Source organism: Mytilus galloprovincialis, chromosome 10 (genome assembly GCF_965363235.1).
Source record: "Mytilus galloprovincialis chromosome 10, xbMytGall1.hap1.1, whole genome shotgun sequence".
NCBI classification, from domain to species: domain Eukaryota; kingdom Metazoa; phylum Mollusca; class Bivalvia; order Mytilida; family Mytilidae; genus Mytilus; species Mytilus galloprovincialis.
In genome coordinates, this window is record NC_134847.1 from 9544546 (window position 1) to 9688724 (window position 144179).

The 144179-nt window shown below is 31.6% G+C and overlaps 3 protein-coding genes across 4 annotated transcripts in view; 2 read left to right on the plus strand and 1 right to left on the minus strand.

Annotated features, from left to right (window-relative positions):
- Nucleotides 1-2559: 2559 nt before the first annotated feature.
- LOC143048863 (proto-oncogene tyrosine-protein kinase ROS-like) lies at nucleotides 2560-87054 on the plus strand. The gene is made up of 17 exons (XM_076222732.1): nucleotides 2560-2842; nucleotides 10299-10355; nucleotides 18339-18404; nucleotides 23559-23597; nucleotides 36259-36319; nucleotides 42762-42982; nucleotides 47477-47558; nucleotides 52739-53035; nucleotides 66858-66983; nucleotides 72601-72639; nucleotides 82087-82265; nucleotides 82606-82700; nucleotides 83333-83751; nucleotides 84316-84408; nucleotides 85353-85562; nucleotides 86155-86289; nucleotides 86825-87054. Exons 1-17 carry the CDS (start codon nucleotides 2717-2719, stop codon nucleotides 87052-87054), a joined length of 2475 nt encoding a protein of 824 aa, XP_076078847.1. The 5' UTR covers nucleotides 2560-2716.
- A 5750-nt stretch (nucleotides 87055-92804) lies between these two features.
- LOC143049784 (proto-oncogene tyrosine-protein kinase ROS-like) lies at nucleotides 92805-119900 on the plus strand. Of its 2 annotated transcripts, XM_076223517.1 has the most exons (28): nucleotides 92805-92857; nucleotides 93365-93708; nucleotides 94015-94172; nucleotides 95257-95438; nucleotides 95824-95953; nucleotides 96372-96619; nucleotides 97023-97086; nucleotides 97750-97952; nucleotides 98350-98540; nucleotides 99183-99475; nucleotides 99821-99988; nucleotides 101796-101998; nucleotides 103676-103817; nucleotides 104413-104654; nucleotides 105072-105248; nucleotides 105836-106034; nucleotides 106469-106592; nucleotides 107426-107595; nucleotides 108598-108696; nucleotides 109239-109371; nucleotides 109682-109844; nucleotides 110510-110704; nucleotides 111074-111171; nucleotides 111745-111942; nucleotides 112341-112475; nucleotides 113090-113238; nucleotides 115114-115217; nucleotides 116901-119900. In XM_076223517.1, the coding sequence occupies exons 2-28, from the start codon at nucleotides 93428-93430 to the stop codon at nucleotides 118569-118571; spliced, it is 6120 nt and encodes a 2039-aa protein (XP_076079632.1). In that variant the 5' UTR covers nucleotides 92805-92857; nucleotides 93365-93427; the 3' UTR covers nucleotides 118572-119900. The 2 variants fall into 2 exon arrangements, with proteins under 2 accessions (XP_076079632.1, XP_076079631.1); XM_076223516.1 differs by lacking the exons at nucleotides 92805-92857; nucleotides 93365-93708; nucleotides 94015-94172; nucleotides 95257-95438; nucleotides 95824-95953 and adding an exon at nucleotides 95967-96068.
- Nucleotides 119901-124376: 4476 nt separating this feature from the next.
- The window catches only part of LOC143049789 (protein GDAP2 homolog), a 20270-nt gene continuing 467 nt past the window's right edge, over nucleotides 124377-144179 (minus strand). Inside the window, exons 1-12 of the mRNA XM_076223524.1 lie at nucleotides 144144-144179; nucleotides 142453-142595; nucleotides 141471-141624; nucleotides 139432-139520; nucleotides 136426-136502; nucleotides 135665-135827; nucleotides 134532-134715; nucleotides 132581-132734; nucleotides 131133-131272; nucleotides 129623-129677; nucleotides 128515-128658; nucleotides 124377-127462 (exon numbers count right to left, since the gene is read on the minus strand). The exon at nucleotides 144144-144179 is cut by the window's right edge and continues 467 nt beyond it. Coding sequence (XP_076079639.1) covers nucleotides 127406-127462; nucleotides 128515-128658; nucleotides 129623-129677; nucleotides 131133-131272; nucleotides 132581-132734; nucleotides 134532-134715; nucleotides 135665-135827; nucleotides 136426-136502; nucleotides 139432-139520; nucleotides 141471-141624; nucleotides 142453-142595; nucleotides 144144-144179 — 1396 coding nt within the window. The 3' untranslated portion in view covers nucleotides 124377-127405. The remainder of the gene's footprint in view (nucleotides 127463-128514; nucleotides 128659-129622; nucleotides 129678-131132; nucleotides 131273-132580; nucleotides 132735-134531; nucleotides 134716-135664; nucleotides 135828-136425; nucleotides 136503-139431; nucleotides 139521-141470; nucleotides 141625-142452; nucleotides 142596-144143) is intronic.

The following is a 144179-nucleotide window of genomic DNA, read 5'->3' on the forward strand; positions in this document are numbered from 1 at the left end:
CAATCTACTTTCTGTTTTAAAGACCTTACGGGGTCCTCTGGTCTTGTCTGATTAACAACCACTTTTCGAATTTAAAGTCTGAAAGCACCACGATTTAATTTCTGTTCTGAATACGATAGAATATAATATAAAAATTGATTCTGATTCTGAATAAAATGAATCATACGAACATCAGCTCGGGTGTTTTCCCCCGAATATAAATACGTATACAAGACAAATAAAACAAGCATTCTAATGAGTATTACATATCAAAACATTAAAGTCTCTACCGGATAAAAAAATATTTTACTGGAACAAAATTAAAACTTGATCTGTAACTTGTCATGATAAAACCTTATTTAACTATCAAGTCAGTATCTTCCAGCATGACAAAAAAAAGTGCGAAAAACTGATTATTTTCGTGAATTTTGAGAGTCCAAGGACCAGAACTCTGCACAAAATCATCAGACCTGAATAAATTTCGAACTCTATATGTAAACTTGTCTTGATAAAACAATACACCAAATATCAAATGAATTTCTTCAAGAACGAAGAAAAAAAGGTTGGAAAACTGATTTGTCGGACTGACGGACGGACGGTCAGAAAGACGGACGGACGGAGTGCAAACCTTCAGTCCCCCGTTATACTTCGTCGGTTGGGGACTAACAGAACAATGCGTATATAAACATACAATAAAATAACGCCAAGCAACAATCATCATTTCAGATTTCTAGCAATTATATATATAAAAAAAATAATAATAAAATAAAATTGAGAATGGAAGACAAGTGGGGAATGTGTCAATGAGACAAAAACAACCTGACCATAGAACAGACAACAGCAGAAGGTCCCCAATAGGTCTTCAATGCAGCGAGAAATTCCCACACCCGGAGGCGTCCTTCAGCTGTGTCATTGCTTTATGGATTTGAAAGATATGCTATCATCTTTCCAGCTTGTTTGAATACAATATGAACATTTAGAGTGTAAAGTTGAAAAAAATATTGTATACATAGTGATTGAAAATAATCATAGTTGAACCATACATAGTAGCATTCAATTTTTTTCTTTCAAATATCGTAACAGTTGTTTCCAACAGAAGAGATAAACACAGAAATGTTGAAAATGACAGATTATGACCTCGATCAGAATTTTTCAAGATATTTGAAATAATTCAGTATAGATAGCATACGTTCAAATGCTCAAAATGACAGAAAATTACCAACGTCTAGCGATTTCATTATTATCCGATGCGATTATCTCCCTTATGTTACTTGATAGACAGCTTGTCACAAACATCATTTGCTAAGACCGTTGACCGTAGATGGCACATTCCCCGTGGGTATCGACTATTGTCTAACATTAATCTTCAAAGACAAATTAAACGTTAAACAATTTTCTTCATTGTCAGCTTTATCTAGTTCCTTGCTCTGCCTGAATTGAGGACATAAACTCGTCATAGATATCACGAAATGCACTGACCACAAAATCCATCTTGAATAAGTAAACTCGCAAATTAGTTGAATTGCAATCTTTCCTTCATGGAAAACAAAATGAGATTAAATGGGAATTAATATGAATATAACATCTTAATGAGTTTTAATTTCAAGATCCCCCCTTTTTAACCAACCGATAAAAAGAGTTAGTTTACGATTTAACCTATAAGAATCAGATTGAAGAATTCTGATCGAAAAATTGGATGGTCTAGCTTGAAAAGGCGCAAAGGGCGTACAACCATCACAAAAAAATATTAAAAAGTCACTAAGACTGAGGGCAGGGAGTCCTTGATATAATTTGAATCTCTTATATATTTATATATATATTGATTTAAAGAAAGACGAGTATTATAGTTCAAAGTGTCTGCATTGTTTATTATAATTTTTTTTTATATATGTAGACTGTATATTATGTATAATATTTTAAGCCATTGGCCCATATGGGCGTACAGTGCTTTTCAATAAAGTTTATTAAAAATGTGTATGTTTCTGACGGTTTTACGATGTTTTGTAGCATAAATCGTTTAAATAATTCTAAAACGTTTTCTGGAATTACTACCCCCTTATCAAAATCCTGATTCAATTATGCGAGCAATACATGTACATGTTCTCATGAAGGACATCGAGAAGGTAAAAAATAAAATTCAGAATTCTTGAGGAACTTTTTTCATCATTAATTTTTCCACACCCAAAAAATTCCAAACACCCACCAACTTTAGTCGACTAACAATGTGATCCAATGTTACGAGATTTGTCATTTCTCATATTGCTGTAAATCCATTATTTTAAATTGAATGATTGTCACCCTTTTAAACTTTAGCTTATTTACCAATTTGTCGTCATTTGTCGCCTATTATAAACCATGGCAAATAGTCGATCTATTTACTCATCAAATTACAATTATTGTAGTCTTTTAAATTATTTTATTGGAATATAGAGGATTATATTGCTTCGGTTGTTAAAAAATCATATAATTTTATAAATTTATTTCGTAACAACAACGTATATAAGTCATAAAAACAATAAAACAACAAACAGATTGTTTATTCAATTAAATAATCCGTTTTGTAATTTCATTGGTCGAAACACCACTGAGAAAACAAGAATTATTATTTTCAAAATCAATGTGGGAATATTTGTACGCTAATCATGTGACCGTGGGAGAAAATCTTTTACGTGCATAGTGAAACCGAATCTTTCAGCAGTCGCTAAGTTTATCAGTAACACAGGATTACCATGGCGGTATGACTAAACACACTAAGTTAATGGGATATAAATGTTTTCAAATTTTAATTCTGATTTGGATTTTTGTGTATATTTGTGATGGAGATATAATAATTTCACGATGCCATGAAGAGTGTGAAAGACAGGTGAGAGAAAGAAAAGGTTTTTGTCTACACTCCCCCTCTTTTTTCTAATTTTCTTTGAAATTTTCTCACGTCTTTCTGTGTCACGCGCTATCAAATAACAGATTGTTGCATCGTCTGGTTTTTCCCGCTGAATTTCTTTCTTTAACAAAAGCCACATAGCCGATTTGATAAATCTAGAGAAATTGTTTATCATTAATTTGAAGCTTAATGCAAATATTTTTCTATCTTTGATCGTTGATTAAGTTACATATAAATCATTGTCTACGAACTTAATTTACAAATGACATTTTCACTACAACTGCAGTGTATTTAATTTCTTTGTAGGCATCGTCTTAAAAGTTACGAAATTTTACGTGGGAATTAAGAAGAAATGACATTCTGCGCTATTAAATATTATCAAATTGCATCAAATTTCTTCACTTTGTGAGAGCTTTTATCAATGAGATAATGAACAAAAAATGAATAAATAATTTGATCCTCAAACACGAAAATTTAAAACGTGTATATAGAATTTAAAACTATATTTCATGTTTATGGTCAACTAGGTATGAATGGAGAAAGCGAGACACTGGGTGCTCATTTCCCAAATCCCACTTTTTAAGAATTTCCTATATCCCACTTTTGTTACCTTCTTTTTTTCAGTTCCCAATTTTTTAGTCCTAAATCCCACTTTTTGACACCATGATTCCCACATCCACAAAGAGTCTCATCCTCCTCGGCGAAGGGGGTGGGAGTTGAAATCAACAAGGCTTGATCCAGACACCCAGTGTCCAACCATAATTTCTGATAAATTTTCATGACTTTTTTTTATTGAACTTTTACTTAAAAACAAACTTATTTTGGTTGAGAATATACTAGTTATTTCAAACATACTGTAATACTTGAACTGGGGTAATACTATATTTATATATTATATCGAAGACCACTATAGTATTTGGTATCGCCTGAACAGCACACTACCAATAACTAGGATAGGCCATAAAATGTGGGAGCACGTCTGGAAACCTAAAACAAACGTATTTTCCATGGCCTGTTTTTAGATTTTTTTTAGATATAGAAAAACAAAAAACAAACTATTTGGGTAACTGATGCTCAATTTCTACATTCCAGCTAAGAAAGCGTGCATAATCCATATTGATTTTTAAAATTTTTCAAATTGCATACTATTGTGTTAGTATTTGAATAAAATATTTAAAACATGGTGGGAAATTAGTCAGATTTTGTCTAAAATAAATAAAGGCGTAGAATACGTGTCATCACGGTCATACACGGGTCATTTGGGTCATTTGATGGTGCAGTTTCTTTTTCAAATATATGAAATTGAAAACTGAGTCCTGTTTTCGTTTTTTAACTTTTAAATAAAATATGCATAACTTTCCTAAGTATCTTTACTGGCATGTTCCATGTTTATTTCTCACGTTTATTATTATCGTTTTCACACTTGTAACAATTTGGGGTGTATTTTTAATAAAACAGTATTTCTTTCCATTTAAATTGTTTTACGTTGTCATTTCGGGAATTTTATAGCTGACTTTATGCAGTGTATGTGTTTTACTCATTGTTGAAGGCCGTACAAAGACCTATAGTTGTAAACTTCTATGTCATTAGGTCTAGGCAATCATATCACATCTTCTTACGTTTACTTGCATAGCTGCTAGCGATTCAGCTGATATCCAGTCCACAAAACACACAGCAGTTATTACTTAAGCAATAATTTCTTCATCAATAATTACTTTAGCAATGATTACTTGAGCAATGACTACTTTAGCAATGCTTACATGAGCAATGATTACTTGAGCAATGACTACTTTAGCAATACTTACATGAGCAATGATTACTTGAGCAATGACTACTTTAGCAATGATTACTTTAGCAATGATTTACTTCACCAATATTAACGTTAGAAATGAATACTTTGTCAATGGATACTTTAGCAATGATTATTGTAGCCATGTTACAATAAAAAAACAAAGTCGAGACAGCAAATCTGCAAAACCGTGAAACTGAAAACACATCGGTCAACCTCGGGTGCATGATTGACTCCGCATTTTTTCCATTTATCCCTCGGCTAAACTAAGATAGGGTACGGAATCAGCCGAGTTATGACGAAAGATCTGTACTCCTACATGATCATTATTGTTCTGGACAAGGAGCCTACCAATTGTCAATATAAAAAAGAAGATTAGGTATGATTGCCAATGGGACAACTATCCACAAGAGACCAAATGGCACAGAAAGTTCTGAATCGTCCTGATTATGAGTGTATAAACTCTGAACTTTTCAATTTTGAATAAAAAAAAATGAATTTTATAATCAAGAGATTCTCTGTTATAAAAAATCTACAGTAATGATTACTTTAGACACGTAAGAATGCATGTGCTTCTATAGTCCAAAAAATCTACGGCAATAATTACTTCAGACTGTTTGAATGAAAGAACTTATTATGTCCGTAAAAATGAAAATGCTGTTAGAAAAATCTGCACCACTGAGTACTCACTTGTTAGTGATGGAACTTTCTGTTCAAAAAATCTACAGCAATAATTACTTAAGACATGTTAGAATGAACGAACTATCTAGCAAAAACTCTATATAAATGTTAGTATGTAGAATCACAGATGTCTGCTTCTTTAACTTCTAAATTTCTAGAAACTTCACCCTCTTCCCTTTCACACACACATGAATACGGTCGACGACTTGAGAAGCACATTTCAATTTCAATTTAAAATAATACATTTGTACGTAGATATCTGAAAATATCCCATTTCCTGTTGACCCGACAATTAAGTAAACATTAGAATAATTTAACGTCAATGCAAGAAGTGTTTAATTTAGAAAATCTTCGTAATCTGGTAATTTGAACAACGTTTATATACCTGCATGTGCAGGAAAGGATATGCAACAAATGTGCAGCTAACATTAATTCGTCTGCATTGATACTACCAGCATGGGAATGAACTGACACTTTTTGAAACACGGTCACATATACATTTTAAAATTCCAATATCACGCAAAAATAGATATATATATATATATATATATAATTTGATATTTTATGCAATAATTATTATCAAATTTACACAAGTTGTATTGCTTTAATGCGCGGAGGTGGTCACTGGATATATATTTCCATTACTAGTAATGTGCAACTACATGTAATAAGTTTTATCCAGAATTATACCATGAAAATGTACTTTATGTGCTGTATTGACAAATTTTACCATTCTTTTTGGTCTAAAGTTCACGATAAATAGAAAACACTTGAACGCCAAGAAAATCTGTACACAGCAATAATGATCAGCAATGACCATGATGACAGATCTACAAGTAGGTCAGCATAGCCGGACTAGACAGCAAAAATACAATTAGTACGACAAGATTAAAAAATAGTCAAAGTGGTGGAACTTGTCAGTCCAAAACTTCCAAGAACTTTTGAATCTTTCGGACGATGTTTTACTTTTTGTATGTTTGGCAAACAATAGACTGAGATTGCAATAATTGTTTACAGAAATAAAATAAAATAAAAGTAATACAATATCTGCCAAAAAGGTATTTGACAGATGGATTAGATTCTCGCCCTCAATGTTTAAGAGTAAACATTTATAAAAAGTTAAGGTGAGCGAAACAGGCTCTTAAGAGCCTTGAGTCTTATATAGATTCTTTGACATTCTTTTAGTGATAGAATTTTCCTTTATAGTCTTTCTGTATATGATTGCCAAGAATGTTACTGTTTGTCAAACAGTTGCTATGCACTAATGCGAAGTAGTATTTATAGTTTTAGTACATATATCGTTCTTAGAAGGGGAAATATATTTTTCGTTGTTTGATTGGACAGAAATAACATATTATTCATACTTTTAAAGGGGTTAGGATAGAATATTTCGATACATATTTTAAAGTCTTGTGTTGGTGAATATATGTGAAGTGCTACAGCTTCCAGTTTGTTAAACCGTTCACTTCCAATGTTCTTGTCCTTGTGGGTGGCCCACTGGTTGTTACAGAGTTGGGTTTGAGCTACATATTTACTTGTATTGTTCAATCGGCGAATGTTTAAGCACGAACCGCAGCTACAATAAGTGTGTACATCAAAAAGTGACAGAGGTTCGGACGACAAGATTTTAACTCGAATTTGTAAAAGATCAATTTCTAGTGTTTATTCCACTCCCCGCGCTGAAAATGTTAACTTTTATTCACGTATATGTTTTCTGCACTTTGATCCGACGTCCCCGGGCAGTGGCGGATCCAGAAATTTCCATTAGGGGTACCACTGACTGCTTCAGCGATTACCTATATAATCCACCCATATTTTCTACAAAAGGAGGGAGCATGTGGACCAAGGAAATAGTCGCCAAGTTATCGTCCTTTGGTTTTACGAATATAGTCCCTAGTGTTAACAGTGTATAACATGCAATTTTTTTAATTTGAATTTATTGCCTAAAAGAAATGCACTACGAAATAACTGTGTTATCGGGCCATTTCCGATCATGTCATAGTAAACAAACCATCATGTCTAGACTATAGTCTAACTTCGGACTGAGGCTGCTTTTTTTGGTTTTTATTGCAGGATACAATTTTCCTAAAGATTGAAGTACTTGTTTTTCTTTTATTTCAATTTAAAAATGTAATGATGAATCCCAGAAAAGTGTTTAAGTTTTTAAATTATGATGTGGTTGATAAGTCACAATTTAGTGTCTGCAGAGCGGACAACAGAGACGTATCGTTTCGGATGCTCATTAAACGTTTCACTCCCCGCCACCGGTTGGCCCTAATACATCTGTTAAAAAAATGAGGCATTCTTTTTTTGCGTGTTGAGATGTGACTTTGATGTTTTGATTACTTCTGTGATGTCATGCAAGAAAAGATTTGTTCCAAGTCGGAAATAGAGTTGTATCATTTTTTGAAAGAAAGCAACAAAACAAGTATATAAATCGATATTTTCTGAACCGTTTCGATTATTTTTACTTTGATCATCAACAGATCAAATTAAACATGCACGTTTTTGTTTGTATATCTTCATTTTATAAATATTTAGCATTATGTAATTTTTAATATTTCTATCACCTGTTTAAATGCATTGACACATTAGTTTAACATTATACACCATGCCTAAAAATCCCATTGATATTCATTTATTTTGACCAGCATAGTAATGTATCATTGTACAAAACTTGCAAGTTTTCACTAATTTCTAAGTAAAATATAGTGGAAATAATGAAATGAGGAATGTGCTTTAAAAGCCATTATGCAAAAGAGTTGAAATCCAATAATAAAAAAAACCCGAAAAGACAATGACATCCAGAGACCACATTTTAATATACAACATGCAAAGCTTATTTATAAGTCTGAGTCTTAACTTAGATAGAAATGATCAAAGATCTACTATAAAAATCTATTAAATAAATTTCTTATTCTAAAAAGGGGGGGAGGGGTCAAATCATATGTCCCCATCGAATGCATTGATCTGCCACTGTTGATTGTACTTAGTTAAGAAGCTCATGGTTCAGGTTAGATTCTTATTGTTTGGCAGGGCATAATTTGTATTTAATAAGCAAACCATCCTCAACATATCCACCCTTAAATTGCATGTTGTTCATTGTGTTTCCCCTACTTTACGTCTATGCTCCGAGATATTCCAGGAAATGATAGCTATTAACCAGTTGAGATAGTAGTTAGTTGCAAATTGCATTTTCTGGTTTTACAAATACACTTAATGCTTAAAATTGTAGAATTTAATTACCTATTTTAATTGTACACTGGCACGTTTTAATAATAGTTATATAACTTATAATGATCTGCAGAATGGGACCTTTATTGGGAAGTATTTATTGCTGTACTTTTCAAATTTTTGCCCATTTTATTATTCTCTTTTCTTTTTATTTGAGCACCTTGTTATTATATACTATTCCATGTATTCTCTGCTCTTTATTTTAAGACCCTTTTCCCTTATTTTAATCCAGCTATATTCAAGTTTTTGGTCCATTTTTCTGTTTTCTTTATTTTGTCTTCCCATTATTCTCTTTTCTGTTACCCCTCCAGTTCCTTTAGAAATTGCATAATATTTTTATTGGTATTGTCACAAAAGTTCATACATGCTTTAAGATGACAATCATTTTATTTTTATGATGCATTACTTCCTTGAAACACATGCAAGACATTTTTTTATCCTAATGGTAATTTTATGATGTTTTTTTTTTTTTTTAAATGACTACATTGTGTAAAATGGTCCGTGTAAAACAGGAAGTAATTCAGTCATGCAGCAATGGTTTGTGAACAAAATATAAGGGGGAGTAACTCAGTAATTTGTTGAGACAGTACACAGTGCATCTCCCATTAACATAAGTATGAAGGAGTAAGAGCACAAAGTGTCAGCTCAGTATCAGATCCAGCCATTTAAAACAATTTTTTTTTTTTTTTTTGGGGGGGGGGTCCAAACCCAGGATAAAGAGGGCGGAGGGGGTACAACCATATGTCCCTATTCAAATGCATTAATGGTTAAAAAAAAAAGGGTGGTTCCAACCCACGGAACCCTTACTCTAGATCCTCCACTGCAGCTTGAGAGTCAAAATAATGTGCCTGGGTGTCTATCTTTGGGCTGTTTACAATTCAAGCTCAGTGTGTCCATTTAGAACAAAACAGAGTTCATATTCATAGTGCATTAGCGTCCTTAGCACAGGTGAAGACACTCGTTTGGCATTGAATCAAACAAAAAAACACAATCGATTATCATAAGGAATCAGATATATGTATAATTGTATTGTGATTTATTAGATTTTGCTGGAATATATAAATTATAGAAAAGTTTCTAATCCAACAAAAACAACAGAAAAGAAAGAATAAAAATAGTTATTTGAACTCACCCTTATTAAAATTGTATAACTACATTGTAACATGCGATTGTCCTTAAAATATGCTTAAAAAAGATATTACAAAATAAAAAAAATACTAAACTTTGACCTAATATGCCTGTATAGTACTTCATTTTCAAATTGTCAAATTCAATTATGGATTAAATAAATCAATATTTTTTTTTTTAGCATCCTATAGTTTCTAAATATAGATTATAAGTTGATTTTCCCGTTTGAATGGTTTTACACTAGTAATTTTTGTGGCCCTTTATAGGTTGCTGTTCAGTGTGATTCAAGGCTCCAAGCTGAAGGTTGTACATTGACCTATTATGGTCTACTTTTATAAATTGTTGCTTGGATGTAGAGCTGTCTCATTGGCACACATTCCACATCTTCCTATATCTAGTTGGATGATTAATGTTAATATTGTCCAGTGGCAAATATTTCTCACATGTTCAGGATGATCAGAGACAATAAAAAGATTTGTACATTGTAAGATTAGGGAAAGTAGATTCTGGAAAATTGGATATTGTAAAGGCCTTAAAAGGGCATATTGAAATTTAGTCTTAAATAAGTGAGAAAAAATAATTACTGACTATATTTATATTTTTCAGGTGAGAGGTGTGAAAGGGGAGGATCTGTTTTGTAATAAAGATTGTAAACTTTATCAGGTAAGTTTTACTGATTACATACACCTATAAGGCCAAACAAAAAAATATGTGTGATTACTGTCACATGCTGAAAAAAACAGGGTAGGTAGGTGGGTGGGGATTTTTTTACATTGAGTCTGTGGGAGCAACATTGTGACTTCAACAGTGGCTGTAATTAAACAAAAATGGCCAAAACATTTTAGGGTAGGGGATAAAAATTAGGGTTGGTAGGGGTACAGTAAACACACATACTGTTTTTTTGGCCTTACATACACCTATAAGGGTGATAGTCTAATTGGGTGTACCTTCCAAGATATTAGGGTTCTTGCAAAATTTAGCCTTTTGTTATGGTAAAGCATGACATGCAGGGTTTCAAATTACTGAAAAAAAAAGAAAATTTATAAGCTTTAATGGGGTAAAAACAAATACAATTGTATAATGCCCTCATGGGCGTATCTAATAAATTCAACAGATTAAACGTGTAAACTGTATACTATCTAGGCTGTCTGTGTCAGAATAGGATACTCTTTTAATATAAAGCTTGGTAAAAAAAGAGGGACGAAAGATACCAAAGGGACAGTCAAACTCATAAACTTATCTAAAAGAGACTAAGATTTGTCTCTGTAAAGAATTTTAACAAAATAAAGAAACAGCATTACAAATTGATGAACTTTTAATTCAAGACTCACATTTTTGGACAAGCAAATTTCATTGCATCAATAAAAAAGGTCCTAGAACTTTTGGTGTACAAATGTCTGCATACTTTACTGAAAAAGCCTTTTATGTCAATATTAATGGGCCATTTATAACATACAACAAATGGGAAAATACAATATATTATCAAGGACTTCTTGCCAGCTTTCATATTGACTTGCCTAATTTGTCAGCATTCTTTAATGGTAAAACACTAAAGATCAAGTTGTATGTAAACAAATAAATGTTGAGAAGTGGATATAAGAATAAAATACAAAAACAAAAGATCTAATCTAAAGTCCTTCTACCGAGGTTGAAAAGTAATTACTTTTCAGAACTAAAAGTTCCATTATTTGGGACTGATATATATGACATATACTATTTATATCAACAGTTGTAAAAAGTCTGGGATTCTTGAGTAAACAAATTGCAACGTCCTGTATCTATCCTCTCTCTATTTTATTTGGCGGAAATAACTTCTTAAGTCATTTTCCCATTTTAGCAGAAATGTAGACAGGCATCCTGAGATTTCTGTACTTATTATGTACGAATGGAAAGATTTACAGATGATTTCGTAATAGCAGAAATTGATACCATAGAAAACAGTATTAACTGATGCAAAATCATATTTCCTTCTTCCTAAAAAAACATCTACATTATCATCATCTTGAACACAAATCATTGATAGATTATGACAGATTATTTAAATTATTCAATTAAACAAATGACTTTTTAGAGTTGTTTTTTAGCTTCGATATAAATTGCGATGGAATGTAATCGAATCGAAAAAGAACTACGTAATCGGATGTAAATGTGGATGTTTATACATTATACAATTGAGTTTTAATTTGAAGCTCGTTGATTTTGACATTTCCCAGGGAGGCATTTTGGTTCTGAATGATTTGAAAACTTCTCTACTTCATTGAGTTTATAGCAAACCTTGAAACGATAATTTAATTGAAAGTCAGATATTTGAAGTAACATTTGATTAGACAAGATAATTGTTACGGAATGATGAATGTTGATGTTGATTTTGGGATCATATTATTTTAAATTCTGACAGTTTTAACTGCTTTTTTCTTTCAAGATGTAAATTTTGAAAATTGTAAGATTTAACAATAAAAATTTCTGCTGTGATAATCTTAGTATACTACTCAAGATTTACTCCAGAGTTTTAGATTTACTCTAGAGTTTTAGATTTACTCCAGAGTTTTAGATTTACTCTAGAGTTTTAGATTTACTCCAGAGTTTTAGATTTATTCCAGATTTTTAGATTTACTCTAGAGTTTTAGATTTACTCCAGAGTTATAGATTTACTTCAGAGTTTTAGATTTACTCTAGAGTTTTAGATTTACTCCAGAGTTTTAGATTTACTCAGAGATTTAGATGAACAATTTTGATTTCAACAATGAACTTTGATAAGGTTATACCAAAAAAATTGTAATGAGGGTTTTCCTCCTTTACAAAGTAGGGCAGGTAGTGGCAAGTCAGCATGGTTTTTTTTTTAATTTGAATAAACAAGTTATTTTGAAATGAGTGATTTTAGAGATTTAATGTAGATAAGATTTATCTTTTTTTTTTTAATACCAAAAATGCCAAAACATATATAAGGGTAGGCATTTAGGCAAGAACTTTTTATTATTACACTAATTTTGGCCTTGAACTTGGGATAGAACAATATGTTGTATGATTGCCAATTAGACAAATACCAAACATACATGTAGGTCTCTGTATGATTTTTAACAGTGAGCAAGAGGGCCGGAGCAAGACTCTTACTTTATACTCTTTATTGTACTTTAAATTCAAATTAATTGAAATTTTATTGTTTATGGTTTTGTTGGAGGAAAAATGTCAAAAATGTCAAAAATGATAAATAAAATAAATTGGTTATTTATGGGGATAATGCATTTTAGAAATAGTGCATGTTTCAACTGTTTACAAATAGAATTATGAATGGAATAATCTTTATCATGTTTATTTAAGTGATCAAATAATGTTCTTTGAATATCAATTAAATGATATTAACCACCAGAGTAAATGTAATAAATATACCTATAGATATTAAAGTACATGATTTATTTGGAACATATTTACTTGACTAGTAAATTAAATTAGATGAGACATTTTTTTATATGAAGGCCACCAATGGGTCTTCAGTCTTTTGAAAGATTCAGTTTATGGTTACATTCTCCCCTATCCAAAATCTCATATTTTCCAGTGGCATTTCAGATTCCTCCTTTTCATCCTAATGTAGAAAACACCTACCGGTATTTTCCATCAAGTATGAATTTCATGAAATATTTGCCACTGGCCAAAAAAAACAGACAACTGTCACTAAAATCAATCAGACTTTAAGGTGCCTTGGATCTTTTTTCAGGTTTAAAGGGTTTGGATTTCATCTTTGAAATTACAGAATTTTGACAAAGACAGAATTCTTGACAAAAAAATTCTGTGATTAAAAAAGAATTAAATTTTTAAATGCGGAAATGTATGTCAGGTGTTCATAAATAAGAAAAAAGAAGAATAAAAAATAAGAGTTTGAGGTTACTAAGAATCATGAGAATACCAGATAGTTTAGTTTCTTGTTTTGTTAATCAGCTGTACACACAAACACATGTTGAGTACTTTATAAGTACAAAGTCCTCATCTGGTACTGCTGAGAAGACAACAAAAATAAACAGATTTTAATTATTTTTACAAATACAAAATATGTTAATTATTCAGAAAGCAACTTGTTGATATTATTACAACTGACCAACCAGAAACACAAATATATCACTTGACTGAGAATTAAGAGAAGAATTTGATTGATAAGGTCAGAATATGATTGATAAAGTCAGAGGCTGAGTTATAAGGTCAAAGGTAATGGACAGTTAACACAGTAGGTAAATAAATACTTGACCAAACTGAGACATCACTTTGTGTGGCAGGAGTCTTTTATCTTGATTAAAGAACAAGATGTGTTGTTGACATTTAGTAGATTGATTGATGCTTAATGTACAGTGGCAAATATTTCATACATGATCTTTAGCAAAATTTTTAAATATGATAACAAACCAAATTTGTTATTTTGTTTTGTAAAAATAAATTTTTGGATATATATGAAAGTTAGATTCAAAAACAATTCTGTCTAAATTTCAAAAAAAAAAAGGCAAAAAATATTTTCACATAATATTAATTGAAATAAAGATTTGTTAGTACTACATTTATTATTTATCAATATTACCAAGTCACCTGTTTTCATGAAAATTCATGGTTATTTTATAAACCCTCTCTTACATGTGGGGCTATAATGTTTTCACCTAGTCTGTCCATCTGTTAGTCTGTACCTTCATCAAACAACTGTTTCCTATACTTTTTCTCTGGTATTACTAAATAGATGACCTTCATGTTAAGTCAACAGTGATAACTTGTAAGGTACAGGGACATTTGTGATCTGTCAGACTCCTACTGTCAGTTTTCTGATACTTGCGAATTTTCAATATGTTGAATAATATCTATAAAAAAAATTAAGACTTTCATCAGAAACTAGTACTTCTCAACAGTATAACTTCAATATTTAGTCGGCATGAGCTTATCTGACATGAGTTGTAATGTTTCAGCACTATTTTAAACTGTCAGACATTTTTTTTCTGTTTTGTGATAATTTGAATATAAATAGGGATGACAAAGAACACATTATTGTTAGGGAAAAAGCAAAAACAGCAATTGTTTCCAAAACAAATGTTAAAAATTCAAACAACACAGATCTTACTAAATAACACTACCATTAGATATTGATGGGTAAAGTTACACTTCAAAACCAGTTTGTTTGACCTTGCCACATGCTAATTTGACCTTTAAAACGCAGTTCCTTGAGAAATAGCAGGATTATTTGATTGATAATGGTCATTGAGATGATGGATGTCAAAACAGCAGGTACCTACATATGACACAAATATTTTATACTTTGTATGAGTGTCAGTTTGGTGGTTGGGGGGGGGAGGGGGGGGCTTCAGGGTCCATAGGCAGATCCAGGGGGAATCATTGAAGCATGACTGGAGCGGGCCCCCCCCTTAGGTCAGTCAGCGGGCCCCCCTTAGGGAAAGTTCTGGATCCGCCACTGGGGTCTTCATTACTGCATTTATATTCGTCTTTTATGGCTATACAAGTATAATTTTGTAACCAATATTCTTTATATTTTCACACCCAATTATTCTCTATTCTTTATATTTTAACACTTTATTATTCTCTTTTCTGTGAATAGAAACTAGAACAATTGTACATGATTTTTTTTTTATTAAGAACCATATCTATACAAATAAGACAATCCTGTAATATTACTGTAATTTCCATGTAAAATAGATAATAATTTTAGATTCCATGATAGATTTTATAGATCTATTAAAAAGCATCAGCAACAGTAATGAGATCAGAATCATGATATATTGATAACCATTTCATAAATAAATTTAAATTTCTGTCATTTTCTGGGTTTTTTTCCTAAATTTCTGATGAATTATAAATTTTAAATATAATTTGCAAACAGTACACTAACGCATCAATATATTATGTTTCAGATATATAAAAAACCCCAAACTTTTTTTGTTTATTAGTTTTTATTATACATAATAAAAAAGATATTAGAATCTAATGACCAGGTATATATAAATATATATATATTAAGAACATTTTCTGATCAGTTCATCTTTCTGTCATAATCTATTGAAGATATTGACAGAAATTAACGATGATATCTTGTGTAGATTCCTGAAGACTTAGAATAGGTTCTCTGATGTTTGACATTTTGTCAGATGGTGCTTAAGAACTGGTATTGATCCTAAGCCAAGTACATTTATACTATGTTTTCTGACTTAAGGTCAAGCATTAGATTTAGGTCTAAAAATTAGGTGGAATTGAATAAGAATTTGAAGGTCATTGAACTTAACCTTCTAAATAAACTTATGAATAATTCAGTGACTTTATTTGCAAGCTATGCAAAATTTCCTGAAGCTCGTTCTGTTAATTTTGTTACTAACCTTTTAAAACTTGGACAAACGTGTTGATATCTACCAACTTTGTGCTTGAATTGATGTAAAGCATGGTTTTATGCCCAAAGATATACACAGGGGCAGATGCAGGAATTTTCGAAAGGGGGGGGGGGGGTGCTAACCCAGGGCAAAGGGGGGGTGCAGGGGGGGTGCAAAACATATGTCCCGATACAAATGCATTGATCGGCAAAAATAAAGGGGGGGTGCGCACCCCCATAACCCCCCCTCTGGATCCGCCACTGATACAAATCAAGTCTTTGAAGTAATATTAAAATTCCACCTACTTTGTAGATGTAAAGTGTAACCCTGACAGCCTAAGACAGAGAACTTGACTTGAATCAATACTAAGATCTCAAGCACCATTGGACAAAATGTCAAACATCTTAGAACAGGTTTAAGTCTTCAGGAATCTACACAAGTTATCATCATGTCTTGTCAATTTTATTTAAAATAGTTGATAGTGACCATTTTCTTGCCACTCACGCTACTCCTAAATCTTAAGTATGTGTGGGGGTAATTTTGATACATGATAAAGGTATCCTCTCAAAATATTAATTCTGGGCAAAAATAATTCTTCAGCAATGTTTGAATTAACAAATATTTTTTTCTTAAAACATCCTAGTCCTAACTTTTCACTCATGGGTGCTTCATTGGCTAAGTGGTGTAAGAAGTGCACCAGGACTCACTATAGCCTGTCAATGTAGACTGGCTTATGGTTACTGCATTGATTCCAATCCGTGATTGTCAGTTTTCCTATTAAAGTGGTACCTAACACTAAAGGGAGATAACTGTAAAATCAGCTAAACGTTTTAATTACGTTGTGTTGTTAAGGGAATATTAAGCTTCTCAATGATCAAAATAAGTGTTTGCCAAACTGCCATATAACCAGTGTAATTTTTCTGATAAAACGGTTGGTTCAATTTTTTTGAAATTTTTATATTTTTGTAAAAGGGTCCAAGTAAATACTTTGTCAAAATTTTAAGAAAATTAAATCAGCCAAATTTAATTTTAGTTAAAGTGTTGGGTACCACCTTAAAGGTCAGTGGCTCTCTTCAGGTAATCCAACTTCTCCCATGAAATAAAAAAAAATCTGGATGCCATGATAAAGCAAAGAGTGCTGAAACAAAACAATCAATTAGGCCAAATAAAATAGTATGTGTGGTTCCAGTTACATCTGACAAAAAGTTAGGGTAGGTAGGTAGGGATTTTTTTTTATTTTATGTTTTATTATTTTATGTTTTTTTTACATTGAGTCTATGGGAGCATCATTCTGACTTTAACAGTGCTTAATGAAAAATGACGATAAAATCTTTAGGGTAGGCTAATTTCAAGACAAAAAAGTAGGGGAGGTAGGGTCACTGGAACCACACATATATTTTTATGTGGCCTTAACATTTTACCAACATACAGAATTATTGGTATCTATCACTATATAGATATGTACAATCAACTCTTCTATAACCCTTTCAGTTTCTGTAAATAATGCTGATGCTAACGAGTGCCTAAGATCTATTTACAGAAACAAAGAGACAAGTATTACCAGATTAACAAACATATCCCAGATCTTATCTGTTGTTTTCAACATCAAAGACATAAAAACGCTGTAAGAAAGATTGTGTAATTGTTTATATTGGTGCTTTGATGTATTTATGATATTTACTAACTGTAATCAAACTGAACTGAGATGACTTTAAACATGTTTGTTTATTAGTGATTATTGATTAATCTTGTCACTTTCATTGAATTGATTACTTTGATTACTAGATTTACATGTGATTATACAGATGCAACAATACCTTTAATCATTGATTAAGTAAGGGATGAATTTGTACAACAAATATATTCTTAGAGGATAACTGAGATCTTGGCAACCTTGATCTTATGTACAGTGAAACATTGATTTCAATAAGCATGAATGAAATAGAAATTAAGTCAAACCTTCTATAAAGGTCACTTCTATATAGGTCACCCTCTGATTATCCCTCTGTAATAATACCTTTGCATATTGAACCTCAATTCAAAGGTCACCTCCCTAATATAGGGTCAGTTTTTTTTCTGGTACCAAGAGTAACCTTTATATACAGTTTTGACTGTTGGTTTGTGAGAAACAAAATTAGATAAACATTAACAGAACAGTTACACCTTATAATCAAGGTAATCTTTGTTGTTGAGTTCGGATAATAATTCTTTATGCTTTTGGTTGTCTTTTTAAAGTGATATATTTTCCATATGTCAAGTGTAGTTTTATAGTTCCTAATTGTATATTTTCCTTTTCTTACAGTGTAACTCAGGATGTGATAGTTATACAACTGCTGTAAATTCCAGCTGTCAGGCAGTTTGTAGAAAGGTAGGAGCTGATATGAATGTAAATTAAAAGAACATAAAATAAAGAATGAAAAGTACAAAATATTCTGTTGCCAATTAATTCATTTCATAATTAGAAGTTGGTAATAGTCTTTTAATTAACAACCACTTCAAAGTCATTTTTGTACTTTTATGTATGTGTTAATATATTTTAAAGAATGCAAGAAAGAACTTGAAAAAGATCCATCTAAGTGAAAAGTGACATACAAAATGCATCTTTTTGAAAAAATTATGCATTTTAAAAGAGAAAAAACAATGTTAAATATTTTTTGTAAAGCAGTAAACAATATTTTAGTGTTAGAGCACTTTGATTTTGAGAAAGAATATTAAATTTGAAAAAAGATGAGCATGTTATTTTGTATGGCTAATGGTAAAATAAGTATTCAAACACACCTTTAATTTTGTTTCATGCTTTGATTCCAAATGTGCAATGAATTACTGAATGTTACAATCTAAACATGAGCTACATTATATGATATGAACATGTTAAAAGTATTGTTCATTTGCCTCATAAAGAAGATATATATAATGGTAATAATACTAATGTTTATGGGGGTAGTATGCACTTTTTCAGAAGGACTAATGAGTGGTTTATTCTTTGCACTCCCTTTCTATCTCACATTTTTCAATGTTCTAGTTTGACAAGTCCTTTTTCGTATTTTTATCTTCCTTTCCCTCTTTTCTGTCTTGAGCCTGATTTTTAAATTACAATTCCATATTTTTATTTCAATGTTCTCTGTGGAGCATTTTTTTTTTCTTTTTATATACAAAATGTACTTATCTATGTTGAGGGATGAATACAATCAGGAATTACAATATAATTAACAAGTCTTAATTGGGACCATCTCATCTTCAACATTTTAAATGGATTGCCTCATTTTTAAAACTATAGTTCCTTTTAATCATTTTTTAACTTTTCCCTACTGAGCAATTTTGAATTATTTACATTTTGTGATCATAAGATCAATCCATATTTTGTACTAAAGGAATTTTATAGGCTTCTATGATTGATTGCTTCTTTCATTTCCTTTTTCTTCAGATATTCAGAAATGCATTAATAGCCATATTCATGATTGATAAAACCACAAATTACTGTTGAACTAATGCACCTAGGTCCCTCGTTGTCCTTTTTATATATGATTGTCTCAATTTTAAATTAAAAATCTATATATTTTTTACTTTTAGTAGACAACATAGTGTATCCTCTAATCTGCCTAAAATAACATTTTTGATTGATGTTTTTTTCATTAAATTCTTCTTCAGATGTGCAAATCTGCATTTACGAAACTATATTATTAAAACCACAAATATCAGTTGAATGTAATGAACTTATGTCCCTTGGTCATGTTGGTGTCCTTTTCAAATGATGGTCTCCTCTTTAATTACAAATCTGTATATGTTTAAATTTTTGTATAACAAAGTTATCCCCTAATCTGTCCTAAAAAAAAATTAAAGTTGCTTGTTTTTTATTCCCCACTTACGATAGTAGAGGGGCATTATGTTTTCTGGTCTGTGGCTCCGTTCATTGTCCGTTCGTTCGTCCGTCCGTTCGTTCGTCCGCAGGTTAAAGTTTTTGGTCAAGGTAGTTTTTGATGAAGCTGAAGTCCAATTAACTTGAAACTTAGTACACTTGTTGCTTATGATATGATTTTTCTAATTTTAAAGCCAAATTAGACTTTTGACCCCAATTTGACGGTCAATTAACTGAACATAGAAAATGAAAGTGGGAGTTTCAGGTTAAAGTTTTTGGTCAAGGTAGTTTTTGATGAAGCTGAAGTCCAAACAACTTGACACTTAGTACACTTGATGCTTATGATATGACCATTTTAATTTTAAAGCCAAATTAGACTTTTGACCCAATTTCACCGTTCATGGAACATGGAAAATTATAGTGCCAGTGGGGCATCCGTGTACTTTGGACACATTCTTGATTTAATGTAATTTCCATCAGTCGTATATAATATATATGTATATTTTTATATGTTAAGGGATTAATAAAACCAATGATTAAAATTAAACTAATCTACTAAGGGACAGTGGTGTCAAGGTTATTTACAAAGGTCTGCTCTATTTGTTTCATTGTATTATAACTTTTTTTTATAGATTTCCCCAGACAATGGTATTTTATATTTTGAAATTCTTTTATCAAATGACAAAAAAAAATACCTTTAAATAGTGGCTATTACTTTCACGTCATTTGGTCCCTGGTGGAGAGTTGTCTCATTGGCAATCATACCACATCTTCATATTTTCATAGTAAAAATGTAAATTATTAATCATGAAAATTTGGTTTATTTCAGCTATTAAGCAGAAATTGTCTTCTAATGGAGATGTATTTATGAAGTTTGAAGAGTTTAATACAATTTATACATTTAGAAAATTTTAGTTTTTGAACAATTTGTTGAAACATGATTCATTATAAATATTGTTAATTACAACTTCATTTTCAGTTTGACATTATTGAACTCCTTGTCGAATTAAATCTCTAACGAGAGGAATTAATTCTTAGGTTTGGTTTTAAATTGGTTATCATTACAGATAATGGAAAATTATATAATCACTTCGGAGGAAGATAAATACTGCTGACATTGCTATTTTTCTTTATTTTTCAATTAAAAGCTGGTTTTATTGGTTAATGTATTACCAATATTTGTAGCTTCATAAAGGGTTGAGGCCCCTGCCACCCCTAATTCATCTGCAGCAAGTTTATAAAAAAAAAGAAGATGTGGTATGATTGCCTTTGTCAGAGGCAACTATTCATCAGAATCTGATGGTGTGGATGTTATAAAAAAGAAGATGTGGTATGATTGCCAATGAGACAACTATCCACAAAAGACCAAAATGACACAGACATTAACAACTATAGGTCACCTTACGGCCTTCAACAATGAGCAAATCCCATACAGCATAGTCAGCTATAAAAGGCCCTGATAAGACAATGTAAAACAATTCAAACGAGAAAACTAACGGCCTTATGTATGTAAAAAATTAAGCAAATGAGCGATACAGCCTTCATCTGAATGAGCAAAATCCTAAACTACAATTAGTTACAAGTCAATTTACTGACAGCAACCAACTACACCATTCAATTGCAGGGGACTTTGCTCATTGTTGAAGGCAATACAGTTGTTAACATCTGTGTTATTTGGTCTCTTGTGGAGATTTGTATCATTCCCAATCAAACCACATCTTCTTTGTTATATTTTGACTTGGGACTGGCACATAAGGAATGATGGATATTTGTTTGTGCTAATGCAGAGTAATTAAGGATCATAAAGGGTCACTATAAATGGCCCTATAATTCTGTGAAATTTAAAAAGGTAATAATAGTAAACGTTGTCACTCATACCACATCTTCTATGTCTATCTGTTGAAAAATGTGTTAAAGAGGGAGTAAAGATACCAGAGGGACAGTCAAACTCATAAATCTAAAATAAACTGACAAGGCATGGCTAAAAATGAAAAAGACAAACAGACAAACAATAGCACACATGACACAACATAGAAAACTAAAGAATAAGCAACACGAACCCCACCAAAAACTAGGGGTAATCTCAGGTGTTCTGGAAGGGTAAGCAGATCGTACTCCACACCCGTCTGTCGGATGTTGCTCATGATATAACACAATTATCAGACAAATTCTGATACATTTAAAAAAAAAAAATGATTCCAGAATTGTTCAATCCACAGAAAATGTTCCATTTATGACATTTCATTGTTTTTATGCCCCATTTATGGGCATTATGTTTTCTGGTCTGTGCGTCCGTTCGTCCGTTCGTTCGTCCGTTCGTCCGTTCGTCCGTCTGTCCCGCTTCAGGTTAAAGTTTTTGGTCGAGGTAGTTTTTGATGAAGTTGAAGTCCAATCAACTTGAAACTTAGTACACATGTTCCTTATGATATGATCTTTCTAATTTTAAAGCCAAATTAAAGTTTTGACCCCAATTTCACGGTCCACTGAACATAGAAAATGAAAGTGCATGTTTCAGGTTAAAGTTTTTCAGGTTAAAGTTTTTGGTCAAGGTAGTTTTTGATGAAGTTGAAGTCCAATCAACTTGAAACTTAGTACACATGTTCCTTATGATATGATCTTTCTAATTTTTAAGCCAAATTAAAGTTTTGACCCCAATTTCACAGTCCACTGAACATAGAAAATGAAAGTGCATGTTTCAGGTTAAAGTTTTTCAGGTTAAAGTTTTTGGTCAAGGTAGTTTTTGATGAAGTTGAAGTCCAATCAACTTGAAACTTAGTACACATGTTCCTTATGATATGATCTTTCTAATTTTAAAGCCAAATTAAACTTTTGACCCCAATTTCACGGTCCACTGAACATAGAAAATGAAAGTGCATGTTTCAGGTTAAAGTTTTTCAGGTTAAAGTTTTTGGTCAAGGTAGTTTTTGATGAAGTTGAAGTCCAATCAACTTGAAACTTAGTACACATGTTTCTTATGATATGATCTTTCTAATTTTAAAGCCAAATTAAACTTTTGACCCCAGTTTCACGGTCCACTGAACATAGAAAATGAAAGTGCATGTTTCAGGTTAAAGTTTTTGGTCAAGGTAGTTTTTGATGAAGTTGAAGTCCAATCAACTTGAAACTTAGTACACATGTTCCCTATGATATTATCTTTCTAATTTTAATGCCTAATTATATTTTTTATCCAATTTCATGGTCCATTGAACATGGAAAATGATAGTGTGAGTGGGGCATCCGTGTACTTTGGACACATTCTTGTTATGATGTAATTTGGTACTGGGTAAGTCGAGGTGGATTTGTGGCAGCAGTTGTCATGGTATTGCAGTTCTTCTTAATAAGGCAAAAAGTTACAGCATTATTTCATATCTAAAAAAATATAGATCTCTGCTTATAACATTCTGTTCTACTTTCTTTTTTAAAGACTTTTTTGGATCCTCTGGTTTTGTTGTATTGAAACACACCTTCAAAATTTGGAGGCAGAAATTTCATTGGCCAACGTTAAAATCGCCATAACAGAAAAAAAAATGAGTGTTGTCAAATCCTTTTAAGCTAAAGGGATACTTAGGATCTGTATTGAAGCAGATTGCATTATTTTTTTAGGTCCAAATCCCAATTTTTTACACAAATACCTGAATATTGATGAAGTATATTTTAAATTAACAGGATGGGACCAGTTCTGCTAGAAGTTTACAACAGACAGAGGTAAGAAAATTATTTAAAAAGTGGGAGGAGTTAAATAATCTAAAACTGGTTAAACCAATCATATGTCTGGAATCTTGTCTGTGGCTGTCTTTTGTTATAGTTTAAGCTTTTTGACCTTTATGGACTGATTGTGATTGACATCTTGTTGGCATGTACTAATTGTGCATGTACATGTCCAACTAGGATCTACATCTTTCCAAAGCACATGATCCCACTCCCTAGTGGAGCACCACTTTAGCTCAGGCAATAGAGCGGTTGTTTACTATGCCAGTGGTCCAGGATCCTAGCTGGTACAGTAGTTGATTTTTAAAGGCATATCAAGCTCTTTGGTAACGCTCAGTGAAATACTTTATGCAATAATGATCATAAGTATTTCACCAATCACCAAACAGATGGCAGAAATAATTATTTAGCCGACTTTAGACCAAAACAGGTTCAATTAATAGACATTAATGAATTTGAAAAATATTGCACCTCAGAATTTCATTTTAAAATATTTTAATTATTAATAAGAATTTTTTCAATCTGTTTGGCTCTAAATATTTCTTTTTTATGTTCCCATCTCTGCACATTTTTTTTTGCCAAAAAACTAATTAATGAATAAGAAATATTAAAAAATGTTCCTTAGACCTAAACCCTGCCTTAAATTTGAATATATCTATTTTTTCAAAAATTGTCTCCCTTTTATACTCTAGCCCCGGTCTTTAAATGAAGTACAGAATTTGTACTGATATTTGTTGGTAATTACTCTAATGTAAATGAGAATTAAATAGATGATGCTAGTTTGTTATCATAAACGAGGAAACATTTATCTTTATTTCTAATAGACAGTTCTTTAGGTAATGTTTTTAAGCAACACTTAGGTGTTGGAAATAAGTTTCAAAAATAACAAGATCAACAAATGGAATAAAGCTTCTTTGAGACTATGAATATGGAAAAAAGCAGTTTGAGAATTAAAATTAAAATTTGTTTAATATCAAATTTATATTCATTGTCACTGTGTCTATGTTCTATGAAAAGGGGGTAATTTATTTTGTACATTTGTATTGTCAATGAAGGGAAAAATATTTTTAATGAAGCTTCAATTGAGGGATCAAAACGATTTCAAAGATGCATGTTTAAAATGACTTAGTCTGCCCTCCCAGAAAAAAAAAATACATAAGTTCATTATTATTATCATTAGAAGTAAAAACATCAGCTGATAATGCAATCATTAGCCATTCATTTTTCAAGTAAAACAGATCGAGTCATTAATAAATAAATATTAAAATTTGCAGCTTTGGACAGTGGCCAGTACCTAACACTTTAACACCATTGTCAACTTATAATATTAAGTTATATGACCTTTTGATGTCTGATTGGTAATTACAGAAAATTAGTTGGTCAATTGAACATAATTTAGGTTGACCTGTAGCTCTAAAGCCATAGTTATTGTTCAGTAATGGACATAGATAATTAGAACAGCTGTTATTTGTATATATATTGTTGATCATTAAAAGATTTCATGTCATTAAATTCTTGTCTAACGAGAGGTGAACAATATAAGAAATTTTGTCAGAGTTACAGTGTAATAACAGAAGCTGTACATGTACCAATTTTACTGTATTTTTAAGTGATACTTACAGTCTCTCATAAATCTTTTTAAGATTGGTACATGCATTGCAAATGTTTTAATGTTTTAAATCTATGTATGTGAATCTCATTTTATGTTTGTATGTGGTGAGACTATAATGAAATATTGAATCTTGAATCTTGAATCTACTTGAGACCAAGATACATGTACTTGAAATCCCAATCCTAATACAAATGCTAAAAAGACATAATTTTCATAAGCTTGGTAAGAATCTTCACTCCACCCTTAAAAAATACTTAGTTTGATGTTGTCTACATGTAACTGTGCCTTATACGGTAGGGTAGGTAGGAAGGGATTTTAAATGGCCAACAATATACTGGTTATATATGTTTTAGAAACGATAACAAGAACAAGCAGGAGCAGAACAAATCTTTGAAGGCTGTACAGTGACCTATAGTTGTTAATGTCGTGTGTCATTTTGGTCTGTTGTGGACAGCTGTCTCATTGGCAATCATACCATATCTTCTTTTTTATATTTAAAAATAACAATTTGAGACTATTTGTGACAAGAAATATTTTCAGTTATATAGGCAAAACCAAACAATTCAAATTCTGTTTTTATGTTCAATGTAATTTTTGACCTCAGAAACCTATATATATATACATATATAGAAAAAAAGATTTAAGTGATAATGTCTTATTTAAAGCACTTAATTTTAGGACAGGTTTTGTGTGTTTTTTCTTCAAATGAAACAGAAGATTTAATGTAACTTCATTGAGTGTTGAAATAACACTGTAAAACCATCGAAGATAGGATAATCCAATCAGAAGATAGTCATCTACACATTGACTCTGCCAAAGAAACAATTTGTGATTAAATTTTCCAGTGTTTATGAAGTTCCTACTAGTCTCTTGACAATTTGTGGGTTCTGTTTAATTTTATTGTTTTTGTAATTTATTCCATTCAGTAATTGTTACAATGTAAGTGTGAAAGATTTTAATGACATTAAAGCACTGAAAATCTTGAAGCACAGGGAAAATAAGTGTTATGGAAGTAAAGATGTTTAGATTTAATTCATTTCTGAGTTTATTGTTTCCTTTATAACTGTTAGGGAGCTACCATTTGATTTTTATGGGGGGGCTAGGATGAAAAATGTTGTCCTGCATTTTTTTTTAGCTGTAATCTCTGTCCTGCCTTTTTTTAAAAGTTTTATCCTGACTTTTTTTACCTAAATTGTCGTCCTGACTTTTTTTTTTGCAAATGTCTCATCCTGCCTTTTTTTTTTACTCAAAACTCCTGTCCTGCCTATTTTTTTTTCAAATTTCATCCTAGCCCCATAAAAATCAAATGGTAGCTCCCTTACACATGGTCATATGAGAAAGACTTTTACAAATTTTAAGCACAGTGAACAAAAGTCATGCAAGCTAAGATCTTATTAGTTTTCGTAATGTCAGACTCCAATTATTGTGTCTGTCTGTAGGAGTAAAATGGCTGAAATAGGAAACAACACAATTATATTGACCATTTCTATGGAATCCTTTTACCAATATTTTCTAACCTTTAATACTCTGGATTCACTATTTTTTGTGATAAACTGATTTTTGTGGATTTGATGGGTTAAACTCAAATTTATAAAAGTGTTATAAATAAATAAATTACAGAATTGCAGAACTTGCACTAAAAATCACAAATTATACAATTTTTCCTTAACCAACAAAATTTGTACCCATCAATAATAAGTTTTATAATCAAATATGAAAAATGAAAATATTGTGTTAAATTCCTGAGGGCCACAGACAACATTGTAAAACCACATGCTCCGCAGGGCACAGCTTTATACGACCGCAGAGGTTGAAACCCTGAACAGTTGGGGCAAGTATGGACACAACATTTAAGATTGACACAGATCTGAATTTGGATTGTGATTAAATAGTTTACACAACATAGGTTTCTGACACAGAATGAATGTGGTCTTAGAACTTAATTAAACTTAAAAACTTAAAATTTTTAAATTGGACATTTACCTATTATGGCCCAATATCAAAAATCTAAATACATGGTTAGATTCAGCATATCATAGAACCCAAAGAATTCAATTTTTGATGAAATCAAATAATGTTAAAATTTTAGACCCTTAAGACCTCAGTGTGGACCAATTTGATAACCGGGCCCAAATATTAAAATCTAAATACATGGTTAGATTCAGCATATTAAAGAACCCCATATATTCAATTTTTGTTGAAATCAAAGTTTAATTTTTGACCCTTTGGACCTTAACCCTTTTCTCCATTGAAATTTTTGTTTTGCATGCTTCATTCGCATAGGATTTTTCAACAAAATATTGAAAATATGCTTTGAAGTATTAATTCATTTCGAAAAACAAATATTCCATCAAATAAATTTTAGTCGGATATTCTTATGAATATTCTTTTCATTTTCGATACAAATTTTATTAAGTCTGATGCAGACACTTTGTAGTCAAAGCGTTTCAACTGAGGTACTACACAGGCGTCAAATTGGAAGATTTCTTGCTATTGCACAATACTGTGCAGTTGAAGATTTCTTGCTATTGCGCAATACAGTGCAATCAAAAATTTCTTGCTATTGCACTATACTGTGCAATTGAAGATTTCTTGCTATTGCTGAATACTGTGCAATTGAAAATTTCTTACTCAATGCACAATACTTAATATAATAATTTTGGACCCCAATTTGGACCAACTTGAAAACTGGGCCCATAATCAAAAATCTAAGTACATGTTTAGATTCAGTATATCAAAGAAGCCCAAGAATTCAATTTTTGTTAAAATCAAACTTAGTTTAATTTTGGACCCTTTAGACTTTAATGTAGACCAATTTGAAAACGGGACCAAAAATTAAGAATCTACATACACAGTTAGAATTGGCATATCAAAGAACCCCAATTATTAAATTTTTGATGAAATCAAACAAAGTTAAGATTCAGCAGATCAAAGAACCCCAAGAATTCAATTTTGGTTAAAATCAAGCTAACTTTAATTTTGGACCCTTTGGATCTATTGTAGACAAATTTGAAAACAGGACCAAAAATTAAGAATCTGAATACACAGTTAGATTTGGCATATCATAGAACCCCAATAAGTCATTTTTTGATGAAATCAAACAAAGTTTAATTTTGACCCTTTTGGCCCCTAATTCGTTGGGACCAAAACTCCCGAAATCAATCCAAACCTTCCTTTTGTGGTCATAAACCTTGTGTTAAAATTTCATAGATTTCTATTAACCTATACTAAAGTTATTGTGCAAAAACCAAGAAAAATGCTTAATTGGGACCTGTTTTAGGCCCCTAATTCCTAAACTGTTGGGACTTAAACTCGCAGAATCAATCCCAACCTTCTTTATGTGGTCATAGACCTTATGTTAAAATTTCATAGATTTCTGTTTACTTATACTAAAATTATTGAGCGAAAACCAAGAAAAATGCTTATTTGGGCCCTTTTTGGCCCCTAATTCCTAAACTGTTGGAACAAAAACACCCAAAATCAATTCCAACCTTCCTTTTATGGTCATAAACCTTGTGTTTAAATTTCATAGATTTCTATTTACTTTTACTAAAGTTAGTGTGCGAAAACCAAATGTCTTCGGACGACGGCGCCTGACGATGAGGATGACTACGCCAACGTGATACCAATATGACCAAAAAAAATTTCAATTTTTGCAGTCGTATAAAAATGCAGTATTTCATATAAACTCACTTTGTGATGAAAATAATTGTCTAGGATCAGAGATATTATCTGTGTTCTTATCTTATCTAAATTAACCTATCACTTTTACAAATCATCTTATATCTCTTAAATAACAATAATGGATTTACAAGCAGTATGAAAAGCTTCACAGACATTTAAAAGTTTATTTCTCAGAAACCTCAGCTGCAGCATATACTAACTTTTATCTTTGGCAACCTTCATGTTCTAAGAAACATTTTAGAATTTCATACTTTTCTTTGTAAATAAGACTGCATGTTGATATGACATCTGCATCAAACAAAAAATCCAAAACACTGATGTTCCCATAATGCAACATTACATATCCATGGCTTGTCAGACCCATCTTCTTAAAAAATAGAGATTTTTGTTGAGTTCAGTGGTGGATCCAGAAACTTTCTAGTGGGGGCCCTGACTGACTACACAAGAGGGGGCCTGCTTCAGTCATGCTTCAGTGATTCCCAGTATATAATCAATTAAATTTTCCTTGGGCCACCTGAAAACCCTCTAAATCCGCCTCTGGAGTTACATACATGTAAATTCCAATGAAATGGAAATATAGAATGTTAAGTTAGATTGAACTAAATTAGACTGCATCTAAAAATCCTATTGAGTTCTTTGTCACATAACTCTTAAGCACTAAAATAAAAGTCGTTCAGTTGCAAAACAAATCATTTACTAATTAAATCAATCTGCAACATTTTAGGCAGAAATAACAAAATAAAAGTAGTAAAAGAAAATATCCTTTTTCGACAGACTATTTAATTTTGTTAATGGTTATTACATGTACAAAGATCATTCTGTTTAAAATCAAGTTATACTCTTCCCCTGAGGCAAAACATTTGTCCTCCTATTATAACTTCCCTGATTATGAAGCTGTTTCCCCAGTATTTGTTTTGCTCATTATTAAGCTTTTAGCTGGAATTACATAATCGGTGCATGTTTCAGAAATTACATCTGTATTGGAACATAAAGTTTATTTTGTATATTGATAAGTGCCCAGAGAGATTTGATGTTTGTTTCTCCCAATTTTAGCCATTTTATAGATGATTAATGACAAGTTAAGATGTAAAAATGTAAATCTTAAGTGCTCCATGTTTGTTTTAGTTGATTGATTTGATTGCTCAGAGATTACATTTCTGGTAATGTTTTTGATTACTGTCAATAATCACTGGAATTTATTGGTCTAATTTTTGTATTCCTGATCTGTGTGCAATAATTAGATACATTTAATGTACACCAAGTTTGAATATACCATTTAAATTGGTTAAGTATCTTGATCTGTGTGAAAATAAGAATTAAGATACACCAAGTTTTAAAATTACATTTAAGAGGTTAAACATCCTGATCCTCGTGGAAACAGTATTAGATACATGTGCTCTTCACCAAATTAAAATATACCATTTGAAGTTGGTTGAGCAGCCTAATTTGTGTGAAAACAATTATTAGATACCTTTGCTGTACACCAAGTTTGTAAAAAAAAAAACCATATGAAGTTGGTTAGGTATCTTGATCCATGTGGAAACAGTATTAGATACATGTGCTCTACACCAAGTTTGAATATATCATTTGGTGTTGGTTAAGTAACCCTGGTCTGTGTGGAAACAAGTATTAGATACATGTGCTCTACACCAAGTTTGAATATATCATTTGGTGTTGGTTAAATAACCCTGGTCTGTGTGGAAACAAGTATTAGATACATGTGCTCTACACCAAGTTTGAATATATCATTTGGTGTTGGTTAAATAACCCTGGTCTGTGTGGAAACAAGTAATAGATAAATGTGCTCTACACCAAGTTTGAATATATATCATTTGGTGTTCACGGTTGAATACCCTGATCTGTGTGAAAATAAGAATTAAATACACCAAGTTTGAAAATAACATTTGAAGTTGGTTAGGTATTCTGATCTGTGTTGATTAGTATATTTAGCTACATTTGATGTACACAACTTTAGACTATATACCATTTGAAGTTGGTTACATACCCTTGTGTATGTGGAAACAAGTATTAGATACATGCACATTTTGAAAATTTCATAGAAATTAAACAGGATTTTCTCTCAATATCGCAAAAATTAAAAAAACGCATTTTAGTCTAAAATAACAAAATTGCTAGAATAAATGCACGCAGTAATTTCTGAATTTACAGTATCAGTTCAGGGAGTGAGAACCAATAATCTTAAAAATATTTACAAAAAAGTTTCAGTTTTACAGCTTTAGATGTGATGTGATGGGTATAAATTAATCTTTGAAAGTGTTTATTTTGGTCATGGAATTGACAGAATTATATTGCCCCTGTGTAACTAAACATTTATTGTAGGAGTATGAATTTGACTTTAGACTCATGTCACAAAATCATGAAATCGTGAATTGGTAATTTTTTTAAATCCCTTAGAATTATAATATATGTTATGTTAAATGTTCTCCAGGGACCTTAAGTATTTGGTAAATAAAAAACCTTCTATTCTATATACTATATATATTTATTAATACTGAATCCTTAAAAGATTAACTATACATATAAAAATACAATTAAATAAATTTCATTCCCTGAGTGAAAATTTTCTTTTTTCTGCAGTGTGAAATAAATCTGGTAAAACATATATATTAACATCACTGCAAAGAATTATTCTTTGAAATCAGAGTGTCACCTTATAAAGCCTTTGGAACTGATATATGTTTGTTTTTGTATAAGCTTTTAATCTAAGATTGTCCTATGACATAATCTCTCAACTCCTTAGGACTAATTTTCTAATTTATAGCATATATATCTTTTTGTTTTTTGTTAAAAAAAATGTTTGTCATGAGATTTTTCTACATTTTCTCAAACTTGAGTTATGACTATGTTGGTACATTGCCGTGTTATGTCATCAAGTCTTACTTTCATCACAAATCTGTTTTTAGTCCTGTTAATCCTTCTTTATGTATTGTGTAGGAGCTTTGGAAATTAAAGCATTAGTCTTTACATGAAAACATTGTCACTTTTTCACTGAACAGCCTTAAACAAAAGTACCATCCTTTTTGTTTATCTAGCTGTCTTTATGTATTGTGTAGGAGCTCTGGAAATGGAAGCATAAGTCTTAACAAGTAAATATTATCATAATTACGCTGAACAGCCAAAAAAATGCACCATCCTTTTGTTAATCCTTCTTTATGTATTCTGTAGTGACAGCTCTGGAAATGAAATAATTACAAGTAAACATTGTCATTGTTCACAACACTGAGTTACAAGTGCTTCATTTTTGGTTCTCAGTATTTTTGACTTACTTTTATTTAGTGCTGCCATATGTGGCTGACATGACCTTAGAAATTAAAGATGATTGTTGATTATGTTCATTTATTAAAAAGGTATCTGATGTCTGCGACTGCAAATGAACATTTTCCTGGTTTTTGTCGAGCCTGCAACTTTTGTTGCAGAAAGCTCGACATAGGGATAGTGATCCGGCGGCTATGGCGGCTATGGCGGCGGTGTTAGCTAACTTCTTAAAAGCTTTATATTTTAGAAGGTGGAAGACCTGGATGCTTCATACTTTGTATATAGATGCCTCATGTTACGAAGTTTCCGTCAGTCACATGTCCAATGTCCTTGACCTCATTTTCATGGTTCAGTGACCACTTGAAAAAAAAGTTCAGATTTTTTGTAATGTTGAATTCTCTCTTATTATAAGTAATAGGATAACTATATTTGATATGTGCGTACCTTGAAAGGTCCTCATGTCTGTCAGACAGTTTTCACTTGACCTCGACCTCATTTCATGGATCAGTGAACAAGGTTAAGTTTTGGTGGTCAAGTCCATATCTCAGATACTACAAGCAATAGGGTTAGTATATTCGGTGTATGGAAGGACTGTAAGGTGTACATCTCCAACTGGCAGGTGTCATCTGACCTTGACCTCATTTTCATGGTTCAGTGGTTATAGTTAAATTTTTGTGTTTTGGTCTGTTTTTCTCATACTATATGCAATAGGTCTACTATATTTGTTGTATGGAATGATTGTAAGGTGTACCTATCTAGCGGGCAGATGTCATGTGACCTTGACCTCATTTTCATGGTTCAGTGGTCAAAGTTAAGTTTTTATACGACCGCAAAATTTGAAAAATTTTTCGTCGTATATTGCTATCACGTTGGCGTCGTCGTCTGCGTCGTCGTCGTCGTCGTCGTCGTCCGAATACTTTTAGTTTTCGCACTGTAACTTTAGTAAAAGTGAATGGAAATCCATGAAATTTTAACACAAGGTTTATGACCACAAAAGGAAGGTTGGTATTGATTTTGGGAGTTTTGGTCCCAACATTTTAGGAATTAGGGGCCAAAAAGGGCCCAAATAAGCATTTTCTTGGTTTTCGCACTATAACTTTAGTTTAAGTTAATAGAAATCTATGAAATTTTGACACAAGGTTTATGACCACAAAAGAACGGTTGGGATTGATTTTGGGAGTTTTGGTTTCAACAGTTTAGGAATTAGGGGCCAAAAAAGGGCCCAAATAAGCATTATTCTTGGTTTTCGCACAATAACTTTAGTTTAAGTAAATAGAAATCAATGAAATTTAAACACAATGTTTATGACTACAAAAGGAAGGTTGGTATTGATTTTGGGAGTTTAGGTCCCAACAGTTTAGGAATTAGGGGCCAAAAAGGGACCCAAATAAGCATTTTTCTTGGTTTTCGCACCATAACGTTAGTATAAGTAAATAGAAATCTATGAAATTTAAACACAAGGTTTATGACCATAAAAGGAAGGTTGGTATTGATTTTGGGAGTTTTGGTCCCAACATAATAAGGGGCCCAAAGGGTCCAAAATTAAACTTTGTTTGATTTCATCAAAATTGAATAATTGGGGTTCTTTGATATGCCGAATCTAACTGTCATGACTGTGTATGTAGATTCTTAACTTTTGGTCCCATTTCAAATTGGTCTACATTAAGGTCCAAAGGGTCCAAAATTAAACTTAGTTTGATTTTGACAAAAAATGAATCAGTTAGGTTCTTTGATATGCTGTATCTAAAAATGTACTTAGATTCTTGATTATTGGCCCAGTTTTCAAGTTGGTCCAAATCGGGGTCCAAAATTAAACTTTGTTTGATTTCATCAAAAATTGAATAAATGGGGTTCTTTGATATACCAAATCTAACTGTGTATGTAGATTCTTCATTTTTGGTCCTGTTTTCAAATTGGTCTACACTAAAGTCCAAAGGGTCCAAAATTAAACTTAGTCTGATTTTAACAAAAATTGAAATCTTGGGGTTCTTTGATATGCTGAATCCAAAAATGTACTTAGATTTTTTATTATGGGCCCAGTTTTCAAGTTGGTCCAAATCAGGATCTAAAATTATTATATTAAGTATTGTGCAATAGCAAGTCTTTTCAATTGCACAGTATTGCGCAATGGCAAGAAATATCTAATTGCATAATATTGTGAAATAGCAAATTTTTTTTTAATTAGAGTTATCTTTCTTTGTCCAGAATAGTAAGCAAGAAATATCTAATTGCAAAATATTGTGCAATAGCAAGATTTTTTTTTAATTGGAGTTATCTTTCTTTGTCCAGAATCAACTTAAATCTTTGTTATATACAATATACAATGTATATTCACTTTTTACTACCAACTGATAAATTAAAATAATCTTTACCATTCAGTGATAACAAGCAGTTTTTTTTACATCTTAATATTTTATGATGTATTTAAATGAGTAGTTATTGTTGCAAACTCCATTAGAAATTTTAATTGAGATTAGTTTTGGAATAAGGGAAAAGGGGATGTGATTAAAAAAATTGGGTTCAATTTTTCTCATTTGAAATCTCATAAATAAAAAAGAAAATTTCTTCAAACATTTTTTTGAGAGGATTAATATTCAACAGCATAGTGAATTGCTCTAAGAGAAAACAAAAATTTTAAGTTCATTAGAACACATTCATTCTGTGTCAGAAACCTATGCTGTGTCAACTATTTAATCACAATCCAAATTTAAAGCTGAATCCAGCTTGAATGTTGTGTCCATACTTGCCCCAACCGTTCAGGGTTCAACCTCTGCGGTCGTATAAAGCTACGCCCTGCGGAGCATCTGGTTGAGTTTTGGTCTTTTTATCTAAAACTATATGCCATAGGTCATCTATATTTGGTGTATGGAAATATTTTATGATCTTTATGTCAGTCGCGCAGGTTTTATTTGACTGTGACCTCATTTTCACGGTTCATTGCACAGTGTTAAGTTTTTGTGTTTTGGTCTATTTTTCTTAAACTATAAGTAATAGGTCAACTATATATGTTGTATAGAAGCATTGTTAGCTGTACATGTCTGCCTGGCATGGTTCATCTGACCTTGACCTCATTTTCAAGGTTTATTGGTCTTTGTTTAGTTATCTTGGTTAATGTTAAGTTTATGTGACAGTTGTATTAAAGCTTAGCTTTATACTTAGGACTATCAACATAATATCAATGATTAGTATAGAAGGCGAGACATTTCAGCGTGTGCACTCTTGTTAATGATTAAAAGATTTAACAAAAGACCCTCCAAACATCAACATTATATATCGTAAATTTCAATCGTTTGAAATGTTATTACTAAATCCATTTGATGACAGTTTTCCTTTCTAAATAATTGTTGGAAGCAAGAATTAAGGCATATATGTCATGCTTTTGTAAGGCATTAAAAGATGTGTAATTTCATAATCATGATAAAATAGTTGTAACAAATTCAGATTTATTTCAAACTGGATTTTTGGTCACATTTATTTCAAGGTAACAGGTGAAGTAAAAGGAGACATTACTTGACATGTTTCAGTTTCAACACATGAGAAATTGAGTAAAATAGCTCTTAAGGAAATTATAATTTAATGGCCAGTTGTTAGAAATTTAGTTGAGGAATAAGACCACTAGTTTATTCCCAGCAACAAAAAGGCTATCTATGTTTAACTTCAAGTTCAAATAAAGTGATTGTAGTCAATTCATGTCAAAACTATGCCATTCTGCTGTAAAATTCAACATATCTTAAATGACATATTAGAGCACAGTGGGTCCTGGAAGTTTATAGCAATACAAACACTAGTTCTTCTGATTTGAGCAACAGGTAAAATTTACAGCTTTGCGCAGGAACTGCTTTGTTTCAAACATGTTTTTTTTTCCTGTATGTTTTTCGTGGCTTGACCTGAGTTACTGGATCTCACTCAGCCATTATATGAGTAAGGTCAATGTTTAACTGAAGTACTACCTCATTGGTTTGGAAACCAGGATTAATTAGGACCAAAGAACTTTTTTGCTCTTTATTTGTTCGGGTTGCTGTCTCTTTGACACAATTTACCAATTTCCATTTTCAAGTAAACATAATTTATATTTTTATTTTTCAGAGACAATATTGTACTCAGGGATGTAGTTTTGCCTTAAATGTGTTTACAGATGGTATAAAAGGTAAGGTTTTATTTATATGTCTTAAATCCGATGTCTCGTGTAAAGAGAGTGCCACACTCTATGCACGTTAAGAACCCTTGCAACAACTCTTTGAGGGCCTGTAGGTGGCCTGTTGCAAGGCAAAATTTCTGTCCCTATCCAATATACCCTCATTTTCCAGTGGCAGTTCAAATTTTCCCCACCATCATCGCAAATGGCCTCTATTATGACAAGACCTACCTATTGTATTTATTGTAAAGTTGTTCTTGTCCTGAATATGCATGAAATATTTGCCACTGGACGTTAAGCAACCAACAATCAATCAATTTATATGTCTTCATGTAAAGCAGGTTTTATTTTTAAACTGTATTCAAAGATATAATGTGTTCACAGTCAGCAGTATTCTTAGACAACAACCCGTGTTGTCAAGACATGATGAAAGAATTGGGAACTCTAAATAAAGCTTTGTTTCATTGAATAATTCTATGAACAATCCTACAAAAAAAATCAAAAAATCCCAGGATTTGAAATATTGAAAAATATTCAACTGAACGTGATTGAAAAACACTGATAGTTTACTCATGCACTACAAGAATTTTAAGAAATAATTTGTTATTGATAGCTCGAGTCACTTGTTGGATATTTTTCCATATTTGAATTTACTGATTAGTTATTCCATAATTAGTAAAGATAGTTTTCTTATTCTAATTCAGTAGATTATTTAATCACTATTTGAAATATTTTTAAGGTGAACGACCTTTGAATTGAATATTATGCTTAATTTGAATTTTGTATTACACTGATCAAAATAAATATTTAACAAATTTTAAGTACCAAAACTTCTACCATTTACTATTTTATTTATTTTCCTTATAACATTTTTCCTCAATTATTGATCAAAGATCAAATATAACTGTGTCAATGTTCCAATCCTAATATTCCTGATTTTGACGTTTGTCTCATATCCCGCTGTTGTGTTGAGCCGTGAAATGAAACAAAACCACAAAAACAGTCATTAACATATTTATTTCACAAGAAAAAACATACTGTATTTCTTTGTCATAGTTAAATCTGATGGTAAAATATATTTATTCTGACAAAAATGTCAAAGACTTAATTGCTGGGAAGAATATTTTCTTTTATTGCACTGAATGTAATTCAGGTTGCACTTTAACATTAAAACAGTCATTCAATACATGTATATCGGAACCGGCATACTTAAAAAATCCGCATTTTACAATAATAACTACAGATGCACAAATTAAACGCACAGTAGAGTAAGACACAAAAAAAAAAAAAAAAAAAAAAAAAAAAAAAAAAAGATCTCAAAAGAGAATTGTTAGCTCTTCTTACTAAATGTATTCTTTTTGAAACTGCATTGTTAATATACTGATTAAAGAAGCTTAACTTTTGTTAAAAATAGATATCATTTTGATATAGAGAATTAACTGAAACTAATTCATTGAGTACCATGAAACAATGAGTTTCATTATTAAGACATAAAGAAAAAAATGAAATTTTATTGCTATATGATACTTTCTTTTCCCATTTTATACAAAATTCATCCATTCTTGATTTTGGTATGTAATAGGGTAACTGGAACCACACATATATTTATATTTGGCCAAATAGGAAAAAAATAATTCTATATAACTATAAATAAATATAGAAAACATAAATTGAAACAACTGCTGTCATGGGTATAGTTTAATTGTTTTCTCAGTAATGAATTGAACAATATAAACATATATAACATAAAAGAAATAGAGCATTGCCGCGACACGACAAATGACTGAAAAAAAAAAAGTTTATTTTTTTTACGCCAAATGTGATGCTATCCAAAATTTCTGGGGAGAACACTGTTCATTCATATAGTTTTCAAGATGTCATGATCAGATAGTATTTATCTATTATTTATAAGATTAATTCAATAAGATATTGTTCTTTTCTTGATTTCTTATTTTTCCTGTTAGTATATCACTTTTTGTTTGTTTAACACCTCAGCCAGATAACTGAATTACAATATTGCAGTAAAATATTTTTAAATTCTTGTAAAATTAAATATTTTGAAAATAAGAACATCATTTTTTCCCCATGCACTCCATATAAAAAATTAAGATTAATTATGATTTTCAAATAATAGTATCACAGAAAATCAAAAAACAAATGTATGTTTATTTTTCACATTTTTTTGAAAAAGTGCTTGTGTTCATTAAGAAAATTTGTTATTTTAAAATTCAGCTGCAAGTATTATTCAGTGAGAAATAGGCAGACATTGCCATTAGAGAGATTATAGTTCATTATTAGTTCATTATGGCTTTTCACATTAAAGAATGCCTCTGGCTGGTTCTTGGTTTAAACTTGAAAACATTACATTGTAAACAAATAAAACACTGCTTTCGGCACAGTAAGGTTACTGTATCTTTTAAAGGTGATCTTCAGTAGTGTAAATGTTTTGAACTGATTTGACTATATTGAACCTAAAAATTAACAATGATTAAAGATTGATATAACATGAAAAGGATAACACATTGGTCTGAGATTGTCTAAATAAGATTTTGTGCTCATTTTGATAATAATGATAGCCCTTTTATTATTTATTACCCCCTCGCATTGTGTTGTTCTAGCCCTCCATGTTGCTTCTTTTTAACTTTTTCCTCTATCAATATCAGTTCATATTTCCCAACTGTTTGTTCCTCTCTATTCATACCATGTCCAATGTCTGATCTTCTCTTTTCTTCCCCTCTCTCTATCAATATGATCAGTTCCAGTTTCCCATCCTAGCTTTTCTCTCTTTCTATCAATATTAGTTCTATTTCCAATCCTAGCTTTTCTCTCACTCTATCAATACCAGTTCCAATTTCCAATCCCCTCTTTTCTCTCTCTATCAATATCAGTTTTGATTTCCAATCCTTAAGATACAGAGATATATTATGACATTGTTTTAATGGCGATAACAAATTGTCTTTTAACACAATTATTGATCAGTCTATTCCCTTTCTTAATTCACCATATAAACTGATAAGGATATCTTGATTCATAGAGATTAAGTTAAATGGAGTGTATACTGTTTCCTTTGAATCTTACCGATCGCTAAAGATGCATCGGATCCAAAGCTGTCACGTTTAATTCTATTTTTCCCCTCAAGATGAGTACACTTTCCGTTAATGGTAATATGCTCGGCTACATATTCTTTATTGTCATTATTTTAAGAAATTGCAAAGCACATTAAGATTGTTCTCCTGTAGAATATTATAGTTAGATCTCCTTTGTCAATATATTGTTTGATATGTCTTTTTTAGGAAAGACTTTCAAAGATTTTAGTCTACTTTTGTCAATATTATCTTTAGATGAACTTTATATGCAGTTTGTTGCTCCATTTATTAAAAGTCCTTATTACAGCTGAGGGTGGACCTGAGTTAACCATCACTTGACTGTATAGTTCACAACTATCTGTTGTATAGATATGAACCATATAGGCAATGTAATAAACTGTATAGCAACTAACTGTACAGTAATAAGCAGTTTAGAAATTTACTGTATAGTTACATTAATTGTATAGTAATTCTCTGTACATAACTGTTTCATTTTAATTGTCTGGTACTGTTGCTTTTTAAATTTTTGAATGCCATCAATTCTTGAAGATATTATTGTAATATTATATAAAAACAATCCTATTTCATAGATTTTAGGCTTGTTTTCCAAATCTGTAATCTGAATAATTTCCCTCTGAAGAAAGTTTAAGGAGAGATTTGAATATAATTAACCTAATATACATTTCTTAAAATACAGGAAGAGGGACTACCCTTTACTCCACAGTGCTCTTTATAAATCTTCCATAGCCATGATGGAAAGAAAGTCGGTCAGAAATATGTGTATTGTGCATGTATACATGCTTGTCTTACTCTTACAATGGAAAGCATTTTGATTTTTACGATAATGTTTTACGATTAATGCCATTGGTATCCATTAAGGTTTTCCTATAATACTAATAATTGTCAGTTGTTGAACTATAAAACAGGAACTATTTTATATATTAAATTGTCTAACAGATTCGTGTTTGTAGTTTTGGTAAATTAGATTTTTCAGTTCATTTGATGTAGACTAATTTTCAAATTGAGATAAATAGTTTGAAAATTGATGTGTGAAAAAATAATGATATTAAACTTCATGGTTTATGTTAAAACATCAATATCCATGTATACTGGGGATTTTGGCTTATGGGGAAAATGTTGAAAACATAATCATTTATTAATATTGAAAGTTAAAGTTGAAATAGTCCTGCACAATTAGTTTATTATTAAATGTAATACACCTTATTGCTAATCCCGGCTGACCCGGCCGCTTGAACTTTTGATGCATACAACAATCACTTTTCCATTGTGGCGTCAGATATTTTGTATTGTGACGTCAAAATTTTACGGGAACCTGTGTGATATCCAGTAATGGCGGACAAATAGCGATATGGTGTATTATAAATTGATGAGTCTCTGGATCCCCCCAACAATCAAACCTGCCCACCATAAGATATGCAAGAGAAGAGTGGTGAAAGTGGTTTTAAAACTGAATTTAAGCAATTCAAGTTTTTGTGGTTTCAAAGAATGTGGCAAGTTTAAAAAGCTTATAATTATGAATACTAATGATATATGATTAAAATGAGATGTTGCAGGGACGGATCCAGCCATTTATATATGCCTCCCGTATCAGCTAAGTTATAGGCAAATCTGCAGTCAGTCCATAAGTATAACCCAATGTTACAAATATGTGATATAATGATTTATTTGAAAACAATTTTTTTAATACAAAATTGAGAATTAAAATAGGGAATGTGTCAAAGAGACATTTACAACCCGACCAAAGAGCATAGAACGGCCCAATGCCACCAATGGGTCTTCAACACAGCGAGAAATTATCCCCCTAAACAAAAATGTGTACTTGTTCATGGAAAATGGAAGTCACACTGCTTAGACATATAAATGAACTAAAATTACAAAAAAAACCCCAAAAAAACAAGATTATATAGAAAAATGTTCTGAAGTTAAGCAGTGCGTAACAAAATCAGTTGATTTACCAATTAAAATTGTCCATAAAATGGGTTTGGGTAGGGATAACCTTTTAGGGTAGAAAGAGTGGCAGAAAACACAACATCTCATGTGTCGTCTTCCAGTTTGTTACCAGTAGATATATAAATAACTTCTAACAGAAAAATAAGTATATATATCAAGTCTTGACATTATCCTTGTCTGTAGTTTTATTGCTGCAAAACTGCTGCATTTTTCATGTTAAGCAGTAAAGCTTAATAATATAATAAATATATATTAATAGTATATATATTAATAATATAAATAGAAAATCCTTCAGAGATGTCTGTAATTGGAAGCCAAATGTCAACATCATTAAGATATTTTTCACTTAATTTTCAACTATGTCCAGTCAAGTTCAATTCTGAGTTAATGATCAGTTATTTGTTTAAAAATTTAAGATGAAGGTCATCAGGACACGTATGAAGTAAAATGACAAAAATACCGAACTGTGATGAATTCAAAACTGTTAGTCCCTTATCCAATGGTAAAATCAAAAGCTCAAACATATGAAACTAAAAATGGACAAAACTGTCATATTCCTGACTTGTTACAAATGTTTTCTATAAACATAGAAAATGGTTGATTAAACCTGTTTTATAGCTAGCTAAACCTGACTCACTTGTATGACAGTATCATAATATTCCACTATATTGTGACAACAATGTGTGAAAAAAACAAAAAGATGTAGACTAAGGTAAAAATGTCAAAAATTGAGGTAAAACATTCAACATTGTTGATAGAAGCTTTATTTATTCAAGCTACTAAGTACTGGATTTGATGGTCAATACTCTTACATGGCACCTAAAATTTGTTCAATGTCAGAAGAATTTTATAATTTAAAAATAACTGTTAATTTAGAAGATTTATACTATGTTATTGATACAAAATTCCTGAAAACTGAGCGTCTTAGCTCACTTATTTATTTACTCAATTATGCATTTGAAAATGTATGGCACAGTATGTTTAAACCAATAACAGAGTGGGAGAAGTTACCAAAGGGCCCAAGACGAACAGACATAACCATCGAAAATAGGGAAAAATGGCCAAAAGACAAACAAGAATATACATAAGAAAACATATCAAAAGGCTGAGTAACATATATCCCACTTAAAACCATGTAATCTCAGGTTCTCAGTAAGGGCCCTTGACAATTTTGTCTGAAACGATTCCAAATATCAAAAAAAGATGATAAGAGTTTGGAATTTTCACTGAAATGCTGATTAAGATTTAGGAGTACTCACTGATGAGAGCAAAATATGCCTACTTCTTAAAATGACTGATTTGTATTTTGTAAAAAAATAAACCTAGTATGCTCCTCAAAATTCTTCTTTGTATTTCATATCTTTTAATTACATTATGTATTCTCTTCATATTTTCAGAATATTTAGGAGATCTTCCAGCTCCAGAACTAAAGCATGGTTCCAAAGGTTACTCATTCCTTACTCTACATTGGAGTGGACCAATCAACAACAATGTTACATATTACATTCAGAGTCGTGTATTAGACACCAATGGTGATTGGTCAATTTATGGTGGCTCTTTAGAACATCCAAATGGAGATCTAAAAATTACTGATTTACAGCCATTTATGAATTATACGGTAAGAATGAGTTGAAACTATATATTCCTTCTGGTTAATTGATTTTGAAAAATAGGACAAATGTTGTTGACTCATTTGTAATTGTGGACACCAATTTTGTTACCCAAGGATAATAATGAATCCACAGTATGCTAGAAAGGCAGGGCTTTTAGTGTGTTAGGGGGGATAGCCAAAAATAATGCAAAGTTATTTAGGACTGTCAAGTTCACAGTTTTGGAATCTTTTGGAGTTTTATCTTGGAAATATTGTCTGTTTCTTGATAAGTCCCAGCAGAATCATAATGAGACAGTATATAACAAAAATGTATAAAAAGTATTACATAATGTTTATTAAGGTGGTATGGGTGTCTTCCTCCATCTTGGATTGTAAAAAACAGTGAACCAAAGGTCCAGATTTTCTATCAAGTTAGCAAAACTTGATGCAGGAATGCAGATATTTAATATGAATTTTAATTTAAAAGAACCAATTTATAAGAATATAACTTATAAATATTAATATTTTTGCAAATGTTGATTATTTTTGTTTGTTTTTTATTTTTTTCTTAATTGCCATTTTAAGGGGAGGTAACTCTAAAATAGTGCGTTTTCTGAAGGATTCTACATGGAATTTTCCTATTTTGTATTTTAGCCGGAAAAACTCACGGTGACCCTATCTTTTCTTTTGAAATTCTCAAAGCATTGTTTGAAAGCTATCTTTTCTTTAAGTATTTAACAATTCTATCATTTTGTTTAGTTTCTAACCACAAAATGGTGTTTTTTCCTGTATAATCCTTACAAAATGTGTCATTTTGTCGCGTCCTGTAGCTTGAGAAAATGCGCGGTGACCTACTATTTTTATTATATATTTCAACATATATCAATAGATACTACGTTTTGGCAAAGTATGAACAAATTCTATCATTTTTATTTTAGACTCCCATACCACCTTAATATGTAATATTAATGGATTAAATCCACTTAGGCGACTTTGTAACATTGATTTACAATCTAGACAGTGTTCCTTGTTGATCCTAATTTATATCAAATTCACTTCACTTTCTTATAATATGATAAACAATAACAGTCTTGCAAATTTGGACATAATGAGCTTTTATAGTCCTAAGAAACCAATATTAACCTCTGTCTGTGACCTCAGTCGATATTAATTCCTTAAATCTATTGGAGCTTAAATCCCAATGGCAAAAGACAATAATTGGCCTTTAAAGAATCTCAAAAGGTGATGGATAAAACCCTAAAAGAAAGCAACAGTACACTATTGGATAACAGTTGTGACAAGTTTACTCTTAATTCATTAAATTCTATTGGTGATTTGCTCAGTTATTTAAGAATTGAATATGCTTCTTTTTGTAACTTTATTGGGTTGTAAAAGTGTTGACCAAAGTACATTTTGTATGAAGCACTTCATTCTTAAAATGAGTCAGGGTCAAAGCTTTTACAACCCTATGAAGTTACAAAAAGAAGCATTCAGTAATCAGAATAACATATTATAATGAAACATACATCTAATTAATGTTATTATTACTTAAGAAATCTGCACAAATTATGTGATAATGAAATAGCAAGTCACTATTCTAGAACTTATTTGACTTATTTCCAACAAACTAATTTAGGAGAAAATGTCATGTAAAAATGGCTGTTTTAAAATACTAATCCTTTCAGTTTAAGGTTATCGTCTTCAATGTAACCCTAGAGTAGTAATATAAAATCTTGATTATTCAGACTTTTACATTTCTACAAATTTATCGTTTAATACTCCTACTGCTTGGTTGAATTCTTGGAAATCGTAGAAATTATTACCAAATGTCATAATTTAAGTACAATCTGATAACAGCCTATGTTATGATACCTAACAAGGCCAATAAAGGACCATTATTAAGGAGAAAGTTGACAGTGTATAGAGATAAGTTGTCAGTTTAAAGAGGTTAATTAGGTTCTGATGTCAATTATTCTGTCAGAAATGACAGAAGCTTAATTGAATGTCCTTTATCAATAGAATAAATAACTAAAAAAATCTTTGATTATTTCATCTTTTTAAAGGTATTACCAAATTTTCTGATTTTAATGTTTTAAGTGCTGCTTTTTTTATTCTCATTACACTTGAAATTCATATATTGAATTTATTTCACGTTTTAGTGAATATTTGTGTTTGCAAAATTCAATGCACCCAAACTTGAAAAGCACTGAAATTGAAAACAATCAATTTTTTTTCTTCAGTTGGATATTGGGTAGAAAACTGTGAAATAAAAAGATGTGTTATGCTTGCCAATGAGACACCTCTCCACTAGAGACCAAAAGATGTAGAAGTCATTCACTCTATGTCACAGTACGGCCTTCAACTATGAGCAAAACCTCTATGGCATAGTTAGCTATAAAAGGCCTAGTCAAGACAAATGTAAAACAATTCAAATGTGGGAACTAACATCATGTTTCTGGGGGTTGGAACCCCCCTTTTTTTTGGCTGATCTTTTGAAGAATGAGATTATCCCAGATGAGCTTAAAATTTCTTCTTAGAAATTTGTTGGCGTTTTTATCCCTTTTGGGATGCAGAGATGCGTGTCTGACTTTTATTTTTGTGATATTTGGAAATAATTGTGCACAGAAAAAAGCAAATCCCAAAACAGATTATAGTAGGACTTGCAAGGTCAATTTTTTTTTAAAGAAAAATAATGAGAGAAAAATCCCTAAAGGGGCAATGAAACCATTTGAAAGTGAAAACTATGGCTTAAAAGAAAACATAATTAAACTATATTTCTTTGTTCTTTGAAAGTACCTTTTAAGAACAAATAAAGAATTAAATGATTATTGTATGTTTTTGTCCAGTGGCAAACATTTCATGCATGATCAGAACGATATATAAAGAGGAAAATAATAAAATACTAGGTAAGAAATCGCCAAAGTGTGAATTGATAATTGAACTGTTTGTAAGGCTGTAATTATGGTTTAAACAGTATAAGTACAAATGTAGATAAGACACAGGTAGGCAGCTGCAGAAACAACAACATTTTCTTGTCTGTATTTATCTGAAAAAATCTACAATCAGTTCTCGTTAGTTGAACAGGTCTGATCATTTTTTTTTTTCATTTTTTTTTTATAATTTTGAAGCAGTTTGATATTCTGATTTTAAGATAAATGGCATGATTTTTGATTTCAGCAGTAACAAAAACTAGTAGATTCTTTTTTACACAGAATTATAAAACAATTAGACAGTTTGCACTGTTACTTAATCATCAGTGATTACCGACTGGAAAAACCTGTGGACTGTCTGTACCTCTCGTGGAATTTATTTTTTGCCCTCAAAACGTGCTACACTTACATTTTTGTGCCATGTTGATGCCTCTAAACATTTTATATTTTATGAATGAACTTTAAATTTACAGCATGGGTTATATCATAGAACAGGATATTATATAACACAAACTTAATTATATAATTAGGAGATTTCTTTGTTTGTCGAAATTTAATCCTGTGCTGTTGTTGATAAAAGTTGATAAAAGCACAGGAGAGGGGCAATCAGTCAACACTATTCCCTTGGCAGGGTGATAAATGTTATCTGTAACTGTTTAATAGACAGATTGTGTTTTTTTACAACAAAAAAGAGGCTCAAAGTTGTTTTAAAAAACTTTAAATTGTTCAGTCAAATATTTAAATGACAAAATTGTATTATAACTGTTGTTGATTTGAGGCTTGACATTTATATATATATGACTGGCTCTTACATAGTCAAATTAGGCCTGGGTTTTTTTTTTGGAGGGGAGGGGTTTGAGATTGAAAGTCACCTTGCAACTTGGTGTCTCATTTAAAAGAACCTGTGCTTTTTATCACAGGTTTATTATAAGAAATAGACCTGTCAAATTAGCTTAAAATAAATCTGGTATTTTAAGACAATGTTTAAAGGTGACCTTGCCACCTAAGTGGGATCTTTCTGGGTTCCCATAATACACCATTTAAAGCTGCGTTTAACAATAGATGGATGGATGGACAATGGAATGATCAAATACCATACTGTGCATTGTTAATTACCAAGAATGCTTGGTTTTTATTACCACTTAGGGTATGGATGATTACAACAAATAAACACTTTTGTTTAATGAATAACAAACCCAACAAATTAGAAACAAAAGGAACATCATCTTTTTATGCCTCACCTACGATAGGGCATTATGTTTTCTGGTCTGTGCGTCCGTTCGTCTGTCTGTCCATCCGTCCATCTGTCCGTCCATCTGTTCGTTCGTCTGTTCGTTCGTCCGTCTGTCCCGCTTCAGGTTAAAGTTTTTGGTCAAGGTAGTTTTTGATAAAGTAGAAGTCCAATCAACTTGAAACTTAGTATACATGTTCCCTTTGATAAGATCATTCTAATTTTAATGCCAAATTAGAGAATTTATTCCAATTTCACGGTCCACTAAACATAGAAAATGATAGTGCGAGTGGGGCATCCGTGTACTGTGGACACATTCTTGTTGTTTATATTTTAAAGATTTGTTTTTTATATTTTCAGTTCCGTATTTCATTGGTCATTACCACAACAGAAGTATTGTACACCAAAGAATCAGAAATAATAACAACTTTACCACATGGAGGTAAGTGCTTAGTGATTGGTCAATCAGAGGGAGTAAGTAACTACTATATACTGTATACAAAATCCATGAGATTGTATCTCGAGAGTGTTTATTATAATCCATTGTACTGCAACAGAAGAACTGCAAACAAAATTTTCTGAAATCGCAACAATACATTATCACATTAATTTTGTTGGGGAGGTTTTTCTTGGAGGGGCTGTTAGGGAATTAAGTTTCAATAGCAGGGCTGTATGAAAAAAAATCTGAAACCATTTAAAACACTTAAAATATTCACATTCACAATGAAGTCTCAGGCTTTCAATGAATTGTTAAGTTGATACAATAAGATATTTGTATTTCTTTATGTAGCATCTTTTTTATGCTCACTTTATCTGACAATCTACTGGAGTGATATGATTTTATCTTATTTAAAAAAAATGAGAATATATGACATATACGTCAATGATGTTGCTTTAAGGAAGGTAGGGATGAATAGATTGTCCAGTGGCGGATCCGGGGGTTGGAACCTCCCCTTTTTTTGGCCGATCAATGCATTTGAATGAGAGCATATAGTTGGAAGCCCCCTTTACTCTGGGTTGGGAACCCCCCTTTTTAAAATGGCTGGATCCGCCACTGTTGTCAAGGGTCTTCCAAATTTTCTGGTGTTGCCCTTGAATGACATTTTAACACTGATACTCCCTCTTGTTAAAAAACTGTAAAAAATCTATAAAGAATAGTCACCATTGTATGTTTATCTAATTATTTATGATATAAACTCTAATATTGCACTTTTACAATTTTGATCATTGAATAAAGACAAATAAATCATGAAATATAGAAAACATAAATCCACTAGTGAATATGTATGTAAATATTGTGATAATGCTTAACAACTTTTAATCATTTTTTGTCACCAACTATCCCCTAATATTTAAATCGGTAGAATTATGCGACCATCTTCTTTACCCTTGAGAATGGTCTATAGTGCTATGAGACTTAAATTTGTACTATCTTAATAATTTTTCTTTCGGTTATTCACTTGGAAATCATTAATATTTGTCCAGGACATAATTTTATCAAAATACTATAGTATGTCTTAGGACCAGATATTTGTGTTAGTAGAGTAGCGTGTCAAAAACCTAAAGATAAGTCAGGATATCCAAGATTGTAGGAGAGGTCTTTGATCTCTGACTTAATTCTCATTTTTCTTGGCTCACACCAAACTGCAAGCTATAAAGGGCCCCAAAACTTATTAGTGTAAAACCATTCAAACGGGAAAACCAACGGTCTAATCAATATAAAAAACTACAACTACTGAACATCAGATTCCTGACTTAGGACAGGTGTAAATAATTTCACCGGATTTTAATGTTTTAATGGTACCAAATCTTCACCCTTATCTGAAACAATAGTGTAACATCACAACATAGAAAGAAAGTTTGAATATCCCTTTAATATCTTTTCCATCTTGTCCTTGATGATTGCTTGTTTGTTTGTTTTTTATTATTTATTTATCATGTATGCTTACACATTTTTTGGCTACTGGATCCCAATTATTGTCACATTGAGCAATCATGTCTGTTTGAGTTGCTCACACTTATTGTTGGCAATATGAGCAAACTTAAGTCAACTGTCATACAAATTGGAGAATTAGATATCTGTAAACCAAGCAACCCCCCTTTTCTTCCTCAAATACATGACAGTTGTTTTCAATCATTCCATTGGTTGACAAAACATAGTCAAGCGTTTGTTTTTTTGCAGTTTTTACAGACTTCCTGGTTTGAATAAACCTTGAAGTTGTTTTTTTTTTATATACAGTTTTTCACTTTGCCAGAAAAAGAAACATGAATTGTAAGAAGAATAAATGATGATAGTTGAATACAATAAGAAGAAAAACCACTTGATATAAATAAACTAGATAACTTCCTTTAAAAAACAAATTAATAAGTACACAAGCCTTGGTATAATTGTCCTCCAATAAGGAAGATGATTGTACTGAAAACAAACTGTGACTCTTTTTAAAAAAATTTTGAAGAATTTTTAAGTTAGTGAGGATACTTTTTATTTTTGTTCTTTCATTAAGGTGGTACCCAACACTTTCACTAAAATTAATTTGGCTCGTTTAATTTTCATAAAATTTGGACAATGTATTTACTTTGACCCTCTAAAAAAATATATAAAAATTTCAAAAATTTTGAACCAACCGTTTTGTCAGAAAAATTACACTGGTTATATAGCAGTTTGACAAAGACCAATTTTGATCATTGAGAAGCTTAACATTTCCTTAACAACACAACGTAATTAAAACGTTTAGCTGACTTCAAAGAGTTATCTCCCTGTAGTGTTAGGTACCACCTTAAGTTTGTCTGTCGTGTCTGAAAAAATATGTAGGTGAACAGAACTTTTAAAACTTAAATAAATTTTATCAATTTCGGCGTTTTTTTTTTGTGGCAGCCCTTTTATTTTATATTAGCAAAGCTTCACTGAGAAAGATGATTAAGACATAGTTTTGTCACTGATAAGGTCATATATTTATTTAAGCCTTATATTTGCTTTAGTGCAATAAGATATATTACTGCACCAACTTTTGGTAACATCCTGTATGAAGGCTAGGTTTGAGTCTTATATTTGCACTAGTGCAATATGCTATATTATTGCATAGCAATATAATATTTCCCACAGAAAGTAACCAAAAGTAAGCCTGCGATAAATTCTGCTATTACACTAGTGCAATAAATCATCAAAATGTATAATGACGTCATCAACGACAAAATCTTAGTTTAAACCAATTTTTACTTTCAAATATTATATTGCTATACAATAAAAGGGTTATTGCATGAATATTGTCCCTCGTAGAACATATATTGCACTCGCAAGCTCGTGCAATATAGAATTCTACTCAGGACAATATTCCCCAATATTCATGCAATAACCCTATATTATTGAATGATATGAGCAAATCAGCCCTACTAAGGATAAATCAGCATCTGCAATACCCATTGAGTCTTGGGTCCAATACACCTTACCTCCAATCTATAACAGAGCCAATGCAGAAACAGCCAGTTAACAACACCGTATTATTGCACCATTTTATTATTGCACCATTTTTTTGTTACATCCTGTACAGAATAAGTTGTTTGTTATTCAATAAAAGTCTGACATGAAGAGTTTCTATCTTTAATAGCACTTGAATTTGCTTGAATCAATTTCATTAGATAGATGCCATGTTTGACGTGATATTTGGTACCATGTTAATACAGCTTTGAATTAATTTGCATTTTGAAGACGAATTTTAATTGACGACGGAGGATATTCATGTCTGTGCTAGCGCCATTAATATCACTAAGAGGCTATGTATGACACTTAAGGATTGGCAGACAATGTTGATAGAAGAAATCAGCTCACGTTAAAATCTTAATTATTATGTAATTTTCAATTAATAAGATTATGTAGTACCAGTAATAAAATATCACTTGCATGTTGATTCTCAGATTATAATTAAAAACAAATATTGCGTGTAGGGGGATATTTGCTCCAATTTCATAGCATATTACATTTATAAGTCTTATATCGTGCAGACTTTTGAGAATATGGTTGAATTCAGACGTCATTACATTTTTTGAATTTTCTTCAATATGGTTTGACTTTTAATATATTTTTTTTTTAGTTATTTTAACATGTTTCAAAATAGTCTGACATTCAAACAGAGAAAACTAGCATAGTCTATGTAAAAAATTTAACATGCTCAGTAAAGTATTTAAGTAATATGCCAAACAGGTGCTCATCAGATTGCATATAAAATTATATCTAAGCATTTGTTTGGAAAACTCAATTATTTTAATTTGTATTCCTGCACTAAACAAGCATTTAAGCATCAAATAGATATAAGAAGATATAGTATGAGTGCCAATGAGACAACTCTCCATCCAAGTCACAATTTATAAAATTAAACCATTATAGGTCAAGATACAATTTGATTATTTCCTGTCTATCTGAGTCTATTCTACAATGAGTTCAGCACTTCCTAGAAATGTTGATTTAAGTAGAAATCAAATAAATTGTTAACAACCTCAAGCCTTAGTAGTGCTTCCTTTGATTTACTGAATTTTAAACATTTTCAGTTTTCATCAAATTTTTTCAAGATATGTTTTCTGATCTGTGTGTCCGTCCGTTCGTTCTTCCATCTGTATGTTTGTCCGTCCGTCCGTCCATCCGTCTGTCCGTCCGTCCGTCAGTTCGTTCATCCCGCTTCAGGTTGAAGTTTTGGGTCAAGGTAGTTTTTGATTGATTTGAAGTCCAATAAACAACACATGTTCTCTTTGATATGATCTTTCTAATTTTAATTTTATTTTTAGAGTTTATACCCAAATTTCAAGGTCCACTGAACATAGAAAATGATAGTGCGAGTGGGGCATCCACACATTCTTGTTTATATAAGTTTAGAGAGCTTTGTGAATACATGTTTTTGTAATTTTATTTTTAATTACTTGTCAAGTGTAAAAATAACCCACAAATTGTAATCTTTATTTGTTTGAATTCTGCATGTTTTATCTAGACAGTTTCATTTTGTATTTTGGTGACTGTAAAAATTTAGGAATGACCTTTATCCTGAAGCTTTTAAGTTCAAATACCCTCTTTTAGCAATCTGATGTGTCTTTAATTTTCCTAAAATTTTCCCATAATTCACCACATCAAATGTTTATTGCAAGTTGTGTCAATTTAAATACAAAAATGTTACCATTATAATGGTCTTCTTGCTTGTTTACTTACTTGCTTAAACATGTTGCCCCTTGGTGGAAGATAGGCCACTAATGATATTTATCCACCTTGTACTGTGTTTTCAGTGGCGGATCCAGCCATTTTAAAAAGGGGGGGTTCCCAACCCAGAGTAAAGGGGAGGTTCCAACTGTATGCTCCCATTCAAATGCATTGATCGGCCAAAAAAACAGGGGGGTTCCAACCCCTGGCCCCCCCCCCTGGATCTGCCACTGGTTTTGCTTTCCTCTCCAGATCATGTCTTATATAGATATAGGAAGATATGGTGTGAGTGCCAATGTGACAACTCTCCATCCAAATAGCAATTTAAATAAAAGTAAACCATTATAGGTCAATGTAAGGCCTTCAACATGGATACCTTGTTGGTATATATTAAAGATATTTATAGCGTGATGATGATTCTCTTTTCTCGTCTTTTATTTCAGCTCCATCTGCTCCAATAATCACAGAAATTTCTGCACCAACATGTTCTGTGATATCGTTGTCATGGAAACCACCAGTGTACACCAATGGGCATCTACTAAGTTACCGATTATACCTGAAACCTATCAACAACAAAGATGTCTATGACACGAGTGTGGAAGTTCCTCCCGATGTCACATCCTGGACCTTCCGTCAGTTAAAATCATCTCAGGAATATATTGTTGCCATGACTGCAAGAAATCAAGATGGTGAAGGACATACAGACAGAGCCAATATGACAACACCAAGTTCAGGCAACTGTAAGTAGTTTGTGATTGGATACTATCTGTAGTCATGGTAACTTCAATTTGAGAGTTGAAAATTATTTTTGTTACTGAAATTTTAGAAATTGTATGTTTTTTTCGGTGTTTCAGTTTGTTGATTTGAAAATTACAAAGCATTGCATGCCCAAATGACAAATGAATCATCTGTATTTGTTTTTAAAGCAACAAATTTGAATGGTTCATTGGTCATTTTACTATGTGACCTCAAGATTGGTTTCCTTTAAAAAGATCTTGATAAATTGATTATGTTGATTCTTGTTACATTAAAACATCAAAATGGAGGATTTTTTTTTTTTTTTTTTTTTACAATATTTGAAAAAGCTGTTATAAATAGAATGAAGCAAATGGAATACATGTATTTGATTTGAAACAGAAGAAATTGCTTCTTTGTAAAATCAATTGAATTTACAATTTACAATGGTTAACTTACTTTCTTTAAACTTTTACAGTTACAGAGTTTAAAATAAAATTGCTAGTTGCTAAAATAAAAGCAGCTGAATCAATGTTACGCATCTTTACAGTTCCACTTGAGTGATTTTAATATTCACAACACCATTTTTTGCCAGAGAGCAATATTCAGCTTAATTTTGGCATTGATCTTCTGCAAGAAAATTGGTTAAGAGCGAAATAAATGCTAGTGTACTCATTATTCTCCTTTGTGTCAATATTTAGCACTATGTAAAAAGAATTCTTGTGTTTTTTTGATGACGTACAGCATGCACAAATCTTAGAATACCAAAGAGTACAACAGCTAGTACATACTAATATTAGTATAGAACATACTACCTACGTATGTACTCTATAACACTTAGTGACAGTAATTGTCTTAGATAATGCTCGTTTACCAATATCTAGGGTTGTTAAGCAATTCTATTAACAATCTCAAGTAATTTGGGGCAGGTGTTACCTGTGAAATAGGTGAAAGACTACATCAGTAGATAAAATGTTTACTATAGTTTTTTGTATGCATTTTGTTTGTTTTAGATTTTGATAAAGACCAAGAAAACGCAAAAACTGCATATGGTATATATTTTTTACCCATTGTACCATAAGAATTTTCATCTTGACTTATTTATTTATTTCTTGGTACAGTGTAACCTGTGTTATCCAACAAGCTTGGGGACCAGGAAAAAATGTCAGATTAAGCATGGGTTTTTTTCTGCAAGGTTAGGCACATATTGGGACCATGAAAATTTGTCGTTAAGGTGGTACCTAACACTACAGGGAGATAACTCTGTAAAGTCAGCTGAACGTTTTAATTACGTTGTGTTGTAAAAGGAAAATTAAGCTTCTCAATGATCAAAATTGGTGTTTGTCAAACTGCTATATAACCAGTGTAATTTTTTTGACAAAACGGTTGGTTCAAAATTTTTGAAATTTTTATATTTTTGTTAAAGGGTCAAAGTAAATACTTTGACAAAATTTTATGAAAATTAAACGAGCCAAATTAATTTTAGTAAAAGTGTTGGGTACCACCTTAAACCAGGATATTGGAATACTCAGGTGTCAGATTAGACAGGTTACACTGTACTTTGTTCAGTGGAATTGTAATGAATGTTTCAAATTGAATTATAAAAATTAAACATTAGGAAAAAACTATTATCGCAACATGGTTCGTTTCCTCCCTAAGTCACACAGCTATCAGCAGATTTCCTTTCTTCCCTATGCATTATGTAAGTTCCATTTGTTGCTGATAAGCTTTGAACAATAATGCGATATTACATAATAAAGCTCTTTCTTAAAATTACAAAGTAACAGTTAAAGAAACGATTACCTTGTAAATTGTCTACTTAAAGTAGAATAGTTAAGATAAATACTACACATCACCAACAGGCTGCACTGATTTATTGATTTTAACCAATTTACAGAATTATCTGAATTTTATGTTTATTACAAGGGAGGTTACTCCTTTAAGCATAAAGTTTTTTTGGGACAAATTCATGCTAATGAAGTTTTATTGTTGGAAAATAAAATATCAGAATATATATAAACTTTTCATTTGTTAATCCACAACTTCTGGAAATATAAAAAAGAAGATAGGGTATGATTGCCAATGAGACAACTATCCACAAAAGACCAAAATGAAACAGACATTAACAACTATAGGTCACAGTACGGCCTTCAATAATGAGCAAAGCCCTATAATAGGCCCCGATAAGACAATGTAAAACAATTCAAACGAGAAAACTAAAGACTGTTAGACAGAATTTTATGAAAGAGAGGCGAAAGATACCAAAGGGACGTTATAAAACTTGTACAAATACTTCTGCAGTAATGGACATGAAGTTTTGCACTCAGCTATTTAATTTTTTATCTGAAAGCAGTGACTTTTGATTAAGCCTAGTGTCATTTGCAGACCACATGTATTCCATGATAGACTCAATTTTAAATAAGAATGAAGCTATTAAAAATGTATAATTTTTGTAAGAAAAAGTCATGAATTATGCAATTTTCTGTTTTACCGTAAATTTCAATCACAAACATATATAATCAGTTGTTGATATCCCAAATCATGTAAAAATGATAAGTAATGTTGTAATTTGTTTACGGAATTACAACATGCAAGTTTGATTTGTCAGAAGACATGTAAAACACCATCAGTGTTTGTTATAAGCCATAACTTATACCAAAAACCAATTTGAACAACTGTCAGCCTTGTAAATTGAAATTTGTTACAATTAATATTATTGAGTTGATTTTTGGCAAGTGTAAATTGAGGGATTAATAGACAGGTTTGAAAATTATCAACAAAAAAAATGGAAATTTACTCAGAACTGAATTACTTTTGAATTATTCAGAGTTATTAATCAGTAGTGTTTGCATAATAGTTATCTATCTGAAGTTTTCCAGAATTATTTTATTTTTTGTTATAACAATTTTATTTTTATATGGTTGTTTCAATATTTGCACACAGACTTTCTGGTAATAATTTCAAACATTTGTATTTATTTAGTAACAAACAGGATTTTCAATATGACTTGAAGGACATTAGACTGATGGCAAAATCAAATAACTTCAAGTGCTAACGGTTTAAGGAATCGGGCAATTATTCTTAAGACTTTTTTTCAAAAAAAGGGAAGAAACCCTCCCCAACCCCCAAAAACACAATCAAATCATAAAAAATTGAATAAATGAATGATTTTTTTTTTTTTTTTTTTTTTGATTGATGATTGCTGGTTGCTTAACATCCAATGGCAAATATTTCATGTATGTACAGGAAGATAGATATGAAAAAAGTCCTTGAAAATCCGTGATTTATATATATACCAACATGATGACACAACTAACTTTGCATGGTAATGCAAATAATGTTATTAGGTTGATTGATTGATTACTTGTTTCTTAATGCAACTTAAGAACATAATGGCAAGATAAAATTAGACAAAAAATAGCTATTAATTTTAGAAACAAGCAGAGAACAGCTATAAGTTGTAGAAAAATTTTGGGATGGGAAACTTCATTATTTAGCACTTTCAGTGAGGACTGATAATTGAAAGATATAGATACCATTATTTAGCACTTTCAGTGAGGACTGATAATTGAAAGATATAGATACCATTCTATTACAGTGGAAAATGTGTTAGTTTTTATCTTTGAAAAACGATTTTTAGCACTTTAAGGAAAGATAAAAAAAAATCTGCTACATACAGGGACATTTATCCCCAAATCAGGTGTGCCAAGTAAGTATATCTTAATGGATACTCTTGACACCTATACACAAAAGGCAATACACAATTTGTCAAAAACTATAAAAGGAAAAAGGAAAAATAAATCCTTAATGGCTTTATTTGTTGTTTTTTTTTTTTTAAATTGAAATGGATATTTTTAAGTACAGATGCTTGTGATGCTTGTCTCTTAATTGATGGGAAAATGGAAGAACCTTTTTTCAGGAATTCAAGATAAAGAATCCATTTAAATCTTCACAATTTTGGAATAGTCTAATGTAAAATTGTCTTGAATTTAGGAATTGAATTCAAGAGTTCATTATATCAAGATGTTGGGAACATACATTGGACTGACAACAGCGTAGGAAAACTTGGTTAACAGATAAAATGTTTTATGCTGTGTGCTACAATCCCAAAACAATAGATTTTCTATAGAATATTTCTATGTTTTTGCTTATTGTAGCCCTATAAGAACAAGGAAAATAAGACTTGTAGAGATTAAATTAAGGCTTCGTTAAGTAATCAAGATGAACTCCTAAAAACGGTCAAGTTGTCTTCAATTGGAACTTCTTCCTGGTTTGACTGCATTGTTAGAATTGTGCCGGTGTTTTAGCCATTTTGGTTTTACCAATAAGAGTATTTGAGACTACAACTGAGTGTTTTCTACGATTTCTCAGACAAAAGTTCTTGAACTTAACTTTATTTGATAGATATATTGGATGGTCACAAGAAGTACTACATAAATAAACAAATATTGGCGAGAAGAGGTCATATCTATATTGGATCAGATATATAATATCGCTACGGAAATCACATCGATGTTGAATTTGGACATTTTAATCTCGTTCTGTTGATCTGTCTTTGATTGGTTGGTATTGATTGAGGTATGAAGTTCACTACATTATCAGTTTATATCTCAAATTTTCTACGAAGTACCGAACTTTTTCTACGAAGTACCGTTATATATGATTGATTGATGCAGCATTAACAGAAGATTTTTGGACAAACTATCATTCTTCATGAGTTATTAATACAAACACGTAATTTGTAAAGAGTTATTATATTTGACGATTTATTTGTATAGCTACAGATTGGATATAGAATATGATACATGGAAAAATAAAAGCAAGCTTGCAAAAGAGTACCATTATTTATTTAGCTTGTTGCTTACATTTATTTAGATCAATATCATCACTTTTATAGCTATTTTTACAGAAATTGTAGACAGATCTATATGTTCAATTTGACTGCATGCAGGCATCATTTTTTTACCATAGTAAACAATGGAAGGAACCAGAACTAAAGAAAGCTAGCTAGGGACTTGGGGATGAGCAACCAAAATTATGGGGAGAGGGTAAAAAAAAAAATCAGATTATGATCAACTTTGAATGTAATAACTGATAAAAAATTACCCTTTTTTTATAATGGGGTGTTGGTATTTTTCAAATAAATATAAATGATTTTCGGATTTCTGGCTAGTTCAGTAAATTCCTCTGTGTATCTTTATTATAAGTTTTAAAATGGTGTAACCTTGAATTATGTTTTAATATTAATGAATCAAGTTTCAAAGGCAGACTTGACAAAAAGGGCAAATTTGATAAAAAGCAGCAAGAAATGATTTTTATTCAGAAAAATAATCAATTATAATTGTCAGTGTAACATTTTTTGTATTCCTCATTAGCCCATAAAAAAAGGGAAAATTAGTGGCATCAATTGGGAGAAAACTGAAAAAGCCCTGATTACCAAACTTAATTCACCATTGAGCCATAGAAATGGAACTAAAGTAATAAGTTTAAAGAACTAAATAAATGTGTGTAATATATTTCTTGTAAGTGAGTTAGTAAAGTAATCAGTGCTGTAATCTAACATTCTGGAATTAGATATTGAATCAATTTCCAAAATAATTGTTCTAGGTTTATGAAAAAAGACCAAATTCAATTATAAATAGATACAAAATGTAATTTAGTGACTTTTAAATTGATTGTTCTTAAATGCATAAAGAAGAGAAATTTGATTATGAATAGATACATTTTTTAAAAATTTAAATTAAACAGTTGTGTAACTTGAGTAAAATGTTACTGCTTTTGACATCTTGATAATTATTCTTATTTACATAAAGCTAATAACAATCTTAATGGAAACTATATTCAATTTTTAGTTGACATGTAAAGTCATTATTTAGTTAGAATAACATATAAACTTTGCATAACAAAATTTATTTCATGTTTTCAAATTGTTTGCAATTTCCATTTACAATAAAAAGAAGTTAAATGAAACTGAAAGTTTGATTTAAGATTTAGAATGATTTTGATGTTGGTAGACAGGAACTATGTTATGGTATGTCTTAAAAGTATGTAGATTAAATTATTATAAAAGTTCATTTCGAATAGAATAAATTTCATGTCAATGTCCTGTTAACTCTCCTTTTATAGATGACAAGAGATTGCGAATAAAAGGATATTGAAGCATTAACCGAAAAACCTAAAGACAATTAGAGGTCAATCAACAGTCATAAAAACATTAAGTCTCTGTAACATTATGTGTCAAAGACTCATGCTAGGGTTTTGAAAGACACCACATCTTCCTACATCTACACAGCTACTTTTGCATAGGTACTATTTCTGTACTAAAAATTTGTAGTACTGGAAATCTACTTTTAATATTCAGTACTATTTTGTTACTCTAAGATTATTGTAATATTTAGGTACCTGTATTTTACAGTACTGTATTTGTACTTGAAATTTAGGTACTATAGATTTTTGGTTACTACCGTTACATTTTCAGCATTTTGAAAGTTTTTCTATTTCAAATCTCTTAAAGTTATGATTTTCAAACATGGAATATTGTATTATTTCTGTACCAAAATATTTAGTACAAATCAAGTACTGAAAAATACAAGTACCTAAATATTACAATAGTTTTAAAGTAAAGAAATAGTACTAAATATTAAAAGTAAATTGCCAGTACTGCATTTTTTTAGTACAGAAATAGTACCTATGCAAAATTAGCTGTGTATGTAATTAAAAAAAAATGGACAACTTTACACTTCATGTGAAAAACATCAGATTAAAAAAAAAGATGATCAAGGGGTTCAGCCTCCTGGATCAACCTATGTATGTTGAAGTATTTTGAAACAGTCAGGTCATGTGACGAACATGTTATTCCAAAAACAGTTTTAATGCTTATTGTTTCTTTTCATAATTCAAAGTTCTTTTTTCTTCTTCATTGGCTGATTGTTTGAGTTGAGAATTCTGTGTCTGAATTTTTTTTTAATCTTTGTTTGATATATTCATAAATAATGTAATGCTGGGAGCCTCTTGATAATTGGAGACTTTTATCCTATTTAATAGTGTGTCATTGGAGCCTCTATTTAATTCAGAATTTCAGTCTGATCTTTATCAATCTTGTGTTTTTATAGTGCATTACCTCCTGTTAATCTATAAGCTTGTCAGATGTTTATCAGATCTGTGTTACTGCACTTTTGTCATTGATATGTAAGTGATAGCCAATGAGGAAGGAGATCAACCAGATTTATATGTGATCAAATTTCTCTTTGACTTAAAAATGCTTTAGATTAAATAAAGTTGAAAAAAACGTTTTTGAAAATGTGGAAAAATGAAGAGGATTTGTAGAGATTTATGGGTAAAAATGTTAGTTACTTCTTAATCTTAGGTCAGAAAAATGGAATTTTAAGGTAGAGAAATTCAGGAAATGCCTGGTGGTGCATAGTTTAAATGAGCATTAAATATTTTCATGTTTTCCCCAAAAAAGGGTAGTAGTCATGTATAAAGAACACAAAATATAAGTAATCCAAATATAATATATTTGCATGCTGAAATGGATTTCTTGTTGGATTTTAAATGAAAAAGTGCAAATATGCACATTTCAAAAAGTTTTTTTTCTGTGGTACCTTTAGTTTTTTTTACATACCTAACTTGGAAAGTCAAATTGAAAAAATTTGGAATAATGGTATAGAAAAAAAAATCATCTTAAAATTTGTTTTTATCTTGGAATTAACACATGTAACTTTGAACTTAAACAAAACAAGGTTAATTACCTCCCTTTGGTGAACACCATGGAGAGCAATAGATCATTTACCATTCAAACATATGGAGTCCATCATGACATCTGGTATAAGAAAAACATAGAAATTAATATGTTTTGACTTTACTGACACTTGTTCATATGTACTGAGAAATTATAATGTACATTTTAGTAGGTTATAAAATGAACCTACTTGTGAGGTGTAATTGCTTCATAATATACAACAGCTCCCCCCTCTTATCATGTGCTTTGTCCCCTTTTTGCAAAAAATATGTTTTTTCTAACCATTTTTCAATGGACCACTTGCCAACAGATTTGATAATTAAGTAAAAAGGGAACTCATACCAAGGGGGCCTATCCAGCATGGTCAAAAGAAAAAAAAGCAGTCCACAAAACATGACACAGAAAAACAAAGGATTGAGTACCACACACCTAAACCACTCATAAAACTTTAAACACACCACTAAAGAAGTTGATTTTAAAGAAACATGTTTTTTGGATTGCTGTTATTGAAATTTCATTGAAATGTCTTTTTTTTTACATCCAAAACTTTGAAATCTTTTTCTGTTTAAACTTTATCATCTGATTGCCTGCTTGCCTACAGTAACCTTGCCTCTGCTTAACAGTTGTCAACTACAAAAAACTAGAGAATTGTATTTGACAGATGGCTGATTTAATGGCCTCCTGGCATATCATGCCATCTTCAGCCTGGCAGTTCTTATTTCTCAGGTTGAAAAAAAAATCACAAAATTTGTTTAACTTTCAAACTAAAACTGTGAACACTGACAGCACATTGTTTTGACTCATATTTTTAACTAATATTACAATTTCTTTGTTTGAGGACAAATTTTTTGTCATTTAATGACTTTGACTTATAGAAAAGTTTAACACACATTATATAATAAACAGTATGCATTCAAATTATCCTAAATTGCCCTGTCTGTGAATAAAATTATATTTTGGCTGGTTACAAATTGAAAACCACTTCATCAAAAACACATGTTTTACCAATGTTTTAGTAGTAAACATTTTTGTCATACACAAAAAGATGTAAAAGTGACCCAGATCATGGAGTTAGGTTTCTTTTTCCCACGGATGGTTATTGCTCTATCAGACCAAGAGGAAAAACATGTGTCACTGGGAAGAGAGGTAAACAAACTTCAAACACGCCCCTCCTGCTAGCAGACTAAGTATTATATAATTATTCTGCTCCTATATTGTCAACATTTAGGTAACTAAGTTCAATGGAGTTTATATTTTATTGGTTATTACTGTGGTTTAATTTTAAAGTGTGCCTGCTGGAAGTTGTAAATGTTGTTCCTATCTTTTGTTTTTGATAAAAGTTCATCTTTAATAGGCAGATTTTGATTAAACTTTAGGGTCACACCAAATTTCTTAATTACCTATAATAGTAGGTTTTAGATTTAATAGAAAAAAATGTTTTGTTCATGAAAAACAGATTTTTATTTTTTAGTGGGAAAAAATTCTTGTTTTCTTTTCATAAGTTAGCTAATTTCTAATAAGTATTATGGCATTTATTTAATAAATGGGGTGCAATTAAGCTGAGTATGGCAAATTTATGATTTTACAGGTTGCTAATTGTATACCAAATGAATACATCAATAATTTTGTATTTCATAAAAATTTCATTTGCACTAAAACTTCAAAAACAGTAGAATAAACCCATTTAGGTAGTGCTTCAAAGAAATTGTCTCCCTTTCATGTAATGCTTCATCAAAGAAGTTGTCTCCCTTTCAGGTAGTGCTTCAAAGAAGTTGTTGTCTCCCTTTGAAAGAACTTTGATAAAATTTTATCTTTTGTAGGTGAATTTACAGTTCAAAAAGTGTTTGTATTTTTTACTGAGTTCTGACTGATGTGCAGATATTAAGTTAAACTAAAATGCATAAAAAAACATAGTTTCTTTGAATCCTAGATGGTTTAAAGCAAATGAATAATTAATCTGTTTTATTTTGTTTTATAATTTAAAAAATAAGTACTTTGAGGGTGTAGATTTTTGTTATGGACGACCATCTTGTTTCTTTTTTGTTTTTTAAACCGGTTCACTGAAGCCACCAGAGGATTTTCCATGGCTATAAATTATTTGATATCAAAACTTGCCATATGTCTCAGATGTAATGGTTTATTTAATGGAATGTCAGAATAGGAAATAAGTTATCAGATAAAAATCAAGTAGAGAAAAGAAGACTTCTAATCATATTGACAATTTTTTGAGTGTAATTTGTAGAAGTTGCTTTAATAATAATACATCCCTCCCCTATTTGGTCTTCAGTGAAAATATGTCATAGTTTTACTGGATGGTGGACTGGACAATAACCAGTAGACCCATGGACTGAACTCTTAAAAGCATTTTAATTATGTTTTTCTTTCAAATTCATAATCTTTATTCTTTAAAATGTGGAAATTTTATATCTTCTCTCAATTATGAAGTGATAAAGTAGAGCTATAAATCTGTCAGAGCAGGCTGATTAAAAGACTGATAATATTAGTTAACAAACAGATGTTTTAAAACAATTGAGTGTGTAAGTACAACACAGGAGAGGTTATGTTATGTATTAGACACACCTTTGAGTGTGTAGTACATCACAGGAGAGGTTATGTTATGTATTAGACACACCTTTGAGTGTGTAGTACAACACAGGAGAGGTTATGTTATGTATTAGACACACCTTTGAGTGTGTAGTACAACACAGGAGAGGTTATGTTATGTATTAGACACACCTTTGAGTGTGAAGTACATCACAGGAGAGGTTATGTTATGTATTAGACACATCTTTGAGTGTGAAGTACAACACAGGAGAGGTTATGTTATGTATTAGATACACCTTTGAGGGTGTAGTACAACACAGGAGAGGTTATGTTATGTATTAGACACACCTTTGAGGGTGTAGTACAACACAGGAGAGGTTATGTTATGTATTAGACACACCTTTGAAGGTGTAGTACAACACAGGAGAGGTTATGTTATGTATTAGACACACCTTTGAGTGTGAAGTACATCACAGGAGAGGTTATGTTATGTATTAGACACACCTTTGAGTGTGAAGTACATCACAGGAGAGGTTATGTTATGTATTAGACACACCTTTGAGTGTGAAGTACATCACAGGAGAGGTTATGTTATGTATTAGACACACCTTTGAGTGTGAAGTACATCACAGGAGAGGTTATGTTATGTATTAGACACACCTTTGAGTATGAAGTACATCACAGGAGAGGTTATGTTATGTATTAGACACACCTTTGAGGGTGTTTATCTGAATGATTGTATCTTATCATTTGTCAATGCATAATGATAGTTTTCAATAGTTTAGGAGAGGGGGGGGGGGGGGTCTCAGCAATTTGACCATGTTATTGAAATGCATGACAATTGCAGTGCAAGATCTAGTAGTTTTTATAACTGGTGACTCACTGTTTGTTTATGAGGGGGCACTGCTCCAGTAATGCTTCAGTCATTCCCTAAATAATCAACCAAATTTTTCCAACAAAAGGGGGTAGGGCATACCTCTTGTCCCCCCCCCCCCCAACCACCCCTAGATTAATTTTATTTGGACCAAGTTTACTTGGTGAAAGATATCTTTGACCAATTTTACTTAGATTATAGTGACAACCATAGGCAGAAGCAGCTCAGAAGCAGATGGTTTCAAAATCTGATCAATCTCCGTCTTTTACAGTAATACTAGAACACACCCGCGAAATCGCGGGCATTCAGAGCGTAGTTTAAAGTATCAGTATGTAAAGTGTTGTTGGAAGAATTTTGTTGAATACAGAATGACTGGAGAATTTCAGCAAAAGTATCATAAGTCATAGGTTATTGGGGACAGGAAAATGTTTTTTTTTACCCTCCACCTTTATTTCCAAAGTTCCCAATTTTTGGTTTTCTATCAATTTCAATATGAACATACATTTAGTATGTTATGAACATTTATTTAAGTAAGGAGCCTGTAATTCAGTGGTTGTCGTTTGTTTATGTGTTACATATTTGTTTTTCGTTCATTTTTTGTACATAAATAAGGCCGCTAGTTTTCTCGTTTGCATTGTTTTACATTGTCATTTCGGGGCCTTTTGAAGCTGTGTATGCGGTATGGGCTTTGCTCTTTGTTGAAGGCCGTACGGTAACCTATAATTGTTAATTTCTGTGTCATTTTGGTCTCTTGTGGAGAGTTGTCTCAACATGGCAATCATACCACATCTTCTTTTTTTTTGTAATCAATGAATTTTGTAAAAGATTTAATGACTGGAGAATTTCAGAAAAAGTATCAAAAGTTCACATGAATAATTTTAGCGCTTATCTGTATATTATGAACATTCATTACTATATAAATAAAGCGTATTTACTTTCAATTCTAAGTTTACTAATCGATCCATGGTGATCATTGATATAGTATACAGACCCTCTCTATTTAATAAACTCTGTGACTGCCGTGGATAGTAAACTTGAAAATGATAGCAGATAAAATTCTGAAAATACACTTTATTCGTAGTATATGTATGTTCAAAGTATACAGAAAAACGCAAACCGGAAGTCTAATCTGACTTAAAATTTCGTACAATGACGGGACAATACCCGGACGCCTTTTTTCTCGTTTTTCTCCTAAAATAACTCAATCTGAATAATCATATGAATGGATGACAAATGCGACTATGCACTGTACCTATAGGACACAGAGGCGTGTTGATTAATTTATTGTGGAAAGAAGAGAAGCGACACCAAAAATGAGGTCTTCTCGTTTAATAGTATAGATATGACAGATTGCCTAAATTTTAATTGCTTTTATTCAATATGAAAAAGACACTCACTTTCACTGCCATTGAGGTTATTTAATTTTTTTTTAACTCTTCTTTAAAAAGGTATTAAAAAGATGTTATTAAAAGTGCTTCGACATCAGTTAACAAGCACTTTACTTTTAATATGATTGAATTTATATCAATATCAAAAACAGCTTAATTCATTGCTATTACCATTTTGAATAGAATGTTACAGTAGACACTTTGCAAAGATTTTCAAAATGTGAATAGAATTTTCATTTTAATTGAAATGAAATAACATTGAAAATATTTTACATAGCTTTAAAAAATATGTAGAGTTATCTCCCATGTTTATAGTGCCTTGCATACAAAATTGCTTGAACAAATTATTGATCAAAAGAAATCTAAGATAGATTATACATAGACATTCAGAATTAAGTAGATAATTAATGGAAGAATGAAATAATAAAGAAATTACAAACATTATTGATAAAATTAAACATTTCTTTAACAATTTTATGCAAACAGATATTAGTTTTAATTGAAGTGTATGAAATAGCTTGTATTTGAAAAAGCAGAGTGCAAGCTGTATATATGAGGGGGGTTGGAAGGGTCCTGATCCCGAAAACATGAAATTCCGAGGTCCCGAATTTAAAGACATTTAAATCATGACATCCTTAAATTTGAAGAAAAAAAAAACGAATTTCCGAATCCTGAAAGGATGAATCCCAAAACCCAGAGCTTAAAAACACACGATCCCAGAGTCCCGATAAAGGTCCCCCCTCATATATAGCTAGTAAAGGTTGTTAAAAACTCCCATCATTATTTAGGAATCTTATTCCTCATCAGTGAATGTTTTTTTTATTAACCTTGATTTTACATACTAGGTGGATTGATTGTTGGTGTTGGTGTTCTCAATAAACATCACTTTTAGCTCTATTACTGGTAGCTATACTGTGGCTGTCAGTCTTCATTGGTGTAGGTAGCTATACTGTGGCTGTCAGTCTTCATTGGTGTAGGTAGCTATACTGTGACTGTCAGTCTTCATTGGTGTAGGTAGCTATACTGTGGCTGTCAGTCTTCATTGGTGTAGGTAGCAGGAATTCCCAGTGAGAACCACCAAACTTGGCAGGAAAACTGACAGTCAATTAAGATTAGATTTGGAATCCCCCTCTCACATGGGGTTTGAATTTGCAACCTCAGTGTCGAGCAGCTAATAAAACAGAAATTGAACTTCTTAAACTTCTCAACCACAGCTAGAGGCTTCACGTTCATTTAACTTAATTATTTAAATTGAAATTCTATTTATTTTCTATTTTTAGTGTTGAAAAATGATGTGTTCTTAGTTATTGCTGAAGACAACAAAGTTATAAAGCAGGACATGACTGAGTTTTTCTCCAGTCCACAGACCATACATAAAAGACTTAACGCCTCTGATCTTATAAAAGGTATGTTAAGTAAAACCTCATTTCACCAAACCAAGGTAGATAGTTAACCATTTCTCTATCTTAACCTTAGATTAAGTATGAACATAAAGAAATCATTCGTGGAACAAATACAACACTATCCTAAACTTATGATTTGAGCACACAATCTAGGATATTCTACCGGCAACAAAAACCTTGTCATGTCCTAGAGGCATGTTCTAAAATGTTGAGTGGAGTAGAGCCATGGAGAGAAAACATGGAGTTAGGAAATGCACTCCAGCACTCTGTTCCAAACACTCCACTACACTCAGCCTTTTAGAACATGCCCTTCCTAGAACCAGCTTTCAGTACTAATGATGCAATAGGTAATATAAATCAAAATGTGCAGTACACAATTGCAAATACATTGTAATGCAATAGCTTTGGAACAGCTGACAACATCTGCTGTACATAGAAAACGAATTGATTTTAATAGCAATTGTATCTGCAGTAGTGGAAGCTGGTTATAGGGCATGGTAATATAAATCTTGAAAACTTATATCAAATTGTACTTATGAACTTTTGTGTATAGATGTCTTAATAAAGATCTTTAATTCTTTATGATTTTCAGGATTTAAAAAAAAATCAGATTTAGATGTTTCAGCTTAAACTGTAGATCTAAGAAGGTAAATTTTATTTACCACAGAATTTTTTTGGTATAGTACTGTGAAGACACTCAGAATTTTCATGATATCTTTTGCCTAGTTTATGTAAAGGTCTGTAATTTGACATGAGAAATGTTGAAGTCGATTTTGGTTTTGTGTCCAAACTAGAAGAAGCAAAAACAAGGATTGAGGGGTTTTAAATAAGTGGGAATTTGATTTATTTGAAGAATGTCGACATAAGGGGGAAAATGATGGTCTCAAATGGATTAAATGACGACACACAATCTTCAATATTTACATCATTTAAAATAGAAACAAAGAGAACCATCTAAATGTTTTCATCTTTTAAGAAGATAATCAATTTTCAAAGGGTATTTTCTAATTGAATGAACATGCCATACTATTTATGAGATTTAAGAGTACCCAAATGGATTGCCATTTTATATTTTTGCTTTCTAATTACAGGATTTTTTCTGTAAAACTATTTTCAGTGGATGGCATGGGATATCATTTTATTTTAACAAATAAACAGTCTTGAAAGAAAGGCTTTGTTAATCTCTTGTTTAGTTGACATTGTCATTTGATTATTAAAGTTTTGAACATTTTTCAATTTTTATAAAGACATCTTTAAAAGGGTATTAAAGAGGGGCGGCAACATGATGGTATTAAAAGAGAAAAAACTTAAGGTATTAATTGGAGAGGGGCAAACATTGATACAGAGGACATTTGCTTACTTTTCACGTCGTACTTTTACGACAACACTGCGTCCCCCTAGCATTGCGCAGATGCCTTAGTGAAGTGTAAAAAGATGGAAAGATGAAAGGAAAGAAAAGGGAGTAAGAAAGGAGAAAACTGTAAAAGTTTAATGCAGAAAAAAAAAGACTTAAAAATTTAGGATTCTTTCAATAGATAACTTTTTCAGTTCAAGTTTTACTAGAAATTTAAGCACCAATTTCTGCCAGTCCTGTCTCAAACTGAAAAGATTTCATCTTGTTAATTTGAAAAATAATATTTTAGCATAATGTTTTTTTTAGACATTTTTTTTTTGTCTGTTTTCATGAATTCCTTATCTAATTGCCTTAAAAAATAAAAACAAAAAAATAACAAAAGAAGGTTGTTTTCTTTTAAATTTGAGTACACTGAGTTAAGTTACTACTTACAAAAAAAAGTGAAAAATATAAGCAATAGTTAGCCTGGTAGGGAAGCATATAAACTGATTATTTTCTCTGAAGTCTTGCTGAAATAAAGGTCATGGGCTAGTAAGCTAGGCAATAAACTTAATTACTAAAGAAAAAAATCTAGCTATGTAATTGTCTTTTTAGTGTGAAACCTCATTATTTTTGAAAGATTCAAACTGGGAAACTTTCCATTATATAATGTATGTACGAGGTGCAAAAAGCTATTTGTTAATATTAAATGGCACTGCTATAAAAGAAAGTATTTACAGACTTTTGTGTCATTCTTTAGCATGTTTAGTGATATTATTGGAAATGTATCAGAATATCAGATATTCCCCAAAGAATAAATCTGAGTGAACCAGACTATAGAGTTTGAACAGATAAACGTGTTATAATGTCGACAAATTACTTCTTGATTTGAACATTTATGGGTGAAATAATTTCACTTAAGTTGTTTAATAAATATACATCAAAATTACTAAAGAGACATGCACCAGTTCAAAAGTATATTTTAACCAAAATAAAAACATTTAGATTTAAAAACAACAAAAAACTATCAAAGATACCATATATAGAAATAAGAAGATGTGGTATGAGACCACATGAGGCCAATTAGACAACTGTTGATATATGCATTCAAGTCACAATGTGTCAAAGTACGGCATTCATCAAGGTGCCTTAATGGCTCACACCAAACAAGGACTCTAAATTCCCATTTTTTTGTCATATACATCTTAGGTAATAAAAAAGCTTTCGACTTTGAGTAAGAAGATGTGGTATGAGTGCCAATGATACAACTCTCCATCCAAGTCACAATTTGTAAAAGTTAACCATTATAGCTCTAAGTAAGATCTTCAACAAGGATCGAGCCTTTGCTCACACAAAACAGCAAGCTACAAATGGCCCCAAAATATGATTAGTGTAAAACCATTCAAACTGGAACATGTTTTGGGCAGTATATAAACTACCTTTTGACTCATCTGTGACCTTGACCTATAACTCCTGACCATATTACAAAACATAATTTTAAAGGCTTCAAATTCCATCTTGAAAATCTACATTTTTTTTTCAAACTTAAGCCAAATTATATTTTGGACTGTTTGTTTGCATTACCATACATTGGTGTTAAAATTATTTGACCTTCTACTCACCTTGACTGTTGACCTTTAACTAGAATAATTAAATTAAGTTGATATTGATTTTCAATTTTGATTTGCTATAAAAAAAATGTTTTTCTAATCTAGGACAGGTTAAAAACCAAGGTCACCTATGTATGGAAACAATGCAACTTTTAAAATAACAAGATAAAACAATTCTTTCATAATATTATTTCTAATCTTAGCTGAGGCTAGTATATTTTTCTGGAATTTCTGATTTTTTTCTGTCAACATGGCACTGAACAGAAGAATAATATCACGATTGCTTCATAATTACAAACATGTACAATATTTTTACAGAACGTCTGCAAAACATGTTTGAATAAAGGTCACACATCCATAATCTAGTTCTTGTTGTTCAAAGGAATTATATTTCCTTTGCATCATTTCACAAGACAATCTATGAAACTGACATTAGTAAAATATTCTTTAAAAAGAATTGGCAGGAAGATGTAATTCTATGACATTGTTAAAGATAATAATCTGTATGTATGTTTCTTAAGAGGCTGATGCTGTTTTCGCAGCAGGAATAACGGACAGTGATATTCAATATATGATTAGTTTGTCACATTGAATTTTCCCACTATCATATGTCTCCATTGTTTTGGTTAAAGTGAAGATATTTAAGGTCTTTCCTCGATTTCTCTAGACAATTGTTAATTTTCTTGGTCATTGTACTTTGAAAGACTGGTCAAATTCATCTAAGTCGTTAAAAAATAACATTTTCTGAATATGTCGGTTATCTATCTAGATATTGAGTTTAGATAATGCACATTTTCTGCTTTAATACAAAACTTGAAGACAATGTGTAAGAAATAGGTGAATATAGAAATTTACCATTTTAGGAAAAAAAATCCAGTTTCTATCGGTATAAAATAAAAGGAAGCAAAGAAGGATGGCTGGCGCCACAAAGTTTTAAGATCCCAAAATTATTTTAGAAGTAAACCAATTTTCTGCTTTCCGGTGATATGATACAAAAGAAATCAAAATATTGGAAATAATTGTGTCTGCAGCCATTTGTAAAATGACTGCAAGAAAGTTCTGTGCCTAAAATATCATGGAAGTGGTACTGTGGCAATATGCCTAAAATATTATGATAGCAGTGGCGAGTCTTCATGCGAATTGTTTTAAAAAGGCGATTCTTAAATAAATGCCATTTTTTAATTAAAAAAAAAAAGCTACAGCACCATGTGTATTTTCGGGATTTATTTACACTCAAAGGTATTGAAAATTCAGGATTCAGTATTTTTTCAACAGACATTTATTAATTAAATGCATATTGAGTCAAAAAATGGTTCCATATTGTCTCCTATGTAAATATTTATCTAAATTTTGAACATGCTTCAGTGTCTAATTATTTTAACTCAAATTATTAAAAACATATGGAATAATGTTTCTGCATTTCTTTTGTTAAATTGAAACGTTATAATAAAGATAAAATTTTGATGAATTGAAAATATTGACTGATATTTGATGAAAAGTTTGAAATTGAATACACATGTTTATGTAAAAATGACAAAAGGTTTTGAAATATTAAATTAAATATTTGATGAAAAGCTGTTTTGTTTTTAGCCACAAGCTATGTAATTGTGTATCATTGGATCATTAATTAAAAAGTTTCTCTTAACAGATATTGTATTTCGTGTGTTTTATGACTTAAGGGAATAAATAATATATTTGAAATTATTGTCAAAAGCAGCAGATTGCAGCTGTTTTGATTTATAATATTTCTGAATAACTCTTTGAAATTTGGCCTTGAAATGTTGGCCTTTGTAATTGGAAGTTTATCTTCCCATAAGTCTACTCTATTAGAAATGTATGTCCAATTTTGGTTTTCCCTTTATATTAATCAGCTTCATATTTACATGACTGGTCAAATACAGATTTAGGGGAGGGGCAGCTTCATAAATGATAAGTTGTAAAACTTTGAACTTTTGGAAAAACTAAGGATTTTCTTTTCCCAGGCAGAGATTACCTTAGCCGTATTTGGCACAACTTTTTGGAATTTTGTATCCTCAATGCTCTTCGACTTTGTACTTGTTTGGCTTTATGGGTATTTTGATATGAGCGTTACTGATGAGTCTTATGAAAACCAAACGGGCGTCTGGCTTACTAAATTATAATTCTGGTACCTTTGATAACTATTGTAAGGTGTGAGTGCTTTTCAAATCTGTCGCACAACGACCCCCCTCTTCTGTTTTCCATTTCTTGGGGTTTGTTTAGCATGATAATGTCTGCTAACTTGTTGCTTATATGAAGAGCTATTTGAAATTGTTTATTATTGAAACCAAAGCTACTGACAAATAGATTTCTGGTAAATTTTAGTTGAAATTGAAATATCAACTTAGAATATGTGTTAGGATTACAACCTTGACAACATCACAGAATTTTGAAAGGCTTTTTGGAAAACAAATTAGTATTGAATTGACCAGCAATTACAAGGGTTATACAATGTGTGTGAACACAGGGAAATCTGTAAAATTAAGTTGTCTATGGCATGAAAATTTCAAAATCTAAAACCACTTTTTTGAATTTTTTATCTTGTTTTAATTTTTGTTGGATTATTATGTCACCAACAGGTTACAGTGTAAAAATGTGCATTTCAAATAAAGTTATTTATTATATTTTAAGTATTTGTATATTATGTTTTATTTACAAGGACAAAAAGTTATTTATGAGATTGCTGAGAGTTTAACAGGTAACTATGGAAACATGACATTTCGTCGTCATCATCATCTTCATCAGTTGTTGTTTGTTGTTGTACCAGAATTTTTGGATTGTGGTGATTTGAGGCTCCATAGGGTGAATCGATTAAAAAATTTGAAGGAAGGTATTTAAAAAAAAAATTGTATATAAAAATTGTATTTTTTTTTATCTTTATTTAAAATTTTCAGTATCAAAGTCAGAATAATTGTTGGTAAATCAGAATAGGCTTATCAAGATAATTGAAAAAAAAAGCTTATGAAGAATTTGCATTAAAAACCTTATTTTAAAAAAATTAATACTTATTGGAATTTAAGCCCAAATAATTATCGATAAATCCAAATGGATGCATTATTGATTAATTAAGATATTTACAAATCTTGTAAATCACTAAAGAATCATTTATGTTCATAAACAACAACAACCTGCCTCCTTCACTTTGATTGACAGCTTCTATGGAGTCTCTTATTTTGAGGAAGACCTGTGTCTCCTGTACTAGAGTGATATTAAAGATTCTGTCAGCTTCAATCCATTTTCAGCACTGAAACCACACAGAACTATGTGTAGAATCAAATAATATAAAATATCTGATTATGTTTTGATTCCAACTGACAATGCATCTAATTACATCATTGTAGTACATTTATTTTTCTTGATTTACAGATTGTTGTTTTTCCTTTTATCATTATTGACATTTTTAGTTTATGTACATTCATTTATTGTTTTTATTATGTCTCAAGAAATTGTCAACACCTATAGTATATGGTCTGATATGCAATCCAATATATGAATAGCACCAAAATGATAAAGTTAAAACAAAAACTTAATTGTTAACAACTGGAAAATATTTAGATAAAAAATAGAGACAAATCATACTCTTTGCAAATACTTTTGTTTTCGATGCCATTAGGTCCATGGATTTTTGTCTAATTGAAGCTACTAAATATACCAAAGTACAGAGTTAAGGTGGTACCTAACACTACAGGGAGATAACTCTGTAAAGTCAGCTAAACGTTTTAATTACGTTGTGTTGTAAAGGGAATATTAAGCTTCTCAATGATCAAAATTGGTGTTTGTCAAACTGCTATATAACCAGTGTAATTTTTCTGACAAAACGGTTGGTTCAAAATTTTTTAATTTTTTATATTTTTGTTAAAGGGTCAAAGTAAATAATTTGACAAAATTTAATGAAAATTAAACTAGCCAAATTAATTTTAGTGAAAGTGTTGGGTACCACCTTAAGTTATGTTAACAATAATAAATGACATTTAGAGCCTATTGCATTGAGTGTGTAGATAAAGGAAATATATCTGATAAGCTTGCTTGCTAGCTGAACCATGAAGTTATTATCTAAGGTAAGGTATACTACCTTATTTTGGAAGAAGCCTAGTCCTTAACAGACAGACAGCAGACTATTCTCTTCTTAACAAAGGGTAATTTTACCTAACCTAATACTGACTTCATGGTTCAGCTAGCAAGCAAGCTAACCAAATATATTACCTTTATTTACACACTCGATGCAATTGCCTGTAAACCAAAAAAGTTTCTTCATATTAATGGCTATGTTTTAATATTTACACATTAGGTGATAACTGTTTTATTTTATTTATGTTTATTTTCCAAGAGGTAAATCATATCTTCTTATTAGTTTCCAAAAACTCAACTCATCCTTTTCTTGTAGATGTTATTTTTCATTTTGATTTATAATTGTATTGGACTTTAAAATAAAAGCTTATCATAAAAAAAACATAGGTTTTTATTAGAAAAGGAAGGAAATTGAAAAGCCCTAAACGTGATCAGACAGTGGAAAATTGATGAATTTTTGGAATTTGTCAGAAAAATAATAATCTTTTAATCATAATTTCATTAACATTTTGTCTTAAAAATTCTGCATCAACATGCAACAATGAGTCAGATAATACCAGGTGTTATTCAAACTGTACAATCCTCGTTTCTCACTCAAGCAGGAAATTTCAGAATGTTAAAGGTCTTAATTATGCTAACCTGTAATTAAAATGCTGTAAAAATGGAATCTTTCATGAAAAATTCAGTAAAGAGGAACTGGATGCTGTCTTAGGAGACCATTAAAGAATGAGGGCGTTATGCAATAACTACATGTACTAATGATAATTACTTTAATTACTGCTAAACCTTTGATGTCTAGTCCCAGGAGAAATAATTCTTTAACATGTAGGCTTATGTAGAAATGTACTTTTTATGATGGAAAATGATAATGGATAAAACCTGAATGAACTCTTAAAGACTGTCATCATGAATAGGACTTCTGCATGCTTTCTTGGGTATGTGGTTAAGTTGCCAATTTGTGTGCAGTAGTTCAGGTTTTAATTGTTTGATTCCAACTTTTGTTTTAGATTTGTTGAGTATTTTTGTTAGATCAAAATCTTGAATTTTTTAGTAAAAAAAACAACAATTTGTTTTATGCTGATATTCAATTGTATTAGTATATAGATAGTTGCGTGCTATTCATATAGCATGCCATTTTTAGTTTTCAAGATCAATACATGGGGTAAAAATAAGTCTTTTGCTGTGTTCAGTGAGGACTGAAAATTCATTTCAATAAACTGGCTTAATCCAATCTAAGTATCCACTATAATCAAATATGGACAGTTGTCCCAAACATGCATGAATGCATGAAATATTTGTCACTGGACATTAAGCAACCAACCATCAATCAATCAAATAAGACAAAATATCATATATATACATGAGTGTTGACAATTTCTGATATTTTTTTATTATAATTCATTGTTCATTATTTTTAATAGTTATATTGTCATTATCTTAATACATTTCATTTTACGTATGTATTGAAAATATTCATTTAACATTTTTAGGAGGTAACTAGCTTTATACTGAACATTATATTAAAATTATAAGTCACTGGTACAATTTCGTCAGCTATGTTATGGCAAAATTCTTATATGCTTTTAACACATTGATTATAATCAATCAGGTTCACATGACTGCTAAAAAAGCATTAATGAAAAAGCCAGTACATGTATTACAAACACATTGCTGATTTTAAAGAGTTATCTCCCTTAAATTAGGTCACTCGCACCTGCAAAGTGGAAAGGGATAATATAAGTTGCAAAACTTGTTTCCCAATCCACTATAAATAAATATGTTTAAACTAAACTAAACTAAATTAGGTCAAAGAGTTTATCATTCATTATGAATGTTGCCAACCAATAAATAGGTCTAAAACCCTTTAGTTCCTTTGGTATTGATATTACCTTGATATATTAAGCAGATCAGAGATACTTCAGTTTGTCAGTAATATTGTTTGGAAGACATTAATTTTCTAGTTAAGATTTATGGTTTGTTGTTTGATATACTAATAAATAGTTTGGATTTAACTCCACAGGATTCCATATTTTATTGTGAGAAACAATTAATGAAACACTTCTGGGTTAACTGTTCCAGTTTTTGCACTTGATTTTGGGAGTATCCACAGTCTGAGTTGAACAAATTATTTAAGTGCTGTAAGACTTAGGGAAACAATTTAAATCCACATAATATTTCCATTTATTATAATCAAAATTATGATTAGAGGAACCACATAAAGACACCATGGAAAAATAGAAAGGACGATTTAGACAAGAAACTCTTAACTCAGGGGTTTAAATTATTGTCCAGTACGTGTATTTTCTAGGGGCAATCTATGAGTTGATAATTACAAAGTTTAAGACCTTGCTGACCTATTCTTAACAAAAGATGCTCCAAACTGGACCTTTGACCCTTTCACCTAAAGTCATTAGGGAGAGCCTTTGACTTAAATTCCTTAGTCCTTAGGTAGAGCCTTTGACTTAAAGTCCTTAGTCCTTGGGAGAGCCTTTCACTTAAAGTCCCTAGAGAGAGCCTTTGACTTGCAGCCATTAGGGAGAGCCTTTGACTTAAAGTCCTTAGGGAGACCCTTTCATCCTTAGTCCTACAGAGACCCTTTGAATAAAAGTCCTTAGGGAGACCCTTTCATCCTTACTCCTACAGAGACCCTTTCACTTTAAGTTCTTAGTCCTTAAGGAGAGCCTTTCACTTAAAGTCCTTAGGGAGAGCCCTTGACGTAAAGTCCCTAGGGAGACCCTTTGACTTAAATTCCTAAGGCTCTCCCTTAGGAATTTAAGTCAAAGGCTCTACATGAGGACTTTAATTGACTTGAAAGTCCTAAGGGAGAGCTTTTGACTAAAAGTCCTTAGTCCTTAGGGAAAGCCTTTCACTTAGTCCTCAGGAAGAGCCTTTGTCTTAAAATCCGTAGGGAGAGGCTTTGACTTAAAGTCCTTAGGGAGAGCCCTCGACTTAAAGTCCTTAGGGAGAGCCCTCGACTTAAAGTCCTTAGGGATAGTCTTTCACTTAAAGTCCTTAGGGAGAGCCTTTGACTTAAAATCCATAGGGCGATTCTGAGGGATAGTCTTTCACTTAAAGTCCTTAGGGAGAGCCTTTCACTTAAAGTCCTTAGGAAGAGCATTTCACTTAAAGTTAAGCTAGAATTAACTTTCTTTGAAGTAAATTGAAACTGATTGTCAAAACCAACAATTGAGTAAAATAAACCCCACCACAAAGAAGGATGAATTTCTACATGAACCTTGTCTTTTCAGTTTTATTTAAACTATACAAACTGTCTTAGGTATTTGTTTCGTTAACTTGGCAGAAAGAAGAATTCTTGACATCATAAGTCAGAACTCGTTAGAAGGGCAAATCTATAAAGATCAAGAAAACCACAAATCTTCATATAATTGATGCAATATATACAACACTCTGGGTTTAATTAATCCTGTTATAAAGATGGGGTTTTTTGGTTCTAATTTATTGTTTACACAAAAGAAATCGTGTTATGATCATATGTTCGTATGTTCATATCTGATGAAAAAAATGTTGGACAGTTTTACTGATGTTTCTAAATTGGTAATTTATTGTCCGAAAGAATTCAATTAGTAGGATTTTTTCGTACAGAAAGGTGCATATAAAGGGCAGAGGGGGAGCTCCACTCCTTTTGACAAGCAAGGACACTTGAGTACTTAAATTGTAAAAAGTTAGTGTTTTGATAATTGACAAAGCTTGTACTTTATATTGGTAAGCCAAATGTCAAAACTTTCTAACTCTTTGATGGTCTCTTTTAGCTGTCGTGTCTTACAAACTTCAGCCTCAATTAAACATCATCTTCATTTGCCGCAGACAAATTGACTGTAAAAATATCCTGCTTTTTAGCTCACCTGGCCCGAAGGGCCAAGTGAGCTTTTCCCATCACTTTGCGTCCGTCGTCCGTCGTCAACTTGTACAAAAATCTTCTCCTCTGAAACTACTGGGCCAAATTAAACCAAACTTGGCCACAATCATCATTGGGGTATCTAGTTTAAAAAATGTGTGGCGTGACCCGGCCAACCAACCAAGATGGCTGCCATGGCTAAAAATAGAACATAGGGGTAAAATGCAGTTTTTGGCTTATAACTCAAAAACCAAAGCATTTAGAGCAAATCTGACACGAGGTAAAATTGATTATCAGGTCAAGATCTATCTGCCCTGAAATTTACAGATGAATCGGACAACCTGTTGTTGGGTTGCTGCCCCTGAATTGGTAATTTTTAAGGAAATTTTGCTGTTTTTGGTTATTTATCTTGAATATTATTTTAGATAGAGATAAACTGCAAACAGCAATAATGTTCAGCAAAGTAAGATTTACAAATAAGTCAACATGACTGAAATGGTCAGTTGACCCCTTTAGGAGTTATTGCCCTTTATAGTCAATTTTGAACCATTTTTCGTAAATCTTAGTAATCTATTACAAAAATCTTCTCCTCTGAAACCACTGGGCCAAATTAAACCAAACTTGGCCACAATCATCATTGGGGTATCTAGTTTAAAAAATGTGTGGCGTGACCCGGTCAACCAACCAAGATGGCCGCCACGGCTAAAAATAGAACATAGGGGTAAAATTCAGTTTTTGGCTTATAACTCAAAAACCAAAGCATTTAGAGCAAATCTGACATAAGTAAAAATGATTATCAGGTCAAGATCTATCTGCCCTGAAATTTTCAGATGAATCGGACGACCTGTTGTTGGGTTGCTGCCCGTGAATTGGTAATTTTAAGGAAATTTTGCTGTTTTTGGTTATTATCTTGAATATTATTATAGATAGAGATAAACTGTAAACAGCAATAATGTTCAGCAAAGTAAGATTTACAAATAAGTCAACATGACTGAAATGGTCAGTTGACCCCTTTAGGAGTTATTGCCCTTTAAAGTCAATTTTGAACCATTTTTCGTAAATCTTAGTTATCTTTTACAAAAATCTTCTCCTCTGAAACTACTGGGCCAAGTTCATTATAGATAGAGATAATTGTAAGCAGCAAGAATGTTCAGTAAAGTAAGATTTACAAACAAATCACCATCACCAAAACACAATTTTGTCATGAATCCATCTGCGTCCTTTGTTTAATATTCACATAGACCAAGGTGAGCGACACAGGCTCTTTAGAGCCTCTAGTTATATTCTGCATGGTGTGACCATTATGCAGAAGCTACCTATTGGAGTAACAGTTAATTTGTTCTCTGCTAAAAATGTATCAAATACTTGCCACTGGAATCTTTAAGCAAGTAACAATAGTTACAATTTGTACACCTGTTTTCATTAGCTCCCTGGCAATACAACACAGAACTGTATCAGTTGTATTATACTCCATAAATCACCATCTTCCTTATACATAAAAGAAAAATATCATCTATCCTGTTGTTATAAACAGTCATATAAATTGTGACTAATTAGTCACCCATTCTGGCAAATATTCTCTGCAATTTTTTTCTGTAAATTAGGACAATCAGAAATTGAAGTGTTTTTTTGGGAAGAATAATATAACAACAAATTTTTTAACAAATAATATCATCTGTCAACGTTTCATACTGTTTTTTCTTAATTTCTTTTCCATTGTGGAAAATAATGGAAAAAATGAAAAATTAATTCTCCTTTGTGTTTTCCTTTGTTTTAAATTTTCATTTCAGTTATCAACTGTTGATTCATAATTCTTCTACAGACTACAATATACAACAGAGTTTGAAAACTACATTAATCCTCTGATTAAAAACAATTGTCCTTATTTTAATCATTCATTCATTGGACACAACTTTTTTTTTCTTGATTTCATTTGTAAAGGTGTCAGCCACTTAATAACAAAAATATGATTTTTCCTAAAATTTTCGAAAATTTGAACCTTTTTCACAGTACTGTCTTTTCTGACCAATTGATTTATGTTTTATTTCAGTATATTTTATAAATTGCTTCATAAAATGTTACTTTATCTGTCTAGGATCAATTTCTTCATTAACCTTAAACTTCATGTACATGACATTTTTGAAAACCCATTAATTTATATTTTCATCACAAACTTAATGATAATTAAAATTTGACAAATGACTGCTTTTAATGTCTACTCCCATAAGAGAATTTACTATTGATTTGGTTTGTAAACACATTTCCTCAACAAAAAGGTCAAACAGTTCTTAAGAAGAATATTTTTTTGCTAATATTTGTTGGATACCAATATTAATGGATAAAGTTGAAACAAGAATTTAAATGTTCAACTAAATACAAATTTTCTTAAGACTCTTAGTGCAGATTTTGGCAAAACGTGACCAATCAAATATCAATGAAAGTACCATGTTTTCCCAATCCTCTAAAAATGGTGCTCACAGAAATTAAGTCCACAGTATTTGAGGGTCATTAATATATATATAATCCTTCTTGATACTATCTACCTCCTCTTCCCATTCCTTTTAACTTCCTCTCCAAAGCACACTGTTTGGCAATAAAGTATCAGTAAACTTTGAATTAAAGGTGCAATGACATACAAAACAGGGATATAAAGAAAATCTAGAACAACTCCTAAAAAACATACAAAAGTAAAATTTTGTGCAATGTAAATATTAATGACCTGCACCTTTATCTACAGTTCAAGGTTGAAATAAAATAAATCCAAGATGTAAGAACTGATGGTATCTATTATTTTACTTGCTTCTTTAATTACTCTTTCTTAATTACATGGCTGTACAGATTGATAAAAGGGATAATTTCTTTATATATCTAGGATTCTATGAACTGATGATATTTGATAAAGTCTCTCCTTCTGAAAGATTTATTCTGATGAATTACTATATGAATCATGGTGATAAGGTTAAAGCATCACAATAGGATGAGATTGGTCAACGAAATATGATGAGCTGATTAGCTACTAATTTTTGGTCTTGAAGAATCATTATTGTTTGCTAATTACAATATACAATAGATTTTGATAACAACATTAACCCTCCGATTAAAAACAGATTTTGTCCTCGTTTTTAATCATACTTGTTATTCACTATTATTGATTACAAGATCATTTTTGGTTCATTCATCTTCATCTGAGAATCAGAATTCATTGTAACTGTCTGTTTTATTTTAAACCTTGTTGCATGTTATTCTATGATTGCATGGCCAGTTACATAGAATTATTTGATGGAACATCATCCATCACTGACAATTGTGTCAAAATGTTATTTTCAATTAAAGATATTCCGATGTTGCTTTTACTGGCCAAGTTATGTACAGCCATTAAGTAATCTTCAGACTTATCCTATGATAAATTTTATTGGATCAATTTCAAGATTTGATTACAGAAATTATCAATATTACCATGGCTTAAATTATATCTGTAAATATGCATTCAAGTTTCCTTGTCAAAACTTCAGACATATTATTTTCTAAATGAAGTATATCAATTTCTGTCAATTTTACTGATATTATCAATTTTTATCATCGCTAAAAAAACAGCAGTGGTTAGATTTCCTAGAAATATGCTTAAAGAGGGAAATTTATTATTGTCAAGTATAAGGCTTAGTTCCCAGTTTTTTGTTCTTCGAACATACGATAGTTTTAGTTTCGTCAAAACCTTAGAACAGTAGATTTTTTACTGAATAAAAACTATATATTTTCTCTGTTTCCTATTTAATTTTATTGAGCTGAGATATTTTATATCTGTTATTTTTATTTATTTAACATTTGAATATTTATGAACTTATTATCTATAAATATGATCTAATTTCAAATAAATGATAGCTGAAGTTGATATTATTTTGCTTTTTTGTTTTAATCTATTTATATTAACAAAATATACAGGTTTTCAGGTCACAGATCTTAAAGATGGAACTATATATAACTGTAAACCAACAATTTTACGTAAAAGATTTATTTTTCAGTACTTTCTAAGAATAAATATATTTAAATAATATAAATCAAGTTGAATCTTACTTTCTATGGATATGGTTTCAAGTTAGAAAATTGCAAAAAAAAATGCAGGGGAGGTTGGCCTAAAGAACAAAAATAAGTTGATTTATACCATTCAGAGTGGGGAAAAAATATACTGACTAAGGTTGACTAAGTGTGTTTTTCATTGTGAAGGAGTTGCAGTTCATATCCAGAAAAAGATGATTGTCTGCAGCGATTCATCGGGACAGGTTCATCAAGTTAGCATGGTTGACAGTTCCATAACGGACAACTTCTACCCCAGTCTCTCTCACCCTGGAGCAATAACTATTGACTGGTTACATAATTATACATACATTGTAGATGGTTTAATGGTAAGACTTTTGATAGATATAAGAAGATGTGGTATCATAGTGCCAACGACACAACTCTCCATCCAAGTTACAATTTGTAAAAGTAAACCATTATAGGTCCGAGTACTTTGTTTTAGTTTGCAACATCAGAATACAATATTAGTCCTTTTAAGAGGCTGTACATTTGCACTGGTAAAAATGAAATTAGCACAAATTTTAGACTTACATGTATTTTGATTCTTCTAATATATTTTATTTTGAGATGGAATAAGTGATTGAAATTATTACGTGTTTTTTTTATTCACAATAATATTCTATTGTAACTTTTTGACATAATATGACTCTGACATGGCATTTTTAGATCAAAAGATGTGATTTAGATAGGCCGAGCTGTATCATGGCAACAGAAATGTTGCCTTCACAACCAGATGTCATAAAGGTTGATCCTATCAATGGGTGAGTATTTGAAGAGAGACAACTCTGGTTAATAATTATTCACATGTGTTGTATGTTTCTTATGTAAATGTAATGTAAATGTTATGTTTGCCTTTTAACCCTTCAGGGTTATACTTTTTGCAATACAGTTAAAGTTAGAATTGTGGAAGAAAATTTACATGTTTACCAATTGTTTTCAGTATTGTTTTATGATTTACCTTTAACTTTATGATTTTTTTAGTCTTATATACTTTTGGATTTCCAAAACTTGAAAAGCTTAGAACACATAGTTTTCAGGTTTAAGGCTTCTTATGCTAAGCATTAAATAATCTTTTAAGATACTCATACACATGAATATATAAAAGATACAGTGCATATATTTTCTGTTAGTTATATGGGTTGAGAGTTGCATGCAACCATGTGTTTTGAAAACATGCAAATCTATGATTTTTTAAAAGTTTTTGAACATTGTACCTTTGACATGATAAAGAATAAGGGACATAATTGTTTTTGTGCAAAAATTTAACTTCAATAGATAAGAGATAAGAAGATGTGAAGATTTAAGTAGAAAATTATAGATTTCAACTTTGGATATAAAATTAAAACCTTTATGAATGCAAATTTTGTTTATAATAAATTTAATTATTTTTCAGATTCCTGTTTTTCACACAAGGAAGTATAAACATGGGGCTGTATGCAGTAGACATAGGGGAAATAACTCCATCAAAACCTGCACGCCATTTCTTGCTGGTTAGCAGCCGATTAAATTCATTTGCTATCGATTTCAACAATATGCAGTTATATTTTCCTAACGAGATTGTGAATACTCTCATGTCAGCGTTTCTAGATGGCACAGGTTTAGCTGATGTCCGGAAAGACAAAGTGATACAACCAAACTATTATAGTATACGAAGCATGGTGTATTATGGTGGAGTTTTCTTCTTAACTAATGGGACCAAACTTTTGATTGAGGAATACGATGAGAAAATAGGGAAGTTTTATGTGAATGAAATGTATGTGACGAAATATTCATCATTCAACATTTATCACCCGACAGCACAGCCATACCCAGGTATGATGATTTTTTTATCTGTAGAATGCTTTGTTGGGTAACTTGTTCATAGATATAGGAAGATGTGGTACGAGTGATAATGAGACAACTCTCCATCCAAATAACAATTTATAAAAGTAAACCATTATAGGTCAAGGTATGGCCTTCAACACGGAGCCTTGGCTCACACCGAACAGCAAGCCCTAAAACGCCCTAAAAATTAGTAATGTAAAACCATTCAAACTGGAAAACATATATATCTAGATATTATGAGTGATATGTTGTTGATCCTTTTTTGCTATATATAAACTATCTTTAGAAAAATAGAGCACATATAAATGAGGATATAATTAGATGTAAATACAAGTGAATTTTATGTGTAAAGCAATAAATGGGACTTCTGTTGCCACAATGGATGATGATATTGGTATCAGTTCAAAATTCTCCAACAGAATAAATATCAGTTTAAGGATATTATAAAGTTTGTAGGATAGCACACACAGTATCCACCAATATAATACCTCAAGCAGGGAAACATGTTTTGAATACTTTGATTTGAATTTTATTTTGATTTTTAAATTTCAGTGCCTCACAGCTCTCCCCAGGATGTTAGGGGATTGTTTACAGATAAACGTGTTATTATACAGTGGAACCGACCAAAGCCTCTCTCTTATCAAGGTTAGATCCTCCACCTTCTTGTAATTCCAAGAATTTCAACCCATACAGGTGCATTACCATTGATTGATTTCAAAGTATGCAGTTATTAAAAAATATATATTTCCAATAACAGAAGACAAAAATTATCTAGAAAGCACTGACCAACACTAAGCATGGGGAGATAACTAAAAAGAAAAATCAGATAACCTCAAAGTAAGGGAAATAATTCATAGAATTTTGTTAAAAAAATAAGTAGATGTGGTATGATTGTCAATGAGATAACTCTTTGCCAGAGACAAAATGTTTGTATACAGATTAATGAAAATACATTAAGGGGGCTCGCGGGTCTAAATAATTTTTTTTATTTAATATAGGATTTTGCTATATTTTTCTATAAATGAACTTTATCTTATACTTAATAGAAAAATGAAATAAAAAATTGGGGTCACCATTCGTTTAAGCTCACAATCTGCCATCGAAAGAAGCATACATTTTTGTTAATGTCCTTTTTTTCTGTTGAACTAATAGGAGAAATAGCAGTAATATCGAAATAAAAAAAGAACTAAATTACAGAAATCGCTTAAATTTTACAATTATTTAGTTTATGTACAGGTTAGTCGAAAACAACAATAAAAAATATAGGTTACCGATGAGTTAAAAAAGCTATTTCAATTTTAATGCCAAAAAATGGCATTTTTGCACCAAAGGGAGATAATTTGGAGCTTTTTCAATGATATCTACATTTTAAAAGTCATCGGGGGCCAACACGATAAGATTTTTGGAATGATTTTTGTACCATATGATAAAGTAACAACTACTAAAGGTAATAAATAAAATTTGTAATGAAAAATAAAGGTTTAATGTTTTTCTGAAAATCTTATATCCGCGAGCCTTCTTAAAATGAGTTTTCTTCTTTTAATGAAAAGAAAAAAATTTTGAAATACATTCTTTTTATTTTGTTTCAGGTAAAGGAGCATATAAGAATTGGTATTATGAAGTCAGTCTGTACGCTGATGATGGAACAGACAATGAAATAGTAGAGAAAGTCACTGGTTCCTTCTTAGAAATAGAAGATCTGGTACCAGATACTGCCTATCAAGTTAAAGTCAGGGCTTGGTCACAGACTGGATCTGGTCCCTGGTCAGAAGTCTTTGTTGGTAGAACTCTCTCATTAGGTAATAACAGATAAAATGGTATAGTTGAAGTCTTAAATTCCATGTCTGAAAGTTTGCAAAAATGATAATTAAAAACCTGTTTTAATAAATATCCAACAAGATAGGATAATTTAGGTCCTTTAATAATTTTTCTTTAAAATTGAGTTTAAATTCTCCAAAAGATCATTATTTCAGAAACTGAAATCAACATATGCAATTAGGATACTTTCATTTTTGTGCATAAACAATTTTACATAAAGGATTTAAAGGGAATATAATTTAACTCAATTTTTTTTAACAAAGGCATCAACTGTTTTAGTTACAGCAGCATCTTGGTCACATTTCCCTTCTAATTTTTATGAAATTAACAAAGACATGATGCCCTGATTTACTCACCTATAGGTTACATAGGGGAGATAATTTACTCACCTATTGATATAAAGGGGAGATAATTTTACTCACTTCTTTCAACAACTAAAGTAATAGTTGCAGCAGCATCTAAGTCAGAGTTCTCAAGTTTATTAGATGAAATCTCTATGGAGATGATGCATGGAATTATCTGTAAAAATCAAAAGGGAGACAACTTGACTCGATTTCTTTTTTTTTTAAACAGAGGCATCAACAGCTAAAGTAATTGTTGCAGCAGCTTCACAGTCAGATTTTACTACTGGTTTATATGAAATGGATATGGAAGGACAACATAGAACACAGCTAACCACTGTACATCTATTTTATGAAGAACTTCTTGGTAAGATTAAGGGTTGAGTGAAATATAAACAAAAGCATTGATTGATTATAATACCACTTTAAGCTCACTGTTTGCAGCCAGTTTTTTGTTTAACCAATATCCTTCAGCTGAAAAAACTGCCAATGATAGTCAATAAAGATTGTACAGTGTCAAAAAGCATTTTGTCAGAAGCAGGGTTAAAACTCACATCCTTAGTGTTGACAAGCTTGATATTATAGTAGATGCTGTTTGGAAAATCTCTAACACGTCTTCATGACTGGTGAAATTTCGTTATTGACTTAGAAGAAAAAGAGAATCCATAATTGTCTGTTCTAGAATCTACCCATTTTGGTTAACATTTACAAAAGTCTACACACAACATTATGATTGGTTAAAAACAACATAAACAATTAAAAATCCAATCAATGACCTGGCATTGTCTTTATTTTAGAGTTACAAACAATGAAATTACGCAAAGTTCTGCTGATTATTAAAAACCATGAATATGTATATAACTATGACACTTCCACATTTATAAAACATCTTTTTATTACAGATTTGACCTGGGTTGAGGATAAAATAATGTGGGCGTCTAATGTAAATGGAGTTCAGATATTTGACAGAACTACAGCAGAATCAGAGATTGTCTACCACATCAGATATGCTACAAGTGTCAGTTACGATTGGCTGGGACAGAAGCTGTACTGGTCTAATCCTAAACACAATGTTGTAAGTATCTACAAGTGTCAGTTACGATTGGTTGGGACAGAAGCTGTACTTGTCTAATCCTAAACACAATGTTGTAAGTATCTACAAGTGTCAGTTACGATTGGCTGGGACAGAAGCTGTACTGGTCTAATCCTAAACACAATGTTGTAAGTATCTACAAGTGTCAGTTACGATTGGCTGGGACAGAAGCTGTACTGGTCTAATCCTAAACACAATGTTGTAAGTATCTACAAGTGTCAGTTACGATTGGCTGGGACAGAAGCTGTACTTGTCTAATCCTAAACACAATGTTGTAAGTATCTACAAGTGTCAGTTACGATTGGTTGGGACAGAAGCTGTACTTGTCTAATCCTAAACACAATGTTGTAAGTATCTACAAGTGTCAGTTACGATTGGCTGGGACAGAAGCTGTACTTGTCTAATCCTAAACACAATGTTGTAAGTATCTACAAGTGTTAGTTACGATTGGCTGGGACAGAAGCTGTACTTGTCTAATCCTAAACACAATGTTGTAAGTATCTACAAGTGTTAGTTACGATTGGTTGGGACAGAAGCTGTACTGGTTTAATCCTAAACACAATGTTGTAAGTATCTACAAGTGTCAGTTACGATTTGTTGGGACAGAAGCTGTACTGGTTTAATCCTAAACACAATGTTGTAAGTATCTACAAGTGTCAGTTATGATTGGCTGGGACAGAAGCTGTACTGGTCTAATCCTAAACACAATGTTGTAAGTATCTACAAGTGTCAGTTACGATTGGTTGGGACAGAAGCTGTACTTGTCTAATCCTAAACACAATGTTGTAAGTATCTACAAGTGTCAGTTACGATTGGTTGGGACAGAAGCTGTACTTGTCTAATCCTAAACACAATGTTGTAAGTATCTACAAGTGTCAGTTACGATTGGCTGGGACAGAAGCTGTACTGGTCTAATCCTAAACACAATGTTATAAGTATCTACAAGTGTTAGTTACGATTGGTTGGGACAGAAGCTGTACTTGTCTAATCCTAAACACAATGTTGTAAGTATCTACAAGTGTTAGTTACGATTGGCTGGGACAGAAGCTGTACTTGTCTAATCCTTAACACAATGTTGTAAGTATCTACAAGTGTCAGTTACGATTGGCTGGGACAGAAGCTGTACTTGTCTAATCCTAAACACAATGTTGTAAGTATTTACAAGTGTTAGTTACGATTGGTTGGGACAGAAGCTGTACTTGTCTAATCCTAAACACAATGTTGTAAGTATCTACAAGTGTCAGTTACGATTGGCTGGGACAGAAGCTGTACTGGTCTAATCCTTAACACAATGTTGTAAGTATCTACAAGTGTTAGTTACGATTGGCTGGGACAGAAGCTGTACTTGTCTAATCCTTAACACAATGTTGTAAGTATCTACAAGTGTCAGTTACGATTGGTTGGGACAGAAGCTGTACTTGTCTAATCCTAAACACAATGTTGTAAGTATCTACAAGTGTCAGTTACGATTGGTTGGGACAGAAGCTGTACTGGTCTAATCCTTAACACAATGTTGTAAGTATCTACAAGTGTCAGTTACGATTGGCTGGGACAGAAGCTGTACTTGTCTAATCCTAAACACAATGTTGTAAGTATCTACAAGTGTTAGTTACGATTGGCTGGGACAGAAGCTGTACTTGTCTAATCCTTAACACAATGTTGTAAGTATCTACAAGTGTCAGTTACGATTGGCTGGGACAGAAGCTGTACTTGTCTAATCCTTAACACAATGTTGTAAGTATCTACAAGTGTCAGTTACGATTGGCTGGGACAGAAGCTGTACTTTTCTAATCCTTAACACAATGTTGTAAGTATCTACAAGTGTTAGTTACGATTGGCTGGGACAGAAGCTGTACTTGTCTAATCCTTAACACAATGTTGTAAGTATCTTCACACACCTAATTAAATGGGCATTCAAAAAATCAGAATGTGAATATATATGTTCAAACTCTTTTAGGTCATTTTTTAGTAGCAATAAACAAAAAAACTATGTTAATTGGACATGCTTTGATACTATATATGCCCTTGAATTTTTACTAGATAACATTTTTGTTCGCTTTGGGGATTCCGTATATCGTCAGATTATCGGAATTCCAATGGGGACTAACTGTGCACCACTTATTGCGGACCTGTTTTTGTATTGTTATGAGTTACAATTTATGACAAAAATAAGCAAAGACCCATCGAAACAACATCTGATAAACAAATTTAATAATACTTTTAGATATTTGGATGATATTTTGGCTCTCAATAATGACGACTTCAGTATGTATATTAATGAAATTTATCCTGTTGAACTTACTTTAAATAAAGCTAATACTAACAATGACCACTGCCCTTTTCTCGATCTTGATATCTATATCACTAATGGAAAGCTGAATACTAAAATTTATGATAAAAGGGATGATTTTTCATTTCCTATCGTTAATTATCCGTTTTTAGATGGTGACGTTCCCTTGTCACCATCTTACGGTGTTTATATATCTCAACTTGTACGATTCGCTCGTGTATGTAACAATGTTTTAGATTTTAACGAGAGAAATTTATGTATTACTGAAAAATTATTACACCAGGGTTTTCGACATCACAAACTAGTCAAAACATTTACTAAATTTTATCATCGGTATAAAGACATCATTCGTAAATATAGCTCAACATGCAGACTTCTAATACGTTCAGGTATTTCACATCCAATTTTTTATGGTAATATTCTTTATAAAGCACAAAGGTGTCAGTATTCACCTCAGAAACTTACAAAACCTTTGAATAGACTTATTAAGAAGGGATATAATTACGATACTGTTGTCAAGTCATTAAAGATTGCATATTTTGGCGTTAATATTGAGTCACTGATAAGGTCTTTGCATCGGAACTAAACACATTTATTCTAAAAACAGTTGTTGGCATGACACGGGTTATGTTCTTCTCATATATGTTATGATGGTATGATACTAAACCCCTAACAGGAAGGATTGTGCCTGATGTTCATATGATGAAATCATAATCTTTCAGTCAGTTTAGTTGAAGTCTGGAGCTGGCATGTCAGTTAACTGCTAGTAGTCTGTTGTTATTTATGTATTATTGTCATTTTGTTTATTTTCTTTGGTTACATCTTCTGACATCAGACTCGGATTTCTCTTGAACTGAATTTTAATGTGCGTATTGTTATGCGTTTACTTTACTACATTGGTTAGAGGTATAGGGGGAGGGTTGAGATCTCACAAACATGTTTAACCCCGCCGCATTTTTGCGCCTGTCCCAAGTCAGGAGCCTCTGGCCTTTGTTAGTCTTGTATTATTTTAATTTTAGTTTCTTGTGTACAATTTGGAAATTAGTATGGCGTTCATTATCACTGGACTAGTATATATTTGTTTAGGGGCCAGCTGAAGGACGCCTCCGGGTGCGGGAATTTCTCGCTACATTGAAGACCTGTTGGTGACCCTCTGCTGTTGTTTTTTATTTGGGCGGGTTGTTGTCTCTTTGACACATTCCCCATTTCCATTCTCAATTTTATCTACAAGTGTCAGTTACGATTGGCTGGGACAGAAGCTGTACTGGTTTAATCCTAAACACAATGTTGTAAGTATTTACAAGTGTTAGTTACGATTGGTTGGGACAGAAGCTGTACTTGTCTAATCCTTAACACAATGTTGTAAGTATCTACAAGTGTCAGTTATGATTGGCTGGGACAGAAGCTGTACTTGTCTAATCCTTAACACAATGTTGTAAGTATCTACAAGTGTCAGTTACGATTGGTTGGGACAGAAGCTGTACTGGTCTAATCCTAAACACAATGTTGTAAGTATCTACAAGTGTTAGTTACGATTGGCTGGGACAGAAGCTGTACTGGTTTAATCCTAAACACAATGTTGTAAGTATCTACAAGTGTCAGTTACGATTGGCTGGGACAGAAGCTGTACTGGTTTAATCCTAAACACAATGTTGTAAGTATCTACAAGTGTCAGTTACGATTGGTTGGGACAGAAGCTGTACTTGTTTAATCCTAAACACAATGTTGTTAGTATCTACAAGTGTCAGTTACGATTGGTTGGGACAGAAGCTGTACTGGTCTAATCCTAAACACAATGTTGTAAGTATCTACAAGTGTTAGTTACGATTGGCTGGGACAGAAGCTGTACTTGTCTAATCCTAAACACAATGTTGTAAGTATCTACAAGTGTCAGTTACGATTGGTTGGGACAGAAGCTGTACTGGTCTAATCCTAAACACAATGTTGTAAGTATCTACAAGTGTTAGTTACGATTGGCTGGGACAGAAGCTGTACTGGTCTAATCCTAAACACAATGTTGTAAGTATCTACAAGTGTTAGTTACGATTGGCTGGGACAGAAGCTGTACTTGTCTAATCCTAAACACAATGTTGTAAGTATCTACAAGTGTCAGTTACGATTGACTGGGACAGAAGCTGTACTTGTCTAATCCTAAACACAATGTTGTAAGTATCTACAAGTGTTAGTTACGATTGGCTGGGACAGAAGCTGTACTGGTTTAATCCTAAACACAATGTTGTAAGTATCTACAAGTGTCAGTTACGATTGGTTGGGACAGAAGCTGTACTGGTCTAATCCTAAACACAATGTTGTAAGTATCTACAAGTGTTAGTTACGATTGGCTGGGACAGAAGCTGTACTTGTCTAATCCTAAACACAATGTTGTAAGTATCTACAAGTGTCAGTTACGATTGGCTGGGACAGAAGCTGTACTTGTCTAATCCTAAACACAATGTTGTAAGTATCTACAAGTGTTAGTTACGATTGGCTGGGACAGAAGCTGTACTGGTTTAATCCTAAACACAATGTTGTAAGTATCTACAAGTGTTAGTTACGATTGGCTGGGACAGAAGCTGTACTTGTCTAATCCTTAACACAATGTTGTAAGTATCTACAAGTGTCAGTTACGATTGGCTGGGACAGAAGCTGTACTTGTCTAATCCTAAACACAATGTTGTAAGTATCTACAAGTGTCAGTTACGATTGGTTGGGACAGAAGCTGTACTGGTCTAATCCTAAACACAATGTTGTAAGTATCTACAAGTGTTAGTTACGATTGGCTGGGACAGAAGCTGTACTGGTTTAATCCTAAACACAATGTTGTAAGTATCTACAAGTGTCAGTTACGATTGGTTGGGACAGAAGCTGTACTTGTCTAATCCTTAACACAATGTTGTAAGTATCTACAAGTGTCAGTTACGATTGGTTGGGACAGAAGCTGTACTGGTCTAATCCTAAACACAATGTTGTAAGTATCTACAAGTGTCAGTTACGATTGGTTGGGACAGAAGCTGTACTTGTCTAATCCTAAACACAATGTTGTAAGTATCTACAAGTGTCAGTTACGATTGGTTGGGACAGAAGCTGTACTGGTCTAATCCTAAACACAATGTTGTAAGTATCTACAAGTGTCAGTTACAATTGGTTGGGACAGAAGCTGTACTGGTCTAATCCTTAACACAATGTTGTAAGTATCTACAAGTGTCAGTTACGATTGGTTGGGACAGAAGCTGTACTGGTCTAATCCTAAACACAATGTTGTAAGTATCTACAAGTGTCAGTTACGATTGGTTGGGACAGAAGCTGTACTGGTCTAATCCTAAACACAATGTTGTAAGTATCTACAAGTGTCAGTTACGATTGGTTGGGACAGAAGCTGTACTGGTCTAATCCTTAACACAATGTTGTAAGTATCTACAAGTGTCAGTTACGATTGGTTGGGACAGAAGCTGTACTGGTCTAATCCTAAACACAATGTTGTAAGTATCTACTAGTGTCAGTTACGATTGGCTGGGACAGAAGCTGTACTGGTCTAATCCTAAACACAATGTTGTAAGTATAGAAACAACTATGACAATATTTTATTACTTCTATCACATGACCTCAAATGTCAGTTATGATTGGTTGGGACAGAAGCTGTACTGGTTTAATCCTAAACACAATGTTGTAAGTATAGAAATAACTATGACAAAATCTTATTACTTTTATCACTGTTCTGGTCTTGTCCTAAACATAACATTGTAACTATAAGTACTGGTAATTAAACTAAAGGCAGCTTCATGAAAGTAATTGAGGAGATGTGATTTGAGTAACATTGATAAAACTATTTGTCTGAGACTAAATGATGTGGGTATAACTTAAGCACTCCACTACAGCCTTCAACAATAAACAAATCCCTTAGATACTACATATCTTATAGTGAGCTTTATGTCAGGAACACTCCTCTATAACCTGGAACAGTGGTTTAACAGCACATCAAAAGAACAAATTCTTTAAATCAGTTAACTATTTTCTACCTTGAGATATAATTTATCATTGTATATGTTTCTGTATTTACAGATTAGAAGGTCTGATATCAATGGAGATAATATAGAGTTTGTAATACAAGGTACAGCTCGTCACATGGCAATTGATGCGTTACAAGGTCGTATTTACTGGGTTACAATGAATACCTTAGAAGCAGCTTACTTAAACGGAGAAGATCATATTGTATACTTCAATCTACCATATTTTTGTGGGAAGCATGTCATCAGTTTGACCTTGAACTTTGACCTTCGAAAAGTTTTATGGTATGTGAAGAGTTTTGAACGACAGGAGTTGTATATGTCAGATCTACTGGGTAATGGTGTGACCCCGGACCAACTGTCTGTGCAACCTCTTGGAAGTTTTAGCAGTATTTCTCCGTAAGTTTAAATTATAATACAAATCTTCTTGTAAATGTATTTTTTAAGTAAAAAATTTATGTGAGAATTGGTATGCACATTAATCAAAATGAGAAGTTATGTTGGTTTTTTTTAATTCATCACATACACAGCAAACAAAAATTCAGTTTTATCGATTAAATTTCACATAGGTGTTAGATTTTCTACCTTTATTTGCAATTACACCGCTCATGAAACTCATGATTTTTTCATGGTTAAATTTGGGAACAGTATATCTGTCAATATAAATCCTTTTTATAAGCCAAAATGTTTTTTTTTTCATTTCAGTTTTTCTGTCATGCAGTATTTTTCTCACCGCTTATTCTGGCAGAATGAGAAAGGCTCCATCATTGTAGGTGATCTTGAATGTAACTACACATCAGAAATAACAGTAGAACCAGTCTCTGTGTTTACTGTTACCCATCCATCACTCCATCCATATCCAGGTAACTACACATACCAAATAACATGGCAACCAGTCAAAATATAGTGACACATTTGTCTCTTCATCCCCATCCTTAAACAAAGAAATAGAAAGCTCACAATCATGAAGCTCAAATTATCTCCTTTGTTGTTATATTTTGTCAACAAACATCTATATCAAAAGAAAAGTAGATGGCACTTAAATTACAACAAATTGAACATATCTGTGGTCATAGAATCATATTCAAAACAGTGTAGCTGTGGCCATTGATTGACAACCTTCAATTATCCAATTGACTGGGGCAGATTATGTGAACGTTCGCTGTAACAAGCGCTGCTCACTATATACTTGTTAAAGGCACTTAAACTGTGGGGTCACAAAAGGTTATCAAGACCTAAATAAAGAAATTAGAAAAACTAATCAGGAATAACATGATGTTTTGATTTATATCAATAATATAAATCAAAACATAAAGTTATTCCTGATTAATTTTTCGAACTATTTTAATATTAAAGGCGTTAAGAACCTTTAGTGACCCCACAGTTTAAATTCTATAATAAGTAAGTAGTGAGCAGTTGTCGTTACAGACACACGTTCACCTAATCTGCTCCAGTCAATGGGATAATTTAAGGTTGTCAATCAATGGCCACAGCTACACTGTTTTGAATATGATTCTATGTGACACAGATAATCCATAACAATTGACCAAATCATATCTGAATCACACAAACTTATTGAATGAATATCAATTGCATTACCATTTGTAACCCTTGTGACAATATAGCTTCCCTTATAGACACAACCCTTTATCATGGATCTCATGAAAGGAATCACAATTCTTAAATATCATATTTACATAAGAAATATATAAGAAATATACTCAATACACCAGCACCCAATATTGCTTCAGGGACAAGAACACTAGTAAGTTATTTGAATAAACAGAAAAATGTTATAAAACAGAACCAAAAAAATGTATAAAATTTGAAATAAATTTAAAAAAAGAACATACCAAAAAAAGTGGAAGTAGTTGTGACAAGCATGAGAAATCTATTTCAAACAATTCTTTACATCTGATACATTGAATATTTACATACTTTTTACAGAGAGTTTGGACAAGAAAAGCCTTAAAATTATACCAACAGAAATTCAAGAGCAGACTATAAGATGTGAAGGTCATTGGTCAGCCTTTAACCTGACCTGGCAGAAGGCCATAGTTAACCATGGTGATATGTTTTATGAAGTTTCTATACAGATACATGATGATGCTGGAAGAAGTGTTGCCATGGTAATTATTTGTTTGTTTGAATGTCTGTTATTTCCTTATTGAATTTATATTGTTAAAGATCCTTTAATTAATAAGTCATCCATGAAAGCCTGGAAGTTCAAAAATTTCTATTCAGAGTAAAAAATACAAACATAGTGACAAATTTGATTGACAATATTTTAGAACGTATGATTGAAAATTTCACCGAAACAAAATCCGTCTTTATATTATGTACATTTTACCTAATAATATTTATTTACACAGAAGTTGAAATAGGTCATTCTGTTGTGTCATCTTATTCTACAATTCATAATTGAGATTTACATAAACTTAGATAACGAAAAAGTTTCTATGTGAAGGATAGCTAGTTTTGTTTTAAATAAAATAGATTTATCTGTATTTACAGCAAACTACCAAGAATTTTATAGAATTGTCGAATATATCAGCTTATACAGAGATGACCGTTACACTAAGAGCTTACACATACTGGGGTTATGGTCCAGTTACTGTGGCCAATGTCAATACACCTATGTCAGGTAAGTTAATTGTGTAATATATCAGCTTATACAGTGATGTCCGTCACACTAAGAGCTTACACATACTGGGGGTATGGTCCAGTTACTGTGGCCAATATCAATACACCTATGTCAGGTAAGTAAAAAATATCTTATAGGAAGGGGAGATAAGCGGCACTTCAATTCATTTGTAGTTGGGATAAGTGCATAAGACATCAAGTACTTGACCCTACTAATAAATTTTAAATGATAAAAAAACATAATGTTTTTTATATTATATATATTGTTATAAGTTTTGACAAATTTTATTCACTACTTTTCTTGTCTTGGTGTGATTAAATGCTGACCATATTGTATTGACTCGTGTGTATTTTTTAAATGTTTATATCAAAATATGAACATTAAACAATATATGATAATCCATGTTTATATATTTCAGTTCCCAGTAAACCATTAACACCAAGAGTCTATGTTACCCAGCATAAAGAATCAATGACATCAGAGAATTCTCTTGCAGCCGATTTCCGTTGGACATTACCAAAACTTTTAAATGGAATAATTACGGATTTCAAGATTTATTCCTGGAAGAATGGAGATAGAGATAACAAAAATACCACATCAGTACCAAGTTCTGTCAGACATTTTAATCTACCATGTCTACAACCTGGGATGACTTATTTCTTTCAGGTAAGCAACTTTTAAATATTCCTTAATTTAGGGACTGACTCAATTTTCAGTGGGAAATATAATATGAAATGTTTGATCTAACACCAATGCCAGGGAGCAATTCAGTATTTTTAAAAGGGCTATAAAAAATGGATATTTAGCAAAAAATTAGAACAATTTTATGCCAAAAATTAAAAAAAAAATTCATTCAAAGGGATACACTCATTATGACCCCCTAAACACCTTTTGAATGGAAGGTTTATTGGAGATGTTTCCAAAAAAACATTTAAGTTGAAAACAATAACGCAACTGAATTGTCTTGTCTTGTCTCGTCTTGTCTTGTCTTGTCTTAAATAAGCCTAATCATAATATTCAGTAAAAATATTGAAAAATATGGTTTAATTGATAATTGTTTTTTCGTCAGGTATCAGCTTGTACACAGAAGGGATGTGGACCCAAAACTAACCTGGTATCTGCTGAAGCTGATGGTAAGTGTTCGAGGAACAGGGAGGGGAGGAAGTGGAAGTACATGTTTTAAGTACCCTAGGAGAAGAAGCTAGCCTGATCATGTATAATATACTCATTTGTGATCAAGATGTGTAATTGATTAAAATATTAACTCATGTCACAAAATCCCTACATGTAATTTCTGAGTTCCTTAATTTATTAGATTCACGGTTACACCAGCAGGAAAACTTTAAAACCTCACTGAAAAGTCATGTGATCAAACCAATAAACATAGAAACAAATGAGGAAGAAGATACCATAGCACCATGGCAAGAAAACAAAAACAATGACAAGACTACAGTATTCTACAAAAACACTCAATAGAAAAATAAAAACTGCAAAAAAAACCAACAAAAAACCAGTGGTGATTGCAGACTCTCTAGTCATGCTTCATAGAAAATATTCCTTCTTGTGAAAATTGGAAAAGATAGGTTTTTTCAAAAAATAAAAACTTGAGTTTACAATACTTATAGCTTTAATTGTATGCTGTATTACCTTTAATCACAATAATGAATTACAGTTCGATTTACTTTAATAATCACAAAAAGAAATGCATGCAAAAATTCTGATTTTCCAGTTTTGGGTTTAAGAAAGATCTTTAGACACTTTTAATGTATTATACTTATCCTATGGTCTATTTTTAGCTGTAAATCCTGTTCCTAAGTTACTAGTAGTATCAGCCAATCAGATATCAATTGAGGAGGTTGACAGTGTGGGTAATAAGACAGTTGTATTAGAGCCTATTGTTTCACCAATGGTTGCCACATACCTGGCCCAGGAAAATAGGATGTTCTGGGTGGATAAAAATAACATGCTGAAGGAACAGAGTAAACAGGGACAGAAAAAGGTAACTTTAACTCTATTTATTCTAGTTTCTTATTGAAAAGCACAGGAGATATCTATGGATAATAAAAGTTCGAAGAGAAAAGTAACATAACCATCGCAAAAGATGAAAAAAATGTTGAAAAGACTATCTATAAAACACTGAATAAAAAGCTTAAGATTGCAGCAACAGACACTCCACCTCAAATAATAAATGTGGTAATTTGATGTGCTATGTTAATGTAAGCAGATCCAGCTACACAATGGCACCAGTTTGGAATAAAGCTATATGTGATCATGAGCATGCTTTACTGTGTAATTTGTTTTGATATGGGTTATAGTGAGTATTATTTCAAAGTACAACCTACAATAAAAAAAAATATATATGTATCATGACATTCATTAGTTTTATTTTTTGTTAGCTTTTAGAATTGGAGGGTAAAGTTACTGACCTTGCTGTAGATTGGATCAGACGGTCATTATTCATTGTAGAGGTCAACTCATCACAGTCTACAAGTTCAATTATCACATACCTACTGGATCAAAGTATTAGTTATAAACTACAGTCAAGAGATGGTATTATAAACAGCATAGTCACAGATCCTCATACAAGGTATTTTAATTGGCATTTCATTGGGTATAATTTTAAAATGAAAAATTTGGAAAATTCTTTGAGAATGCAAAAAAACACCCTTTTAAGGTCTTGTGTTTAATTTGCAGATTATAATAAATTTTGATATTTGCGAGTTCTGCACCAAGATGCAGCATTCTAATCTTAAGTAAAAGTTGGTTAGCTCGGTGTGAGAATAATTTGTATGCTTAGCATGTTTTTCTGATACAAAGCACAATTTATTTGCATCTCTCGTTAACATGTTCTTGTCCTGGCAGCATGTAATATTTGTCTTTAATTTAAAAAAAATTATAAAAAATTAATAATAAAAAAAACAATTCTTCATCATTTTCCACAGAATTTCCATTTATACTTTGATTACTCTCCATATTTTAAATTCTGTTTTTTTTTACTAACAATTCACTAAAGTAAAATTCCTGCATACTGATTTGATGAAAACAAAATAAAAGTTTGATCTTCTGAAATCAGTGGTTACTTCTTCTATGCAAATTAAGAAACAAGAGGACAAAAGGATGGGAAATAAAATGGGTGTTGTATAAATGACTAGCAGTTGTTCATTATTTCAGCACTGCTTTTAACTTGATGATGAAAAAACTTTCTGACGTATATATTAATTTATTCCAGTACTATAGCATGGACAGAATCTGACACTAGTGAGAGCCATTCCAAGTTGTACAAGATGGGTCCAGACCACAAGGTCAAACCATTATTTAGAAATGCCAGAAATAAAAGAGAGGCTCCTAGTTGTAATTGTTCAGCTTCTTTCCAACTAGGAAGTAAAATAGCTTTGGATAATACTGAGGACGCAAAGACTGAAATTCTATTTTATGATGAAGGAACCAAATCCATCATAGCTACTGATATAAATGGATGTTTCTGTAAATCTGTAACCAGTCAAACTCCTGACAGCAAGAAAGGTTAGTTTTTTACTAGACCTACAATTTTAATAGATGTAGAGACATAAAATTATCAGGGGTTTGTCTGTCTAGTCTAATAAGCACTCTCATGTGTGCAATTCTTTCCAGATTTTTATCAAACTTTTATCAAAAGCTTATGTCTTGGACATGGTCAAAAGCAATTGCAATCAACTTTTAAAAAAAAATTGTCCCCTTGGAAATAATAATTAAATGAAAAATTACATTGTAAGTGTTTTCAGGCTTTAATTTCTATAAGACATTTTAAATTGTTTTTGTTTTTTGTTGCTGCATTATAGAATTTACCTCATATTGGGTTTCATTAAAACTTGTACACTTTTGTTTCAGGTTTTCCACCCGACAGTTTGACAGTTGACCATTCCAATATTTACTGTTACAATAAAACGGAAAAGTTATTATACATAATGGACAAACAGACAAGTATTGTTACAACAAAGAGTTTAGAAGAAGTTCACGATATGATTGGATATGGGACACATCTCCAACCTTTACCTTGTAAGTATAATGAATCAGGTATAACATTTGGAAAGAAGGATACAGTAGACTCCACCTAATCGGATATCGGTTAATCGAATATATCGGCTATTGTAATATTATTTCAAAACACCGAACCATTCCCTATACATTTCAGTCAAAATACATCGGATAATCGAATATCGGTTATTAGAATATATCGGCTAATTGGATAGGAATATTCATGGAAAATGTGTGAAAACCATGTACAATCGAATATTTTGAAATAATTTCATATTTTTTTTGACAGGAAATGAAGCCGGAAGTTACGCCATTACGAAGTTTAAGAAAACTTCAGTACAGAAATGTTTCATTTTATTAATAAAAACGATCTTTCATAGTCAAATAAAACATATTTTTTCTTATTGTCTTGTTTATTTTATGAATTTGATATTATATTCTGCCCAAGATGTGTTTGTTATGTGTTTATCCAAATGTGATCGTTGTCATTTACTTCACAAACAATGACACGACAAAATGATAAACTGTGCGTGATGTTCATCAATGTTTATTAAATATGAATGAAATGTACCTCTTTCTCAACAATTTATTAAAATATATATAGAAGTCCCGTGTAAAAACAAGGAATCGTGTGTCAATAGCATGTCCCAGGTGAAATAGAATTATGTAACTTGTACACACGTACGCCATTTTCCTAATTTACATAATATTCAGCCTTTTATTTTGAACCACGACAGATAAGATAGAAAAGCAAAATTAATTTTACAATTTTATAATCATAAACATAGTTGTATTACTTGAAATTGGAAATGGATTTCATAAATAAAAAAATGTAGAAAATTAGATCCGAGTACGATTACAGGTAGAAGTTTATAGTCGGCATGAATTCGTAGCTATTAATAGAATTTACCTGTGGCCTACTTCCGAGAATTCATAGCTATTTTTAGCTTTTACCTGTTTTAACACACAAATGAAACAAATCACTCAAAAACAACAAGTCACATTATTTAAATGGTACATATTTTATTCAGATAATCAACACATAATTAATAATTGATAATCAATAGACTGACAGATAAACAAAATACATTATTATCAACTGATTGATCTGTTACTCAATCAACCGAATTATCCGAACTTGTACCTGAAAAAACAATGAGATTAGTTACAAATTTCCATTAATAAAGCAGCTATAATAGCTATTGGTATCTTAGGGTTGTGTCTGTCAATTTTGAAAAAAAACTTGGAGGAATATACGTTCATCGGCTAATTGAATATATCGGACAATCGGATATTTTTAGCTGACATTTTGGGTATCCGATTGGCCGGAGTCTACTGTACTAGGTAGATGTATATGGGAAAGACAACGCCATATAATGACAATCAAAATATTCAACTGAACAGGACTTTTGCTGGGTTTTTTCAAAGTATGGACAAAGTTCAAATCTAACAGAAATAAATGTTAAACTATAAATCTGCAGATTTTACTTTAAAAATGTATATATTGCAAGAAACTTGATTTGACAGAAAATCATAAGATTTGTATTGCTTAGAGTTCAATCTGATTTTTTGGTATTTTTAAAAACAACAAATAAGGAAGATTAGCGAAAGCCTTTGATTTTATTGTTTTAGGCTTCATTATCAAAACCAGATCTCTGTCTTTTAATTGATGCACCTTGAATAAACTCAAATTCCTGGAAAAAATTAAGCACTCTTTCTGATATCCCGAAATATTACTGATAAGTTCTGATAAGGATAAATCCCAATGCGCACCATTGTATGTATTTAAATGACATGTAGAAATTTATTTACGTTTCTTTCATTTTAGCTACAGAATGTCTTTATCCTCAACCATATAAAGGTTCTGTTACCTTGATACAGAAAACAAACCAGACCATTGAATTAGAGCTGGAACTCATCACCTGGCCACTGTCTTGTACTGGTATCTCTGTTCCTGATACTAAGTACTCAGTATATTATAAAGCAGGGACCCAGCCATGTGGTTCTGCTGGCAGTGGATGTATATCTGAGGTATGGACAATATCTTGTATAGATTTAATTTGATCGAAATACAGATCTATGTTCACACTGCCATAGATCTGACAACAGTCCCTGCTACTTTTTTATTCAGGCAAATTTTGAATCAGCCAATGTATTTTCAGCGTTCAAATTATTTCAATGAGGCCAGTTATTATTGGTGGAGAAAGCTGGAGTGCCATAGAGAACCACTGAACTTTGGTTTCAAAACAAACATCCTAGCAAATTAAGATTGGAGTCAAAAGCATCTGCCATTTGTGGAACTAGAATTCTAAGTGTTGACAGGCTTTTAACTACTTAGACCACTCCTCTAATGAGGATTCTATTGACATTAAAAGATACCGGTAATGAAAAATCTGGTAAAAATCTAAGATTCAAGTATTAGAAAATATCAAATCAAAGTTTGAACAACACATTAATTCATGAATACATGTAAACTGTCCCAAGTCAGGAGCCTCTGGCCTTTGTTCGTCTTGTATATGATTTTTAATTTCAGTTTCTTGTGTATAATTCGGAGTTTAGTATGACGTCCATTATCACTGTACTAGTATACATATTTTTAGGGACCAGCTGAAGGACACCTAGGGGTGCGGGAATTCTCGCTTCATTGAAGACCCATTGGTGGCCTTCGGCTGTTGTCTGCTCTATGGTCGGGTTGTTGTCGCTTTGACACATTCCCCATTTCCTTTCTCAATTTTATAGCTCATGTCTGAATCATCATTGGTGTTATTTCATGTTTTTCACCCTTTTTGATTTCATTGATTAGCTATCCTACAAATATTATTTGACTATGTAAAATTGAGAATGGAAATGGGGAATGTGTCAAAGAGACAACAACCCGACCAAATAAAAAACAACAGCAGAGGGTCACCAACAGGTCTTCAATGTAGCGAGACATTCCCGCACCCGGAGGCGTCCTTCAGCTGGCCCCTTAACAAATATATACTAGTCCAGTGATAATGAACGCCATACTAAATTCCAAATTGTACATAAGAAACTAAAATTAAAATAATACAAGACTAACAAAGGCCAGAGACTCCTGACTTGGGACAGGCGCAAAAATGCTGTGGGGTTAAACATGTTTGTGAGATCTCAACCCTCCCCCTATACCTCTAACCAATGTAGAAAAGTAAACGCATAACAATAAGCACATTAAAATTCAGTTCAAGAGAAGTCCGAGTCTGATGTCAGAAGATGTAACCAAAGAAAATAAACAAAATGACAATAATACATAAATAACAACAGACTACTAGCAGTTAACTGACATGCCAGCTCCAGACTTCAATTAAACTGACTGAAAGATTATGATTTCATCATATGAACATCAGGCACAATCCTTCTCGTTAGAGGTTTAGTATCATACTATCATAACATATATGAGAAGAACATAACCCGTGTCATGCCAACAACTGTTTTTAGAATAAATGTGTTTAGTCCCGATGCAAAGACCTTATCAGTGACTCAATATTAACGCCAAAATATGCAATCTTTAATGACTTGACAACAGTATCGCAATTATATCCCTTCTTAAGAAGTCTATTCAAAGGTTTTGTAAGTTTCTGAGGTGAATACTGACACCTTTGTGCTTTATAAAGAATATTTCCATAAAAAATTGGATGTGTACATGTATGTGTATCTTTTGTGTAAAATATTTGTATTTTTTTATTTCAGGCCTCTTACAACAACACCATAGCTCTGACCAAGCTTCAGCCCTATTCAATGTACATAGTGCATGGGGCCGTCAGTAACTACTACACAGAGTATTTATCTGAGGTGCTGAGTTCTCCAACAGTATTCCAGACCAGAGCAGGAGGTTTGTTAAGATAATTATGATTAAAAAACAAATTCTTTCTGTATAACATATGATAAAGACAATTAAAACTAGATGAAATTATGGTTAATATTACACTATTGTAAGCCATAGTAAGCTATAAAAGGCCCCAGTAGCACTAAATGTGAAACGATTCAAAAGAGGAAACCTATGGCCTGAGTTATGTGAAAATAGTGATGGACAACACACAAATTTGGCGAACACAACAAAAGAGCAACATTACCATCTTTTATTAATACAGATTGTTCCTTTTTTCACAAGTATACCTATTTTGTATTTTGACTTAAATTTTAAAGGGATCTCATAGGGTTACTTTTTAATGGCACTATCTATATTTCATTATGTGCTGCTATAATAATAACAAAAATACAGATAAGTCTCCTCTGTATTAACCTTTGCAAATTTTGCATTAAAAATTGTATGCTTTTGAATCAAATAATCACATTAAAAAATGTATGCTTTTGAATAAAATAATCCCATTGAATATTGGATTCTTATCAAGTAATCTAAAAATGATTATATTAATTCTGAGGCCTCTTTTAAGCATGTTAGTAGTAATGTACCATTTTTATTCCAGTGCCTAACAAAGCAACAATAGAATCTTTGATTGGAATATCTCCAGAACAGATTAATGTGACATGGTCTAGACCCACCGTCTCAAACGGCCCTCCAGAAGATTTGGTCTACGCTATTCACTGGTCTACCCAGACTAACAAAGGATTGTTGAGGGCAGAAGTAGAGGTCAATGTGTCACATGACCAAAATGTCTACAAGCAGACAATATCAAACTTACTGCCAAATCATAATTACACGATTGAGGTAAATTATTTAAGATACAAATAAACCAAGATGTTGGGTTTATGTCAGTAAGAGGTCAAGGACACAAATAAAAAAACAATATTAAAGTCCTCCATTTAATGCATACAATAAAAAAAATGATGATTATAAATGTTCTTCTGTTAACGTTTTCTTTTGAATTCATGAAATGTTTCAAATTGAAAATTTTCATTCTGGTAACATTAGCATAAAAGTCAACCTTGAAAATGATAATTTTGCTTTGCTCTTCATTCAACCCTATAAACTCAGGCACCAAGAAACCAGTTAAAAGATATTATCAGAGATAAGAATAATAGGCTATAGATTGAGGATGTAAAAGTTAATTTTGAAAATAAATTAGGTCTCACTGTAATATTTTTCTGCTTGAAGTTTTTTCAATCTCTAGGAATATACTTACAGGTGAAGGCTGCTAACTCAGAAAAGAAGATTTTCAATACAAGTGATCCTCAAACCATAAGAACATTTGAACTACCAAGGGACATAATTCTACTGTCGTCTGCTAGACATAATTTAACCATAAGTTGGACATCACCCTCTGATGGAAGTGTGGAATATGCAAAGTTTCAGTACATAAAGGTTAGTTGTCAATCAGGGAATCAATTCTCCATTTTAGAATCTAATGCATTCTGGGTAATTTTTTCAAAAAATTACAACAAAATTTCCAAAAAAAGAAAATTCAACCTATGATGTGATGTTATTTTTCATTTTAGGGTATAAACGATAAAATTACCCATATTATGATAGATATTGAAATAGCCAATTGAACTAAATAAACAAGTTTCAACTGGTGGTGATTCATTTTCTTTGGTTAATTGGGTACTGGTAAAACAAGACTTTAAATGTTCAGCTGCGTATAACTTTCCTACAGGCTGGTATACAGACTTTCAAAAGATCAACGAAATCAAATAGCCATGAAAATTCAAGTTTTCCTGATAGAAAGAAAAATTGATATACATGAAAATTAATGAATTCACAGTAGCTTTATTTGATGTTAAGTAAATAAGAATGCAGAAATTCGAATTATCATACAGTAATTTCATAAACATTATTTATTGCATAATGACTACAATTGTTCAGCAAAATTTGTATAAAGTTTTGATCTAATTGAACGTAAACAAATAATTAAATGTGGTGAACATCTTTTAAAATTTCTATTTTTTCAGTGTCCATATGCAGAAGAAGCTAATTGGATTAATATGGGTGAATTTCCTTATTACACGTCATCCAACCAGACATTTAATAAAACATTCAGAGACCTGGACCCCTTCACTGATTACTGTTTTCGTATGGTCCTTTTATACAAAGGGACTTCCACTAAAATGTATTGGACCGGTGGAGATAGATTTATGTTCAGGACACAGTGTAAGTAGTGTAAAGTGGTTTTACCAAAACTACATGTATATAGAAATAAAAATGTCTAAACTTAATGAATTTGTATTGATAACTCAAGTGAAATATACAATAATACTGCATTACGGTAACATATTCTTCTGTGGGTAGTTTCCAACTTTAAGTATATGGAAGGGAGTGTGTATAAAGGCAAGACTAATATGTATAAAAGAACAGTTAAAGACAGATTAATTTTAGGTTACAGGGAAAGTTTTGGGAGGGGAGTGTCGTTTGTATAAAGGTACGACTGATATGTATGAATTGACTGTTAAGAGCCGGATTAATTTTAGGACACTAGGTAAGTTTGGGGAGGGGAGTATGGTATGTTACATTATTTGTGCATGAATTTATAAAAAAAATTGCAATAATTTCTGAATTTAGTGTATTGTTATTGTTTTCTTTTATAGCAAGCATTCCAAGTGCTCCTGATCCACCAATAACAGAATCTTTGTCAACCCAAGGGTATGAAGTTAAATGGTCAGAACCAAATGACAATGGCGCTGCAATCCTCCATTATATACTACAGTATTGGTAAGTTAACTCCCTTTGGAGTTCTATCAACAATTAAAATACCCCTTAGTAATGATAAGTATTTGCTTCATACACATATAATGCCAATAAAATTCACAATGCTTGTCTTTTTTTTTTTTTTTTTTTTAAACATATCCAGTGGCAATTTTAGCAATGATAAAGACAATGCAATACTTTTTGAATGTATAGTGTTTAACAAATAATCCCTCAGTCATTGAAGTTCTCTTTTGAATGGACATGAGGAAATAGAGTGAGTGACCCATATTCGCCGCATAATTCGTTCGTTTCCATTTACATCCGACCTACATTCCAATATTTAGACCTTTTTATGTAGGTTTCAGAAATTTTACTATGTGAAAAAAATGTTTGTAAACTCGAGAGGAAATCAAGTTGTTCATGTACCATGTTGGACACACTTTTGCCGCAATGAATGATATGACCATCCTCATTATCCTGGTATATTATGAAAACTAAAGTGTGTAACTAAATGATTAAGCTTGAGAGATCATTCCTATACGATTATTCTCACAAATATTTACTTTTAGACTTCGCATAGTTGCCATATAAATCTTACATGATAGCTAAAAATTGTTAAAAATTACCTGCATATTTCTTTATATGTGCGAATAACCTTGGAAATGGGGTAAAGAGGAATATCAACCGTTATAACATTACAAACCGTCTTCACCATCTATTTAGGCAAATCCTGTGTAAAGGCACACAAATTTAAAGAAAAATAGCAAAACGGTGAAAATGTGTCCATGGCGAATATGTGCCACCCACTCTACCAAAAATCCATTGACACCTGTTAGTACATGATTATAATTTTTCAGGAGTACACACTACCAGATGTGGACTGAAGTATATAATGGAACTGAGGCTCGTTGGGTAATTGATGATGGTGTTTTAACGAGTGGTAAAGAATACTTCTTCCGTGTCGCTGCTGACAATGCTAATGGACTTGGACCATTCAGTAATAACAGTACAGCTTTTGTATATAGAGGTAATATAGCTATAACATAGGTTTAAATGTATGTACATACTTTAATTCCTCTATTATTTGGGGAAAAAAAACCTCTATAGTTGCTAGGGTACAGTGAAAATCCTATACACTCCCTATTAAAATTAATGGAGAGGTGTCACTAATACCAACCCACTACCAAAGATTGCATTACAGAAACAAAATAATTGAAGCAATAATCTGCAGATTGATCTGTTAAGCAATAGTATACAAAACACAACATAGGTAACTAATAATGAACTCTACCAAAAATTTTGGTGATCTCAGATTCTCTGGAAGGATAGGCAAGTCCTACTCCACATGTGATCTCAGATTCTCTGGAAGGATAGGCAAGTCCTACTCCACATGTGATCCCAGATTCTCTGGAAGGATAGGCAAGTCCTACTCCACATGTGATCTCAGATTCTCTGGAAGGATAGGCAAGTTCTACTCCACATGTGATCTCAGATTCTCTGGAAGGATAGGCAAGTCCTACTCCACATGTGATCTCAGATTCTCTGGAAGGATAGGCAAGTCCTACTCCACATGTGATCTCAGATTCTCTGGAACGATAGGCAAGTTCTACTCCACATGTGATCTCAGATTCTCTGGAAGGATAGGCAAGTTCTACTCCACATGTGATCTCAGATTCTCTGGAAGGATAGGCAAGTTCTACTCCACATGTGGTCTCAGATTCTCTGGAAGGATAGGCAAGTTCTACTCCACATGTGGTCTCAGATTCTCTGGAAGGATAGGCAAGTCCTACTCCACATGTGATCTCAGATTCTCTGGAAGGATAGGCAAGTCCTACTCCACATGTGATCTCAGATTCTCTGGAAGGATAGGCAAGTTCTACTCCACATGTGATCTCAGATTCTCTGGAAGGATAGGCAAGTCCTACTCAACATGTGGCACTCTATGTGTTGCTTATGTAAGTACAATTCAGGTGATAACAAGTTTAACCTATTGTTTTTACTGGTATATTATTTTTTTTTCATTTTGCAGATGTTGTTGCAGCAGCAGACGACACAGTAGCCATTGTGGTTATCTCCCTTTCTTTCGTGTTTGTATTCCTGGTGGTGCTATTGTTTGTTATATGTTATGGTGAGTTTTGATTACACAGAACTCTGCATTATTTTAGTTTTGTCAAATTACTGTGAGGGGTTTTCTTGTCAATTCCTTTTGAAAAATCATGCTCTTAAATTAGTCTGTATAAAATTGTTTTCTTGAGCAGCAAGTATCAAATTATTATAATCTGTTTTAATTTACCACTTACAAGTTATGTTCTTCGCTTATGTGCCTTTATGACATCATGTACCAGATAAAGGGGATCGCCTGTTTCTGTGCATTATTAATGTTGATCAAGCGTCTTGGTGATTGTCATTGTGCAGGATAAACTAGAAATAATGTTTGTTTTGTTGATATCTTATCACAATTCCCTAATGACAGTAGTGCTTAAATTGTCAATTATGAGAATTCAATTGCAGAATAAGGGCAATATATCATCATATTTTTCCCAACCACTTGCTCAACATGGAAACAGAATTGATGATGCCTCTAAACGCACGAATAATGTCCACTGAAACCAAATTTAACAACCAATATATGTATTAAATGTATTACATGTTCACAATGTTATTTTGCAGTAATGAGAAAAAGAAATAGAAAAAATAGGAAACCAAAAGAATTCATTGTGCGAGGACCAGACCACGAGCTAGCTATTCTGAGAGAGCTTCCACTGCACACAGCGCCAGAGAGTAACACGTTATATGCTATCAAGTAGGTTATTTTAAACAATTGTGTGCATTCATTATTGCAATGTTTCATTGTACAAAAAAGCATTAAAATTGACATACTGATGTTTTATTCAATTTGATGTTGAAGTTGTGAAGTTTTGGAATACAAAATGTCACCATGAATACATATATTTATCATTTGGATGTGAAAATTAGAGCCCATTTTGAAGGAGAATTTGACTATTCAGGACCAATTTGGCCCCTGCAATAATTGCTTATTCCATTTAAGTAGTTTTAAATAATGTTTTTTAAAATGATTTTACTTTGATTGGAAAATTTTGAATCTTTTTCAGTGTTGTGCCTACTGACAGTGATATCGCCAAACTGCCTCACTTCCGACGGGATCAGCTAATGCTGACCAAATTCCTTGGAAGTGGTGCCTTTGGTGAAGTCTTTGAAGGGGTTGCAAAGAATATATTAAGTGATAGTTCTGGGGAAACAAAAGCTGCAGTGAAGGTTTGTTATATATGCTATAAAATCTGATTTTTTTGCAATGATATCATTAATGAGAAATATGTGACAGGTTTAATGCTGCTTTAAAAGAATTTACATTAGGTAAATTCTTAACATTGACATATAGCATGGGCTCCTGGAGTCGGTTTCACAAAAAATCTTACGACTAAGATTGGTCGTAAGTCGTGAACAATTCAGTATACTTAAGATCAATTTTAGTCGTAAGTTTTTTTTGTGAAACCAACTCCTAGTTTTTGTTGATGAATATACAAATAAGGAGATGTGGTATGATCGCCAAATCACAATGAGACAACTATCTGCCAAAGTTCAAATGAAAATGGATGTAAGCATTTATAGGCAACTGTAAATCCTTCAACAATGAGAAAACCCATACCTTATAGTCTGCTATACAAGTTCAGATGTTATGCATGTTCAATAACTTCATCAGGAATTTTCTGGAAAGCTCAGGACATAATGATATGATGTAAGAAAGACAACTATGGAAATAAATGTATAGTTTTTTTGTTCAAATATTTTAATTTTAAAAGACTGACCATGGATAGATTCTTTAAATTAATGACCAATAGATATGATACAAGTTTTCTTGTACGTAATTTAGATTGAAGATAATCATATTTTTAAAGTGTATTTTGTAATATTTTTTACAGACTTTGAGGAAGAGTGCATCAGACCATGAAAAAGAAGAGTTTCTGAAGGAGGCAGTATTGATGAGTAATTTCAAACATGATCACATTCTGAGTTTACTTGGCGTCTGCCTGGATAATGATCCACAGTTTATTATACTAGAATTAATGGAGGGTGGCGACCTATTGTCTTATTTACGGACATGTAGAGGGATGTCGGTGAGTAACCAGAAATTTATTCGATAAAATTTAATTGGTTGCAATGAAGTTCGGAGATTTCCCAGTAAATAAAAATCAATAATTTTACTAAGCTAATGTCTTTTAGCTTTTTGGCGTATTCAAGATGTGGATAAAATCAAAAATTGAGAAACATGTACAACATGGGACAAAGCATTTGTGAATACATTTTAAGGTTTGTTGAAAAAAAAATTATTTTGATAATTGAAATCTTAGATTAGTGATTCTATAATTATTTGTTTATTGTCTGAAAGCAGAAACATGATAAACATATATTTATGAATTCAGATGTTAATCTAATAAGGTTTTTAAACTTGGCTTGAATTATTAGATCCTTTTTTTCAATTTCAGACAAACTCTACCAGTTTATGTTTAACAGATTTAGTGAAGATTTGTGTTCATGTTGCTAGGGGATGTAAATATTTAGAACGAGAGCATTTTGTTCATAGGTAAGTAATAAATATTAAATTAGGAAGGAAGCATTTGAAAAGGTAACAAAAATGAATTGTTAAACATCAATTATGGTTGAATTTTGATATACAGTATTCAGAATTTATACTTATCAATGGATAATCAAAGGTGTCTTAATAATTATACTTAAGGGATTAAAGTTTTTTCTATAAGATTTATATAGCAACCTGTTAACCTCCCTATTTTAGTGTACAGCCAAAAAACAATTAGGATGTTTCTTTTATGCATCAGCATATATAATTCAAGAATGTTTGAAAATCAAGAAAAATATTTTGTCGCAATGGTACAAGTATAAAAAAAATATAATTTCCTTCCTCAATCCTAAAATTTTTAGTTGGTGCCAGAATATATATGAAAATATACTGTATTTGTAGGACTATTCTAATTAAATAGATGTGGTAGGGTAGAACTGTAATTCAAAATTTCCCCCAACATCAAACGGACAAAAAACCATAAGTGACTAATAACTGGTGTCTAAAATTGTATTTTCCTATTTACCCTGCATGCATGTTCATAAAATAGCCCTAAATAATCTTTGACTTCCTTTACAGAGATTTAGCAGCTAGAAACTGTCTTGTCTCATCTAAAGTTCCATCAGAAATAGTTGTCAAAATAGGAGACTTTGGTTTAGCCAGAGATATTTATAAAAGTGATTATTATCGTAAAGAAGGCGAAGGATTATTGCCTGTTAGATGGATGTCACCAGAATCATTGGTAGATGGAATATTTACTACCCAGTCAGATATATGGTATGTTTTAGTTCAAAGAAAAAAAAATCACTATTGAAATTCAAAAATATATATTCTTTGAGTTCAGTATATTTTCGATTGTTATTGTGGATAATTTTAATTATAATTTTAACACTTCATTGTGTACAGTAGTACGATCAAATGCTGAGTTAAATATTTATTGCTGACAATTAGTTGTTGACTGAATAGTAAGAATAATATGAATAATATATCTGGTTTATATATACAGTATTTAAATAATATTTACTCAAATTTCATGGTAATTATTATAATTATTACTTATCCTATTCCATGAAAACATATGTTGAGGAGTTGATTCATCTTCATGGATAAATATACATTCTTAAAAAAATTAGTGAAATATCAAAGTGATGAAGAAAAATTATGTTTTATTTCAGGGCCTTTGGGGTAATGATGTGGGAAGTCCTAACATTTGGTCAGCAGCCTTATCAAGCCAGGACAAATATTGAAGTGTTACATTATGTCAGATCTGGTGGTCAGTTAGAACAACCAGAACATTGTCCAGAGGAATTGTAAGTTTCCAAATAAAAAATGTGCATGTCTAACATTCATTTTCACCTCTGCCTTTATCCTCGGTGAATATGATAGGTGATTGTTGATTCTTTATCAGCTGTCACATTTTCTTGATCTGATGGCCAAACAAGTGACTGTAATGTACAAGTCAAATTCATATTAACCTCAGCCTTTATCCTCAGTGAATATATTAGGTAATAAATCTTCTTTCTACCTTATCAGGTGTTATATTTTTCTTGTGCATACCCATCTAAGATCTTAGACCAGAATTCACTTCAACTTTAACCACATTCTCCAATTCAAAGCACAGAGTTAGATTTATTTTTTTACTTTTAAAATATTTTACTTTATTTATTGTCAAAAGAGTTCAAAGACAGATGGATTTCTCATTTTAATTTATAATTATTATATAACTTATATGTTGTTTGAGTTGCAGCCTAGAAGATAGACCAGGTTAATACATGTTCCTACATGGTCCAAAGAAAGAACAAATTTTTTTTATATTTTGTATATAGATTAGAATAATGATGGAGCTTAGAGGAGAGACCATACAACTAACCTACATGGTACACAGAGAGACTGTATTTTAATAATTTATTTGTTTATATTTTAGATTTGTCCTTATGAAAAGTTGTTGGAGTTACAGCCCAGAAGATAGACCAGACTTTACATACATTTTACAGCAGTTAGAACAATTCCTTGAGAAATGTGTCACTTTGTTAGCTGATTATATAATGCCTGTCAGGACCAGGCCTGTCGATGGTAATTATAATAGATAATTTAGGAATAGAAAATAAATGTTAAAAAAAAAAATGGTCAATATAAGGTGGGTCAAACATAATTAGGTGAGAGACATTTTGGAATAAGTATATGAATAGTAAGGTTCCAATCTAGTTGTAATTGCAATATAGAGGCTTTTTCAGCACAAATCTTATAACAAAATATGACTATAATTTTTTCTGTATATAGTATAGTAATATTAAATATTAAAAAATTTTATTTTCCGAGACCATTAATTTTTGTTGTTGCAAAAATTGAGACATTAAATGTTTTTTATTGAGGTGCTGGACGATCTAGAAATAGTTGGCGTAATCGCCAAGATGTTCATCCGTCATCTGTCAACAAAGTCAATCGTGACGAAAGGTACCCTGTGTGTGACCATGTTGTTAACTTCAGTTTGATTTTGTTAAATTTCATGTGTGGCCATTTTTTATTCATATTTTAACCTTATTTAATATCATCTATTCACATGTTATTTACAAAATTTGATTTTTGTGTTACACTTCGTACATTCATCTGACATCTGCTAAAAAATCATTTGTTAGTTCTTTAATTTCATTTTGTGTATTTGCTTTTTGTTTTATTATCCTGCAATCAACATTTTCAATATACGAATTCAGATAATTTTGTTGCCAATTGTCTATACACAATTAATTAAAAATTTTGATTTAAAAAAAGTAATTAGCTACAACTAGAAATTTAAAAATAAAAAAATCCATCTTTTAAGCAAAATTTATAAATTGATAAATTGCAGGATAAGAAAAACCTAATTATATATATACATTGTCAAAAGATATAAAATTTATTGTCGTTGATTATCAAACCAGAGAAAAGCTCAGTAAGCTTACCTTTTCATCTTGTTTTTATGCTTATTGACATAAATTTTGTATTTTCCGACATTGTTATATGAAAGATGGATTTGTTGTAATTTTGTTGTTTCATTTGAAGAAAACTTGCAAAAAATCTATTGAAATTTTTCACTGGTGTTGATATCTACCTTGCCAAGAAAGAGTTTTTAGAATTTCACATTCTTGGAACTCTCACTGGACATAATTGTTTTATTTTTACTGATTTTAAATGTTGTTTGATGTTAATTATGTATGTTTTCATTTCATCAAACTTTTAATTCTTGTCATTTTATGATAAGTCTCATATTGTAATAATTGATTATTTGAAAGAAAAACAACCCAAAGGTTCCAAAACCACAAGTCAGAAAAAAATTAAGATTCTGAAATTCTGATGAAAGAAAACAAAAACCAAAGTTGAACTTGGTTGATGCGTAAAAGACAGCAGTTTAGGTTCAGTGACACATACTTTTATACTATTCAAAAAATCTTTTAATGAGTCGGAACCAATAATTAAGGGGCAGATTGAAAACATCCACTTTTAATTCTAAGATCATTTGGAACATGCATGAAATATTTGCCACTGAACGTAAATCAACAAGCCATCAATCATTTTAATTCTACAGAATTCAATTTTATAAACTGCTGAAATGATCACAGCAAAAAAACAGAGATTCGAAAAATGCCAAAACAGATTAATCAGGAAAATTAAAACATAAAGAGCTAGAATTCCTGATTAGGAAATTAGATTATTTTTTTTTAGAAATGATTTTCATAGAACATTTTATCTTTTTTATACATAGTGGTGGTTTGACCTGTGTTTCTGTATCTTGTTATTCTGAATAGCACTTTTCTAAAATTAAGCATTCATGGTATAAACTTGATACTTGTGCTGAGCTAGAAAAATCATCAGCTGTTTTAAAATTATTATTGAATTTTCATTAAAATACTTTTTTACAAACTTATAAGTGTTTAAATGAACAGTTCTGACATTTTCCATTTTTTATTTCAGTGGATGGTTACCTAGACAACCAGCACCTCCCCCACCCCCACCACCCCCGCCCCCTCAACAACAAAACAAACCAGAGAACGACCTCATCACTTGGACATGACGATGTAAGTAGACATACCAAGTTAAAGTAATGTAAATATACTAATTACCGTAATCAAGAGTAACAATACTATGTATTTTGCAACATGTGCAAGAAGAAAAAGAAGTTAATACTTAAATGGTCGATAATATTTCAAAATTGGATCTTTTCCTCTTTAATAACACCAACAAATTTCAAAAGTTATGAAAATAAATCACCACATATATGCAAGAGGAAAAATAAAGTTAATATTTAAATGGTTGATAATAATTCAAAATTATATCTTTTCTACTATGATTATACCAATAAAATTAAAAATTTGTGAAATGAATCACCACCATATCTGATAGAAGGGTTTTAATACCAAAAAAAAAAAAAAATCTGTGAAAAAAAATAGATCATTCCATTGAAAATTATTTTTCTGAATAAAAAAAAGGGGGGAAATAGGTTTTCCAGACAATAACTTTAGATTTAGTGAATGGATCTCTATAAATTTTTACCAGAAGGTTCAATACCACTGAAGGAAGGTTTGGATTGATTTTGGGGGTTATGGTCCCAATTGTTTAGGCGCTCAAAATGTTTTGGAATTAGGGGCAAAAAAGGGGAAAAACTAGGCTTTTCTGGTCAATGGACAATTAAAAACAATTTAAAAGCAGTGTAAGGGAGGTAATTAAAAAAAAAACAGTTAACATACAATATTGGGTATGTTTGGATTTACCTCCCTTACACTACTTGCAAATTATGTATAAAGAAATGTCAGGTTTTGGACTTATTGAAAAAAAAGGGGGGGGGTAGTAGTTTTCAAATTTTTTTCCCAAATTTTTGAAAATATTGCATACTGTGGATTCATTATTATTCGTTGGATACCAATTTTCGTGGGTTTCGTGGGTACAGGTAAACAACGAATTCAAATGTTCCACGGACAACATATTTTCAAAAGGCTTTGTATACAGAGATTGGCTAAACCACGAAATCAAATATCCACGAACATGTAATTTTTTAGCAATCCACGAAAATTGATACCCACGAAAATAAATGAATCCACAGTAATAGATTTGTAAGATATTGACATTTGTTTTGTCTCAGAAACTCATATTATGTTAAGAATTTGATCACAATCCAAATTCAGAGCTGTATCAAGTTTGAATGTTGTGTCCATACTTGCCCCAGCTGTTCAGGGTTCAACCTCTCTGGTCGTATAAAGCTGCACCCCGCGGAGCACCTGGTTTTTCTGAATAGGATTATCCCATTGAAAGTTATTTTTCTGAATAAAGATCATATCTTTTCTGTTTTTTAGATTATTCATACTCTATATATGATGTGGTACAATGTACCATTGAGATAAATGTTAATCAAAAACATAAGGAAAAGAATGTGAAAAACTGCAGGAAAAACCCTTACCTTTAAATAGAAAAACAAAGGATATGGGGTATCCATCCACGACACAAAATCAACACTTACACAGCAAAAAATACATAAAAACAAAGGAACAGGGTTTTTATTGCTGTTCTTCATCTCAAAGTCACAGTGAGGCCTTCAACACAGAGCAAGACAACTCTCACTTCACTCTAAGTTTAAGAAAGTTTAAAATGGTATTGGATAAAAAAGTGTGAACAATTCAAAAGATGCAAGCCCTTCTCATGTAAAGTTTTTATATATATCTATCCATATATTTCAATAAATAAATACAAATTGATATCTTTAACAGAGTGACAGTCAGTTATACAGAAAGATTATTCATCGTGCCACATCATTTGATTCTCCTGAGCCATGTGACGCATCAGCTGACTATCTACATCCTCAGACGAATGGTACACCAACTTATTTAGAACTTGTGACTGATCCTCCGGTTAGGAAAACATCACAGAGTAGTGAACCTTCCTCAAGGAAATCCTCACAAAATCGTGAACCATCTGTTAGAAAAACATCACAAAGCAGTGAACCTTCCTCACGGAAAACTTCACAAAGTCGTGAACCGTCTGTTAGGAAGCCGTCACAAGGCAGCAGTCGTCATAGCTCATCCTCAAGTGATATTTATAGTCACGGCCCATTCACTGGTTACACTATTATCAGTACTCCAGAAGAAATTCCAGCAATTCATGGAAAGTTTAATGATAATAATAGAATGCTGACTCAGCACAGTTCTTTGACAAGTCAGCAGAATTTTGAGAATATTTTACAAAACTATGATCACGTGACTCCACTGAATCAGATGGACTTGTCAAAATTACGTTTGGAACAGAAATCAGAACAACATCCAAATTATATGCATTCAAATCATGATTCAATTAGATCAGAGACAAAGTTGAAATGTGATTCATCTGAATCAACCACTCAGCATAATCATGATTCTCCTGAATCAAAGGCTCAATGTAATCATGATTTGTGTGATTCGAAAACTAAGTTGAATTGTGATTCACCTGAATCAAGAATAAAGTCAAATCATGATTCAAAAGAATTGAAAGCAGACGCTTATAATGATTCAAGTGAATCAAGATCAGAATCAAATCGTGATTCAACTGAATCAGGCACTCAGTCTTCTGACAGTGAAGAAAGTCAAACTAGTGCTTCAGCCTCTTCTGCCAGTGAAGCAAGTCATCAGGGATCACTATATACAAAACAATCACAAGTCAATCAAAATCATGTTCCTCATCATTATCAGAATCAGGATAATCACCAGCATCATAATCATGATTCTCATCGTTTAAATCATCTTCATCACAAACATCATCATATTGCTTCTGTTAAATCTCCAAGATGTGTTCAAATGAATGCCAAGACTGTGAACTTAACTCATCTAAACAATCAGAATCTTGTTCGTCAAATGCAAATGGATCAGCCAGAACACTTACGTCAATATTGTCAGTCTGTGACCTTAAACGATGACCTTCATTCAAACTATGACCATGTACCACCACAACTTCCAGAAAATAGCTACAATGAAAGACTAAACTACGATTATCCTAATCGATTCAATAGATCAAACAGTGCGGAAGAAAGACAACATTTTCAGAGAGTTGATACAACTCACCAATCTCACAGTGCTGAGGAAAGATTGGTTTTCAACAGGGGACGAAACAATTCTGAAAGTTCGATTACAAAATTCAATGGCAGCGTGCGGCAAAATAATAAGGAGAATGTAGATTGTTACAAGCATGGGATGATTGAACAAGACAATGGGCTGCCGTACAAAAACTTAGATTTCCTCGACAGTATGAATTACGTGGATTGTAACCGAAATAGAACTTCTCATTCTAATATGTCATCGAAATATGGCTTATCTGAGTTACCATCACATGTGATTTATGGCGGGAACTTCGTAACACCTCAAGCTTATCCCATGTCAGACCAGGAAATTTTGGCTGCTACTCTTGTATAAAGTTTGTTCATTGGAGAATTATTTGCATGACAAAAGACTTAACTGATGTGTGTTCATTTAGTTTGTATTTCTTAAGATTTAATTTGACAAAAGGATGTATATTTCCTGAAACTTTTACTCTTTTAGTTTTATTTTTTTGTATATATTGCAAGGAATTTCATCAAAGGTGGTTGTACATTGACAAGATAAGATAACAAAAAAAAGTCTAATTTCTCTGAAGGGAAGTCAATTTTCTTTAAGAAGGTAGAACTATGCCAGATTGAAAGTAACATTATTTAAGCTCTCTGATGAAAGTTAAAAAAAAGTTTGAAATTTAATTAGATTTAATAAGATATATTTCATGATCATTTTAGTTGGAATTCTCTTTAAGTTAGAAATATTTTTTGAAGAATTGCACAACTTCCATAAAAAGCATATAAAACTAAAAACTTTAATCATGTTAATTGTACTACCACTTTTGAGATATTCCTGATAGAAATCCTATACAACTGTAAGATTATATCTTAAATCCATTCCTAATGATAAACATGACAGCAGATATTCATGATATTATAACTATGTTTTTTGTTTATTTTATTGTGTTTTTTGTCTTGTATATGAACAAGTTTTGTTCATCATCACGCTTTTAAATGGTTCGAGATAAATTGGCAAGTCTTTTTTTCATATGTTCATCAGTAAGTGTTAAAGTAGCTTTGTTTTCTTTTTATTTACAACTAGAAGAGTAAATAAACTTAAATGAAAATGTTAGAAAATTTACCATATTATAGGCGTTGCTCATGTCATATTTTTCTCTATCTGGCTTCAAATGATTATTAGAGTATCTATAACAACACAGCTCTTGATATATGTAAATTTAGTTTTAGAAAAAGGGTGTGAATTTGTGTCCTGATTCAGTTTTATTCAAAGAAAACTTACCATTAACATACATGTAGTGGTAGATCTTGGTCAATCATTCAGCTAAAATTAAAAAAAAAACCTGTTTGAGGAAAAAATTGATAAACTTTTTTCTATTTCTTTGTTTGTTTTTAAAGTACAGTCAAACCTGTATATAAAGTTCACCTTTTGGAGCCATTAAAAACTGACCACATAAGATAGGTTGACCTTTGAATTGAGGTTCAAATGTATTTGTATTACTACAATGGGGGAAAAAAGAGGATGACCTTGATAGAGATGACCTTTATAGCAGGTTTGACTATATATGCCTTTTGATAAGCCCTCTGCTCAAATTTGTATGCATATGATTGGATTGTTTTCTGAGTTCTTCTTACCATGGGCCAGTTATCTATATGTCATCTGTTTTTCAATGACATTATACATATACAGTGTATGTACTAAGGCAGCAACCATTTGATTTTCTGGGGGGGGGCTATGGTTTTTTTTTCTGGACAAATTTTTTTTTTCTTTCAATTTTAGCATTACATATAGTGGCAGCTGAGGGTGAAACAAACAATTTTTTTTTCTCAGAATCAAAAACAAATTATTTTTTTCTCCAAAAACTGGAAACAAACTTTTTTTTCCAAAAAAAACCATAGCCCCCACCCCCAGAAAATCAAATGGTTGCTGCCTAAAAGTAGTTGTAGATATTTGTTGCTTGTTACATTTATAATTTGTTGAATGAATAAAAAACCAATGTACCTACCTGCCAACCTTTCAAAATCTTCATGAGGGATTTGAAGCACAAGGGGAACTATAATTCTCCTCTTCTATTTTTATTAGTATGCAAGGGCTTTTTAGCCAGTCAAGGTCGTTAAAAACTTCCATCATCATCATTCGTGTTTTTGATCTACTTCCATATTGTTTAATTGAGGACGTGTATGCTTACATTTCATACCCATTTAAATCATTTGAATGCCTGTTTTGAGGTGTTCAGTTTAAATGAAAATATAGATTTTCAAAATTCAGGTCAATCCCTCCCATGGGAGAAATTCCCCATAAATTGGTGAAAGTTGGCAGGTGTATCATTATATATTTAAATAGATATGATTAAAATGCATACATTTACATGAGGCCTTTTGAAGGGATTTGTGTTACTAGTAACTTTTTGTAGAAAAGCCATGATGTTCTTTTCATTACAAAGCTTAATACGACTAGATGTTTGAAAAATGAAATGCAAATGAAATTTTGTAGTATTTCTAAATCTTTCAATTAATTTTATTAACTTTTTATAGCAGTTAACAGGAAGTGAAAATTTTGATATATGAAAAATATTAGTTTTCAGTATTGTTTAAATCAATCATCATTCCACACAATTATATACAATGGGAAGTGTAAAATCATATGTAGGTGTGTTGGTCTATTATTATACACTGAGTCTAAAAATTTTATTGAAAGTTAATTTTTGATTTATATAGCTTAGGCCAAATAATAATATATATGTGTTTCCAGTTACATCCTTTTAAAATTTTATTTTATTTTTTCTAAATTTTTATTTTGGATTGTCAAAATCCAGAAAAAAATAGTGTGTTTACCGTAATTGATTCCGGTATTATACACTTCTCAACCCGAAGATGACAGAAATCCTTGAATTTAATCATATAAATTCACTATCCTCAAAATTTGATTGTATGAAAATTCAGAAATGAATAAAAGTTCTAGGGTCGGTCTGGTAACTGGAACCACACATACATTTTTATTGGCCTTAGAGCAATCAAGTTCATGTATTGCCACTCTTTTGTTTTGTGGTTAAATTGAGAAAAATTAAATATCTACTTCATTGCTATTCATTTATAAATTATATATTGTAGATTCATTTATTTTCATGGGTACCAATTTTCGTGGTTTGAGGAAAACTTACATATTCGTTGATATTTAATTTCGTGGTTTCAGCAATGTCTGCATACATTCCTTAAGAAAACTTGTAATTCGTCAAATATTTAACTTCGTGGACATTTCCTTACCCACTTAAATTTGGTATCCAACAAATATTAATGATTCCACAGTATTGTACTTTATTTTACAGTACAGACAAGGGAATTCATTTGTTCTACTATGCAAAAAAATTAAGTGTCTTCTTTTAGATCAGTAAAACTTAGGGATTTTCAATAAAATATGACAAAGCTTGTTTATTAGCTAGAGTGTATTATCACGCCCAATGTCTATGTTTCACTTGTGTGTACGGTATATGGTGTAATTTAACATCGGTTAATCAATTCTTCAATGATGTCAAATTACTCAAATAGGGGCTCTTTTCACAAAAAATCTTATGAGTAAAATAAAATTGATCGTGAGTGTTTCTGAAATGTTCATGACTTACAAGTGTTTTTACTTGTAAGATTTTTAGTGGAAAGAGTTGCAGGACTATTGTCTTTACACATCAGATATCCTATCAATTAACTTTCAATGACATTTTTAATCTCAGTATACTAACAAACATGTTATTTTGAGGATTGTATTTGATTTATTTTTTATAACTTTTTTGTTTGATTATTGTTAAATCTTTCCATGTTAAAGCATTCATCATCGGTTCATGAAGTATTTGAAGGTCATTTGAAGTTTATCTGTTTCTCACTACTGTTGAATCTCTTACCATTGACTATGATAAAGGACTACACTTGGCATGGCTCAATAGAAGTGTGGCATGTCAAGTACTGAAGAAGGGAAAATTGTACAATTGCATTGATTCTACCTACCATAACAAAGACTTGATTTTAACTTCTGTAGTTTTTATACGACCACAAAAATTGAAAATTTTTTGGTCGTATAATCGTATGATGTTGGCGTCGTCCTCTGCGTCGTCGTCGGCGTCTGAATACTTTTAGTTTTTCGCACTGTAACTTTGAAGGGAAAATAGAACAATTGCATTGATTCTACATACTATAATAAAGACTTGATTTTAACTTCTGAAGTTTTTATACGTCTGAAACAAGGAGAGCTCTCCAAAATTGATAGAAAATCCTGTGGATTTGAAATTTGTCACAACTTTAAAAAATTTGATCTTAAACATTTTTATTCTACAAAATTCATGAAAATCTGATACATATAGATTCCTACATTAGTGTATCATATATTTCTCCACTCGAGACAGTTAAATTTTATTATTTAAAGCGTGAGGCTTGCCAAGCTCTTTTTAAAAATAACTAAAATTTAACTGTCGTCATGACCTCACAATAGGAAAATTCAGAAGAAATCAAAACATTTAAACGTCATAATCAAATTTCGACTTATCATTTGACAAGAACAGATTTTTCACTTGTGTGGAGAAATATTTTTCTCACGCCGGTCAGGAAATGTGAAAATAGCACAAAAATTTGAGAAATAAATATACATTGTTAAATGTCTCGTGAATTAGCTATATGTTTTAGTATAGTATAAATCCGATGAGAATTTAAGTCAAAAATAGGCGAACATGAATTTGACAGCTACTGCCCTTTGAAACAATGTCCAAAATATGTTTAATTTGCACGATGTAATATACTCACCATATTTGTGATTCACCACTCTTGCATCCAAGATAATTGCTACATAGTTCAAATTGATTGTTATATGTTCACAGTATTGAGAAACAGATATTGCATTTTCATTATACAGCATAATTTGTTGACATCAATCAATAATTTTATTGTTTCAGATTTGTTTTTGTAAATCTTATGTATATACGATAGTATGCCTCATAAGTGCCAATGGTATTGCATTAAATTTGATTGGTTTGTAAATTGTGAAATAAAATTTTATTTTACATGTCTGTTTGTGTCTTAACATCATTCACTGAAACCTTCAGTCATGATGAAAGCTGAGCACTTGCTGAAATTTTACTTTCGTATAAGATTTATTGTTGATGTTTAATACCACTTCAGTAGAATAGAGAATGCAATCATACCACATCTTCTTTTTTATAACCAAGGATAGTGTCACTCACCCAATGAATACCCCAAGGCCCCAAATGGTCTTCACAGCAGCGAGAAAATAATGCACAAGAGCAGGCTTTCATGGAAGTTCTATGTGGACCAGTTTTTATATGAGAAGTAAGCAGGAGTACTTTGAGAGAACCACTCCCTTTAGTAGGAAAACTAACAATCCTAGATCAGAGTCGAACACATCTTGTCACGAGAGGAGTTAGAAATTACAACACAGAGTAATACAAGATTCAGTGAACAAGAGTACACACACTGAAATGTCACGCCCTCTTTACTTAAACCATTGATTTTATGTTGATAGTCCTAAATATAGAGCTTTACTACAAGTATCAAATTAACCTAACGAACCAAGAAAATGAGGTCAAGGTCAGATAAACCAAAGGATAATACTAGTACATGTACACCTTACAATCAATTAGACACCAAATATAATTAACCTATTGCTTATAATTTCTAAGAAACACTTAACCAAAAAAACTAAACATGGACCAATGACCACTGAAAATAAGGTCAAGTCAGATGATGTCTGCCGGACAGACATTTACACCTTACAATCCTTCCATACAACAAATATAGTTGACCTATTGCTTATTGTTTAAGAAAAACAGACCAAAAACAAAAAAACTTAACCCTGAGCAATGAACCTTGAAAATGAGGTTGAAGTAAAATATAACCTGAGAGACCGACATATACATCATAAATATTTCCATACACCAAATATAGTTGACCTATTGCATATAGTTTAAGAAAAAAAAGACCAAAACACAAAAACAACTTTGACCACTGAACAATGAAAATGAGGTCAAGGTCAGATGACACCTACCATCATATCATACACCAAATATAGTAGACCTATTGCTTTTAGTATTTGACATATGGACTTGACCACAAAAAACAACCTTGTTCACTGATCATAAAGAATTGACAAATTGGACAGAAATATTGGAGAGCATTACCTTGTTTCAAATTTTAATTTGTGACAATTCGTTCATAACAAATAAAAAAAGTCTTGCTTATATTTTATGTAACAAAATTTGCATACAGAATATTTGTACAGATGACATCAAAAGGGGAGGTATGATAATAGCCTTTATTGACCCCTAAAATATTGCAAAAATAGTAAACTTATTCAAGCCTTTCAAAATTTTGTCAATTTTATTGATAAATGAACAGGTCTGGATACTGAAAGGTTACTTGTGATGTCACTATGACATCCTAAAAATGAAGACAATTTTGGTCAAAATATTTATGAGCAACAGCTTGTATCCCTGTTTTTTTAAACATATAATAATCATTGTAAAAAACATTTTAAAGCAAAATATCTTCTTGGGAAATTGATTGCTTATATCTTAAAATCAATGACTACACAATGCAGTTTTGGTGTTTTGCACTCAATGTAAATTTGAAGCCCTAAAGCTAATGTGTAAGACAAAACTAATAAAATATCAAAATTGATGTCAGACTAAGGTCGAATCTGAACATTGAAAGGATATATAATATTTTTGGGGATTTTTGTCAGATTTTCAAATCTTCTGGTTTTATCCATTTGAATGCCTTAAAAAAAATTGTCCATGGACCCCCATTTTTCTTTTTATAAATCTTTTACATGTATATTTATAAGCCATTTGTAAAAGTCTTATAAAATCTTATTTATTTTTTTAATAGTTTTTCAGAACTTTAACTGGTCAATGATAAAGCTATGAAAAATTAAGAGAGAACATTTTCCCCAAAAAACTCCAATGGCAAATATCTCGAAAACTAGCACATTAACCCCTATATTTTTTTGGCTTTTTTGATTCCTCAATTAATCCCCTATCAATATATACTAGTGTTATGGAAAGCTATTTATTTTGAAACTTTGCAGCAAACTTCTTTAAGGGGGCAGAAAAAGTGTCTTTATCATACCTTTTCCTTTATCAAAAAAAGTTACCATTAATCAAATCTCACTCGAGAATATATTATAAACCGCACAAGTCATTTTCACAGTTTAACAAAATAGTTACAATGGATCCCATATGGTGACAACAACGATTCAACATTTTGTACCGAAACACAGTCGCACTAATAAAGCAGTATTAATATATCTAAATATTTTCAACTTTCCTTTCATATATTGCCGCCTCTCTGACTTAAGATACATGCATTATTTAATGTATAAAGCATAACATTTTAATTTAATATGAATTCTATAAAAAAAACACACATCTGTACTAAGAAAATAAAAAAACAGATTATACTTTCATTGTAAAAAGAAACTGACATATTATTCATATGGTATATATAAAAAAAATACATATAAGAGGATAGGAATGCCCTTTGTCTTCATGCATTAATTTTTCACTACCGTTATCAACAAGACCTTTTTTTGTCATCATTTGTCTAATCTCATTTGAAGTTGCTGTTCGTGTCAAATGGAGTAAAATGTTAATCGTTAACATTAGTTTAACAAATATTACCGCCATTCGTCTTGTGGGGTACGATACCTCATTCTTATCCTCATATAAAGTTCATTGATATTTAGAAAAAAATCTATACAATACGTTTATTATAAATAAATAACCTGTTTATACATCAACCCACTCAATCATCAGACTTTCTTCTTTCAATCTTGGTACATGTATCATATATTAACAAACAATTACATTTATATATTTTTTAAACTTGTTATTCAAGATTTTCGATGAGTTGCAAATTATTATTATAAAAATATCCTAATAAATAAATCAAACAAAAATAAATAAATCTGATGAATTATTTCAAATTTGTATCTACAAAAAATGATTAAGTTTGCCTTATCATACAATAAACTGTGCTGATGTTACTATGTGTCCTTTTATTCTAGCTAGAATACTGATCAGTATATGATTTTATTTCATTGTTATCGGATCAACAACTATGCACATATTATTCAATTATAAGTAAATTTCAAAGAAAAAGATACAACTGGGAAATATTTTTATAACTTTTAAACAATTCTTTTACATACATGTATGTACTGTATTGCCTCCATAATCTCAATGACAGTTGAGTGTCCAGGGATATTGTTTGCCTTAAATTACTGGAGAATACAGGCTTTTTCCCCTTGAGAAGAATCCCAATTTGAAAAAAAATGGCTTTAAATTATTCCCAAAAATACAACTTTTTTCCAATAATGGCAGCCTCAGTATAGTAATTGTGCATGAATACAAACTGAAATACACCCATTTAAAAAAAAATTCATGCTTAAAATGACTATATTAGCAGATTTGAGGGTATATTTATGTATCATCACTAACAATAAGGGGTCTTATTTCAAATGAGGGTTGAACTCTCGAAAGGGGGTCTGCAAGTTGAAGTTCCAGTCAATTTCATGGTTTTTCATAAATTTCCCAATTTGATAAAAATGACGCATATTTTCCCAATAAAAAAGGGTAGAGGTAGTTTTGAAAAAAGTCAACAATATCACTGGTGTCACTCTGTGGTGACATCAGTCACTCTGTGGTGACATCAAACAAAAGACTCTACCATTGGATTTAGCAGGATATACACTAGGCCATTGACTAGAAGGCTAGGATTCATAATTATGTGGCAGAAAAGTGGGGGATCAGAAATTTGAAAATTTGTTTTCCAAAAATAAAAAATTTCAATCTCACTCTCGGGTGACTGGTTTTCAACAGATTTCTATTGATATCTGTAAAGTTTACTTAAAAAATCACACTGAAATATACTGTTCATAAAATTCATGAAACTCAAGTTCAATCAAGAATAAAGAGGAAAGAAAAACTTGTAAAAAGCCATATCCATATATAATATTACCCTTATCTTATTTTGTAGTATCACAGATATTAAAAAAATTCTCTCAAACATATTGAAGTCAAAATGTACTTATATTCTCCAAAAACAATATAACAGTGTGCTTTCTATCTAAGTCAAGCCAAAATGTATTTATATACTACAAAACAATATAACAGTTTGCTTTCTATCTAAATCAAAAAGCTTTCGTCACAGTCCAGCAGCTTCTTCTTGTTCAGGTGGAACATAATATCTAAATCCATTAATCTGTGGAAATATAATAAAAATTTGTATAAACTGTTTGTGTGAAAATGATTTTCAAATTCTTTAAAGAATATCTTTTAAAAAACCAACTTTATTATTCAATTATGTAAAAATAAACAAAACAAAAAAACTATCAAATCCCCCCCCTCCAAAATATATAAATACCCTTTCTTTATTCACCAGCAACCCAATCTACCCCTTTTCTCAGTTTCCCTTTTTATTAATTTTAATGACGATCTTAGATAAAATATACGATTTTGGCCTCTAAAATCGAGAAGCTATAATTTCAAATTTCAAAGGAAAATGTGATTGGCATGAAAGTTTAAGTATTAGATTGTTTTGAATTAGCATTCATGTGTTATTGTAGATCATATTTTTTTTAATTTTTTTTTCGTTGTTTTGTACATTTTTTCGAGTTGTTGTCGCTTTGACACATTCCCAATTTCCTTTCTCAATTTTATAAATCAGGTCTTGGATTTCTCATTTAAATTGTTTTATATTTGAATTTCTGTGGGTCTTTTTCAGCTTGATATGTGGTATGCATTTTGCTCATTGCTGAAGGCCATACTGTGACTTATAGTTTCTAATTTGATATCTCCTTATTTTAAATCAAATGAGGTTTTCTTTCTTTTGAGTGAATGGTCCAAAGTTCATAAGGATTTCAAGAGTCAAACTAACACCTCTCATCAGGGAAATCCCTCTTAAGGTGGTACCTAACACTACAGGGAGATAACTCTGTAAAATCAGCTAAACGTTTAAATTACGTTGTGTTGTTAAGGGAATATTTAAGCTTTTCAATGATCAAAATAAGTGTTTGTCAAACTACTATATAACCAGTGTAATTTTTCTGATAAAACGGTTGGTTAAAATTTTTTGAAATTTTTATATTTTTGTAAAAGGGTCAAAGTAAATACTTTATCAAAATTTTAAGAAAATTAAACGAGCCAAATTAATTTTAGTTAAAGTGTTAGGTACCACCTTAAAATGAACAAGAAATCAAATTGATGCAATAAAAGGAAGTTCATTTTTCTGACTAAATAGAGTTCAGTACATACCTCAGTGTCATAGTTTATAACAAACGATGGTACATCAAGTTGATCAGGAGAAATGGTACCATATAAATACTGAACACCTTTCAGGTTGTATACTTTATTTTTGAGATCTGACGCTGTGAAAGTTGTAAAATACCATGTCGTCAACTGGAAACAAAAATCAGAAGAATGTATATAAGTCAAATAGAATGTTATAAGTGCCTATAAATAGCAGCACATGACATACAAATCTATGGGAGTGTGGATTAATCAGTACAGAGATTAATTCAATTACACAAATAAAATTATAGATTGCCTAACAATGTAATTTTAACACACTATTTAGTATGTAAATATAAGAATGTTTAAAATATTTACAAAATGATGAAAATAAACGCAATATTTCCCTAGACCAAATAGCTTCATCAAGCGTGCATCTATCCAGGTGAAATCGGATGTAGATGATAAGAAACTTTTGCAGCCCAACGTATATGTTGCACTTGGATGTAGCTGCCTTGAAAATAATACATAATTAGGATGAAGTTCAAGATTTTTACATAATTGGTAGTTGAAGTTAGCAACGTCAATTGGCCAATATTACGCGATAACATTTTTCTGAATGTTATAATATACATGTTACAAAAATTCTGACTTAATCAAATTATTATGAAGCAGTGTTCTCCCTAGGGCCTTTTAGCAACATGGTAATATGATGGTATCTGCAACTAGTTTCTTATAAATAGTGTTATGGATGTGATGCTATAATTTCTGGAAACTAGAAAGTATTTCATAATTCTCTGTTTACCAAGATGCATTATGATACTTGAAATTTCTAAGGAGAACACTGATTATGAAGGTAAATTTTTTTTCTAAATTTTGGAGAAAGTTTGTGGAAGAGTTTAATCATTTCATCATCCAGTGCACTGTTTTTCTTCTAAACTATAAAGAAAGTTGACCACCATGAAATTAGCTGATTTTAAAGAGTATTTTTACAAAATCCTCATCACTTATCATTATCATTATCAATGCATGTTTGTTAATAACAACCAAATCATGATCATGATGATAAAATTATGTTGATTTTTTTTCTAAATCATTAAGTTAATTTTAATTCTATTTCTTAAGACTATACCTTTGACCACCATGTTGGATGAACTACGTAAAAAGCCTTCAAATTCTTTTTATATCTGTGAAAGACAAAATAAAAACAATTGTAAGAACATATTTGAAAATAAGGAGCTGTATTAAGGTGGTATCTCACACTACAGGGAGATAACTCTGTAAAATCAGTTAAACGTTTTAATTACGTTATGTTGTTAAGGGAATATTAAGCTTTTTGTCAAACTGCTATATAACCAGTGTAATTTTTCTGAAAAAACGGTTGAATTTTTTGAAATTTTTATATTTTTGTCAAAGGGTCAAAGTATATATCAAAATTTTATGAAATTTAAACGAGCCAAATTAATTTTAGTGAAAGTGTTGGGTACCACCTTAACACAACTGTTTAACTTTTCTGTCTTGGTTAAAGTTTATCATTTCCCAGTATACAGTTTGATTTTAATCAGACTGTATTTAAGTATTAGGGAGTCAGAACTTTTGACTCATACATTCCAAGGGTTGTCTTTCTTGACAAGAGAAAGGGTCTAATCATGATCATGTAGATAAGTTGAAAATTTGAAGTTTAATAGTAATAAACTTGTAACACAAAAAATTATTATTTTTTGTTGTACAAAAGTGGGTATAAGATATCATTTATTTCTTGTTTAATTATTAACTGACTGAAAGAATAGAAACTTGAACTGCCAAGAGTTATTGCAAGGGTTTATTAATCCCTAGACATTATTGCAGTCACCATTAGACTTGATATTGCAACATATTCATAAATCCCCCACTAATCTTATAGACTACCCGACAAAAAGGGGGGAGGGGCAAATTCTATATCCTATAGCACTTTCTCAATTAAAGTTCCACAATAAATGAGCCTAAAGCATGAACAAATTATGATGAACTTCAGTCTTTGATGCATGATTTTTTTATTAGTTGTGAGTGGCTCTGAACTAGCTGTCAGTAACTGCGAGTACTCTCAGATCAGTACTTAGTGTCTTTTTGTTGTTGGGGTATACAAGTACACAGCCACGTCCACTCTGTGTTTTTGTTAAATGTATTTCTATTTGTATCCATATGATGAGTTAAGCCTTTTTCAACTGATTTTTATAGTTTGTTCTTATGTTGTACTGTTATACCACTGTCCCAGGTTAGGGAGAGGGTTGGGATCCAACTAACATGCTTAACCCTGTCACATTCTGTATGAATGTGCCTGTCCAAAGTCAGGTGGAATTCAGTGGTTGTTGTTTGTTGATGTGTTACATATTGTTTTTCGTTCATTTTTGGTACATTAATTAGGCCATTAGTTTTTTCATTTGAATTGTTTTACATTGCCATTTCGAGGGCCTTTTATAGCTGACTATGCGGTATGGGCTTTGCTCATTGTTGTAAGCTGTACGGTGACTTATAATCGTTAATTTCTGTGTCATTTGGTCTCTTGTGGATAGTTGTCTCATTGGCAATCATACCACATCTTCGTTTTCATATTCAATAAGGTTTGGGTATTTTATGATTATTATTAAATGTTGTAAACTTACTTCTCATCTAGTACACAATATGCATTTTTGAGATAATTCATGGTTGGATGATTTTCTGCCGTAGACTGAGTGTGAAAATAAACAACAACATAATCTTTTTCAGCAATCGGCTCTAACACCCGTATCAAATAGAGGAATGCCTGTAAAAAGAAAAATATATTGTCAAAAGTTTGTCTTAACCTGGTTCAGACTACTTCAGCCAAAGCATCTTTTTTTTTATAAAATATGACTGTTCCAGACTAATTTCAATTTTAAGCAGCAATCACTTTGGTATTACTGTACAAATATATTAACTCTTATATGAACACCCGCAGAATGATGAAGATAAATATTAAATAAACATTTAATGTTATAGTGTTGTTTATCATAATTTTACAATAACTGGTTTTGTTTATTGATAAATTTGTCTTCATTGTGTCATTAATAAACTGTTTTTTTTATATTAGCATAAGTACAGCTATTTTTAGTAATTAGTTATTTATGATACCCAGTCAAGTTCACAAAAACAAAGGAGTAGGTCCAGTAAGACCCCTTTTTGGCCCCAAAATATAGCAGTTTTACAAATTTGCTAAAATATAAACTTTTAGTTATTTATTGGACAGTAGAATGCTTCTGCTACATGAATATGGGCTGTTTTTGACAATACAATGCACATATATCGGGTACATTGTACTAGCATCATTAAGTCATGCTAAATTACTGAAATCCTCACAATTCTAGCATTTTAGTTAAATTTTAGACGGTTTTCATGTGAAACGAAAGTGGCTGCATTCGTGTTCATCCTTAATATTGAAATGTAAGTTGTATTTTATGATAATACATAACATATATAAAGGTTGAAGATGAACACGGATGCGGCCACTTTCATTTTTTACAAAAACCATCTGAAAAATGACATTTTTCAGCATATTTGGTAGATTTTTCATATTTGAGCTTGCATCAGGTCGTTTTTAATGACTAAATCCGTTAAAATCTTTCACTTACACTAATTGATTCAAATGAAATAGACACTTAAGTTTAAGTGTTTAAAAAGTGGTTAAAATCTTTCTTTAGATGAACCGGAAATTTGAGGCCAAAATCGGTCCTTACCGGACCTACTCCTTTTGACTTAAAAACCCAAAAAGCTCTCAATAAAATATCTTAATATTTAAGCATAGACTTTATTTTGGAAATGTATTACTGGCCTAAGTTTTAATAATCAAGGATCAGAAATAAGGAGATTAATGATTAAAAATATTTAATTAATGATTAAAAATATTTAGACTTTTTCTCAGAGACTCTTTTGATTAGCTCTTACAAAATCCATGGATAAAGAGATTGAATAATTAGTAATGATAAATTTCAATAAAGATTTTACGAGTGGAAATGAGGAAATAATTCTTTTTCAATAGTGTAAATGTGGGAAATCAAGATTTTAATGACTTTCGGCTAAGATAATGAATTCAAACCTTGTCTAAGTCTACAGCATTAATTGGAAATAATTTTCCAACAAAAACTATGACTGGTCTCCCAAACTTATCAGTACCAGTCCTGTATAAACACTTTAATGCAGCAATGTCTGTTAAATCTTCAGTCTTGGCTCGCTTTAGGTACCTCTCATACCTGCAAGGAAGAATAAGTATAGTTGATTTTTGCAAGTCTATGATTTTCAAAAATCTGAAAATTACACTGACAAACATCATTATTACAGATATAATTGGTATACTGTACATGCATGAAAGCATTTCAATATTGACGTATGAAACTTATTACAGATACCCTACATAAATTTTTAACCCCAGACAAATGGTTATTCTATAAAAGACCTGTTAGTAAAATAAAGTGTTGCCACAGGTGTAAAAGAGAGGTGAACAAGAATGTGTCCACAGTACACGGATGCCCCACTCGAACTATCATTTTCTATGTTTAGTGGACCGTGAAATTGGAATAAATTCTCTAATTTGGCACTAAAATTAGAATGATCTTATCAAAGGGAACATGTATACTAAGTTTCAAGTTGATTGGACTTCTACTTCATCAAAAACTACCTTGACCAAAAACTTTAACCTGAAGTGGGACAGACGGACGAACGAACAGACGGACACACAGACCAGAAAACATAATGCTCCTCTACTATAGTAGGTGGGCATAAGAATACCAAAGGAATATTGAAATTATGGGAAAAAGATCAAAAGTCACATAACAGAAATAAGACTAATAATCACTGAGCAATACAAGCCGACAAAAAACAAGAATGTGTCCAAAGTACTCGCAGTGTCTCGCACTATCCTTTACCATGTTCCTTGGACCGTGAAATTGGGTAATAATCTAATTTGGCATTAAAATAAGAAAGATTATACTATAGGGAACATATGTACTAAGTTTCAAGTTGATTGAACTTCAATTTTATCAAAAACTACCTTGACCAAAAACTTTAACCTGAAACTCCCACTTTCATTTTCTATGTTTAGTGGACCGTGAAATTGGGGTCAAAAGTCTAATTTGGCTTAAAATTAGAAGGATCATATCATAAGCAACAAGTGTACTAAGTTTCAAGTTGATTGGACTTCAGCTTCATCAAAAACTACCTTGACCAAAAACTTTAACCTGAAACTCCCACTTTCATTTTCTATGTTCAGTGGACGGTGAAATTGGGGTCAAAAGTCTAATTTGGCTTTAAAATTAGAAAGATCATATCATAAGCAACAAGTGTACTAAGTTTAAAGTTGATTGGACTTTAGCTTCATCAAAAACTACCTTGACCAAAAACTTTAACCTGAAACTCCCACTTTCATTTTCTATGTTCAGTGGACCGTGAAATTGGGGTCAAAAGTCTAATTTGGCTTTAAAATTAAAAAGATCATATCATAGGGAACATGTATACTAAGTTTCAAGTTGATTGGACTTCAACTTCATCAAAAACTACCTTGACCAAAAACTTTAACCAGAAGCGGGACAGACGGACGAAAGAACGAACAGACGGACGGATGAATGAACGGACATACGGACACACAGACCATCGTAGATGGGGCATAAAAATACCAAAGGAATATTGAAACCATGGGAAAAAGATCAAAAGTCACATAACAGAAATAAGACTAATAATCACTGAGCAATACAAGCCGACAAAAAAAAAAACAAAGGGGATCTCAGATGCTTCAAAAGGATGGGAAAATCCTGCTCTACATGTGGCACCCGCCTTGTTCCTTATAAAAATGATGAGAGATCCCACCTATTCTGTAGTAAGTTTCTCTCACATTTAACATTTGTCATTATTGGGCTTTTTGTATCTGACTATGTGGTATGGCATTTTTAAAGGCTGTACCGCAACCTATAGTTAATTTGTGTAGAATTGTCTCATTGAATTGCCAATCATACGACGTCTTCTTTTTATATGTCCAAACATTAAAATAATCGTACCTCCGTTTATTGTCCTTTTCCTTCTGTTCATCTGTTGTTTTACCATACATATGTGTCTTTTTATGAGTGTCAGGATTTTCTTCCATCTTAGCAAATGGATGCCTACCAACCTCAACAATAGTAGAAGTTGCAAATTCTTTGTTTAAATCTACTGTTTCTTCAAATCCTTCAAGAGAACTTTTCCCTGAAAGAAGTAACATAAATAACTAAAATAAATTTTACTAAATGATTGATTGTTATTTGTTTAATATCCAGTGCCAAATATTAACTGTATATTCAAGACAATAAAGTACATGGATGCTGTTAAAAAAATGTGTTCAGTCTTATTTGAGGGCTATCCCTACAGATAGATAAAAAGTCAAATTTTTGTACAATGTCTTATTTCTAAATAAGAAATCTGTGCAGGCTGGTTAATTTATACATAGCCTGGTTAACCTTCTTATTCAAGGTTGTTAGTTTAGGCTTGTCCATAATTTTGATTGATTACTCCTGGTGTGACTGATTCCCTGCTGGTCCTTACTCATGGCTACCATTGTAGATTACCACAATTCTGATCGGCTGCCATTGTAGGTTTTATTGTTTATTCATAGTTCTGATTGGCTGACAGGGTATGTTTTATGGTTTTTCTACATTGTATAGCTTTGATTGGTCATACCAGTATGACTGACACTCTGTTCATATTTCATGTACTTACTCATGGCTTATCCATTAATTATGATTGGCTGCTATGGTAGGATTTATAGTTTATTCATTGTTTTGATAGGTTACACCCTGTGTGACTGATACCCTGCTGAAACTTACTCATGGCTGCAAGTGTGGGTTTATCCAAAGTTTTGATAGGTAACAACTATATAGCTTTGATTTTTAGTGTTTTAATGTCACTTTTAAGCACTAATTTTGGACTATTTTCTTGGCGACTAGTTTTTTTGTTGAGGAAGCTGGAGTGCTCAGAGAAAACCACAAACCTTTGTAAGAAAAAACTGACAATCCTAGTCAATTAAGATTGGAGTCATTGCACCCGCACTGACAATTGATTGCATAGTTGAACTACTTAAACCACTTGGCCACTGAGGCTGGTATGTAGCTTTGATTATTATCAACAACTAAATGACTGATACCCTGTTCAAACTTACTCATGGCTGCCAGTGTAGGTTTGTCCATAATTCTTATCTGTCTTTCTGGTATAACTGGTTCTCCATCTTCATTCCCTATATCCAGAGGCAATTCTGTTACTGCTATTTTTTCCTCAGTTTCATTTCGAGGAAAATACAAGGGTAAAATTTTCAAATAGGCATCCTGGTAAAAAATAATCATATTTTTTTTACAGCAAAATTACAAGTATAGTGAGCAAATGAAATTTTGTGGCATTTTGGAAATTCTACTAAAAAAAAAAAATTTATATTAAAATAAATACTTCAACAAAAACCATAATAATTGCTTTGGTAATTTTTCAAATAACATATGCACATACATTAATAAATAACTATATGACCCACTACATATACCAATGAACTGTATAGCCAAAGCCCATTCTAGAAATTATATCTGTTCACTATACATAAATAAATGCTAAATAACAAATCTAAATACAGTGTTGTTTCCCTTTGTTTACTTTTTTACTTTAGAATTTTTGAAAAACTATTTTGTTCTCTCTTAGCTTGGACCTATGCTGTGAAATATAAGATTTGCTCATATCAATGAAAAACTTGCAGTGTGTTTTCGTGAGTTAGGCTTTAAGTTATATTAAATCAATTACCAATTAAACACTAATTACAATATAATAAATTTGTCAATTCTGTCTAGGCACTAATCAATATTCGTATGATATTTTTTTTTTATTTTGTAATCTGTTCAATCATTATTTATTTTTAATTCGTTTACTTCATGTACTTACAATTGATTCTTCATTACAACAAAATATAATTGTCTCTATATCATCTCCATATTTCTCTAAGAATCTTCTTATCGTTCCTACAATATCAAACAAAAATCTTTTTTCTTTTAATCATTTTAATCACAAAGTTATGCCCCTTTAAAATACCCTCTTGGATTTTTTTTCTATCATTTTCAAAATGCCAAGTTATACCTTGTTAAGTGCAGTGTTTCTGATTTTTCTAATCATTTCAAAAAGTTCTGTAAGCAGCTACATGTAAGTAATATTCCTTTCACAGTTATGTACAATTTCATTTCTAGAATCCTAAATTGAACCTGTGAATTAAAGTTTGAATTCTGGAATTGAAAAAAATAATTTCCTAAATCCATATTTTATATATATGGATACACATAGATTATTACATTGATACAAGTGGATTATCCAATTCATCCAATAGAGATTGTTAAATTATCAATTTTAAAGTCTGAGCCTTGGCGAGGACTTTAAAACTTATAATTTAACTATCGAGATTCGATAAATCCGATAATCCACGCGTTACTATGTAATAATCTGTTTCTCTGATGATTAAAAGATAAAACTCCTTCTTTTCTAAACCAAAATCCCCTTCGCGTGCCTTCCACTTTCCACGAAGTGGTAAATTTCATTAACACCTGTTAAAACATTTTGATCATTTCAAGGAGCTGAGAAAGTTTTGACTCGGTCAATCATCTTCTGAGTTCCAAGCAACCACACATTGATTAAGTTTTTTTATACAATGGGTTCAGAAAGGGATATATTTCCATAGAATTAGAGAAACTAGTTTATCACATACTTGAAGTTATTTTGATCTGAATAATGGCGCAAATAGAGAAAACAGTTAATTAAATCTCTAACTTCACTATGGCCAGTGTTCTCCCCAGGCCGTTTTAGCGTCGCGGTACCGTAGACAAAAAAAATATACCAAGAGAGAAAACTACGCATTAACAGACTATTTGTTGGATAACTTTGTTAAAATACATATCATTTTGAGGTAAAGATAAGAAACAACTGGGACTAATTCATTGAGTGCCATGAAACATTATGAATTTCATAAACATGATAAAAAAAGTTTTTAAATTGATTTTTTTTTGCTACTTTTGCTACTTTATCTTTACTTTATATAATATAAAAAATAGTTAATTTTGTGTACTAGATATTGAGTTTTGTATATATACAGGTTGCACTATAATGAACCATTCATTCATTTGACTTATTGTTGGGTAACTGAAACCACATATTTATTTTTGTTTGGAAAAAAATAATTCTGTAAGGCCAATTAAAATTAATTGATAGATTTTCATCCCCGCCCGCCCCTCTGAAATCGTCCCGCCCCGATTTTTTTTATATTTGAAAATTTACGATTTCCGGATTTTGTTCATTTCCGTTTTCGGTAACCGTCAAAAATTTCGTTTCCTTCAAAGCTTCCTGTTTCAAATTTCGGTTTTCGTATTTCTTCCGAGTATTCTAAAATGACTCTGCAGCTCTAAGATGACAAAATCATCTATGGAGAATAGAGATTGATTACGAGAATTCGAAAGGGCATGAAATAATCGGTTTACAAGTTATACGCCGTGTCCAAGAACGCAAATCGCGGCAGGGCATAAATTTCTGTGATTAGGAAACCGTTAATATCTTTATTAATAAAATGACTTTGTGGCAGGAATTTTGGACTGTCAATTATATCCAAAGAGCAAGAATCGTGGAACACATTGGTACTAAAACATAACTGGAGTAAACAAATTGACACAAGCACGAAGTTGTTAAATTTATAACAGTATATTGAGTTCAAAAAGTCGGCAAACATACACTTAGATTTACACATGGCTTTTGGTTTTTTTTGTTGACAAACAGCAACTGTTACAGCAAATACCTTCTGTCCCAATAATAGAGTCATTCAACAACTTCTTCTTATTTTTTTTTTTTGTTAAGTTCAAAATCATATTCATAAAACAGTTTGAGTTTTCATTTTATCTGTACTCAAAAGTTTGTTGCATACCAATGCATTTTAGTTTCATTTTATGGAGACAGAAAACATCGCTTAGAAAGACCATCAAATTTGGTGGAGGTAGTCCAACTGAAGAAAGCATTTCTCTACGTTTTTGCTGTTTACTAACAAAAGGTTTTTAAAGCAGCAGTTACATGTGGAACAGTGGCGGATCCAGCCATTTTAAAAGGGGGCGGTTCCAACTATATGTCCCTATTCAAATGCATCGATCGCCCCCCCCCCCCCCTAAATCCGCCTCTGAAGTTCCAAACCCCTGACCCCCTCCCCCTGGATCCGCCACGCGGTTGCCAATCAGAGATTTTAATGTGAGATTTGAAAAATCATGTACAATTCCTTATACATGTATATACATGATATAAGCTTATTATTACACTTGCATATATGAAGAAAACGTCACAAGAGGGTTTCATAAGAAATAAAAATTAAAAAATAAAATCCTCCCACCCGCCCCATTTTTTTAAAAAATTTGGATGAAAATCTACTAATTAATTTTAGTTGGCCTAACTATAAATGAATAAAGAAAACTGAAACTGAAACAACTAATTTTGTGGTTATAGTTTAATTGTATTCTCAGTTATGAATTGAACAATATAAACTAAAACATATAAAGGAAATAGAGCATCAACGCGACGCGACAAATGACATTAAGAAAAATACAGTAATTTTTTTTTACGCAAAATGTGATGCTATCCAAAATTTCTGGGGAGAACACTGCTATGGCCATTGAGATCACTGCGTTTACATTTTGCCTTTTGGTCATACAGTTAAAAAATTAATTATCTTCAACAGACATGCCAATATCTGATCAATAAATCAAAGATGATGGATACCAGCATGGGCAGATCCAGGAGAGGGAGAGGACCTTATTTAGACACAAGATTGGCCCTAATTTTACATTAATAGTGTATTACATTTGTTTACTTCTTTTTAGGGGAAGGGGGGGGGGGGAACGCATATCCCTTATGCACCAGTCTCATACTTACTAATAGCTAGATGTGCTCCTTCTTTAACAGGGTAACTTCTTTTTGTTGAATGTATTGGATACAAAGCTACAGATTTTATAGAATTCTCTCTGTAAAAAAAAAACAACATTATTTTCAAAAAGTAGTTTTTCTTACCTGCTTGCAGCATATAGTTTCTTAAATCTTAAATATTACAAAATGTTTAAACAGAAAGATGTACCCATATTTTGACTATTTTATTTATTGTGTCTGTTTATTTAACGCATCAATGTAAAAATATCGGAAATTGATGAGACTGTCATTAAAGTGAGAGGGTTAGCGCTATAGAACCAGGTTTAATCCACCATTTTCTACATTTGAAAATGCCTGTACCAAGTCAGGAATATGACAGTTCTTGTCCATTCGTTTTTGATGCGTTTTGTTATTTGATTTTGCCATGTGATTATGGTCTTTCCCAATTGATCTTCCTCTAAGTTCAGTATTTTTGTGATTTTACTTTTTATCTAAATCTAAATATATGGGTGCAGCTTACTTTGTGATGCAAGAGCATCTTGCCATAATCGTTTATTATTTTTATTTTCAAATATTCTCCAAATTCTCTTTCTCTTGAACATCAGCATCTTTTAATGGTTGTCATTTCACAGTTTATTTAACCAGAAAAAATTAAATGGTGACTGGAAAGAGTCACAATTGATAATTTTAGTCCAATAGGACAAAAAGGACACAAAATTTAACTGATCTGACTCTAATTATAATGTGTATTTTTAAAATTAAAACTTTGAAATTGATTTTTCTATACCAACATGACTTAAGAAGGCTAGAAAAATAAAAATTGATACCATTGTTGTATTTTAATTGCTTTGTTTGATATAAAGTAGAGATTTCATTTCCTATCAATTGGAAACATATAGATTCTTACACTGCAACAAGTGTATTACGATATTTCTCCACTCGAGACAGTTAAATTTTATTATTTAAAGCGCGAGGCTTGCCGAGCCCTTTAAATAATAAAATTTAACTGTCGAGAGTGGAGAAATATCGTAATACACGAGTTATAGTGTCGGAATCTGTTTCTCTAATGCTTTTTATCGGTCTTTTTCAAAGATTTTCAGAAAATTGTGCTCTTTATATGCGACGTCATCAGGCAAGGTCGCCTTTTTTCATGACGTCACAATAGGAAAATTGAGAAGAAAACAAAACATTTTGACGTCATAATCAAATTTCGACTAATCATTTGCCGAGAACAGATTTTTCACTAGTGAGGAGAAATATTTTTCTCACACCGGTCAGGAAATGTGAAAATAGCGCAAAAATTAGAGAAAATTATGTTTTCCTTGCCGCCTTAGTGACAAATGATAAGCATGATAAGTCTGTATGTTCTTTCAATTATTAGCTATAGTTTTTCCTCGTTAATTTCCTGTTGTCACTCAATGACCAATAAAATCAATGTGTTTAAAATTTTTCTAGTATATAATCTTCAAAATAAATTGCATTAAATTCAAATTCATGCCTAATTATTTTTCAGTGATTGATCTTCATCATACTTTTCATAACCAAATTTTAAACCAATAAATATCTGACAATTATCAAAAATTCTTCCATATACATTGTATCCCAAACTCTGTCTGACAAAATGTCAGACAAAAAATCATTCGGTCAGACAGAATATTTAGGATTTCTTGGGGATATATATAGCAGAAAATTTCAAATTTTCATTTTTTCGGTCAGACAAATCCAATTACAGTTTGGCACAGACTGCATATGTATACTAAACAAATATTTCATTTAAGAATTTTCATCATGTCAATCTTTGTTCCCCCCTTACAAGTAATTCTATGGACTTTGTCAATTCATGAATAAAAAGAAAACTTTCTTTCCAACCCTTATACTACTGTTAAATATTCATATCGGTTTTAACATAATCATAAGATGGGTATAAGATAGGGGAAGGGGCATTACAGCCTGTTTCCCCCGAAAAAAAAAAGAAATTAGCCAAATTTAATGATGTGACATCTTAAAAACACTTGAAACTTGATATAAAACAATAACATTTCATATACCTGACTAATTGCATGACATTTCTGTAACAACTATAGAGGGCGCTCTCAGCAGCAGTGATATATTTGACATTATAGCGAGGTCCAACAGTGTGTAGTACATATCGGGCAAGAAGTTTGTGGCCTTTGGTTAACTTAGCTTCTCCTGTTTTACATACTGAAAAATAAATTCTGTATTACAAAACTTATTAAAATATGTGTTATAAATATATGAGAATCAATCATGCAAATAATGTTGATAGTTGATAACGAATCTATGTTAAATGCACCAAGCATACCATTTCTCAACAAGGACAATAGGCCTAAAATCTTCAATTCCAAATGGACATTTTGTCTACATTTAACTCATCAGTGGAAATCAAATGAATGTGGCTAATAGGCCAAATCAAAAACAATCAGGAAGATTGTGAAAAAACTCCAAAATCCTCCCAAGACTAAATTTTCAGGTAACCTTGACATAAAATGTTGAAGCAGTTTTAAAAATGATTCTTCTTCTTTTGTTTGAGCTCAAAAATTGGTAAGTTTCCTTAAAGTTGGCATATGATTGGCATGATCAGAGAGCTTGGAAAAAAGTTGCACATTGCAACTTACCTGATATTTTCAAAGATCTTTTATGACCAGACTTTTTACGATTTTTTTACTTTTTAGTGTATATTTCAATTTCATTTGAGGTCACATCCTACAGTATCTGGGCATAACAAACAAAACAATTGTTCCAAATTTTTTACAGTACTTACTTCACATTGTGTCTAATTAATCTGAGTTCATGACTAGTCTTGGCATAACAATATAATTACTTAACGTTGTTTTTAATCTTACATATGTACATGTGTATCTGAGCTCATGACATTGACGACTAGTCTTAGCATAATTATATGTCCTGACTCTTTACAGTATTTACTGCTGACATTATTTTTAATCTTATCTACAAGTTCATGCACAGCCTGGGTATAACAATAATATCCAGATTTTTTTAAGTACTTACCTCTCACATTATTTCTAATCTCATCAACAAGTTCCTGTCCAGCCTTGGCATACAATGTCTCTGTTTCTATACTTTTATCATTCAGTTTCTCATTTGTAGAGTGAACGATAGCATGTACATCTAATGTTGTTACGTCACCACACCTATAAAATATAAACAAACTACCATTAACTTCATTCATCCATCCACATTCTATTTGTGCCTGTCCTTAATCAGTAGCCTGTAATACAATGGTTGTTGTACAGGTTTGACGTTGCATATCATATTTGTTTTTGTTGATTGTTGTGTATATAAATCTTATAAAAAAAAAATTTTGTTTGAATTGTTCTACATGTATATTCAAATTTATCAATAAATGCCTGATGCAGCTTATGGGTTTTGCTTATTGTTGAAGGCAGTATGTTGACCTTCAAATTCATATTACTTTTAAACTTTTTCTATAAAAATGAAGATATTGTGTTTAACTGTGTTTAGTTTATACAAAATATTTCTATCTTGATGCATCTGTGGACTCACTAGTTTTGAAAATGATGAGTCCAGACAGATTTTGATTCATGGACTCGCCTTAGTGAGAACCCTGTGTATAAGCATACAATTTATCTTGTTACTATGACTTCCAAACTACCCGTCTAAATAAAAATTTTACAAAAAATTCACAACAAAAAAATTAAACAAACATTGTTTATACTTTTTATACTGTTCCACCATGTCCACCACTGTCCAAGTTAGGGGACGTTGGCGCACCTTCAAATTGTTTAATTCCAACACATTCTGTACAAATGTTTATGCCTATCCATGGTCACTCAGGAGCCTATAATTCAGTGGTTGTCAGTTGTTGGTGTACAAATTTTTAGTTTATTAACTTTTTTCATTAATCAGGCCGTATGTTTTTCTTGTTTAAATTGTTTTACAAATGTACAATTATGATTTTAGGGCTTTTTATAGCGGACTATGAAGTATAGGTTTTACTCATTGTTGAAGACCTTACAGTGAGCTATAGTTGTTAATATCTGTATCATTTGGTGACTTTTTGATCTCTTATGTAGAGTTGTCTCTTTCATGTCATTGGCAATACATGTAAATATTATAAAATAAAATTCATTATTGTTTCATAGATTTTTTTGGTCAAGTTTTTAAGTTCTGAAATGTCTGAGATCTCCATGGAATTATCATTTTTCAGATATCATAAAGCTTCTACATGAATAAAAATCTAATTCCAATAATAAAAGATTATACATACGTTATTACGTAACATGTAGATACTTGTAGTGTTCTACCCTCAGCGGTTTGAGTGCTTAGGCCAAATGTAGGCATTAGTCCAAGCTTGCACAAATTTTTCAAATTTTGTGTTTTTACCTGTACAATTTTGATCTGACACTTACCTTAAAACTGGAGTCAGTTTCACATTGAAACTTAAGACTAAGATTGGTTGTAAGTATACAGGAGTCATTTCAAAAAAAACTTAGGACTAAGATGGATCGTTAGTCATGAAAAATTCAGTATACATGTACACAAGACGAATCTAAGTCGCAAGTTTTTTTGTGAAACTGACTCCTGAATTGTTCATTTCTTACAATTAATCTTAGTCGTAAGTTTTTTTTAGTGAAAACCAACTCAAGACTAGTTACCGCTATCTGGGCACTTAAAAATATTACATCTTTCTGATTTCACCCATAGCATTAACTACATACCATAGAATTATTTTAGCATTTAAGTCATTCCTCCAT

Excerpts from the sequence above, each read along its gene's own strand:
- LOC143048863 (XM_076222732.1), top strand. The coding sequence starts at position 2,717 with ATGACTAAACACACTAAGTTAATGGGATATAAATGTTTTCAAATTTTA. Across the intron at positions 10,356-18,338 it reads AAGATTGTAAACTTTATCAG|TGTAACTCAGGATGTGATAG; the intron begins GTAAGTTTTACT and ends CTTTTCTTACAG. Across the intron at positions 82,701-83,332 it reads AAGGTTGATCCTATCAATGG|ATTCCTGTTTTTCACACAAG; the intron begins GTGAGTATTTGA and ends ATTATTTTTCAG.
- LOC143049784 (XM_076223517.1), top strand. The coding sequence starts at position 93,428 with ATGGCAATTGATGCGTTACAAGGTCGTATTTACTGGGTTACAATGAAT. Across the intron at positions 95,954-96,371 it reads TGTCAATACACCTATGTCAG|TTCCCAGTAAACCATTAACA; the intron begins GTAAGTTAATTG and ends TATATATTTCAG. Across the intron at positions 97,087-97,749 it reads GGTATCTGCTGAAGCTGATG|CTGTAAATCCTGTTCCTAAG; the intron begins GTAAGTGTTCGA and ends GTCTATTTTTAG.